The following is a 142378-nucleotide window of genomic DNA, read 5'->3' as shown; positions in this document are numbered from 1 at the left end:
TTCTATACACGAAAACTGAGCGAGAGCCTCTCAGTGCGCCTGCGCTGCTGAAGTCAAAGTAAACTTTATTGTCATACAGTCCAGTATATAGAGAGATGAGACGACGAGGCTCCAGTTACAGCAGTGCAAATAAACGAACAATAAATATAGTAGAGTAAGAAAATAAATATACACTTTAGGACTCGGGGTAAAGGGATCAATAACAATTTAAAATTTCTAATTTACAGTTTGATGATTTAAAGTCTCACACATAACCCGTCGAAAGGGGAGGGAGACCTGCTGCTTCCAAATAGAGCACATTTCATTCATAATGATGTAAATCCAAGCCCATTATGTATTCATGATTTGAATCCTGGGTTGTGTGAAATCCCAGAAATACACCCTAGACAAAGTTAATCTGTGAACTAAGGTGTAGGTCTGTTAGGTTATGTTGTGGTGATCCTCTGGTTGAGGGATGGGTGTTCATACTGGAGTGCAAAATTAAAACCAATGGAAGATGGACAAGAAAAGTTCAAAGCCATCAGGTGCTCAGTTTAGAAAAAAGAGAAAAGAAGCGGAGAAGAAACGAACAAATGATACAGGTAAACAGATGTGTGATTGGATAATGGCAGGTCATCCTGAAACAATCAGAATCAGAATACTTTATTAATCCCTAAGGAAATAATGTGGGTTACAGTTGCCCCAAGAAGAAATGGTAAAAATAGTAACAGTAACAGACTAAACTCCAAACAACACATTATGTTACAGATTTTAATATTAATGAGTCATTGTCAATTGTTGATTTGTCCTGTTCTCATTGTATGACGAATTATGATGGCTGTTTGGTAGCCGTTTGCATACTATGCATACTCTCTCTCTCTCTTCATATGTGTGTGTGGACAACAGTTTTATGTTAATGTACAATCCTTAACATGTTTTGTGTGTGTGTGTGTGTGTGTGTGTGGGGGGGGGGGGGGGCGCCAGAGGGAGTGTTCACCCAGGGCGCCAAACAGGCTAGGACCGCCACTGATTAACAGTGCAGTGAATCCTGCTTGTGCCGTCATATTCAGGACTGCAAACCGAGCAGCATCACTGACTTTCAGCTTGTTGTGTTTGTGGATATATGACTGACTTTAATTATCCATAAAATCATCACATTCTCTGTAAGATTAAGGTCGACTATTGAACGGCGTATATTTTAAAGTAGGCTTTAAAACCAAGTAAACGCTGAAAGTACAAACATCACTAATGTCACATAACTTTGCCGACATGTGGCCAACAGTAATGTTTTAATGTTCTTCGTTATTAAACATTTGCAGATAAATAAGTGACATCATATTCAGTACTTACTTTTCCAAGTTTACTCTTCGGCCGCTCCGCTTCCGCCGTTTTTTTTGTCGGCAAAATTATCCACACCCAACGCCGCGCTATGCATTCTGGGATATGTTGGGCCACGAAGTCTACACCGCCACATCCTTAAAATTCAGGGAAATGGGGGGCCGGCAAGATGGCTGTCGGGGCAGGCAACCTCTTTTAAGCCGTCGTGCACTAATCCCGGTGGACTTGTTTGGACCTCTACTTTTGAATACCAAATAGGTTGCTGTTTTTGCCTATAATTTTTAGGGACTAGATTCACCTCTTAAAACCTTTTGAACGGCCCAATCTGCCATTTAAAGGAGAAGAAGATGACGTGGGAAAAAGCAGAAACTTCAGCTAAGCCAGCGGTAGCCTCCAAGAGCTCCGCACCCACTGACCACGAATATGCAATGGAGATTTCAACACCGTCAGTCAAGAGAAAAACTCCACCTACGCCCACCAAAGCACCTCCACCACCTAGCAAAGGTACTGTATCCCAAAGCGTGGAAACCAGCAACTCCATAACAGAAGCCATTAACAAGCTAACAAACAAGATCGATGACTTCGGTGTGCAACTAAGTAACAACATGATAATGGTGGCTAAGATTACCAAGCTAGCTGAAATAAAGCAGCCGATATAAAAGACTGTAAGCCTAAACTGTCTGGTTTGGAAAAAGACATCCCTGCTCTAAACAAAGAAAACGTACAGCTGAAGGAGAGAATGTTGGAGCTAGAACGATACATGCGTCGCTGGAACTTGAAAATCCAGGGCTGGAAAGAAAAAAATGACGAAGATACCCGCAAAGAAGTTATTGACATCTTGGATAAGATCGCGCCACATTGGGCCTCCTCACTGGGCAACGCTGTGGATACCGTCCATCGTCTAGGGAAAAAAGAAGCGGGTAGACATCGACAAATAATAGTTCAGTTCACCATGAGGCACTACCGAGACGCTTTCTGGAAACTGACCAAGGATTCCCAGGTGTGCAAGGAGCTAGGCGTCTACTTCAAGCAAGATTTCTGCAAACTAGACCGGGAGGCAAGAACTGCAGTTTGGCCCAAAATTGAGCGAGCCAGAGCTGAAGGGAAGAACGTCTACTACCGAGGGCACGCTGGTTACATCAACGGAGTTCGGGTATTCCCTGGCTGACTGTCAAACTATTCAAAATAACCAGTCAGCATATTACTCTATGAGTACAATGTGTTTTGCTAACAATTCTATTTAGGTCATGTTCTTTAACCAAATTACAGGGAGTGCAGAATTATTAGGCAAGTTGTATTTTTGAGGAATAATTTTATTATTGAACAACAACCATGTTCTCAATGAACCCAAAAAACTCATTAATATCAAAGCTGAATGTTTTTGGAAGTAGTTTTTAGTTTGTTTTTAGTTTTAGCTATTTTAGGGGGATATCTGTGTGTGCAGGTGACTATTACTGTGCATAATTATTAGGCAACTTAACAAAAACAAATATATACCCATTTCAATTATTTATTTTACCAGTGAAACCAATATAACATCTCCACATTCACAAATATACATTTCTGACATTCCAAAACAAAACAAAAACAAATCAGCGACCAATATAGCCACCTTTCTTTGCAAGGACACTCAAAAGCCTGCCATCCATGGATTCTGTCAGTGTTTTGATCTGTTCACCATCAACATTGCGTGCAGCAGCAACCACAGCCTCCCAGACACTGTTCAGAGAGGTGTACTGTTTTCCTCCTTGTAAATCTCACATTTGATGATGGACCACAGGTTCTCAATGGGGTTCAGATCAGGTGAACAAGGAGGCCATGTCATTAGTTTTTCTTCTTTTATACCCTTTCTTGCCAGCCACGCTGTGGAGTACTTGGACGTGTGTGATGGAGCATTGTCCTGCATGAAAATCATGTTTTTCTTGAAGGATGCAGACTTCTTCCTGTACCACTGCTTGAAGAAGGTGTCTTCCAGAAACTGGCAGTAGGACTGGGAGTTGAGCTTGACTCCATCCTCAACCCGAAAAGGCCCCACAAGCTCATCTTTGATGATACCAGCCCAAACCAGTACTCCACCTCCACCTTGCTGGCGTCTGAGTGGGACTGGAGCTCTCTGCCCTTTACCAATCCAGCCACGGGCCCATCCATCTGGCCCATCAAGACTCACTCTCATTTCATCAGTCCATAAAACCTTAGAAAAGTCAGTCTTGAGATATTTCTTGGCCCAGTCTTGACGTTTCAGCTTGTGTGTCTTGTTCAGTGGTGGTGGTCTTTCAGCCTTTCTTACCTTGGCCATGTCTCTGAGTATTGCACACCTTGTGCTTTTGGGCACTCCAGTGATGTTGCAGCTCTGAAATATGGCCAAACTGGTGGCAAGTGGCATCTTGGCAGCTGCACGCTTGACTTTTCTCAGTTCATGGGCAGTTATTTTGCGCCTTGGTTTTTCCACACGCTTCTTGCGACCCTGTTGACTATTTTGAATGAAACGCTTGATTGTTCGATGATCACGCTTCAGAAGCTTTGCAATTTTAAGACTGCTGCATCCCTCTGCAAGATATCTCACTATTTTTGACTTTTCTGAGCCTGTCAAGTCCTTCTTTTGACCCATTTTGCCAAAGGAAAGGAAGTTGCCTAATAATTCTGCACTCCCTGTATAAGAATGCCAAAAGTTTTAAATAGGCAGGTTCAATACTTACTGTTTATATTACCTATTTGGTACGTTACTATATTGATTTTTCATAGAGGTCGTTTGCACTTTGTGAATTCAGTTTTAAGGGATTAAGTGCTCCCAATTTTATGGAGTTCTACTTTTATCTGGGTACTTGAAGTACAGTCAACCTTTCTATTTTGCTTTCTCACTTCCCTTTTATGTCATTCCTTAGTTCCAATGTTAACTGTGTGTCTTTAAATACTAGGGGCTTAAGAGATAGTGTTAAAAGAAAATCAATATTTTTGTTCTGTAAAAATGTAAATGCGAGCTGTATACTGCTACAAGAAACACACTCTGTGGAGGCAGATGAAAATTTTGGGTGTAGTCAGTGGGGGAAAGAATAATTCTTTGTCATGGTACTAACAAATCAGCTGGGGTAGCCTTACTATTTAAAAACTTTCATAATAAAATTGAAACTCATAGGAAAGACAGTCTGGGCCACTGGCTAATTTGTGTGCTCAAAGTGGATAATAGCTTTTTGATTCTATGTAATGTTTATGGTTACAACAATGTAGCTCAGAACAAACTCTTATTTACTGAGATTACCAATCACCTAAAAGAACTATCTCACAAATACTCCACAAACAATCTTATATTAGGAGGAGATTTCAATAAGGTTTATGACGAATGGCTTGATAGATCACCCTCTAAATTCCATTCCCATCATATAAATTCATTTTTACACAACTTCTGTCTAAATCTCAACCTAATAGATCCTTGGAGATTAGCAAACCCACTTGTTCAGTCCTTTTCATGGTTCAAGCCTGATGGTTCGGCTAAAACGCGTATCGACTTCTGGCTAATCTCAGACAGTTTAATGCAGAATAATGTAAATGTGGGTGTCTCAGCTGCGCCTTTAACCGACCACTGTGTGATACATTTCAGTGTCACTTCTCAACTTAAAAACTCTCATAATAAAGGTTACTGGAAGTTTAACTCATCCCTGCTTACCAATGAAAATTTTAGTAACGAAATACTTCGACAACTAGAACTTATTTCAACTAATGAAAACATAAGTTCTTACACAGAAAAGTGGGAATTCTTTAAGTTTAAAGTACGTCAAATCTCAATTAAACACAGTAAAATAATAGCTCATCAGAACAAGCAAAAAGAAGCTGAAATTATCAGAGAACTTAATCACATCTGCTCGAAACCCTTTTTTAATGATAATGACAAACAACGTAGAAGTATTCTACAGTCTTCTTTAGACGATATTTATACTAAAAAGGCCAAAGGAGCATATCTGAGATCCCGAGCCAAGATCGAGGATGGCGAAATAAGTACAGCATATTTCTGTAGATTAGAAAAGACAAGACAAGAGAGAAATGTGGCTATGCACTGACCCTCAATTAATATCTAAAGAAATCTTTACCTTTTACAGTAATTTGTACTCCTCTTCATACTCTAGACCATTGGCTGAGACATTTTTTCAATCTATCAAACACCTGATTCCTAAAATTGATGAAAATTTTAAAAAAGACCTGTGAGGGCAAAATTACCATTGAAGAGTTAGAGCATTAAGTGCTTTACCCAAAGATAAAGCACCAGGTTGTGATGGTTTGACCAGCAACTTTTACAAACATTTTGGGTTCAGATTAGAACCCTTGTGTTTGGAATGCTTACAGAAACATTAGAAAATGGGTCTCTCACACTATGAAACAAGGGTAATTACACTCATACCAAAACCTGGGAAAGATCCGACTCTTCTTGATAATTTAAGACCAATTACTCTATTAAATAATGATTATAAACTTCTAACACATATTTTTGCAAACAGGTTAAAATCAGGCATAACTCAAATTATTTCTGACTCTCAGTCTGGATTTATAAAAGGCCGCTCAATCCATAATAATATCCGCCTTATTTTGGACTTGATTGACTACAACTACCTAATTGAAAACCAAGGTTTTGTCCTATTTTTAGATTTTTACAAAGCCTTCGACATGATAGAGCATGAATTTATGTTTCAAGCCCTAGATTTGTTCGGCTTTGGGGGTAACTTCATTAATGTAATCAAATTACTGTATAGAGATACTAACAGTTCAGTGTGTCTTCCACGTGGCACCTCACAAAGATTTAGGATTTGCAGAGGAATAAAACAAGGATGTCCAATCTCGCCATTGTTGTTTATCGCAGCAACAGAAATGCTTTCCATACTGATTAAAAATGCTGAGTTTGGTAAGATATCTATCCTGGGTAAAGAGCTCTCTATCAGCCAGTTAGCCGATGATACAACTATTTTCCTAAATAACCTGAATGAAATCCCCAAAATCCTGCAGATTATTGAAACTTTCTCGAAAGCTCCAGGGTTAAAGCTGAATTTAAACAAATGTGAGATCTTACCCTTAAATGATTGTACTATTTCTAACACTTTTAATATTCCTGTTAAATCCACTGTCAAATATTTGGGTGTATATATAACCAAGAATAAGACTGATTTAGATAACCTTAATATTTGGGAGAAAATTCAAATCTGTAGAACTCATTTAAATAACTGGGCTCAGAGAGACTTATCGATTCTAGGTAGAATTTTTCTTACCAAAATGGAAAGCATCTCCAGGCTAGTATACCCTGCATATGTGGTAGGAGTGCCTAAATCAGCAATCAAAGCTATTAACCAGCTAAACTTTGATTTTATATGGAAACGCAAAACCCACTATATTAGGCAAGGTAATTTAGTCAAACGTTTTGAAGATGGAGGTTTGCAAGCTATTGAATTTCACAGCTTAAATGGCACCCTAAAATAAATTGGCTTAGGTCATTTTTAAGAAGTCAAAATAACCTTTGGTTTCACATTCCAAGCAAAATATTCTCAGATCTAGGCGGAATTAACCTTTTACTTAGATGTGACTTTGACATAAAAAAAACTCCCCATAAAGCTCTCTTCCTTTCACCAGCAAGTTTTATTATACTGGAAATTAATATACAAACATAACTATAGCCCACACAACACTCCCATATGGAACTGTCGTTACATAAAAGTTGGTAACAAATCAATCTTTATGGAAAAATGGTACGATAAGGGCATCTGGTCAGTGATGCACTTGTTAAATGATAGAGGTAAAATTTTATTAGAAGATTTTACCACCAATTATAATCTGCAAATAAATAACAAAGAATTTCAAAAAATTACTAAGGCTATCCCTCAAAACATTCTGTGTACAGCATATAATCTTTTTCAAAACCCTGACTATAGATCCCCTGATCTCCCTGAACTGTTGGTAAATGGGCACAACATTACAGCTAACAGTCTAAAAAACTCCCAAATTAGGGAATTATTTACTAATGTTTTTTTCCCTTATAAATCCAATCCAAATTCCATCTCACATCTGTTCTCCGGTGATCAAAAAAAAGAGATCAGAAAAAATTACCTAAAACTTCCCGTTCCTCCCAAAGCTAAGGAGGTCCACTACAAAATCCTCTCTGGTGTTTACCCTTCCAAAGAATTTCTCAGACGTCGCTTCGCTATTGATGATAATTGTTGCTCTTTTTGTAATGGGGTTATTGAATCAACAGAACATTTATTTTATGATTGTATATTCTGTAAAGCCCTGTGGAACGATGTGCACTACTGGCTCTTCCCTAAGATCCCAAACTTACTTGAATTTTCTAAAAATGATATTATGTTTGGTTCTCTAAGAAAAGAAAAGAAGCTTGAAAATGTTTTAAATGTAATAATTATTATGGGCAAATTCTTCATTCACAAATGTCGTTTTCTGAAAACAAAGCCGTCCTTTTTTACTTTTCACAAAGAACTCTGCCTCTTTCTCTCATCTGTAAAATTTATGGACAAAAAACAAGCTCTGGATTTGAATCATATGATTGTTGAACTAGATCTGCTAGAAAACCCCTAAGGTATAACTTATTTTATGTCTTTTAATTATCTCTCTTTTTTGTTTATTTGTTTGCTTATTTGTTTGCTTTGATTCTGTTTGGGGTTTGTTTTTATTTTATTTATTTGTTGTTGTTTGTACTTCCTGCTCATTATCCTTCTTCTATATGTTGGAATTCAGCCTGTTCTGATACTATTTCATGTTGGAAAAATTGAATCTTTGTAGAGATTGCCATAATTGTTGTACATTATATTTTGTGCAAATAAAAAAAAAAAAAAAAAACCCAAAAAAACCCCAAAAACAAAAAAAATTCAGGGAAATGAAGGACGCATCTGAGGGCCGCATTTCGAGCAGCTTTAGAATTGGGACAGCCTTCGTCGCGCCGCGTTGACGTAATCGGCCTTAAAATGCAGCCTTTAAGGCTGCAGACCCTGAATTGGGATAGAGCCAGTGTTTGTTGTATTACAGGCTGCAGGATTCATGCTTACTCCAGGTCAGCTGGGATCAGTGAGGATGGAGGAATTTTACTGCACTCACAGAAATCCTCCTCTGGATGCCTGCAGGAAAACAGAAGGGAAGAAGATGGATTCACTTTATAGGCATGACTCGCCTTGTTTGTTTACTAAACAGGGCGAATTATTGTGATGTGTGTGTTGATCTAACCACGTGCTGTGGTTTATAAGAGACACGCAGCCACGTCACTTCAATGAAAACCAGCAGTCCCGAGGATGGAGCGCGAGAGTGTGAGCTCAGGTTCAGGTGTTCTCTCTGAAAGCAGCTGTCCCAGTTACTATGGTTACTGTGACACGTGCATCTCTGTGCACATCACCGCAGCACTCAGAGGTTAGAGCAGTGGCTCACTGTGCGCACTGCTGACAGAGAGCAGCTTCGGTCCAACAGTGACTCTGACACTCAGCGTTTCAGGTCAGAGCCACAGTTTAACAGCCGATGACGCGCTCGTCCTGATAACACCTCATCCTGTGTTTGTGTGTCACAGACTTTTGTCATTGAAAATGAATCTCTTATAAAAGCATAAGGCACAAAGCCGAACACTCTCCTGTTCACAGCTGAAAACACTCTGAGCCTCTTCAGTGAACCTGCAGCTCTGCAGACCCCAAATGCTGCTCCTCCTTTAAAACTGTCGTCACGACCTCGATCAAACAGTGGGGTTAGCGCACGCGGCGGCCATGTAAGACGTCTGTTTTGTAGTTCATTTTCTGCACATTGTAGTTTCAACATGACGTCACATAGTTACACTAGAGAAGAGCCTCAGGTCGTTCACGTCTCAGTGCAGGGGTCTCCTCCTTCCTTCAATCAAAACGTCATCGCGGTGAAGGAAAAGGAGGTACAAACTGGTGACCTGTCCAGGTGTTAGCCCCGCCCCTCGCCCTGTATGGTTATTTTTATACTGTCTGATGGAACCACAATCGGAGCGTCCTGAATGAGCTTTGTTAACGCTGAAGGATAAACGTCGATCCCATGAAGCTGATTTGATTTTAAATCGAGCTGACAGGATGGAGCAAATCTGTGATAGATTGATCAGGTCTGCTGTGTTGGAACAGATGAAGGTTCCTGCCTCATAAAGCTGCGATCGGGCAGCAGCAACGATCGCTGATCCGACTGCAGCCTGTGGTTCCTCCAGCGTGATCAGTGATTGATCAGTGTACTGCGACAGTGGTGATGGCGTAAATGTAATCAGATTACAGATGCAGACTACCGATCTGAGCTGATAATCAATCACTGAGTCAGTCAGCTGGTTTAGGTGCAGCAGGAGAGGAGGAGTCAGAGAACACCTGGTAGCCAGCAGAAGTTCAGAATCTGTTACCGCAGCAACTCGGACTCAGAGTTGAAGTGGATCAAAAAAGCCTGAGTTTAACACTGAGTGTGTGTGTGCGCAGTTTTCACAGACCTGAAATAAAATAAAACACCTTCAAAGAAAATCTGAAACTTTTATTCCTAAAATCCAGACAACTTCCTGCTTTGATCTGAAAATCTCTCTCAGTAGCAGCTGATGTAGGAGGAAATGTGACAGGATGATGTCAGCTCGCTGTGTGCAGAAACAAACTAAAGGAAGCCATCTGATCAGATCAGAGGAGGCAGAGCTACAGGTGAACAGCGACTGGTTTTAATTGGCTCAAAGAAACTCCTTCACAGGTAAAACAGGAAACGGCGCCATTCTGCTCACAGTTCACAGGTCACAACTAAAAGTGGGCTGCTCTCTCATTGGCTCAGAGTCCGGGGAGCAACCAATAAGTCCACATATGGGAAAAAAAAAAAAGGAAAACCAAAGAGGAAGAAGAGGAGAAACATAACGAGACAAAGAGGAAGATGAACTCCTGGAGAAGACAAGACAACAAAAAGAAACTGGAATAAAATAAAGGAGGGGGGCGGAGTCATAAGAGCTCCTCAGTCTGTGCACCGGTCACATGATGCCGTTGGTGAGGTACTGGAAGCCATCGTAAAGTTTGGTGGTGAGCGACCTCATGGAGCCGTCCACCAGCTGATCGATGAGCAGCTGCAGCTGCTCCTCCGTCAGGCTCATGTGGAAGCGCTCCTTCAGGCTCCGCATGGTGCTTGAGCCGTGGAAGCAGGGCAGCTGGGAGCCTGGGGGCACAGAGGGGGGGGGAGTTAGTGCTGCGGGGCAGGGAACCGCCACCAGGAGGAGCTGTGGCGACTCACCTTGCTGCATGATCTCCACGATCTGCAGCACGCGCTCCATGTGCTTCCTGGCTGCGATCAGGCCCTGGAGCATCAGCATCTTGTAGTAGTTAAACATGTCGCCGTCGGGCCCGCCCATCACCTGACAGATGAGACTCTGGGTTAAAAACAACCTGACATATTACACCCAGGGTTCAAACCTCCCACTAAAGCCTCCCTCAGCCCTCCTCCTCTAATAGGAAGCCCCGCCCCCTCGCTGTACTCACGTCCACAAACTCTGCGGTTAGCTTGAAGGCGGACGTCTCGAAGCCGAGGTTTCTGGGCGAGCTGGACAGGATGAAGCCGAAGTCAATGTGGATGATGTGGCCTTCGGCGTCCAGCAGGATGTTCCCGTTGTGCCTGCGAGGAGGGAGGAGCAAATTTAGCACGGCGCTCGGGCAGGGTGCACAGGCGCGAAGATGTCACGGACTCACCTGTCTTTGACCTGCAGCAGGTAGCAGATGAGGCTGTAGCCGGCGCAGCTCTGCACGAAGTTCCTCTGCGCCGTGAGGAAGGCCTCGGTGGTGGGTGCGCCGTGCTCCTGCAGGAAGTAGTCGAGCAGCGACAGCTGACTCTGCTTCTTCACCTGGTGCAGTGACACGGCGTTCACCACGGGCTCGATCATGCCGCTGTCCGCCGACAGCACCAGGATCTTATATGGCTTGATCCACAGCGGCACGCGCTCCTGCTCCCAGATCGACTGCACGTGCCGTCCACAGCGCCGTCACATGACACAGAGAGGAGATGATGAGAAAACAAAGGGCGGAGGGACAGGTGTGAGGTCATGTGACGTGTGATGTTGTGGTGTTACCTGCAGCTGCCGCAGCACCTGGAAGGCGAGCAGCTCCTGCCGCAGGTCGTCTCCACACTTTACGATGACAGACAGGAGCCTCCAGGTGGGCAGGTGTCCGTACGGAGAGCCCTCCCTGATCCTCCTGTAGGAGACGCACGGGGGAGTCATCGTCACCAACGCCATCATCAGAGCACACCGCATGCGCTCAGTAAACCTTAGGACACACCCACCTGACTTTCTCCTCCCACGGCTCCTTCAACGCCACCGCCGACGGGTCCTCGGGGTCCCGTTTGAAGGTGGTTGGGGCCTGAGCGAGCTGCTCTGAGAGACGCCGCCTGAAACACACACACACGCACACAGATACACCATCATTCCTGCAGCTGTACTAACTCAGTGCGCTGCGTCTCACCTGTTGCAGGTAAACTGAGGGAAACAAATATTTCTCTTCTCACACAGGAAGTGAGACTTGCTTCATACGTTCATCAGTACTAATACTGCACTCTCAGTGTACTCTGTATACTGTAAGTGTGAGTACTGCGTGTACTCTGACCTGATGTCTCCGGCGGCGATGAACACGGGCTCTTTGCTCTCCAGGCTGGTGATGCTGTCCACCGAGAACTGGCTGATGTTATCACAGCTGTTGGTGTGAGTCTCCGGGAGCTGCAGGGGGAGGAGCGGGGGGAGGAAGTAGGAGTGGTCAGTGTCTCAATGAGGAAGGAACCTTTGGCTGATCAGCTGATTGATTTCTGAGTATTGGGATCAATACTGCGGCTGAAGAAGACGAGGGCGAGAGCCTCCGCACGCCGTCCTAGAAAGGTGACGGCCATCTTTATTACCGTTGTGTGTGGCGTGCAGCGGCGTGCTCTGACTCGGGCTGCCTTTTCGTTTACTAAACAGACGTCAGACATGTTTGCTAACGTGTGAGCGGCATTTGTGTTTTTCACTGATCATTAATGAAGCTGTAACATGATGGCATCTGAGGTCAAAGGTTAAATAACAGGTAACGGTGCCATTGCACAGATCTCACCTCCATCTGCGTCACAGCGTGTTCTGGAACCATCTGACTACCGGGCTATGACATCACATGCTCACCTCCACCTGCAGCTCTCCAATGTCGTCCACGGACCACGCCTCGTCGTCGTTGTCGTAGTTCGGGACGACCGAGAAGCTGCCGGCTCGCTGTTCCGGCGTCATGCCGCAGTCCGGCAGGTTCTCCACGGAGCGTGTGCTCCTGATCCGGTTCTCTGGGATCCGGATGGGAACGCTGGACGTCTCAAAGTTCTCACACTCCAGAACCTCCACATAGATCAGGTACGGCGCCTGAGGGGAGGATATAGGTCACATGACTGATGAGGTCACGGGTAACAGGACGTTATCTGACAGGCGTTTCACTCGGGCTGCTGACGGCGGTCATCCTCCTGCGGGCAGCGCCGTGAACTCTCACCTTGTCTTTAGAGTTGAGCACCACGGCCTGAGTGTGCGGCACTCGCACCACATGGTGGTCGAAGGCGGAGGTCGGCAGCCACACGCGGGCCGGCAGCTTGTGGTTGAGCAGCGACAGCTCGGAGATCAGGCGCTGCGTCTTCTGCTCTTTGGTGGGCAGCGTGGCGAGACGCTTCCCAATGCCCATCAGAGACTTGATGAACTCCCTCTGAGGGGCCAGGCGCACCGGCTGCAGGCGAGACACACACAGTCAGAAGGCGAGGGGGAGGGGCTTACGGCTCTGCCTGTCACAGCAGACCAACTCAGAGCGAGAAAGAGAGAGAGAGAGAGGTGAAGGTTTGATGTTTGTGTGTCAGGTTCAGATAAAGCGAGCGAGCTCAAACATGAGGGCAGAGGTCACAATCACCTGACCCCGCCTCAAGTGTTCAGTCTGCTCGCTGAAGTGAACAGTCTCGGATTTTTAGGGCACTTTTATTTTAACGGAGACACAAAATTTACCAACAAAATCCAGAAAAACACACAAAAGTTACAAACTGATCCTTACAACCAGCCCGCCTCCCACAGGTGACAGTCGGTCACATGATCGCAGGCTGAAGGGGACACGAGACCATCGGTGGGAGGAGCCTGTTAATGATCTGAAGGCAGCTGGGACTGAAGTCTTTTAAAGGCTGCCTGAAGTTTGTAGTCTGAATATTTGGATAAGGCCTGGGAGAACGTTCTTTGGAGCCAAAGCTCTTTGGCACCAACTCAACCCAAAGAGCATGACCCAGTAAAGACCGTCCCCACAGTCAGGCACGGAGGGGGAAACACTCTGAGCCGATGGATGGGACCACACACGGGAAAACTTCAGACCAGAGCGCGGCTGTAGAAAGGTCCCAAAACAAAGCAGTGGCTAAGAAAGAAACACATCAGGGTCACGCGGTGTTCGAGCTGCCGACCTCTGCCCTGCAGGAACTCTGTAGAGGGAGCTGAAACTCCAACAAACCTGAAGGATCTACAGAGTTTCTGCAGAGAGGAGCCCAGAATCCTCCGGAGATATGAGCCAGCTGACCAACTAGAAGAAACACCTCACAGCTGAAGCGAGGCGTTCTCCACCGAGGACGGATGCGTGTGTTTACGTTCTGTCTCTCCGTTAACATCAAAGTTCCATAAAAATCTCAGACTGTTCACATCTGTGAGCAAACCTTTTCTGTATCCGAGTATCAGTGTATCCGAGTACTGGCGGTGAGTGGAGACAAACCTGACACACAAACAGAGGAATCACGAGGACGATCAGATCCTGATTGGAGTACAGCCCGAGTCCGCAGACGTGACGCTCACGTGTTTCATTGCTTGAGCACACGTCTGTGGACTGAACCAGAACCAGAGTAGGAGCCCACACACTTCATTTCCCACAATGCACCTGTAGCTCAGAACAGGAAGCAGCTGAACTTACGGGACGTGAATCGAACTCCAGACTGTCGGAGCTGGAGCTGCAGTCCTGAGGGTCAGAGGACGGGAGGTCAGAGTCAGACAGGCTGAGAGGCATGTACAGGTGTGCTCGCTCTAAGCTCACCTGTCCTGCAGGTTTAACCTTCAGCGGCCTGATGCGTTATAGTCCCGCCTTCAGAAATCAGCGCTGCCTGGGCCCGTGACGAGCCTTTATCACTTCACACGTGCAAACTACAACCTGAGCTCAGGTGGTGTTAAACGCCTGTGGCTGCCTCACCGTTACAGTAAAAGTGGGCGGAGACAGCATCAGTGCCGCCGCTGGTGTCTAACATGTGCAGACTTACCACCCAAACATTTGAGGCCATCGTTTGATTTTCAGGTGTTAACGAGCGTGCTCTCTCCTTTCATCAGCTGATTTATTTCTGTCTGCAGGTTTCCTGAGCTCACGCTGTGAGGACACACTGCAGGCTGCATTGATCTCACAAGCTGCCACGTTTCCACGCGTCTGTTCAGTGCTCATCACTGCGAGGCGGTTTTGGTTGTGATCTGTTCTTATATAAATGAAGCTGAATTGAACTGATCGGATGTTTGTTTGTTTGGATGATTCCAGATGTTTCACATTGATTGGCTCCAGGTCCTCGGCCACATGGAGCCCTGGTCTCTAATCTGCTCATTGATTGGCCGATGATGGAGTGCTTCCTGTTTGTTGAAACTGTCCCTTTAACCTCCTAGGACCTGGGTCCACATCTGTGGACATTTTGGGTTGTCTAGACCACAAAACTACATTTTGCTCTCAGAGGGTCTGAGAGCAAAATGTATCTTTGTTTCTACATTCGTTGGGTCCCAATCAGCCCAAATAGCAAAGACAGATTAAACATGCACGCCATGAAAGAGTTTGGCTCTTAGGAGGTTAAAAGCTGAAATTTGTTTGAACGAATGAACTCTGACCTGCAGACACCTCCCACAGGGCATGATCACCTGACTCGTTTCACTTCAATACCTGATCAAAAACATGGTAAAAGCGGATCGATGGATAAAGAACCACCAGCTGCAGTGAGTGATCGGCAGCCAGCGGTGTTCTGGGAAAACCCCCTTGGTGGGTAAACTGCACCCTCCAAGGGCGGGCTGTTACCTCGTCCTGGCTGGTTTCCACCTTCGGATTGCTCGCCGTCCTCTTCAGGTTGCTGCTCAGACTGATGCTGACCGTGGCGTCCGACTTGGAGCGCTGATGCGTCCTCTTTGTGGGCGACAGGCTGTGATCTCCTCCCAGGGGCCCGGGACCCACGGTGGGGGGCGCTGCGGGACAGAACGGCGTCAGGGCGAGGGGGTCCCTGCGGACCCGCGGCCCAGCGGGCTTCAGTTCGTCGGACAGGATAAGCTTCCTCAGTTTGGTTCCCCGGGAGTGGCGCTGCGTGGAAATGTGCATGTCGGACGAGTAGGCACCAAGCAACCAGGCGCACTGCAGGCTGAAGGAGATGCTCTGCCTGCAGCGATGCACCTGCAGGACACAGGAAGCAGTCAACTGATCAACCTTTGACCCCTGCTCAGACTACGTGTTCAGACAAAACGGCAAGTTTCACCTCGGAGTTCAGATTTAAAGATTTACTTTTCTGGTCTGTCTGCCTAGAGCGAATCACATGGCAGAACTCTGCGCCACCTCCATTTTTGACTGCAGGTGATCAGCTGTAACGACTATTTCCTCCCTTCATGGACGTGGACCTGCCTCTGTCCATGGGTGAAATGCCATGTTTGGTCTGAACACGTTGCATGGTTTCCTCCACGCAGGAATACAGAATCTATTGACAGCATTGATAACGCGAGTGATCACTAATGTGAGTTACAGGTGCTGTTCAGGTTCTGATCCACAGTCAGAGCATCACCTGGCCATCGGCGCACAGCCTGAACGCCTCCACGCTGTGGGGCACCTCAGGTCTACCAAAACTGACACGAAAACAAGTCATCTCACGTAATCTAAAGTAACTTTGTCTAGGTAAAGGCAACCTCAGGTACAGGTAACCTCACTTAATCTAAGGTACAAGTAATCTAAGGTACAGGTAATTTAAGGTACAGTAACCTAGGGCTGCTCAATTAATCGAATTTTAATCTAGATTACGATCTGGGCTTTCAACGATCATTAAAAATGACTGAGCCGATTATTAGCACCTCCCTCGTGCTTTACTCTCGCGCTGCTCCGTGTGGCAAATCGAGCGCACCTCTCTGCATTTCAAACATGCGTCACAACAATTAAGAGGACCCGAGGGAAGCTCGGAAAGCTAAGCAGAAGTTATTTGTAGAGGAGAGGATAATGGCTACTGAAGAAAGAATGCCGCTGGTTGAAAAGAGGTAAAACGACTTCAGTGGTGTGGAAACATTATGGGTTCGCGGAGTCAGACGTGGATCAAGTAGACATAGTGTGGAAACTTTGCCACGGTGTCGTAGCTGCACCACAGAGCAACACTACAAATTTATTCAATCATTTGAAGACCGCTCACAAAGTGACATACGATCAAACAATGAAGGAACATAGAGAAAAAACTCTTGACAACACCTGCTTCATCCTCACAGACCTCCATTCACGCTAGCCTGTACAACGCGACTAAATATCCCACCAGCTCCCAGAGACACAAGGAGATAACAAACGCGGTAACGTTTTCCTCGCCAAAGACCACTGCTCAATTAACACAGTGAACAACCAGTATTATGCAGGATTTCGAAGTTCACTAAACATAGATGTTTACATTTTTCATTTATTTTTTATATTGCAAACATTTGCACTGTTATCAGTATTTGCACACTATTTTATATTATTTTTTGACATCTTTAAAGCCATTATTCAATACATTGTTATTGTTAAATAAATATCATCAAATAATCGAGATCTCAATTTCAGTGAAAATAATCGTGATTATCATTTTTGCCATAATCGAGCAGCCCTACAGTAACCTAAGGTACAAGTAATCACGTAATCTAAGGCAGCGGTCCCCAACCCTCGGGCCTTGGACCGGTACCGGTCCGTGAGTCGTTTGGTATCGGGCCGCGAGAGTTGAGGCTCAGGTGTGAAATGTGTGGTTTTCAGGGTTTTTATCAGTTTTCAGCGTTATTTTGTTATGGTTTTTATCGTTAACTTGGTTTTCCTGGGTCTTTTCACGTGTGTTATGAATAAATCTTCTTTTTTTCAGTACTGGTACTAGTTTTATTTTGTTGTATTTATCCGCGACACCTTAAAGGCCGGTCCGTGAAAATATTGTCGGGCATAAACCGGTCTGTGAGGCAAAAAAGGTTGGGGACCGCTGATCTAAGGCACATGTAATCTATGGTACAGTAACCTAAGGCACAGGTAATCTAAAGTACAGGTAATCTAAAGTACAGCACTCGGTCTGTCCAGCAGTGCTCACTGCACTTGGAAAACTGGCAGCTCTGAGTTTAGGAGAAGATTTGGTCAACGCCACACCCCACCTGATGGTCACCTGACTTAGTAGGAGACGTTCAGAGAACCTTAGAAACCAAACGACACCGTTACCATCCACCAACAAATGGCCCCATAATGCCTGGCCACACCCACCACATAGGGTTTGATGGCATCGCCGACGTCCTCGTCCATGTGGATGTACATGTTGAGCAGCTGCGGCAGGTAGAAGTCGACCTCCTCGTGCGGGAAGCTGAACAGGCGGTTACCGATGTAGGCCTGCACGCCAGGCTCCTTCGAGTTGTGCAGGTAGGAGATCGCCATGGAGACGTCGAACAGCTTGGACTCGAACAGGCGCAGCAGCCACGACTGTTTGGAGGGGTTGTGTCTCTGCCGCCGCCGCGCGCTCTTCACCGTGCCCGGCGCCGGGCCCTCAGGGTCAGACGGCGGCGCATCTGGTCCCGCCTCGCTCTGCGTTAAGGCGCTGTCAGAATCCACCTGTCGCAGCTTCACCTTCTGCAGCACTTCCTGACACGCCCGCTGGGCTACCTCGGCATCAATCACCAGGCTGAGCTCAGCCACTCCCTCGCTGATAACGCCCAGGGGAGGGGTAGTGGCCTGTGGGGGGCCGCATGACGAGGACGGCGTGGAGGGAAGAGACAGCGAAGGCGAGGAGGAGATGGAGATGGAGGGGGAGGGACTGTTCTGATCCGAGTGGGCGGGGGAAAGATCCAGCTCAGCGTCCTCCATCATGGCTGCCAGTTAGCTCCACCCTCTGGCACTGAAAGAGAGAGAGGTCAAAGGTCAGACTGTGTGTTGTCAGATCAGCTGACTGGTCAATGAGTCAGCGGCGAGGGGGCGTTGTGTGGCGAGCTAGGCACCGGGTCACGGAAATGACGGCATGTTCACAACCATCAGACAAGCAGCTAACAAACAACTGATCAATCTGCTGATCAATCATGCATTACGAAACAGGAAGTAGCGGGTGCTAATGTGCAGATCTTTGTTTTTCAGGGTCAGAGTAAAACAGATATTATTGATTTCTTGTATCGATCAGAGAAATCCCAATCAGGATTGTGATCAATCAATCACCGCTCTGCTGATCAGCAAAGACATAACAAACCTTTCTCTGAACAGGAGGAACTATTTTATGTCTATGTCTACACTCTCCGACCACAGGAAGCGTGCAGCTCGCTCACGTCACAGCTGAGGAGAGAGACTGTCGGAAACAGTTACAGGTGAGAGCGCACCTGAGCAGGTCTCTGAGCTTCAGCCATATCAAATAATCAGTTATTGATCAGAGAGACTGCCCTCTATAAAACAAGCTCCGTCACACAGCAGGTGTGATGCTTCAATCTGGATTAAATCTGGGGTGGGTGTGGTTCGTGTTCCTGATTCCTGGGAGGTGCACTCCTCACATCATCAATAAATAAGGCCAGGCATTCATATGAGGGGCGGAGTCTGCATGTGACCAATCATTAACAGGTGAACAGGTGATTTTACAGAGAAGAAATATACAAGAGCAGAGTGAGTCACCAGGACAGGTGTGTGTGTGTGTAAGGTTGACAACCCCTGCCTGGTCAGTTTCATAACCACGCCCCTGTGACTGATGACGTCAGGGGCCTGATAGGGGCAACCTGAGTGAGCTGAACTGGTTTCAAGTCAGGTGAGACACCTTCAAAACACCCACACGTTGATCTTTGTAGCTCCACCTCAGACCACTTCAGCTGTACAGGCGTTACCTCCCAGGGGTCAGAGGTCATCGGGACCAGAAATCAGCTGTTAGCCTGGCATTAAACTAACAGGCCGTTTGACGGCTGACCGTCAGCTGTCCCAGTGACCCTATTCCAGCTCTGACGTCGCTGTCCCCCATATTTGCTTTGGTCCTGACTCTCAGTCAGCTGACCGTCACCGGGCCGTTAGTCAGCTGACCGAGCGGCGGCTCTGCTAGCTGCAGCCTGTTAGCCTAGCTTAGCTTAGCTTAGCATTAGCAGGCCAACTGTTGCTGCCTGCGCGCAGTCCCTTTTAAAGCTTGGTGCTAAACTAACATTAGCAGCGGTGCGGGGACAGGTGAGCCCAGCCGGTGTGCTAACATGTCCAGGTGTTCCCAAGTAAGCCATTTTTACCTGGTGATGGCTCAGTGCGCGTGAAATTATGTTTTAAGTCCAGCTCGGATCCATTGATTGCGTCCGGCCATCGTCTCAGCCGCTGCTGCTCTTCTTCTTCTGCGCTCCTCGGTTCTGTGGAGATCACCGTGTCTGAGCAGTGCCCCCTGTGGCGGTGAGCGGTCATTGCAGCGCCTCAAACCATCACAGAAATCCCCCCCCCCCGCGTAGGGTCATTTCAACACGTCACTGACGTCAAAGACTCCGCCTCCTCCGCGCTGTTAAAAAATGTAAATCATTATTTCGAGAGCTTCAAGTGTTTCCATGGAGATCACACAGCAGCACAAAGCTGTTTCATTCATCTCCGCTCAGATGAAAAGGTGTGAGGCTCGATGTTTCACAGTCCCCGTCTCTTCTTCCTGTCCTCAGCTCCTCGCTCCTCAGGCTCACCTGAAGATTCTCAGGTGAACTCATTTTGCTCTCAGCCTTAATCCACTGCAGTGAATTTAAACCCTCACACTGCTGTATCTGTGTGTGTGTGTGTGTGCAGTAGCGGTTTTAGATACGGGCGACACGGGCGGTTGCCCGGGGCGGCATCGTGATGGGGGGCGGCATCACGGGCATCGGCAAAAAAAAAAAAAAAAAAAAAATGCTCGTACTCATGCTGCCCCGAAGGCAGCCAGCGCATATTGGGAATGTCATAGGCACCGATCGGTTTTCTATCGCCCATTTGCTGGGAGTAAGGGCGCCCTCCGTTTGCGAGGTGCGCCCGATGCTTGCGGCACAGGGAGGAGAGGGCGGGGCGGCGGGGGATTCTCTGGCTGGCTGGAGCAGCATCTAATAACCAACTCGCAAAATAAAACAAAATAAAAACAAACCAACAAACACGAAAACACCGGACATTATGATACAGACTTATAATTTGCACCGATGTTTTTTCGAAATTCTATACACGAAAACTGAGCGCGAGAGCCCTCAGTGCGCCTGCGCGCTGCTGAAGTCAAAGTAAACTTTATTGTCATCTCCGCTACATACAGTCCAGTATATAGAGAGACGAGACGACGAGGCTCCAGTTACAGCAGTGCAAATAAACGAACAATAAATATAGTAGAGTAAGAAAATAAATATACACTTTAGGACTCGGGGTAAAGGGATCAATAACAATTTAAAATTTATAATTTACAGTTTGATGATTTAAAGTCTCACACATAACCCGTCGAAAGGGAGGGAGACCTGCTGCTTCAAATAGAGCACATTTCATTCATAATGATGTAAATCCAAGCCCATTATGTATTCATGATTTGAATCCTGGGTTGTGCGAAATCCCAGAAATACACCCTAGACAAAGTTAATCTGTGAACTAAGGTGTAGGTCTGTTAGGTTATGTTGTGGTGATCCTCTGGTTGAGGGATGGGTGTTCATACTGGAGTGCAAAATTAAAACCAATGGAAGATGGACAAGAAAAGTTCAAAGCCATCAGGTGCTCAGTTTAGAAAAAGAGAAAAAAGAAGAGGAGAAGAAACGAACAAATGATACAGGTAAACAGATGTGTGATTGGATAATGGCAGGTCATCCTGAAACAATCAGAATCAGAATACTTTATTAATCCCTAAGGAAATAATGTGGGTTACAGTTGCCCCAAGAAGAAATGGTAAAAATAGTAACAGTAACAGACTAAACTCCAAACAACACATTATGTTACAGATTTTAATATTAATTAGTCATTGTCAATTGTTGATTTGTCCTGTTCTCATTGTATGACGAATTATGATGGCTGTTTGGTAGCCGTTTGCATACTATGCATACTCTCTCTCTCTCTTCATATGTGTGTGTGTGGACAACAGTTTTATGTTAATGTACAATCCTTAACATGTTTTGTGTGTGTGTGTGTGGGGGGGGGGGCGCCAGAGGGAGTGTTCGCCCAGGGCGCCAAACAGGCTAGGACCGCCACTGTGTGTGTGTGTGTGTGTGTGTGTGTGTGTGTAAAGGAGTGCTTAAAGGTCACAGTGGTGCTGAGGTCCAGTTGGCCCTACCAGCGCCCCCCACTGGCTACAGGATGTATGGTCAGTCTATTTCACTGAGCGTTCTGGCGTCTCACAGGTGATCTCAGAGTGTCAGCTCTCATATTTATCAGCAGTTTATCACAGAGAGGAGAAACTACAAGTTTACAGCAGCTGCTGGTGCCCAGATGAGACGATCAATCGACGGACAGATTTGCAAACAGCAAAGCAAAGCTGAGCCAGAAAAACAATCCGCAGCATCTTTGTGATAAAGTTTTTATTTGAGCCGCCGTGTGAACATTAAAGAATATTTTACAAACTTAATTGATTCAACAAGAAAAGCCTTTAATCTGACTTTTGTTTACTGAGTTGAGTTTTCTCTCAGAGAGAAGAACAGGTGAGCTTAACCTGGTAGTGGAGCCTCTAGTGGCTGAAAGGAGCATTACAAAAACAAGCTGCTGTGATCCAGCTCCTCCTCAACACGTGATAATAATAATAATAATAATTAAAGCTGCAAGCAGCGTTATGAGGGCCCTCGCACCCCCTGCACGTCGAGCCACGCCCAACACCTACAACCAGCACGTCCGATCTGATGTCACATTGATGGAATTCATGCATTTAACCACCAGCTAACATTTCATCTCATTCAATCATGATTATAGTCGTCCCACTAGGTGGCGCTCTTACCATTACTGACAAACATACATAAATAACAAACATTTCCGAGGTCGAGTCTCATCATGCCTGCGACCTTTAGGAGAGATTGGACATTGTGTCTCTGAGTGACAGCAGATTACTGCTTTTTGGCGAGTGATTGAAACTCCACGTGCCGCCATGACCACCCCGTTTTCCTGAACGTAAAAAGCTTCGCAATTTAACATCACAAAGGTCTTTAGATTACACGCGCTGGAGATCGGGTCAATCTGATGAAATTCCTTGGAGGAGTTCGTCAAAGTATGAGGCCTGAAAAGAGGGGAAAATGTCGCAAAAATTACACATTAATTTTAAAATGGCTGACTTCCTGTTGGATTTGGGATATTGCTCCAAGAGACTTTTTTGTACATCTTGAAATCTCCTATAAGCTCACCAGGTTTCAGACTTATAGATAAAACACAGAGCAGGGGCTGTTGTTTTGAAATTTTGTAGGGGGCGCTGCGGAGCCATATTGCGTTATTCAATGAAAATGATCACATAACAAGATAGCAGTTGTCACATTGGAGGTGTTCGCCAAATTTCAGGACTTTTTAAACTTTCCAAGCCCCTCAAAAGCCACTTCATTGTTCATGGTGAACTGCGTTGCCACCAGGGTGCGCCGTTCCGTTTAAAGTCACAATTTTCTCACTGAAGCATCACGACAGACTGATGTTAATATTCTCCGCTTTTGAGGTGGCCACGATGAACCTGTGAAAATCAGTACACTAAAATGAAACACATGACATTTCCTGTTGCCACTAGGTGGCGCTCTGCGTTTTCCTGACAATGGGCAGATCAATCTGTTCAGGGCGGGATTGACATCACGCCTGTAAAGTCTGGTACTGATCAGACTGGATTTCATTGAGTTATACTAATTTGTTTCTTCATGGCGAGACATCAAAGTTCGCCATGCTGCAGGGGTCACACCCTCTCGCGAAAAGTCACAGTTTTCACTGTAACCCAAGACCAACTCCTTAAGGCTTTCCTGGACAAATTTGAGGCTGCAGATGTCACCCATTACAATACTGTACCCCAAAGTTTAAAACATGACATTTCCTGTTCCCACTAGGTGGTGCTGTCCTTGGTGTCAAATATGGCAGTTGAAATATGTTCAAGGGTGGAGCCTTATCGTATGTGTGCTCTTTGGTCCAGGTCGGACCATGTATGACAGAATGAGAGGCAATAATATTTTCATGGCGAGTCATCGAAATTCGCCGTGGCGCCACGGCCTCACAGTATCGCGAAAACTCAAAAGCTCCGCAATTTAACATGGCCCAGGTGTGTAGTTGACACTGACCAAAGATGAAGCTTATACGACCAAATCCCAAGGAGGAGTTTGAAAAAGTTCGAGGCATGGAAATGGCGAAATTAGAGCCAAAATGTCACGTTCACTTCTAAATTGCAGACTTCCTGTTGGGTTTGCGTCAATGGCCATAACAGACTTTTTTGTTCGTCTTGTCATGATACACATGTGTGCCAAATTTCATACATGTAGCTCAAACGATGTGTTCGTAGGGCTGTATTTAACAAGGCATAGGTGGCGCTACAGAGCCATTTCCCAGTGCTCATATGTAAAACCATTAAAATACAAAATTTTTCACCAGACCTGGCATGTGTGCAAAATTTCATGAGTTTTTGAGCATGTTAAAGCCCTCAAAAAGGCAATTCATTTCAATGAAAAATAATAATAATAATAATAATAATAATAATAAACGGAGCAGATACAATAGGGCCTTCGCACTCTCAGTGCTCGGGCCCTAATGATAATAACAATAATAATAATAATAATAATAATATGTACTTTATTGACCCCCCTGGGGAAATTCCTCTCTGCATTTAACCCATTCACTCTGTGAAGCAGTGGGCAGCCATTGGGCGCCTGGGGAGCAGTGTGTAGGGACGATACCTTGCTCAGGCGTACCTCAGGGTGCCCCACTGCTCGATTGACACAGACTCGCGGTTCTGCTTCGTGTCTGATCGATCACTGATCTGAATCATAAGGTAGGAAAAGAGCGAGCAGGGAGAGGTGGATGTTGTGAAGATGAAGTCTGTGAGTTTCCCCTGAGCCAGAACGATTTAAAGGAGCATTCTGCATTTTCAATCCTGCTGGCTTTCAACAGCGTGAGCAGAGCGCTGTACCTGCAGGCAGGACCTGAGAGTGGCGCTTCACCTGAATTTGGAAGTTCAAAGTTGAACCGAAACATACATGGCAGTGTGAAATTAAGCGAAATGGCCCTTTAACCTGTTTTTCAGCTGTTCCAAGAGGCTGGATGGAGACTCAGTGAGGAAGCTTTGGAATAATGAACAAAACATGGACACATCTGCTGAGGCTCAGTTCCTCCTCATGGATTCTGGTACAGAAACACCGTTTATCACTGATTCTGTTATTGATTATCTTTATGTGTGTGCTGATCTCTGCTGTACTTTTTTATGTGTTTTTTTCTTGCGGCTGATGTGATGGACAACAAAGTTATTCTAATGTGTGATGCTGTTCTCAAATGTGTTTGGACTCTGAGGCTCAGGACGATCACAGCTTCACAGCCAGATGTCGGAGGTGCAGTCTCCGCCGGGATACCGCAGCTCGTGGGCCAGAACCGGACCGTCGGGCTCTTTACCAAAATCCACCAGGAAGTCCTCATTCAGGGTCAGACCGCCGTCCACAGTGTCCACATCAATCTGCATCATCACTGAACCCTCCCTGAGCACAGACACAGTAACAAGCATGTGCACACACGAGCATCACATTAGCAGCATCCTGTGAGTCATAAATGATGAAATTGGTCCAGGTGGACTGAGGTGAAACCCCTGCTGGGTCAAGGATCACACCTGATCATGTCGGGGTAAAACTGTTTGTCCCAGCCGCTGTACAGAGACGTGGTCACGTAGAGGCGCCGCCCATCCAGACTGAGCTGCAGCATCTGAGGACTTCCAGGGATACGCTTCCCCTGAGGTGGACACAGGTGAGACACAGAGAGCAGTTGTGATGAGCCACCAGCTGATCGCTCAGCATGAGAAACAGTTAAATCCATTTCTGTCTCCACAGGTACAGTCTACACCTGTACCCCCTCCTGGGGTTATCGTGTAACCATGGTTACTCTTATCAGGGGCTAAGAAGACACCGGTTCTTTTACAAAGAGACAGGTGTGCTGCTTCCTGCCTCTCTGCTTCGTGATACCTTTATGATGCAGGGGCGGGGCTGCTGCTGGTTCTCTGGGTCCTCCAGGACTCTGATGGGTCCGTCCCTGACAATACTTCCTCCCAAGAACACCTGGAAGAGACAGACAGGTGAGCGGTCTTGCGCTAACAATCCAGATCTTCAGTGACATCACCCGACAGGTGTGATAAAACCACACCTGGCCAACGAGCCGTGGGTTTCTGCGGTCTGTGATGTCATATTGTCTGATGTCACCGTGCAGCCAGTTACTGAAGTAGAGATAACGGTCATCCAGTGAGATCAGGATGTCTGTGATGAGACCTGCGCAGACAGACAGGTGAGGGGTCAGACAGGTGAAAGACTGCAATCAAAGGGAAATGACTGCACTCACTTGGCATCTCGGGCAACATCCATCCCTCCACCTTCTTACTAGGAATGCTGATGACCTTCTCTGCAGCCCAGTCCCCCTCCTGAGACACAGAAAGCACGTTAGCATAAACATGCTAACACACTAACAGCTAGCATGCTAACATCATCTGTCTGAGGTGGTGGTTCCAACAGCTGGTGCCGGAGCTTGGCTAACCTTAGTTTGGGTCTCTGCTTTAAAGCGAGACGTTTTCAGAATGAAACCAGAGCACATGTGAGTCGCACCTGTCTAACCTTCAAACCTGCTGAATGTTCACCACAGTTTGCTTTTCCAACTCGTCTTTCTTGTTTGTCACCTGCAGAGACCAGCTGATCGCTCTTTAACAGAACCACACACTCACTGCTGTTTTGTAGAATCTGAAGACAGTTGAATTCAGAGCACAGCCCACGTAGCCCTCAGCGGCACTCGGGTCATGGAGGAACCGGACCTCCAGGGGAATGGCGCCCTCTTCTCCTAGATCAAGCCTCTGCAGCTTCTTGTGGGTGGTCCAGTCCCAGATATTCAGGGCGCTGCCATAGAGCCCTGCAACACAACAAGAACCCAAAGCGTAGCAGCTGATGGATACTGATAAGGATTACTGGGACCAGAGCCGGGTCCGGAACAGACGGACACGAAAGATGCAAAGGGGGACACTGGGAGGAGGTTCAGACTCTTCCTCTAACTCACCTTCTTGGACATGAGCTGGATTAAAACCGTTAACCAGAGCCTTGGGCGCTCCCCACTCGGTGCTGATCATCACATTGTGCCGAGGCTGGTACCAAAAGTCGTAGCCGAACGGCACCGCCTCGCCTTGGTGCTCCCAGTTACCAATCACCTCGAACGTCTCACCATCCAGAAGAACAAAACCACCTGAGTGAAGATGAGCAGTTAAACTCAAAGACCAGCCCGACCCATGGGCTCCTGGAGTCCCATTAGTCTCAGCAAACAAAAGGGGCGGTGGCGTGCAGGGTTTACGATATGGTCTAACCTTTGCCGTTACCGGACGGGTCTCCCATGCAGCTGATCATAATCTGACCACTGCCCAGACAGTGGCTGGTGTGGGGGTTCGCCAGGCCGCACTTCCAATACAGCTCGATGGGCTCCACCATCTGAAAAGTATTTAATATATGTTATACACACGCACGCGCACGCACGCGCACACACACACACACACACCTAAAAATGAATGAAAATGAAAGAAGTGGGAGGGGTAACCAGACTCTTGGTCATTATTTTGACTTTTGAATCGCACCCAGACCTGATCGGAGAGTCTCAGCCCAGAACAGTCACCCCACAGCCTGAGGAGGGTTAATTAACTTTATTTATATTTAATTTGTTAAGTATTCATTTAAGCGTGGTCTATAACACCGCCCGGTCGAAAGCGCCTTTTCTCGTGGTTTTGTGTCAGAAACATTCCGCATTTAAAGACATGCGCATGTGTTTAAATGCTGAATGTTTTTAAAGAGCAGCTGTGCTTCATCATCCAGCCTGAACTCCGGATGAACTCCTCCTCCTCCTCCTCGCTCTCTGACAGCAGACCCAAAGGAGTCATCTGTCTGAATTTAAGGAGAGCAGCTGCTCTTCCTAAAGCTACCACATGCAGACTTCTCTGTGTGATCGCAGGTTTCTGTCACGTGGAGCTAAAAGCCTGTGGAGGGCGCTGCTGCTGTCTGTGGGGGTCTCAGGCTTCGGGTGGTGTGGGCCCCACACTCTCTGAAAGACCGGACGGGCCTCCTAACTTTACATTCCAGTCTTTAGTGCTGCAGACAAAAGGCGCCAGCCTGTTACGCAGCTTCACTTTAAGCGGTTTTCTCACGTCCCACCGCACTGACCCGCCACGGTCGACACGAGGCGAGGCCGACTGCCATCTTTAACCCCCAGCTCCCATCACAAGGTCTGAGTGAGAAAGAGAGGAATATCCCAACATGTCCAAAGTTCAGGCCTGACAGACCCGCAGCAGCCTTCACTTTAACCCTCTGCTTACTCCTGATTGCTGCGCGTGGATGTAAGCGTGCCCTCGGTCAAGGTGCTGTGTGACCACGCGGCCGTCTCGGGGGGGGTCGACATTTGTAAAAGTCGATTTGTATGAGGAACATGTCCATAATCAGTACCAGTGTGTGTGTCTGTGTGCAGTCAGCGGCCCCCAGTGCCGCGGCGTGCGTACCTTGTGGATTTTGGGCGCTCTGGGATTCGTCCCCACGTCGACCACGTAAATTCGGGATGAGATGAGCGACGGCAGGATCAGGAAGTTTCTCTTCTTGGAGGCGTCGTCGAAGCAGCTGCTGCAGGCGTTCCAGCCGGAGTGATGCAACTCGTCACGAAGGTTCGGCATCGGCAGCCGGTGGATCACCTGTGAGGGCATGGGTCAAAGGTCACAATGCAAAACAGCACATTGGTTAGCCTGTTCTCAAAGTTCATCTGTGACTAAAGAAGAGGAAGAGGAGGCAACTGACTCTGATGTTAGATATAAAACTAAAGGAGGAGGAGGAAGTCCTCGGCCTCCAGCGGGGCTCAGCTCTACCTGGCAGTAGGTGGGGGATTTGGGGTCCACGTCCACAGTGGCCAGGTAGTCAGGTTTCAGGATGCCGGTGTTGCGGTAGATGCAGGGCAGGTAGAGAATCTCCTCCCGAGGACCTTGAAGCAGAAACAGGTTTGAGCTGTGAGGAGGACCTGCCGAGGAGCGCGGAAGCTTCGGGTCCTCAGACTCGACCCAAACTCCAACTTCTCCTAAACATGCAGGGACTGCGACACAATGCAGCATCTAACCCGGACCCGGATCTTACAGCTTCTACAGCCAAAGAGCCGGATCTCAGCCAAACATCTGGATCTCCAGCCTGCAGGAAAGGTCCACAGCTGGGCCAAACCAGCGCAGAGCCGGCAGCAGACCTTCACACCAGGGCTCTGGTTCTGGACGGCTTAGAGTGATCTGCTGAGTGACCTCTGACCCCTGATATCCTGCTCAAGTTTAACAGGTGAGAGTGAATCGGGCTGCTGCGATTGGTCAGAATTCACCTGCAATGACTCCATAAATGCTACCTGTTACTTTTTCAGAAAGCTCAACACCGAGCGTCAAGGTTGGCGTGTCATTGTTGGCCCTTTAGACCCACCCACAATGTAGCCTCAGCCCCGACTGGGTCTCACCTCAAAACAGGAAAACATTAAAGTTTCAAAAGAAACAAAGAAAAAAGAAGCCTGTGACCTCAGCACAGGTCATGTGACACAAGCAGCAGGTTCCCCCGCTTTGTTTTACCTGCTGCTTAAAAGTCACACACAGCTGATGGGCTCACCCTTCATGGCGTCCAGCGGGCTGCGGTATCCCGGTCCACATCCTGAGCAGCTTGCTGAAAAATACCAAAGGTCAAAGGTCGTTAAATCCCGTCGTGTGTGTTTCCAGGCAGCTGCACATGAAGAGGACCTCACTGCTGACACAACATCGAGACCTTCAGTCTGCCCCAAGAGCAGGGACCGACACCTCTGACCTGTCTGGGGTCAAAGGTTGTATGGATCATTTTATTTCACTCAGTGCTCGTCTCTTTATGACTCTCAGCGTTTATCTGCGATGGTTACCGCGGGCGACGCTCTGCGTTCCTGCTGTTAATGTTTGACCCGGCCTTGTTTTAGCGCGCTTTACGTGTGGCGTAAATAAAGTTTGGCTCGTTTGTATGAAAGTGTCGATTCCATAAAGTTGGATATTTTGTATTGTGTTGCCCTGACAACAGAGGCCCAGGTGTCACTTTAACTGTACGGAAACCAGTGAGGACAAAAAGGAGAACCCACAAAAGACAAAGCAGTATTATCAACTACACAGACACGCACAGACACGCACACAGACACACACACACCTGCCTGCAGTTTTCTTGCTGGTAATCAATAATCGATAATCAGGAGACTCTCTGAAGAAAGTGTGCTGCTGGATAATTAGTGTGTGTCTAACACAGCTGAGGAAACACACACACTTCCTGTGGACTTTCTATGAGCTGCGCTGAAAACGAGTCTGGAGCGTTTAGGCGACCCGCTGACCTCGTGTTCGTGTCCTTTGTGTGCGTCCTTCCTCTGCAGTAAATATCAAGTCCGCCTGATTTTCATTTATCAGCTGTTTGCATCAGCAGGTGCAGCCGAGCGTGAAGCTGAGCCTGAGAAACACGCACCTAAGCCTAACCTGCTCCTCCTGGGGGGGAGGCTAGGAGAAGGAGAAAAGTGGACTCACCCATGTCTGAGCTGCGGTCTGAAGTGATCCAGCAGGTCTGGACTCCCTCAGACCAGACCCGCTGTAAAAACACAGGGAGGCGGAGTCTCCCTGCTTGAATGCCACAAAACAGCCAGTCAGAGTGCAGCAGTGGGGGCCTCTAACACACATTAACCCTGAATAGCCCAGAAACACTCTGAGCTTCCAGCTGTTTCCCAGGCAACCATAGCGCCATGAGGTCAGAGCACAAAATGCCGTCCGAGCTGCATTCTTATTGTTATTAGAATTATAATAAGACTTTCAGCTTCAATTCAAGGCTCTAAAGTCTTCTAGATGCTTGCTTGTGACAGATTTTTATAAACAGTCGCACAACAGACTGATGAACAGGTGAGGTCTGCCCTTCATCACCGATGAAGCGGGTAACAGACCTGGAGTTGATTCAAAGTGTTGAAGTAGGTCTGACAGCTGAACATGACAGAATCATTCCCGTGGTGGGAAAAACATCTTCACAGCCTCTAAAACAGTCAGAAACAGCGTGGAGGACGATCGCTGCGAAGCTCTACGGCCTCATAGATGGACATACAGAGTTTACAGCAAGGTGGAAACCTCTGGGTACACTCAGGAAGGACATCTAAAGAGCTGCACGAAAAAGCCATCTGAAAAACTCTGAGGACAACATCTGGGGTGAAGCTGACCTAATCTCATGGCTGAGGCCCAGCTCAGGAACCTGAAGCTCCAGGTGGCGGCAGCAGCAGGGTCAAACCTGCTACTGCCCCCTTTCTGACCCGTTTAAATTCAAACATGAACACTCCTCAATCTGAGCAAACTTTACCCTAAAATCTGCCTGAAGCACAAAAACTTAATAATAATAATGAAACATTTTATTTATAGGTACCTTTAAAGACCCTCAGGGTCACCTTACATCAGTACAACAAAATAAAAACATAAGAACAAATATGAAAGTTAAACATGTATAAAATAAAAATAAAATAAAAAGACATTGTTTTAAAAAAGTGGTGAGAGATTGTACATCTGGTGGAAGCGCATCCAAAGTGTCGGGCAGAATGACTGAAGGCTCCAAGTCCCGTGGAAGTCAGGCGAGCAGGTGGAGCAGACAGAAGGGAAGCTGAAGGAGAGCCGAGTGTACGAGCGGGCGAGTCCGTACGGAGAAGATCAGATAAATATGGAGGAGCACGGTTATGAAGCACTTTGAAAGTAAGAAGCAGGATCTTGAAATTGACGATCCTTCTTACCTGAGACTGATGAAGGGACCTGCTCGGCCTAAGTCATGTCATCGGCATTCACTAAGAGGCGTGACTAACTCAAATCTGCTTAACATGCAGGTTTATTCCAGCACACAGAGCGCCGTGAAGACGAGCGAGATACCTGAAAGTGATGCTCTCTAACCGGAGAGCAGAGAACTGCTTTAAACGTAGGGCTGCTCGATTATGGCAAAAATGATAATCACGATTATTTTCACTGAAATTGAGATCTCGATTATTTGACGATATTTATTTAACAATAACAATGTATTGAATAATGGCTTCAAAAAATAATATAAAATAGTGTGCAAATACTGATTACAGTGCAAATGTTTGCAATATAAAAAATAAATGAAAAATGTAAACATCTATGTTTAGTGAACTTCAAAATACTGCACAATATTTGATCCACGTCTGACTCCGTGAACCCGTAATGTTTCCACCAATGTTCCCTCAAATCTTTCATGTGTCTGAGCGAACACACAAACTCCCTGAGCGTCCCTTGGACCACTGTGAGCGACATCAGACGTGTGCACTGTGGTCACGCCAGCATCTAATCCATCCAAGTCACATGGTTTATTAAAATAATCAAATTACAGCATTTACATTTATGTTAGACTACTTTTAATTAACTGCTTTAGCCCACTTACAATGAAAATGTAAAAAATCCTGTTCATGACCTGTGTAGTATGTTAACACTATTGGAAGTAAAAAACTAACTCCAATTTTGAACTCCAATTTTGAAAACACAACTTTTTTTTTTTTTTTTTTTTTCATATAAAGCTCTGACTTGTATTATGAGTCTGTGGTCTGGGAGAGAGTCTGTAACTCTCTGTCTGCAAAATACAGCATATAATGACCAATGCTGGGCAATTAATTATATAGTTACTTCTTCAAAAAAGTAACTCAGTTTGGCAAACAACAAAGTTTTTTTGCAGCTTTTTTTTTTTTTTTTTTAAATGTAGCCAGGGCATTTTTAAATAAACATTTCAAACTATTTACAGAACAATCAGCTGTTCTGCATCAAATCTGATGCCACACAAATTATTTGTGCCACTCCAAAAACTAATTTCTGTCCACTATGAGATAAAGGAGAACAACAGCCTGATACCTGCAGGCCTGACAACAGGAGATGTATCACTGCTGTAACACCTGTAACATTCAGCAGCCGCCTCATTGTTCTGACACACCAACAAAACTATTGACTACACTACACACTAACTACACACTAACTACACACTAACTACACACTAACTACACAAGATTTGCGCTAAACGTCTCAAATCTCTCACATCTCAGAACACCGCCGTCACTCCTAAAACTTCCCCCCGTTTCTTAACAACTAGATGCCACGTTGCCATATCATTTTTGATTGGTCGACACGGTACTTTTTTTCTCCACCAATAGGGAAGAGAGAGGGGTGGGGTTTTGTTTTTGCTCACAGGCTTTCGGCGCGTTTTCCTTATAAAACGCCGTTTTACCGTTCTTCCGCAGTGAATATAAACAACGATAGTATTCAGGAAGAAAACAAAACATTGCAGATATTTTTATCATAACTCTGGTTTTACGTGGCCGATCAACACAATTTAAAAACTGGTATAAAGTCCACACTTTTTCCGTCAGTTGTTCCGTCTGTCCTGCTCACATCTCCAATGGTTGGACACGTTGTCATTAACGTGGCTTCAGTGCACATCAGCCACGCCGCTTTGCTAGCTAAACACCGGTGTCGGCACATAAGGACGCTGTCATAGCCTGTCAACGACGCTGATTGGCTGCGTTTATACGAATGTGAATCGCATTATTGGCTGGACTATAGGATAAGGTGGCATCGTTCTAATCCCACACAGGAGCAGCCAGTCACTCACTGACTAACACTGCAAAACAGAATTGTTAAAGTTTTAATTTTAATTTCAATTCAGGTTAGATTTTTTTTGTGCGCAACGCAGATTTTCTGTGCGCAGAGACCGTGCCAGCAGTGCGCAATTGCGCAGCTTAGAGGGAACATTGGTTCCCACACCACTGAAGTCGTTTTACCTCTCTTTTCAACCAACAGCATTCTTTCTTCAGCAGCCATTATCCTCTCCTCTCCAAATAACTTCTGCTTAGCTTTCCGAGCTTTCCGAGCTTCCCTCGGGTCCTCTTAATTGTTGTGACGCATGTTCGAAACGCAGAGAGGTGCGCTCGATTTGCCACACGGAGCAGTGCGAGATTAAAGCACGAGGGAGGTGCTAATAATCGGCTCAGTCATTTTTAATGATCGTTGAAAACCCAGATCGTAATCTAGATTAAAATTCGATTAATTGAGCAGCCCTATTTAAACGGGTTCAGTTCAATCTTCATCATCTTCCTCCATCTTTCATCCATCCTTATAAGGACCAGGGTGGGGGTATCCCAGCTGCCATTCAACTCAAACACTGAGGTAAAAGAGTATGTCACAGTAACAGTCACTTCCTGTTTCATCACCTGGACGTCACTAACAGTATAAACATTTTAATTTGAAACATCACAGGTGTTTTGGACTCTGATTGGACGCATTAGCTATTTTAATGAAACCAGACACTGAGCAGCTGTGTGGTCTGTGGCACCATGTGACCCTGGCAGTCAGAGCTGCCAGGGTCACATGGTGCCCCGCTCTGAGGTTTGGCGTGCGGACAGGAGCGACACCTACCTGACTGCAGGATCCGACAGAAACGGCAGCAGTACAGACGGCATGAAGCAATTTTAGATGAACAGACCGTCAGTGACGCCGCTCACCTGGCACATCATCACGGTTAGCCCCCTGAAATGATCGTCTAACCATCCAGTTACTGGTGACGGTTTACTCAGATTACACTGAGGCCAATGCTGAAACAGCTGGAAGAGATTTTTTGAAGAAAACTTTATTCCCTATTTTCTTGCTCCTGTACCAGCACTGATTCGCCCGTCCAGAACAGTGATGTCATATTTGGTGTGGTAACCATGGGGGTCTTTATGGGGTTTGTGTTGGTCAGAGGATCTACTGTCAGTCCTTCTCATCCCCAAACACTCTGTCCTCACATTATCCGGCAGGTTTAACGTCACCTGTTTCAAAGAACTCTCCCGTCTGAGGTGGCGACATTTTAGTTGGGACATCCCATATAATGAGCAAAATGTGTTTGTCCCTTATTCTACCTTAATGGTCCCATATACTGACCGTTACCTACAACGCCAACCTTCCTGCCCTCTGCAGATCTCCACAAACATCACCTGTATTTACAGACTGAACTCATTCATGATGCATTTGACTTTTCATTTTATTTGAAAGCATTTATTTAATCATTTATTTTAGCTGAATACTGTTGCTGAACGTTCTCTGAACTCTTTGTCCTTAAAGACCATATTTTCCTTTACCTGTGTAGCTCTGCAATAACTTGCACTAAAGGTGTTTGAATAACAAAGTTTGATTATTGATCACAATTTATTGAGAGCTTTGAGGGGAAAGTGTCTCTGAGCGACTTGTTATGAAAGCGACCTGCTGCACTGTCATTGTCACTCGGACTCTGAACAGCAGGTAAACCTGATAAGATAACAGTCACATGGCGCTCTGCTGATTTGTGCCGAGTCACCGACGGGCACAACAAAAAGTTGTTTTCAGAGAGTTAAAGAGACGGACTCAGAGGTGGAGATTCTGGTTTTATTAATGAGGAACATCATCTAAAGTCTGTACAGCAGCACCAAAACATCATCAGCTTCACTAGGAGTCATAATCAGACAGACGCTTCCTGTCCACAAGATCCAAACCAGTCAATCAGCTTCCAGGACTCCATCGTTCATCAGAAGAGAACCAGCATTCACCTTGCGTTTCTTGCTTTAGGGTTAAAGTGATCGCCACAGTGGATTACTGCGACCACCCATGATCATACCCAAATTCCACTCACGCTCCAAACATGGGTGGAGTTTTTGGTATGATGCGGGTATGATATGATGCCATCGAGGGGAGGTCCACTTCTGCTCACTTTAATGACTAAACTGTTCGATCAGATTAGAGAACATGCTCACTTTCTGCACGCAGTGATGAATCTGCACCTCCATACGTTGTTTTCACCTGTGGTCGTTTTTTGTGACGGTTGTTAGCACATTTCCGTGTCAGTGTTCCTGGAGGATCACATTGGCCCAACGAGTCGACCTGGATGCAGGAACTTCTGAAGAGGTTTTAAACCGTTTATGAGACGGACCTTACTCCGAGAGCACGTGGAGATGGATCCTGATTGGCTGGTCTGGAAACAAATCTGACCGTAAATACAAAAACATAATATGAGCGGTGACTCGGCCACTCCACGATCCCTTTCTGTGTAGAACTCAAACATGTCTGTCAGAAAAGCACCTTCAAGGTTCATTTATTACCAAAAATAACAAACGAAGCAAAAATTCTCCCGTCTGTCTGCATGGTTCACACGAACGGGGTGCAGTTCCCCTGTCGTCTACTAGATGGCGCTCAAATAAAAGAAACAGACAATGCAACGCTCAAGGAGCCGTTTCCACCGTTGTTCCCCGCTTCGCCCCCAAACCCCCAGTGCCTGTAATGTTAGCACACAGCTACAGTAGCTTACTGTCGATACCTTGACAGGTGTGCCGGTACCGACAGACAGAAGGTTCCGCCCCCAGACTGTACTCCTGTAGTGTTAGAGATGGTGCAGAGTCAAGCCTGTAGACCTCCACCTTGTTCAGCTTTCCTCCTTCCTGCTGCCCTCCTCACCGTTGGGCTCGCCGGATTCGGCCCGGCTCTTCACCGTTATCTTCCACTCGTCCCCAACCTCCTCGCCAATCACTATCCTGGTCTCCCTTCTCTCCTTGCTCACCTCCTTCCTATCCTCCTCTGTCTCCTTGCCCTCTTCTTCACTGTCCTCCTCTATTGTTTTAACCTCCTGTTTCTCCTCACTGTTCTTCCTGTCTTCCTCCTCATCTTCCACCATCTCCTCCTCTATCCTACCTTTCTCCTTAGCTTCCTTCCCTTCCTCCTCCAACTGCTCTCTTTGTTCTGACTCCTTCCCTGTCTCTTCCCTGTCCTCTTTCTCTTTTTTCTCTTCATCTTTTTTGTCCTCCTGATTCTCCTCTGATGTCTCTTCTTCTTTCACAGCTTGTTCCTCCTCCTCTGAGTCCTCTTCATCCTCCAGTTCCAGCAGATCTGGAGAGTCTGTCTCTGAAGCTTCAGCACCAAGCAGGATCTCAGTCAGCATCGTCAGTAGCTCGGACTGAATCCCGCCTCTTTTATCAGCTGTTGTTCTGATGTTCAATTCCACGTTCTCCTCTTTGGCTCCCACCAGGAGACCCGTCAGATCAAATGACTTCTTCCAAAACTGTGGGATTTTATTCAGGTGTGTCAGAGCCTCGACCACCCAGTCAAATAACACCTGACCCACGTTTGCTTGGAGGGACTGGGGTGATGTCTCCTCGATCTCCACTGGATTCTTGGCAGTGAACTCTGACCAGCGTGACAGCAGAAAGCGCTGCAGCACCGGCTTCACGCAGATCTCCACCGGCTGCAGACAGAAGGAACAACCCCCAGGGATGACCGCCGGCAGAGTCCCTGAGCTGCTGATGGAGGTGAGGAACTGATCTCCCAAGTGCTCCCGATGCCGGTCCAGGACCAGCATCGATTTACTATGCTGAGCTGGGCCGGTCCGCAGCCACACCTTATTAATCCAGAGGTCCAACGCTTCCTCCACCGACAGCCCGTCTGGACTGGCCTCCAGCAAAATGAACTCTGGCAGGTCTCCTTCATTGAGCTTCCTGTTTCCCAGCACCAGAGCAGGTAGGATGGTGCCATCAGCCAGCACCGTCAGGTACACGGTGAGCAGAGGCAAAGACCCTGTGAATTCCAAGGCCTCCGAGCGGCGAGACTTCTCCTGAACCAATCTCAAGTCCACAAAGATGCAAAGCTCATCCATCGCGGCAACGGTGCTCATTGTCAGCTTGTGGGTCTGGATGATCTTCTGGGTAAACTCCCTGAAGGTCTTCACTTTGGCTTCCAGAAAAGGCGGCAGGATGCGATCCAGTGTTGCAGCCCTGCCAGAACTCTGCACACCAAGTCGGTGCTCCAGCATGAAGTTCACCGCCCAGTCGTAAGAGATGCGGAAGGAGTCACTAAAACCTCCTTTCTTCTTGAGGGTGGAGGCTTTGTGGAAGAGGTTGCTCTCTGTGATAGGAAGCTGCTGCTCACGCATGGATAGCACCCAGGCCACCATACGATCCGCACCATTGGTTTGGACCTTCAGCTCCTGCTCCGTTTCCTTTAGGCGCTTCCGGGCCTCTTTAAGCCAGGACCGGATAAGTGGAGCTTCGGTTGCAAAGACGCGAGAGGCCTGGCGGACTCCATCACACAGAGCGAATAGGGCAATCCTCAGCTGACGGGCGGTCAGGGAATCCTCACGCTCTTTGGAGGCAGGTGCGATGGCCGGTGGTTGGGCATCGCCATTTGCTGTTGACGGCACATGAAACTCTGGATGTTTCACATCTTTGATAAAGTCTTCCTTAACCTCTTCAGTTTCTTCAGTGTCATCCAGGTCGTCCAGTCTCTCATCATCAGAAAAGTCCAGGTCCTCCACAGGGCCCATTGTCTCGTCCACGCTGTCCAAAACCTCGTCCACCTCGATCGCTCCGCTGCAGCAAAGACAAACTTTTATTAGTAGTTCACATCAAATAATCAGACATTTAACTGTGTGGATCAACACATACCTTATTCTGTCTTTGAGAAACCCAACTTTGATTGATCCTGTTAAAAACAAACACAGCTCTTTGAAGTTCACAGCAATAAAACAGCTCCTTCAGAGTTACTGAGTGAAATACTGACCTTTGTTTAGAGGCGACAAGCCATGATATTCCCAGAAGCAGCTTGGCTGTTTGCACAGGTTGGCTTTGCAGATGATGCAGCCATACACGCTCTCGTGGCGGATGTTCTTCAAGTTGCAGTTCTTGCACCTCTTGGAGACGTTGCTGATCTTCGTCATCCTGTGCCTTTGTTTGACTGGCTCCTCTGGAACCTCATTCCTTGTCACGCGCGACGTCGCAATCTCCATTGTCTCGAAGTATTTCTGGGCACACTTGGCGAGCTGATTGCCCAAACGCTTGCGGAAATTCACCTGAGTAAAAAGACCATCCTGCACCCAGGCGGGAGGGTTCTCTTTGCGGCTCTCACGCAGCACAATGAAGGCGTTGACGATGCTCAGGTTGACCAGGAACCAGAAGAGGCTGCGCCAGTGACGGTCCTGAGGGACCCCTCCCAGCGGGTTGCACGCCAGCAGCTGCTTGCAGATGTCGACGCCCCGCATGTTCTCCTGCAACAAGCGGAAGGCCATGGGGCGGTCGATGGGATCCAGTCCACCTACTTTGGTCTGAGACCTTCTCCAAACAGTATCTGGCTCATTTGGAGTTGCATTTGTTGATAGACACCCCATTTCCTTTGTATCCCTCCAGCGAGTGGCCAGCAGGGGGCCAAACTGTCTTTGTAGGAAGTCTCCTGGTTTCTCTAGCTTGCCCTCCTCCCACAGCTCCCTGGGTAGGATGGAGCTGGGTGGAGGGAAGGAGCTGGAGGCATAAATGCCCTGATCCAGAAGCTTCTGCATAAGTGGAACAGACGTGAGCGAGTTAGCAAGGTAGAGCTGGTGGTGTTTTCCCTCCAGACCGTTCACCAGTTCCGGCACTACGGTGAAGCCTGGATCCTGACCCGCCTTCACCCCCACCTGTATGAAGAGACGGTGGCAGTAACCAGACTTGGAGTCACAGAGCAGCCAGATCTGAGGTTGAGTCTTCAGGTTCCCTTTGGTTTGGCTGCTGCCCTCTTCCAGGCTGGGCAGCAGCGCCCTGTCAATGGTTAGGCAGCAGTTCGGCCGGTAGGCATTCCAAATGGCTTTGCTCAGGATTTCCAGCATGGGCCTGAAGATGTGTATCGAATCACTGGGTTTGCTGGTGCCACGGTACTCGTCTGTGGTGAAGCTGCCCATGCGGATGTTAGTGGCGATCTGCTTGAAGCGTTTAAAGCTCATTGCTCGATAGAAAGTGTAGCTGTTGTCATAGTGACTCCAGGACCAGTAGTGCGACGGGTCGGGAAGGTTCTGGATCCCCATTAGAATAACCAGGCCGATGAAACCTTTGATCTCGTGGGTTGTGACGGGAATCCAGTCAAGGCAGGTGTTGCTGAGGAAACGGCAAGTTTTGGCGTGGGCGTTGGTCTCATTGGTGATCAGCTCGATGAGTGCTGCCGGGAAGACCAGGTTGAAGTAGTCGATGGCGTCGCTGTTCTTGGACAGGAAGTGGTGAGGGCCGCTGTTCTGCGTGAAGGGGCGGATGGAAGGGTAGGCATCGTTAACCCCTGCTGGTTGTTTCCAACCATCTGCTGACTTCCAGGAGGGGTCAGGAAAGTCCTTGTTCTGGTTTAGATCCCTTCGCTCTGAAGATTGGGGCTCGTCACTGTGGCAGAACTGGATGTCCGGTTCAACATAGGCTGGAACAAAATACAAAAAGAGGCTAGATCAACTCTAACATTTAAGCAACTCATCAATCTGATTCTTTGGAATTAACCTAGATAGGTAAATCAGTCACACCGACCTGACGCAGGTTCAGAGACGTCCTGTCTTTAGAAGAAAAGACTGAAATCTAGAGCTAGTTAAACTCTCATCACATTTAAGTGACATCTTTATACCGTCGTACATGTGTCAGGAGGTTGGCTGAGATGCCGCCATCACTAAAAAAAAAAAAATTCAACGTCCGTCTAGATCGCAATCCTAACGTCAGTACAACCTAGGCCGTTTCTCAGTATGTGTGGAATTGTGATACATCATCAGTCGCAGTACTGTTGTAATTCAAAGTACGCATCAAGCCAAAAATTCCCTGATGTGTTCTCACTCCTCCCGTTCTATCGACTATGCATCGGCAGTGACTTGTGTTGGCTTGGTGCAGCCAAATATCCCAAAATGCATTTTGTCCCAAACCCAAACGTGGCAATGGTGGAGGAAAGCTGCTAAAAAGTTTGAAATATTACTCTTTCTGGGTCACAAAATAAACTTTAAAGATATTTTCAGGGGAGAATGGTGCTGTGTAAACTTCAAATACCGGCACATCGCTTTCAGACCCCCACGGTCTTTCACTACTCAGGTTAAACATGATATACAAGTTAATATATATATTATATATAAGCTCTAACTTAGATCAATTTTAATGTTTGTTTTATTTCAGTGTTCTATTTGTTCTGAAGTAAATCGGTTCAGCTTCATAACCCAACCGTTTTATTTCATTTTAAAGTCTTACTCTGAGAGCTGTCAGTATGAATTTCACCCGTCATATCCACTGACTCTGAATTAAATCTAACATTAAAAATGTTTAAATTCAGGAGGAAACATTTTCACCGGGAACAAAAGTAGCGTGTTAATACGTGAAGATCCTGAAGGATCCAACAATGACCAGATTATATTTGAAATATTTGTTCAGTTCTCTTCCAAACCCCTGCAGCTGTCTGCTGTAAGCTTTGAGTGTTCACTAAAATAAAAATAAAAGCATTCTAGCACCTGTTTGCTTGAGCTGTACATACATGTGTACTATTTTTATTAAGAGAGATTAAGTGTGTGTTTCTGTCATGTAGTGATTGTGCTTAACTGTATGAAGGTTATGAGACAAACCGATCATATGTAAAAGCGAATTTTGCCAAATTGCTTATCTGGAACTGTGATGTCATCACCTACACTGTTGTTCCAATTGTATAACGATCACGCTGCATTCTGGGGAAGTCCGGACTCCCGTGTGAACTTACGAAATACGGACAGGCAAGAACGTGAGTGCAGACTTGAGTGTTGAGAAACAGCCCTAATTTCTGCCTGTTCTGCTGCTCACTGCTGAAAAACACTTAATCACAGCAAGATTATTCCCTGGATAACTGCACGCTTCATCTGTGAACTGGTTTAACGTTAGAGTCTCCACAGCTGCTACAGAGTAGAACCTGGATCAATCAGTTAACAGTTTGAAGTAAATTAACTGAAATTTTAATTAAAAAACATCTAAAAAGATTAAACAATACATGCGCATCAAGAAAGCATGCATGAATGAGAGCAGCAGCTCCGTGTTGTTCAGGAAGTCAGAGGCACAGTGGGCCAAGTGGGGACGTTTAAGCAACCGGAGGAGCAGAAACTGGCTGAAACCCATCTACCCACCAAGGAATCAAAAATCTAAATATCCAGGCTTTGTATTTCCCAGCTGAATCACTTCTCATAACTTCCTGAAACGGAGAAAAATCCAGATGTTCTGGCTCTCTCCGCTGTGCAGAAAAAAGCCTGTACAACACTGTTTTTCATACAGGAGCAGCTGCGAGGCCGAGGTTAGTTTGTTCACGCCAAATCTTTCACCCTGATGTGACTGACGTTTAGAGCAGAATGCAAAGAACAGGGCTGGAGCCTTCAGACTGAGTTACACAGCTGAGGCTCCAGGAAGTGCCCGAGTAAACATTTACAGCTCAGGCAGCCCGCAGGCTGAGGACAGATCTTTAACTAACATTGCTTTAAGACTGGATGAGTGGATAAGCCTGGAATTTTCCATGTTGCATCTACAAACTTTAAACAGCAATTGTTAGGCTGAGTAAACCTTGCCCCCCTCCCCCCGTTGTTCCCCTGGTTACAGAGACTGGAAACCTTCCAGTTTTATTTAGTTTGGCTGCACAGCTGGACGCCATCACAGCCATGGATCAGTTCCAGGCTCTCCACCAGGAAAAGCGTGATTTAAGAGGAAAACACAGAGACCGGTGTGAACGCCAAGAACCCGTTGAGCTTTCAGCTTCAGAGACGTCAGCTGATTTCCCCCCGACCAACTGTTCATCAGCTCCAGTTTATCCTCAGCAGGCAGTTTGTGCTACTCTGCAGCAGCTGTGGAGACACTAACGTTACACCATGAAGAAACCTTTGATTCACACTTTATTAGCTCCAAATACACACGTACAAGTACATGCACACAACACGCACACAACATGCAGACACACCACATGTGGTGTGTCTGCATGTTGTGTGCGTGTTGTACCCGCTGAGCCGTCCCTTTTTTCTTTTTCTTTTTCTTTTTAAACGAGCAGCTGAAAGCAGCCTGTTTGGGTGTAGCGATTGTTGCTGTAGATTGTGTTGTTATGGGTGTAGTTGTGGTGGTGCAGTCTTACTCCTGATCCTGCAGGTGGCGCTGTGATGCTCTGGGTTCATCAGCAGGTGATTGGCCATCAGGTCAGCTGTCTGAGAAATGAAGTCACACCTGAAGCACTGCAGGTGGAACGGGCTGAGCGGTGAAGAAGAGAAGAAGAAAATGAGAAGGCGGAGCTTTATGGGCAGCGTGAAGACCAACCTGATCAGATCAATGAGGTTCTCACCATGGAGGAGGCAGCCTGTGCAGGGGGACGGCTTTGTCTTTGGAGCGCGGGACGTGGTGGCTGCAGATAAACGATCAAGCATCTATGAATCCAAATTACTGCACATTACTAAAGAATACTCCTGCAGTACTCCGATTACTTACTTGATCATGTGAGCAGCGTAGGCCCGGGAGCAGCAGCTGCTGTAGGGGCAAAGCAGGCAGTGGACGTGAGTCGGGTAGTGGGCGGAGAAATCTGAGGCGTCGGTCCCGCACTCCAAACACACCAACCTGTCGTCATCACATGACCTCCTGCAGGAGGAGCAGAGAGATGCACCTGAATCATGTGACATCAACAACGCAGGAGGTGGGGCCCAACATCGACGTCACCCGTCACCGTCAGCCTCACCTGTTGCCATGGATTCGACGGCTGCCCAGCTTCCTGGTCGGGGACCGCGGTAATTTTGATGCAGTGGGGTTCTTCTGGATCAGAGACCTCTGTGGCTCCATCATGATGCTGATTGGCTGGATGAGGGAGGCGGGGTTCTGGAGGAGGCGGCTTCCTGCTGATGTCCCCGAGGGCCTCATCTTGCCATAGGTCCTGATGGTTACCTGAAGACACACGGACCAGTAATGCCACCTGTTTGGAGTAAGACATTTAAATCAAGACTGAGGCGCTGACCTTTGACCCCGGTGGCAGGCCCTCCAGCTGAGGCGGGCGGCGGAAGCTGCGGTGGTTTTCCAGTTTGTGCTGCATCTTGTCTTTGAGGAAAACGAACTGCAGACGACACCTGTTACAGTGGAAGGCCTGGTTTATCTAGGGAACGGAAAATTTCAAATTAAAAGACCAGTCCACTCCACTGCAAGTCTAACCTGGTGTTTGTTCGTCTACACCTGGTGCGTGTGCTTACCTGGTGTTTGAGCAGGTGCTGCCGGTAGCTGACGGGATTTCTGGTCACTTTCAGACAGAAAATGCAGAGCAGGAAGCACGAGTCTCTGTGGAAGCTGGCGAAGTGCTGCAGGACGTCTGAGTAGAAGGACGAGCGATACGAACACACCTGCGAGGTCGTAACACCTGAGGTAAGAGTCAGACCTGACCCAGGACGGCCCGTAGGTGGGGAGGGGCGGGTCAGTGGTCACACTTACCTGGCAAACGTAAGGCATCTCGCCCGGTTTGTGATTGGACTTCATGTGGTTTAAGAAGACCGGCTCGCTTTCAAACGCCCACTCACAGATACGACACATACCTGAGAGAGACAGGTGACAGGTGAGCCCTGAGCCACAGAGTCCAAAAACACAGGTAAGCACTCCGTGTGTGAGTCTTACAGGAGGAGAGGGTGGGGCCGTGCACCTGGTCCTCGTGGCTCTGCAGCTGAGCGTCGGACGAGAACTGACGGTAACAGAACCTGCAGCACTTCCTGTCATCATTGCCGGCGCCATTAATCAGCTCTGAGTGCTGGAGCATGTGCTGCATCAACCTGCACACACACACACACACACACACACACACACACACACTAAACATACAGAGCACCGCGTCTGTATCCCGGTGTGTGCGCAGGTGCTCACCTCAGGTTATTCTCTGACAGGTGAGAGCAGATCTGGCAGGTGAAGGTGGAGGTTTTGATTCCCAGTGGGAGGGGCTTCCTCAGACTCAGATCACCTTCAAATGTGCCGTAATAAAACTCCTCCACGCTCATCACCACACGGGTGGAGTCAGCCGAGTTCGTGCTGACAGTGGAAGGGGCGGAGCGAGCGGCTGTGGGAGCAGGTGACACACACACACAGGTAAGACGTAACAAATCTGAGCACACACAAGCACTGACAGGTTATTGTTGTACCGCTGCTGATGGGAGTGGCTCTGGTGACGCCATTGGCTGAACCCAAGGGGAGGGCGGGGGACCCAGCCAGCTTCAGTGTATTGGCTCCACCCACTTGGGTCACCTGGAGGTTAACTGAAAAACATGAGACTGGTCAGTTTGAGTCGCTCCTAAAAGAAGCTCCTCCCACTCTAGGAGTCACACTCACCGGGTGCTGGTGTAGAGGTGCGAATCGTCAGCGTGGCAGGCAGCTGCATGGCAGTGAAGGTTGAGCCAGGCTGGGCGGGACCTCCTGAAAGGGCGGGTCCTGGCCTGACCGGCGACACGCCCACACTGGGTCGAACCAGCTGACCAAGCGACGGGGCTGTGGACAGGAAACGGCTGATTAGCGATCAGCTGACATCGATCACGGATATCCGTCACCGATTGGGTCGACCTACACTGGATCAGCGTGAGCGGCTGCACCGTCTGACCCGGCTGCAGGTTCAGAACCAGAGGAGCGCCGGGGTTCACCACCGTCTGCACCGGGAAACCCTGTACATGCAAACACACGACATCACCATGACACAACATGGAGAAACAGCTTATCAATCAGATGTAGGCCCGCCCCCAAACCCGCCCCCGCTTCCTGCTCTTCTCAGACTGGACCAAAATCCTAAAGTCAACTTCCTGTTTTATGCCGTCAGAGTTGCACCAAACCAGGAGAGTTTACTGACATCAGCTGAGCAAGAGGATTTCCTCACAGACCACTTTTCACAGCAGAGAGGCGCCCCCTGCTGGGCATGAGAAAGAATGCAGGTTTAACGCGCTGCGCCCACGTTTTACATCAAGGGTGAGGAACTCCAAGGGCCGGTGTCCTGTGGGTTTTAGATCTCACCTTGGGCCAACACACCTGAACTAAATGATTAGTACAGGTATGTTGAAAGGGTAATGTAGCCATTTAAATGAGCTGTGTTGGCTCAAGGACACATCCACAACCAGCAGGACACCGGTCCTTGGTCCAGCTGAACAGCAGGGAGTGGCTTACAAAATAACGAAGATTATGATTTAAAGTAATCGTGAGCAAAACACTAAATCACTCCTCCGCCCTTTAAAGCGCTGCAGTCAGGCTTTAAAGGGCAGAGCCTAAACTCTGGATTATTATTCATGGTTTAATTTATTATGTTATAGTACACATGTACGTTTCATGTTATGTTACACTTTACTCTCACGTTATAGTAACTTTACAGAGGAGCGTTTGGTTTGGCTGACCTGCTGCAGCACAGGGTGCGTTTGATTTCCATACCCATACCTGCGTAGTGGTGAGCAGGATGGGCTGGCTGCTGCCGGTGCCGGTGGCTGCTGGAAGTAGAAATGTTCCACCCGCTGTCTGAGTCAGGATGAGTGGTGGAGCTTGAGCCATCAGGGGCGGGGCCGTGGAGGCAACCGCGGAGGGAGGGAGCCGCGGGGCAGAGGAGGAGGTGGTAACGATAGAGGGAGGAGGGGGAGGTATCACAGAGGAAGAGGACACGACCTGGGCAGGTGATGAAGCTGAAGAAGAAAGAATCGGTTAGCAGATTTTCTTTCTTTCTTTCAGATTTTACAGAGGGAAGCAGAAGCACAGACTGCTCCTCCACATCCCAGGAACACCTTCAGCACACAGCACTGCGTCTCTGCCGCTTTAGGCTGTTCCAGGATCAGCTTCAGCTTTAACACGAGCTTCAGACATCGTCATGTTTAGTTCTCCAACAAAGCTGCTGAAGCTCTGCCTGTCCCAGAGAAGAGGTCTGCTGCTTTCACCTTTGACCTGCTGACCCTTTCCTCCACAATGTGTTAGCTCTGCTGCTCTGACACATGAACATCAGACAGAGAGTGGCCACGCTCAACACCTGAACCTGATGATACCTGTAAACTCAGCTTTATTTATCTTGTGTTAAATCACACACTCAACAGTCATCCTGTAAGTTAAAGAGTCTACAGTAACACAACTGATCAAAGATCAAAGCATCCGAGTGAAAACGCCGTCTGTGTGCTTTGGGATCATCCAAACTCAGTTTAGGACTTCTGGATGTCTGGGGCTCCGGTTGGTGTCATCAGGTATTCAAAGAAACACTGAACACATACCTGTTGCAGCAGGTGTGATGGGTGGTGAGGTCCTTGGAGGTGGAGTCTCAGAGACTGGGAGAGGAGACGGAGAATCCTCCACTACATGGAGAGAGAGAGAGAGAGAGAGTGTCTGGTTTTAGGGTTTGGGTTCGGGTTCAGGTTCAGGTCCAGAGTGTCCAGAACTGGTTTTAGAGTTTGGACCTGGTCCAGGATCTGGTTCTGAGACTCACCTGGCTCTCCATAGTTGTCCATGAAGTCCATGTCATCTTCCTCCACACTGTCATCCACCTGTTGCCATGGCTCCAGCTCCTCCTCCTCACACTCCATAAACAACTCTGTATCCATGTTGCTATGGAAACCACCAGAGAAACCATCATTGTAAACAAGATGAAAGAAAAATCTGACCAGCAACATTTCCACTACATCACATGACATTCACGTTCAAATGTTTAAAAGGGGCAGGGCTTTGTCAAATTAAAGTCCCACCTGGTACTGCATACCTGCAGCTTACCTGAGAGCCAGGTGAGCAGGTGATCTTTTCACTGGTAACTTTAACTGTAAATATTCAAGTGTGTTTAGTTTCAGAGAACACCTGTGAGCTCAAAGACCAATGAGAGAAAGGCGCAGTCGTCTCTCAGCGTTACCGCAGTGACAGTAAACTATAAACTACAAAGACTGAAGGGACAGACCGCACACAGAACAAATCAGCTGAAATACTCTGTGGTGTGTTCACAGCCTGAGGACAGGTCCCATCAGGTTTGATGCTGATCAGCATCACAGACTCACAGGGCGTGTTTGTGTCAGTGAACCTCACAGCTGTTCAGTTTAGTCCCGGTTTAAGTAGAAGTCGGTTTATTTAAAACATTTATGATTCAAATGAGGACATCTGTGCAGTTTCAGTCAAACACCTGCGCTTGCCTAACACACTGATCAGGATGACCTGACCCCGCTCATCACGCGCACAATCACGGCAGTGGCGTTAGTGTGGACAGACTTCCGGTCACTGTGACGTTTCGATGTTTTCTGTTGCTGCCGTTTGTACTCCGTCTCTTTGTCACGGCTCTTATTTTAAATAAAGTAGTGGTATGATTAATAAACGCTGGCCTTCATTCGCTCAGCTGACGGTGAAGTTAAACAACAGCAGCTCTGTACAAACTCTGATGTCGGTAAATCTTTTTAAATAAAGTTGGATTCAATCAGTTGTAGTTTGCAGGTGTAATGGCAGCTGCCGCCGCAGGGGGCGCTCCGCCCGCTCTCCGGGTTTTGTTCCTTTGAACCCGGCTGAGACGCGCCTGTTGGCGGGGACCCGAACCTACAGACCGTGCGGGCCCAGCTGAGCCGAGCCGGGTCACCGGGCTCTCGAGCTCAGCACGAGCTCAGCACGCACTGCGCGCACCCCGTCTGCACCGCCCCACCAGCGGTAGCTCGCCGCTGCACACCGAGCGCCTCCCGAAAGCTTCAGCGGGGCCTGCGTGTGACACTGGGACGAGCCGAGCCGAGCCGGGCTTACCTGAAGCTGGAGCGGCACCACGGAGTTCGGACGGGTTCGCACGGCTCTTCTCGAGGCGCGCTCCGGTTCGACAGTCAGGGGGCGGGCTTTCCGCCCGCTGCCTTTTTACAACCGCCGATTGGGCCGCACAGATACGTCACTTCCTGTTCAGGCGTCCCTGCAGCTCATTGGTCAGTGGGATCTTTGTGGAGGCGCTGAGCCGAGCCGCTGCTCTCAGGCTGGAGGCGGGCAGACCCGGAGGCCCGGGCCAGGGGTCAGCCGGCACCGCGGCCGGTCAGCGGGGAGTCCGACAGGAGCCAGTACCGCCGCCACGCTCGGGCCAGGGCGCCATCTTCTTTTTGTTTTGTTTTGATGGGGCGTGAACAATGTCCGTGACGTCACGAGCTGAAAAAGCGCGTAGTAAAATACATTAAAAAAATAAATAAAAACAAGTTTTTTTTTTCTGGTATTTGTGCTTCAGAGAAAAGTAACTCACACAGGTAAGGCACACCTTTCAGCTGCAGGTCTCCACACGGTGGCACGCCCACTGAACTTCCTGTGACACGCTGTGATGTCATAATGAACCAGAAGTTTTCCAGAGCGTCTCCGGACAAATCACGTAAATCTAAAATGTGTATTTTCTAAATCATTTTCAGTTTAGAGCACAGAGAAGGTTTCATAAAATAACTACACCCTGGCACCTGCGTTACATATAAATATAACATACAGTTTGGGCCCCCGTGGTCTCTAAAATAAACACCCACAGAGTGCTGAGTGTGGATCTGGAGACATATAAATTTGACTTTGGTTAGTACAGTTTACTGGACAGAGCAGATAGAATAGAATAGAATAGAATAGAATAATCCTTTAATCGTCCCACAAGGGGAAATTTGGATGTAACAGCAGCAAGAAAGACACATATACAAACAAACAGTACACAAGAACAGAACAGAAACATACACAATTTTTTACATATTTACATCACGGACAATAGTTACCAAAAACAGAGTACTGTACAGTTATTAAATTAAATACAGATAAGAGGCAAACCCAGGTTGTAGTGTGAATCAGTTGATAAAATAGTGCAAGTTACAGCGCTGATGTGAACATTTTGTTTGTTGGGAGCAGTTTTGTTGTACAGTCTGACAGCTGCAGGGAGGAAGGACCTGCGGAAACGCTCCTTCATGCATCGAGGATGCAGCAGTCTGTCACTGAAGGAGCTCTGCAGTTCAGCAACATTTCCATGCATGGGGTGGGAGACTCTGTCCATCAGAGATGTTATTTTGGCCGGAGTCCTTCTGTCTCCCACCACCTGCACTGGGTCCAGGGTGCATCCCAGAACAGAGCTGGCCTTCCTGATGAGTTTATCCAACCTCTTCCTCTCAGCTGCTGATAAACTGCTGCTCCAACATACAACACTGTAAAAAATGATGGATGCCACCACAGAGTCATAGAAGGTCTTTAGAAGCGCTCCCTGTACTCCCAATGACCTCAGCCGCCTCAGCAGGTAGAGTCTGCTCTGACCCTTCCTGTAAAGAGCATCAGTGTTGTGGCTCCAGTCAAGTTTATTATTCAGGTGAACACCCAGGTACCTATAAGAGTCCACTATCTCAATGTCCCCTCCCTGGATGTTCACCGGTCAGAGAAGCAGTGGAGAAATCAAAGAACATGATCCTCACAGTGCTTCCAGGCTTCTCCAGGTGAGTCAGAGCTCGTTGCAGGAGGTAGATGATGGCGTCCTCCACCCCGATGCCAGGCAAGCAAACTGCAGCGGATCCAATGAAGACCTCACCAGGGGATGAAGCTTGAGCTGAGAGCAGGACTGTTATATGTCTTATCTAGCGATTTTATTGTAATTTTATTTCATTTTATTGTTTACCAAAGAGCAGAGCGTCATCAAAGTCAGCGTTATTGTCAAAAACTACATGTACAGATCATACACAGGAATTTGAAACTGCAGGGCTCCCACGGCCCTCAGTGTTACACTAAACAACATAAAAGATAAAAGTCTTATACACACAACACTGTCCAACACAGTCTGAGTGTTTGTGGGCACTGTGGGGTCAGAGGGAAGACGTGGGTGCAGGTCTGGTTGACAGGGACAGAGCAGGGAGAGAGTTCAGCATCCTGACAGCCTGATGGACGAAGCTGTCTCTCAGTCTGCTGGTTCTGGCCCCGAGGCTCTTCAGTCTCCTTCCTGATGGCAGCAAACTGAAGAAGCTGTTGGACGGATGGGTGTAGTCACCTGTGATGCAGAGGGCTTTCCGGGTGAGGCGGGTGCAGTAGATGTCCTGGAGGGAGGGAAGAGAAGCACCTACCATCCTCTCCTCTGCTCTCACTGCTTGTTGTAGCTGTTTCCTGCAGACTCAGTGCAGCAGCCACACCACACAGTGATGCAGCTGGTGAGGATGCTCTCAGTGGTGCCTCTGTAGAAGGTGCTCATAGTGGGGGTTGAGGCTCTCGTTCTCCTCAGTTTGAGGAGGAGGTAGAGTCGCTGTTGGGCTTTACTGACCACGATGCTGTGTTCTTTGACCAGGAGAGACGTGCACACCCAGGAACTTGGTGCTGCGTCCCCTCTCCACAGCAGCACCGTTGATGGTTAGTGGGGTGTGCAGGGTGTGAGTTCTCCTGAAGTCTATGATGATCTCCTTAGTCTTTTCCACGTTTGGGGACAGGTTGTTGTTGCTGCTGCACCAATTGGCCAGATGTTTAACTTCACTCCAGTCGTAGGTCTCATCGTTGTTGCTGATGTGACCTACCACAGTTGTGTCATCTGCAAACTTGATGACGGAGTTGGAGCTGTGTGATGGTGTGCAGTCGTGGGTCAGCAGAGTGAAGAGCACATCCTAGGGGAGCCCCCGTGTCCTGGTGCTGGAGGCGTTGCTGTCATCACTAACAGTTTTCCTGCCCATGGCAGAGAGTGGTGGTTCCTGGTGGCACTTGTGATCCTTCCTTCCCAGCACGTGGAACTGATTTCAGAGCAGCTCTGTGCTGGATAATCTCCTCTAATCTGTTAATCTCTCCTTCCTCCGTCTGGTTTAGCTCCCTCTCAGTCTGTTCTGACCTTCAGGGATGAAAGCTGCACATTCTGGGGGCTTCCTGGTGCTGCCGTGGCCCGGTGACGGCGGCAGCTCACACCCGGCCCTGGGAGAGGAAAGTCAGGGGCGCCTGATGCTGAGATGTGGAGCTCTGCTGGGAGTCACGCTGATCTGTAAGATTTAACTTCTCATCAATTCAAACAGTGTTACATTACAGCCCAAAATATTATCTGATTTAATAATACAGACAAAGAGCCATTGACCTGCATGCGGACAAATACATTCTTGGTTGTTCTGCATTCGGGGTCCAGATGTGTTCCACAGCTGAAGCCGCTGCTGCTGTGAGCTTATATGCGGAGTCAGATTTGATGTAGAAGTGTTTTAGGCAGTTTAATGTCAGTGTTCCAGTCCTCGCAGAGTTCATGAAGAAACAGAAATGCTGAGTTTCTCACAGAAATAACACCAGATCCAGGACTAACCCCACTGCTGCCATACCGACAGTGTGTGTGTGTGTATGTCTGCAGGCGTGGCGGTGTTGAGGAAGTGGATTGCAGGTGGAGTTTGTCGCTGTTCGGTTCGTCTGGATGGGAAAACCATTGTGATCACTGGAGCAAACACTGGCATCGGCAAAGAGACAAGCAGAGATCTGGCACGCCGAGGTCAGCCCGGTTTGATCCCGTTTTACTGCCCGAACATTCGAATGTCTCCTACAAGAAAGAACGAAGCTTTAGAAGCTGCTGACAGGGAAACAGTACAGTCTCGTCTTCTGGTCGTGTTATTGTAATCTGAGACACACTGATTTGTTGCTTCTATCAGCGGTCACCTCAGCAGTAAACACCTGTGCTCCAGTTCCACTGCAGCCAAACATTCCCACGCAACACGTTCTCACTCCCAAAGCATAACATTTTACGCTAGGTGACAAAAATGAGGAAATATGACAACCGTCTGGACTCAATCTACACGTTTGCTCTTTTTCTTAAAATCGCTTGGGAAAACACTATTTCACGTCATTAACGTGCTGGTTAATGTTAGGAATAAGGTTATGGTTAGGGTGAGTGATAAGGTTAGGTTTAGGGCTGGAACATCTATTACTACGGGAGCCTCATTCCACTGGATTTCATCCATAACCCGCCACATACCATAAGAACGCGGAAGGTCACCTTTCGCGTTCCTCAGGAACGCCGCGGGACGTGACAAAACTGTCAGGGCTCTGTGTGCGGGCAGGTGGAGATGTGGATCCAAGTGCAGGACAGGAAATGTAACTGAAAACCACAGCTTTATTGCTGGCACCAACAAAACAGAAACCAAACATGAAAACACTAACTGGAACACACAGGCAGGATCTGAGGGTACGACACGACACCGAGCACGGGAAAACACAGGGCTTATATACACAGGGTAGTAATGAGGGAATCGGCAACAGGAGGGAGACACAGATGAGAGATCAGGGCTAACAAGACAGGGGGAACAAAGCTGCACACACTAACATAAGACAAAGACTTTCACAATAAAACAGGAAACATGAATCACAACTCAGAGACACGGACTCAACACAGAGAGACAGACAGAAAATGACACATGGAACTGAACTATAAATGAAACCACAATTCCTAAAACATGGATAACAGAAACATAAAACTCTAATAATAATAATCATCATCATCATCATCACAACAAGAGAATGAGAAAACAATCCAAAACACCAAGATAACTGAAACACAAAGTACCAGAGAAACATAAAGAATAATCCATCATTCAAAATAAAACCAAACCATAACAACTCAAAATACTGGGTTCAACTGACCCAGAACCGTGACAAAAACGTTGGGATGTTACGCCTCGGGAGTGAGAACAGTCTGTCCCACGCCATAACACTGCCTCCACCCTTTTCTTTCAGTTTCACATGTCCAAAGATGGTTTTCAGAAAGCTCTTGTTTTAAAGTCTGATCGGTCCTCGTTGTGCCCGAGGATACCCAAGGTTTGCACCTTGTTGTATCTCCACCCACAAAAGCTTTGCAGTGATTGTCCTGCAGAGCGTTTCAGGCCTTTCAGATGGTGTGAAGTTGTTTTTCTCACCATGGAAATAATTCTGTAATCTTCGACTTCAGTGTCTTCTGGGGTCGTTTAGGTCCTTTGGTGCTGCTGAGCTGTTTAGTGCATTGATTATTTTAAACAGTGATCCACTGATTTGATTGACTGTTCTGTAGTGAACATGATGTCCAGCTGTGGAAATCTTTCTTCGTTTCATCACTCAAATGTGATTGAAAGTCATTAGAAAATCTGTAACAGTTCAAAACATTTCTAAAAGCTCATAAAAGAAGAAGAGAAATGCGTGAGGGTTACTAATCCTGGCTCAGCAGCCAATCCACGCCTGAGCACGTCCGAGTGCTGCCTGGATGTTTCCCACTTCACAAACAGGAACTAAGATCTTCTTTTTGTTCTAGTGAACACTAAAGTCTGTACATGTTTCACCTAGAGATGGCACGATACCACTTTTTTATGTCCGATACCGATATCATAAATTTGGATATCTGCCGATACCGATATGAATCCGATATAGTGTTTTTTAATCAATAAAACTGTTTTTTTAATATCTTGCTGCATTTTGTATAAGTTCATACTCAAGTTTAAATAAACAACAACACTAAAACTATTCTGTTATACCTGTATGTAAAAAATACACTGCACCCAAAATATTTCATAGTTCAGCAACACTGATCAATCTAATAAACTTAAACCTGCTCCATCCTCCCTATTCTGGTATTTTAAAGAGTACTTAGCAGAAGTAACCTAACTCTATCCCTCGGGATGAATAAAGTATGATCAATCAATCAATCAATCAATCAAATATTAAGCAACCTAACTAATAGGGTTGCAAACTCCCAGCAAAAAAATAATAGGGAACCACCCCCCACCCTCCACCTCATGATGCTTAATCGATGTAATCAACTTTAATTTGATGCAGGGTGAAAAAAATGCACAGAAACAAATTATTTTTCAAGAATAATTAAATAGATTCAACATCTTTCTTCAACAGAATTGCAGACTGCACAGATGGTACCTTCCCAAAGGAAAAAGTACTATAGCTTACTAGGGTATGTTAGACTTAACAGTTACTATATACAGTAATGGACTTCTATACATTTTACATCAGATTAAAACTTTGGGTGTAAGATTCAGATAATTATTTATTAAAAGCTCGACATTTTAAATGAGAATAAGAAAGAAAAGTATGTCTTTGTGCCCCTTTTCCTGTTCATGCCCTATCGGCCCCCTGGCTGCACTTTGCTAGATCCGCCCCTGCACAGTTACCAGCCGTCAGCTACGTGAAAAGGATCCTGGTGTAGAAAGTAATATTAAATACATTCTAACAACAGCTTATCAAGCTTAAACGTGCTGCTGTTGTTCAGCCGCTGGTTTCCTCTTTCTGGTGCAAAGTGGGCCAAAACAAAGAAGAGAGAGACGGACTCGCGACAGAAAAGCTGATCAGCTGATCATTGATCAGTTTCATGATTGAAGTAGCAGCAGCAGAGGGAGAGAGAGAGCAGTCGCTCCATATATCGGTTGTTAAGCTTAACGTGGGGCACGCTTTACAAACATTCAGAGATGAACTTACACACTTGCTTTACTTCTCTCTGGGATAACTTCCTCGGAGATGAAATGCTGGTTTGGTAGCGAGGCTACAAATACACACAGCCGCTCTATCAGGTGAGCACACTGCTCTGATGTGCTACGGTTATGAGCCGAGTTACGCCGTGTCGCAAGTTTTGTGAGGTGTTTTTTTGATATTTAATGGATCGGATTACATTTTTTATTTCTCTCCGATATCCGATCCAGTAATTTAGGTCAGTATCGGACCAATACCGATACGTAATATCGGATCGGTCCATCTCTAGTTTCACCTCACCCCTGACCAATATTGGTCAAGTTACTTGAAAAAAGTAATTAGTTACTAATTAAAAGCGAGCCCCTTAATCTGCTCACATTTTCAATTCACTTAAATTCAATTCAGCTTTATTTTTATGGCGTCAAATCGCAACCAAAGTTGCCTCACGGTGCTTTATATTGTAAGGTAAAGACCCTACAAAAGGAGACACCAACAATCAGATCATATGACCCCCTATGAGCAAGTGCTTTGGCGACAGTGGGAAGGAAAAACTCCCTTTTAACAGGAAGAAACATCCAGGAGAACCAGGCTCAGGGAGGGGCGGGGCCATCTGCTGACCGGTTGGGGTTGGGGGGAAGGAGACGGGACAAAGACGCGCTTAGATTAATAATAACTAATGATTAAACACAAGTGAGTGAAGAAGGTCTCTGGCCATTACTGTGACCTCTGAGGCCTGTGCACATCGTTGATAAGGCTCACGGACTGACTGTGTGTCACAACAAGTGAAGTGAACTCTTCTTCACGTGTTTGTCTGGTTGACGTCAGGAGCCCGGGTGGTGATGGCGTGCAGGGACCTGACCCGGGCAGAACGGGCGGCTGAGGAAATCCGCCGGTCGACAGGAAATGGTAACGTGGTGATCAGACACCTGGACCTCGCTTCCACTTACTCCATTAGACAGTTTGCTAAAGACTTCCAAGACAGCGAAGAAAGGCTGGACATCCTCATCAACAACGCAGGTGAGCACACCTGTGCACACCTAACCCTAACAGGTGAACTCCTGTTCGTCTTTTCATCGTTGTGATCATCCATCTGTCTGCAGGAGTGATGATGTGTCCAAAACAGCTGACAGAGGACAACTTTGAGACACAGCTGGCGGTCAACCATCTGGGTCACTTCCTGCTCACCAATCTGCTGCTGCCGAAGCTGAAGAGCTCCTCCCCCAGCCGTGTGGTCAATGTGTCCTCCGTTGCCCACCATGGAGGTACCCCCAACCCCTTAAAAGTTCTCAGTGCTGATGATGTTTGTGTTGTTTCTTTAACACCTCATATGTTTTTTTTATAGGTCGTATTGACTTTGACGATCTGTTCTTCAGTCAAAGGCCGTACAGCGCTCTGGAGAGCTACAGACAGAGCAAACTGGCTAACATCCTCTTCTCCAGAGAGCTGGCCCGACGTCTCTCAGGTCCCCACAAACACTGAACGCCACAAACGCTCAGAGGTCCCCGTAAATATTCAAAACCCTCAGAGGTCCCCACTGTAAAATGTTTTGATGGGAGGAAGGTTTATCTCGCCCCTCAGAGCTGTGATGTGATTGATTGCTGAGCTCCCTAAAGTACCTGTATACCCGCCTCCTGTTCTCACCTTTCCTGCAGGCTCTGGTGTGTCGTCGTTCTCTCTTCACCCAGGTGTGATCCGGACCGAGCTGGGTCGCCATGTGGAGGGTTGGTTCCCCCTGCTCGGGCTGCTGCTGAAGCTCCCCTCCCTGCTCCTTATGAAGACTCCATGGGAGGGCTGCCAGACCACCCTGTACTGCGCTGTGACGCCGGGCCTGGAGGAACTGTCTGGATGCTACTTCAGGTGGGAGGCAGGGGAGGGGCTGAAGAAACACCTGTGCCTCTTTCTGTTCCCTGAGCATCTCAAAGTGTTGTGGTTAAAGTCTGAGGAGCAGAATTCAGGGCAAATATGAGTAGACAGCTCTGACAATAAATGTGGCCGTGTCTGCTGAATGGTAAACAAATGAAACCGTGTGTGAGATCAGAGTTTTCACTTCATGTCATTTCTCTGTTTTCTTTCCTGAGATTTCTCCTCTCTCAGCTTTAAGTAGTAAACACATTTAAATAAGTGTAATAACTTTTTTAAAATTATGTTATTGAAGCCCTCTGCATTTTTGACTGCCGTGGTGTTGGTTTGGGGGGGGGGTGCATCAGTGTGCATCCACAGGCTGTGACAGGCTATCACACTGACACAGATACCTGCTAATCACTAACATCCAGTGTTGGGAAGGTTACTTTTAAAATGTATTCCATTACAGAATACTGAATACATGCCCCAAAATGTATTCTGTAACGTATTCCGTTACGTTACTCAATGAGAGTAACGTATTCTGAATACTTTGGATTACTTAATATATTATCATGCTGTTTACAACTACGTGAATGTACTATTGCTGTGATTTATTACTGTTACTGAAGGTCCGCGGCTCCGAAACGTAGTAAAGGGACCTCTGGCTAATACGGTGGGTTCCGTGTCGGGCTGGTAGCCGAAAACTAGCTTTACTTTGTTGTCTGGGTCAACTTTGCTTGCGGGAGACAGAGAGAGGCGTTGAAAGGCTCCAACGGAACTTATTGTTTCCGGAGGAAAACACGAACACAGTGTACAGTTGAGTCTTAATAGCTTACTTACAAATGGGCTCGTCAGGCACTCTTCTTGGCTGCAGTGGTTATTATTATATTTACATGCTTCCAGCTCCCGTTTTTGCTCCGTGACAGCTCGGCCTTTTCCTTTCTCTCCCTCCCTCGCTCACAGACACATAACGTGTATGGTAGTCCATTCTCCCTGCAGCACGGACTACACTGCCCATGAGGCTACATTCTTTAGGGCCATGCCTGTAGCATTCTGCCTTTTAGCTTAGCACAACAACAACAACAAAAAGCGCTCTCACCCAGGAAACACGCAGAGAGAGAGCGTCACCCTGTAACCATGGCAACCGTAACGCTGCCGCCTGGAACAACAGAACAGCTGTCAAACAAACCCAAATAATCCTGACCCGCGACAATATGAAACAGGGAAGTACCGCCGTGTATTCCATTTATTTCAACAAAGTAACTGTATTCTGAATACCACCTTTTTAAACGGTAACTGTAACGGAATACAGTTACTCATATTTTGTATTCTAAATACATAACGGTGGTACATGTATTCCGTTACTCCCCAACACTGCTAACATCCAATTAAAACCCTCAAATTTCACTCACCTAAACCAGAGCTCCACCTTCTTGGACAGTAACCTCACAGCAGCCATATTATTGGTCAGATGATGTCATTAAAAATGCTCCAAGAGGCTCCAACAGCACAAACAGGTCCAGAGGTCCAGTTCACCCTTGCAGGCAGCACGCAGCTACAGCTGCCTGTGTCACCATCCACTTGTCGGTCAAAGAGGCCAAGATGCAAACTTTAAACCTGAACGTTAGAAGAACTGCAAGTTTTGAGCAGAGATGGACCGATCCGATATTACGTATCGGTATCGGTCCGATACTGATCTGAATTACTGGATCGGATATCGGAGAGAAATAAAGAATGTAATCCGATCCATTAAATATCAAAAAAACACCTCACAAAACTTGCGACACGGCGTAACTCGGCTCATAACCGTAGCACATCAGAGCAGTGTGCTCACCTGATAGAGCAGCTGTGTGTATTTGTAGCCTCTCTACCAAACCAGCATTTCATCTCCGAGGAAGTTATCCCAGAGAGAAGTAAAGCAAGTGTGTAAGTTCATCTCTGAATGTTTGTAAAGCGTTCCCACGTTAAGCTTAACAACCGATATATGGAGCGACTGCCTCTCTCTCTCCCTCTGCTGCCGCTACTTCATGAAACTGATCAATGATCAGCTGATCAGCTTTTCTGTCGCGAGTGCGTCTCTCTTCTTTGTTTTTGGCCCACTTTGCACCAGAAAGAGGAAACCAGCGGCTGAACAACAGCAGCACGTTTAAGCTTGATAAGCTGTTGTTAGAATGTATTTAATATTACTTTCTACACCAGGATCCTTTTCACGTAGCTGACGGCTGGTAACTGTGCAGGGCGGATCTAGCAAAGTTTAGCCAGGGGGCCGATAGGGCATGAACAGGGAAAAGGGGTACAAAGACATACTTTTCTTTCTTATTCTCATTTAAAATGTCGAGCTTTTAATAAATAATTATCTGAATCTTACACCCAAAGTTTTAATCTGATGTAAAATGTATAGAAGTCCATTACTGTATATAGTAACTATTAAGTCTAATATACCCTAGTAAGCTATAGTACTTTTTCCTTTGGGAAGGTACCATCTGTGCAGTCTGCAACTCTGTTGAAGAAAGATGTTGAATCTATTTAATTATTCTTGAAAAATAATTTATTTCTGTGCATTTTCTATGCACTACATCAAATTAAAGTTGATTACATCGATTAAGCATCATGAGGTGGAGGGTGGGGGTGGTTCCTATTTTTTTTTTTTTGGGAGTTTGCAACCCTATTAGTTAGGTTGCTTAATATTTGATTGATTGATTAATTGATCATACTTTATTCATCCCGAGGATAGGGTTAGGTTACTTCTGCTAAGTACTCTTTAAAATACCAGAATAGGGAGGATGGAGCAGGTTTAAGTTTATTAGATTGATCAGTGTTGCTGAACTATGAAATATTTTGGGTGCAGTGTATTTTTTACATACAGGTATAACAGAATAGCTTTAGTGTTGTTGTTTATTTAAACTTGAGTATGACCTTATACAAAATGCAGCAAGATATTAAAAAAACAGTTTTATTGATTAAAAAACACACTATATCAGATTCATATCGGTATCGGCAGATATCCAAATTTATGATATCGGTATCGGTATCGGACATAAAAAAGTGGTATCGTGCCATCTCTAGTTTTGAGCTTCAGACTCATCGATGAACAAAAAAATATTCAAACATTGGAGACTGTTTGATTATAAACACATGTAGAACCTTTCTGGGTTTATTTCCATTTTAAACACATTAAACTGAGTCACTTGTTCAATGTTCGTATCTGTGTTTGCAGCGACTGTGCAGAGAAAGAAACTGCTCCAGAGGGACAGGACGATGTGGCGGCAAGAAAACTGTGGGAGGTGAGCACACGACTGGTTGGACTGAAGAACACCTGCTGACCTTTAACCTCTGACACACAAAGCAATGGAGCTGCAGACTGTGGACCAATCAGGACAGAAACAAACAGACTTACCTCTTGTAGAGACAAGTGAAGCTGTGTGTTGTTGCCCCGTTTGAGTCCCAGATGTTCCAGCTGCTGATATTTCTCCTGTCCTCCAGAACCTGGACTCTCAGGTGCAACATAAACCTCCTGCAGAAATCAGATGTCCCCTAGCTGTTCCCTGAATATTTCCTGACTTTTCCTTCACTTTTTCTCCATTATATGTTTATTATTTCATCACATATCTTCATGCTTTCCTCTTTTGATGCTTTCGCTGACTTCCTGTGTTCTCCACTTTACTGGTTGGTGTTTGGTGATGTTTGGAGTTCAGCTGTGTGGACGTGAAGCTCTGGGTTTTATTAAAGACAGTTTGACTGTTTTTATACTCTGTGTGTATAATCGATTCAGTGATAATAAATTCAGAATGAAGCTCATCTCTCATTTTTCTGCACTTTGAATTTCTCCAAAATGGATGATACTGAGCATGCTCTGTGGGTGGTGATTGGAAAGCACCTTTCTTTCCAATAAATGAGGCCTCATTTCTTAAGTGTGGTTCCAGCTCTTCTTGGTGTCACAGGGGTCAGAGTGCTCCAGAAGGGTTAATTTTTCACGTAGAGCAGCAGCACAGCCCAGCTTTGGGATTCTTCCAGTGACAGCATGGAGATCCTTGCTCAGTAATAAGAAAATAATGAGATCCTACCGCCGGCTTTCACCCTCCAAATATCCTTCTTACCTTCTCATCCGTGTCATGTTTTGGTGCATGTGCTAAACTGCCCCTCCCTGATTTCTTCTTCATGTTTCAGATCATGAAAGATAGCCTGTAAATACATCCTCCTGTGGGTTTTTATGGTAGAGAGCAGAATTCATGGTTCCCTCCGTTACAGCGAGTCGTCCTGAAGCAGCAGAGCAGCCCAGACCATCACCACCACCATATCTGCCTGCTGCTGGGATGTTCTCTTTATGAAATCCTCTGATAGTGTCATGCTGATGTAACTGGATTCAAACTTTCCAGAGTTCAGCTTTGTCTCATCAGTCCACAGAATAGTTCTCCAAGGTTTTACACTGCACTCGCTGATGCTCACCTTCAGCAGCTGCCAGTCGAACCAGAGCAGGAAAATTGAGCAGGCTGGTAAAAACTGCCTTTAATTAAACCTGAAGCTCTCTTATCAAGAGGTACCTGTGGAGTCTGTTCCTTGTACCAATGGGCCTTTCTGAGAGCTCTAATGATCTTATTTTAGCGCTTCCACTTCCTGCTGAAATGGCAGCTGCATTTGGGGGTGGGGGGTCAAAGACTTCCTGCTAAGTAACGATGGATGATAAATAAACTCACAGTGGAGTGACTGTTATCTGAATCACTTTTTACTTTTGGTGAGTTCTCATCTTTTTTTCAGTTTACTGTTTATTAGTTTTATTGTTTGTTTATTTATAATAAAAAAATAAAGGTGGAATTATAAGAAAGAAACTATTTTTAACCCTTTGTTTATGTTAAACTTCGTATGACGATGGCTGACAGGCTCTGAGTCGCCCCCTGGTGTCACATCATCTAAGTGTGTTGTGTTGTAGAGCTGCACTTTTAGAAGGACACATGATATATTATTGCATCATTGCAGCCGTGCACGGTTTTAATCACTGTGTAGTTTCTATAACACAAATAAGAAAATAAATCCTAAAAATAAATCCTGTGCAGTACAAAGTACAACATTTTGATCCAGAATAAAGTAAAATAGTATCAGAAAGTAGCACAAGTGCATTAAACGTGTGCTTAGTAGAGTAAATATATTCAGTCTATCAGTGCACTAGCACCCTGCTCACAGGGTTACAGCTGTGACCTCACACTGCAGTGCTGATGTCACAACTTTAACATTCTCATCTCCACAATGCTGCAGTGACGCTCTTCTGTGATTGGTTGGTAGACCGGCATGCTGAGGATTCCAGCTGGAAGGAAATCTATAATTCATGTTTGGTTTCCTAAAAGGAAGTACATCAGCACCTCATTACTGGTCACATGTTCCCAGCTGATCCTGCTCTTCATGTTCACTCTGAAGATGATTTTCTCAGACACTGGAAGCTGCAGGAACACAAATGAACCCAGGAAGTGCATATTTGAGCAAAATCAGACTCTCAGTACTTCATTCTTTACGTTTTATTGAAACACGTTCAGAGTTAGGAGCTTTTTCTTTGCTTCTATTTTTAAAGCCCGTTCTTAAACCCCAACGGGCCCAACTCACCCCACCATGAACACACGTTTATTATAAGCAGCGCACCTCTATACAGCTGCAAACCTCTGTCACACACAGTCTGCACGGAGGAGTCTTTCGGGATTAAGGGTCAGGTTCAAAGGTTAAGGTCAGGACCAAAGGTGTAATTCATTATTATCAGGATGTCCTAAAAACTCGCTGAAAAGCCTTCAGTTAATCCAAAATGCTGCAGCAAGAGTCCTGACAGGGACTAGAAAGAGAGAGCAGATTTCTCCTGTTTTGGCTTCCCTTCATTGGCTTCCTGTTAAATCCAGAATTGAATTCAAAATCCTGCTCCTCACATACAAGGTCTTAAATAATCAGGCCCCATCTTATCTTAATGACCTTGTAGTACCATATCACCCTATTAGAGCACTTCGCTCTCGCTCTGCAGGCCTACTTGTTGTTCCTAGAGTATTTAAAAGTAGAATGGGAGGCAGAGCCTTCAGTTTTCAGGCCCCTCTTCTGTGGAACCAGCTTCCAGTTTGGATTCAGGAGACAGACACTATCTCTACTTTCAAGATTAGGCTTCAAACTTTCCTTTTTGCTAAAGCATATAGTTAGGGCTGGACCAGGTGACCCTGAATCCTCCCTTAGTTATGCTGCAACAGGTGTAGGCTGAGGCAGTGGTGAATCCAGAGACCACAAGGACAGTACGATAAGTTAACCATAGAACTTAGTACAGTGAGTAAAGATGGCCTGTTACTAACATAAGTTAGCTGACAAACTGGCGAAGAAGAGATGTGGACACTGGTCTTAAAGACTACCTGTAGACTACCAGGACTTTCCACAGGTGAGTGTGGCAGGTGCACTGATGATTGCTCCACCCAGGGGAGGAAACAGAGACATCATGTAAAAACACTGGTGACTCAGCTGAACCATGACAGTGAGGAGATCAGAGGTCTCTCAGAGCGTTCACACACACTTTTATTTTGACATCACAGGTGTCTGTTTGAGCTGATGACTGTGCTTCATCGATGGAACTACATGGCATCCACAGCGTCCACAGCAGCACACCACCTGCTCCTCGCTGACGTTCTTCTATTTTTAGCTCTTTATCCCGAGGATCGTCCAATCATCTTCTCTCTAAAATAAGTGTTATGAACACCTATCTGCGTGCGTCTTCACGACGGGTTCTCTTCATCACTGACAACACTGACCGTCTTCTGGGTGCTGCTTCCAGATGTTGTCCAGTTAGATGAATGTGGACTTAAAGGGACGGTGTCCTTGAATATTTTATTTGAACTGAAGGCAAAACCTTTATTAGCTCACATGCACGCTGACATTACAATCCACATAAAAACAGTGGGAGACATGAAAACAATAAGAGGAAATCCATCAGGAAGGCATCAGCAGAGAGCGAAACAACACACCAAACATGTTGGCTGTGAGCCATCAGCAGCAGGGATCATGAAGCTGTTTTCCCACTTTCAATGTTAATGTGGTGATTTTAAGGAAGTAATGAGCTCATGCAGCGAGCAGCGTGATCTGTGGTTAAACAGAAGATAAGATCTGTAAAGAAATAAATCTTTTTCAGAGACACTCTGATCTCAAAGGAGAAGCACCAGATGACGTCACCACCAATAAAAAAAGCTGAACACATTAACCCTAACCCAGAGGTCCAGTTCTACAGCCAGCTGTTCTGTCCATGTGGACGTTGTGGAGTACTATAAATACTAGTCTAAATCTTAATTAATAAATAATTAATAAATCTTAATTGCCCCATGGGGATAAATAAAGTCTTTCTGATTCTGAAATACCTCAGAGTATACATAGACAACAAACTGCACTGGGTTAAAAACAGCACTGCTCTACAGGAAGGGCCAGAGTCATCGTGAGGTCCTTCAACATCTGTCGGACAATGCTCGGGATTTTCTGTGAGTCTGTTGTGGTCAGTGCTATCCTCTGTGCTGTTGCATGCTGGGACAGCAGGCTGAGGGTAGCAGACGCCAACAGACTAAATAAACTGATCACAAGGCCAGTAATACTGTGGGGACGGAGCTGGACTCCTTTAGGGTGGTGTCTGAGAGGCGGATGTTGTCCAAGATAATGATGATGCTGGATAACATATCCCACCCACTCCATAACGTGCTGGCCAGTCACAGGAGCACGCTCAGTTAGAGACTGAGATTATCCATAATGCACCACTGAACGACACAGGAGGTCATTCCTGCCTGTGGAAATCTCTGTACAGCTCCATCGAATGCACAGCACACGGTGAAATAAAGTTTCACAGGTTAGAGTTAAATGTCAATCATATATATTTCACCTCTGTAATATTCTGGATGTTTATAATTGAGCCGTTAGAGCAATTTCTTATGTTTGTAACTTTATAAAATATTATTTCACTGGTTCAGCCTGTTGCTCTTATTGTCTTGGAGCGACTGTAAACACGTCATTTCCTCAGGGGTTAATAAAGTGTTCTGATTCTGATAACATGGGCGTCTGTGGGGACTGACGCTCTGCTGCCTCTGCTGGACACCAGAGGAACTGCAGGTGTGGAGCTGATTTCCAGCCACCAGAGGGCGCAGTGACAGTGCCGCTGGGCTGTAGTATTGTTTGCCTCTGCTGTGCAGCGCTGGTTCCTCCCCCCGCTCCTCCCCGGCTCTCCGCCCTGCAGGCTGTGATCGGTCCGGCTGCTCCGCCGCTGTGTGGCAGTGGGAGCTGAGTGGGCTCGGGCTGACACTCCGGAGGGCTCGTGCCTGTGACCTGAGCGGACTTGGAGGATTTAAAGCTGATCTGCGCACGTCAACGCGCTGAATGTAAGTGTGCTGAAGTTCGTGTTTTTATCTCTGAAAGTGTTTTTACAGCGTTAAAGTTTGGAGACACACTTTTCCTCCGGGGGGCAAAGTTCAGGCAGCTGTCCGTCCCCGTCCCGAGGACGGACAGCTGCGGTCCGCGGGCGCAGATGCTTTCAGGCACGGCGGGTATGGAAGCCCGTTAGTGCCAACGTGCCGCAGGTGATCCCGTGTGCACGCGGTCACAGCTGCAGGATGAACAACTGGCGACCATGTCGTGGCAGAGTGGCACCTCTGAGCCTGTCTCTGTGCTGAAAGCTGCACTGGGAGACGTGCACGAACCCATCACCCACCTCCACCCACCATCATCCACAGTGTGTGTGAGGCTCTGAGCTGCTTCTCAGCTCCACGTTCAGGTTGTTTTGGGGGCGGCTCAGGAGGTTCAGCGTACACTGATCAGAAGGTTGGTGGTTCGAAACCTGGCTGCCCCAGACTGCATGCCCAACATCAATGTGCAAGATACTGACCCCGAGTTACCCTCTGGTGTGTGTGTGTGTGTGTGTGAACGAGGCGTGATGAGGAGTGTTTCAGCGGACGGTCTGTCACCTGTATATTTGCCCATGTCCCCCTCGTTCACTCAGCTGAGCAGCTGTTGCTCTCAGTCCCTAAATCACGGCTGAAACTTAGAGGAGAGCGAGTCCTCTGCTGTGGCCCCGAAGCTTCCTCTTCACATTAGGCGTCTACGTTAGTGCTGGTTAAAAACTCATTTTTATTCTTTGGCCTTTGACTCAGTGAGTAACTGACTCTGTTATTGTTATTTATTTATTTAGTATTCTTATTTATTTATTATATTTCTGCTGGTCAGTCATGTGTTGTTTTTAAAGTGCTGTATAAATAAATTATGGTATGGAGCTTCAATGGCGGTCTCACTTTAGCACAGGTAGGACTGGCGCTCATGAAGCGAGGCCTTCCGACGGCGCGTATTTGTCTGACATCACGGCGATGTCATCTTGTTTGTTTAGAGGGCGGAGGGTCTTCCAGGAAAGCTTCGGGGAGTTTATCCCCCCCGCCTCGGCGAGGCCTTTAAGGACTGACGGAGCAGATTGTTGGAGTGAGGCAAGGCGTGACGGCAGCTCGCGCTGTGCTCAGCATGTGATTAGGCTTTGCTTACAGCAAGCTTCACACCTCAGGTCTGTCTAATGCCTCTGTTGTGTCTCTGCAGCTTGCGGCGCTCGGTTATCCAGCTGCGGTGGACGTGGACCACCTGTGGGTGGAGGATGGCCCGCTGGAAGGAAGGTGCCGCCCTCCTGCTGGCTCTGCCGGTTCTGTTCGGCCTGCAGCCGGAGGCCCGAACTTACGGCCCGGGACAAACCCAGCGGGACCACGAACGCCTCCAGAACATTACACTGGCTGTCATTTTACCAGAGAACAACACCAGATACCCGTGGGCGTGGCCTCGCATCGGCCCTGCCGTGGACCGGGCCATCAGAGACATAAACGCCGACCCCACACTCCTCCCCAACCACCACCTCATCTACTTCTTCAAGAACAGCCAGGACAAGGACGGGATGTGCTCCGAGTCCGTCGCCCCGCTCATGGCGGTGGACCTCAAACTCGCCTACAACCCGTGGGCATTCATTGGGCCCGGCTGCTCCTACAGCTCCTCCCCCGTCGGCCTCTTCACCACCCACTGGGGCGTCCCCATGGTGACGGCAGGTGCCCCGGCCGTGGCGTTTTCCAGCGGAACGTACCTGTCCATCACCAACACGGGGCCCACCCACAAGAAGCTGGGGCGGTTTGCGGTGCGGATCTGTGAGCACTTTGGGTGGCGGGAACAGGTGATGGTCGTCTTCAGCGACGACAAGAAGGACGACCGGCCGTGCTACTTCGCCATCGAGGGTCTGTACATGGAGCTGAGCAACATCAACATCAGCGTCGAGGAAAGTGTGTTCATTGAGGACAAGTCCGTGATCTACTCCCAGATCCTCTCCAAAATCCAGGATAACGGGCGAGGTGAGTCCGTGACTGGCCGCCAAATAAACGTGCTTCCTGCCAGATACACAAAGTGACGCCCCCTTCATGACACCTGTACGTTAAGGTCATCTTAATCAAATCAGAGTTTTAACTAAAACTGAATGTGAACAAACACGCAGACGCTTGATCATCCAGGAAAGCAAATCAGAGAGCTGCTCGCGCATTTTCAGCATGTGGCAAGCTGTGGTGGCGAGCTTCGTCTTTCATTCTCGCAACTGACGTCATGTGACGTACACACAACGCTGTTTTCCTCGCAGCAAAAACTATCCAGAAATCAGCTTTCTCCGGAGCGCTCAACGTCTCGTGTTAGTCCAGAAAAACCAGCAGACACCAGGTAGATCGCACTGCTCTGTCCAATCAGAAACATTTATCTGTGCACAGGATCACTCTGCTGCTACACACAAACACACACACATGAACACACACACGTCGGGTATTCATAACTTGTAGCGACATCTAACTGACATAACGCCGTTTACCCCGAACCATAACCTTAACCCTGTCACTAAAACCACAGTGTCAGTCTCTAAAATGCTTCAAACTCGTAGGGACGGGTCCCCACAAAGATATGAATACATGTTTACACACACACACACACACACACACACACACACACACACACACACACACACAGAGAAACAGATCCTGGCCTGATCAGACCTCCTCATCCTCCCCCTCCCTCTCCTCTCCTCCTGTTCCCCCTACTCCTCCTCCTCCTCCCCGTCCTCCTCCCTCTCCTCCCCTCCTCCTCTCCCCCCACTCCTCCTCTGCAGCAGAGCCAGTAACTTGAGCTGAATCGATCGCTGTGGCAGGTTTGTCAGAGGAGCTGCAGACACACACCTGTCGTTAAGTCTGTTCCTGTGGTGTGTGTGTCAGGACAGTCAGACCTGCGTTCAGGTTTAATGCCAGCGCCCTCAGAGTCTATACAGAAGGATTCTGACTTTGTACTGCAGTAAAGAGTCATTCTGCAATGTAGATACACTTACAGCAGCTGGCAGTACGGATGCTGGTGCTCAAAGTTGTGTTTCAGTAAGCTGCATGTGTGGATGATTTAACGGCTTTGATCAGATTCTCTTTAGCCTCTGAAATCCCGCATTAACCAAAGGCCTTTTATTTTGAAAAACCGCTACAGCTTGTAGCCGTAGACCCACATCTGGCTGTTTTTTCTTCGTGATGCTCTAACCCAGGTGTCGTGTCCCAGTCGTCCCCTGCAGATACACCTCCAGAAGAACTCCTGCACTCGGAGCTTTGGCCCATTCTCCAGCTGAGATCTGTGAGCTGAGATCCTGGCCTCAACGGGCTGAGGTGCAAACGTGCGGGCAGTAAGACGAGCTGCCTCCAGGCCCTGATTTTTCAGGGTTTTAGTCATGCACAAAGCGCTCTAACCTTCCCGCATCACTCGCTGTCTTTGATTGTCTTTTTATCATTTCTGCTGTCAAACTATAACAGCATAGTTTCTCCAGTACGAAGCGAGGACTTCCAAGTGTCCGCGAAGCTGTTGGCACACAGAGCAGGAGCAGGAAGAAAGGCTGGGACTCGTGTGTGATGGATAATTCAGAGAGGCTGGGAGTTTGTGGGAGTGAAAGTCTGTGGGGTGAGCTGAGGACCTGAGACGTGGAGCCCTTGGCTCGGCCACAGTTTAGCGATGGAGTCATAAATCGAGCGTCCTCTATCTGTGGAGGTGTATCAGTGTGTAAACCCGCCGAGAGCTCGAACAAACAGCCGCAGACAGCTTCCCTCTCCGGTTCCCACAGAGCCAGCAAACCTCCCAACAGCACATTCATTAACAGAGGTCACAACCTGCCGCCTTATAAGGCCGCCGCGGACGCCTATCAGATCTGTAGGTATTTCCTGCCAAACACACTGAGGCTAATTTTACCTTGTGTCTGCCTTTTGTCTCCTTAATCAAACACTATGAGACGGAGTGAGACAAGCTGCTCTGAGTACAGCTCCGACTCTTTATTAGGAACGGCATCAGACAGCACCGAATCAGCCTCAGAGGTGTGTGAGTTGCAGGTGAGCTGCAGGTGAGGAGTTTGACTCCAGGAGCTCTGTGGTGGGAAAATCCGTTTTCTGCAGGCTACAGGATGTCTGGAAGCTTCTGGAAAATCTGTGCATTGAAACGCTGCGCATGTCTCCCCGTCAGCACAGCCAGCAGGACGATTACACTGAAAGGTTTTACCGAGATAAAACCCCCATAAACGGCTTCCTGTGGACTCCTGGTCAGCAGCAGGCAGAATCATCCAGTTAGCTCCAGTCTGGACTCCAGTTGAAAAGTTGGAGACATGGGTTCAAAGTTTCCTGTGAGCGGAGGCGTCAGTCCTTCGGTGCAGGTGAGCCCTGAGAATTTGCAGAGAAGCTCCTGGGACTGAACAACCCTCCAGCTGATTAACCCCGGAGCTGTTAGGCTCTCTCGCTTCAGCTCATCAGCCGTGCCCTCATTACCGAGGCGAGCTCTTAGCTCCTCGCAGCTAACGGGCTAATAGGAGCCGAGAGTGGAACTAGTTTTTAAAGTCTCGCTGGAGACCAAAGTAAACCCTAACGAGTGCTCTTAACTGTGAGCTCTTTACAGCACTTGCTGATTCTACAGCGTCACTGTTTGCTGACACATTAGTGCTAATGGCTGCCGGCTGATAACGAGGCCGGGCCTGTTTCTTACCTCCCTGGCAGTCAAACCCGACACACCTGAGGCCAGACGGCCTGTTTACTCCTGACAACGAAGACAAAACCGAGGAATGCAGCCTGGACTCAGCTGCTAACGCCTGTCTGATTCCTGTGCACATGAGGAGTCTCAGTGATGGCTCCCAGTGTCTCTGCAGGTACGCACACCTGTGCTCCTACCCCATTCCACCTCCAACTGACAGATTCTGTTACTAAACACATCCACCAACTTAACCCCACTCACTTTGTCAATTATTGTATATATATCCATGCATCCATCCAACCAAACATCCATCTATCCATCCACCACCCGTCTATCCATCCATCTGTCCATCCATGCATACATACATCCAACAAAACATCCATCCATCCACCACCCGTCTCTCCATCCATCCATCCATCCATCCATCCATCCATCCATCCATCCATCCATCCACCCGTCCATCCATCCAAACATCAACCATCCACCCATCAATCCATCTTTCAGTCCATCCATCCATCCATCTAAACATCCATCCATCATCCATCCGTCTGTCCATCCATCCATCCATCCATCCGGACAGATACATCATCCATCCTGTTGAGGATGCTGTATTGTTGTTTCATTGTGATTTTTTATTATTAAGATTTTTTTTTGCTGGTTTTTAGTTGCTTCCTGGTCCCAATGTTTTGGGGGTTTTAGATTGGGGACGGGACCAGAGTACATTACAGTCCGACATGATTTTGGCAAAGTTTTATAACATACATAGCGTGTTTGTTTGTATGTGCGTGCGGTTGTTTTTGGTCCAAGTCGGTTTGAAAGCGACTTCCTACGGCGTGGGTTTCCTCGTCGTTACGTTGGGTGATGTCTGCAGGAAGCGGAGGTGGTTCTGGCAGTTCTGGACTCCTGAAGCCACCGTTTGGTGTGAAATCAGAAACAAACTGCAGCTCAAACATCCTCTGACATTACGCTCTCCGTGTGCCGTTACCATGGTGATGAAGCAGGCAGCTCATCCTGAACAAACGTGCCCACGAGGCCGTGCTTTAGCCCGCTCTGCTGCTTCCTGTCCATCTGGCAGCGGTTAAAGATTAATATGTTGGAATGTCAGTAGTGAGGGGCTGGGAGGGGCGGGGGGCGACCCGCAAGTTTAATGCTTCACTTTGGGTGATGTCATGGCTGTCACTTGGTGTTCGCTCGCTCTGCGGTAGAGTATCACTTCCTGTTCCTGCTCAAACACAGTGGTGTTTCTGAGTAGCTTTTCTGCTTAGCAATTTAATTTAAATCTTTTGATACATCCCTTTTTCATAGTATAATCTTAACGTGCTTCATCTGAATCACCCTTTCTGTGTACTCACTACCTAATTTATAGCCAAAGTATTCACTCACTGTCTCTGTACTGTTTCGCTAGCTTAGCTTAGCTCGTAGCCGACTCGTTAGCACCATGGCTACTTCACCTGTCCCTCCTGCACTTTCCTGCTCATTGTGTCAGATGTTTAGTTACTCCTCGGCCTCCTTTAGCAGTAATGATACCTGTAACAAATGTAGCATATTTGCAGCTCTGGAGGCCAGGATTACTGAATTGGAGACTCAGCCAGCACCCTTCATTCACCCGTAGCTAGCCAGGCCCCTGTAGCTGGTGCAGCCGAAGATAGCGCAGGCCCCGCTAGCTGTTCCCCGGCAGACCCCAAGCAGCTGGGGAAAGAGGGCGGCTGGGTGACGGTGAGGAGGAAGCATAGTCCTAAACTGAAGCCCCAGGTACACCACCAACCTGTTCATGTGTTCAACTGCTTTTTCCCCACTCGGCGACACACCCGCCTGGGGTCAAACTCTGGTAATTGGTGATTCTGTTCTCAGACATGTGAAGCTAGAGACACCGGCAACCATAGTCAATTGTCTTCCAGGGGCCAGAGCAGGCGACATTGAAGGAAATTTAAAACTGCTGGCTAAGGGTAAACGTAAATACAGTAAGATCATAATTCACGCCGGCAGTAATGACACCCAGTTACGCCAATCGGAGGTCACTAAAATCAATATTGAATCGGTGTGTGACTTTGCAAAAACAATGTCGGACTCTGTAGTTTTCTCTGGTCCCTCCCAATCAGACCAGGAGTGACATGTTTAGCCGCATGTTCTCCTTAAATTGCTGGCTGTCTGCGTGGTGTCCCAGAAACGATGTGGGCTTCATAGATAATTGGCAAACCTTCTGGAGGAAACCTGGTCTTGTTAGAGAGACGGCATCCATCCCACTTTGGATGGAGCAGCTCTCATTTCTAGAAATATGGACCAATTTATTAAACCCCCAAAATATGACTATCCAGAGTTGGGACCAGGAAGCAGAGTTGCAGTCTTACACGCCTCTCTGCAGCTTCTCTCCTCCTGCTACCCCCAAAACCCATCTCCATTGAGACTGTGTCAGCTCCCAAACAGACAAAAAACAAACTAAAACCAGCAATAAACAACTTAAACATAAAAATCACAAAGAAAGAACAATACAGTATCCACATCTGAACCAAAGAGTAAAACAGTGAAATGTGGATTATTAAATATTAGGTCACTCTCCTCCAAGTCTCTGTTAGTACATGACTTAATAATTGATCAACAAATCGATTTACTCTGCCTTACAGAAACCTGGTTGCAGCAGGATGATTATGTTAGTTTAAATGAATCAACACCCCGAGTCATTCTAACTACCAGAAACCTCGAAGCACAGGCCGAGGGGCGGTGTGGCAGCAATTTTTCACACCAGCCTATTAATCAACCAAAGACCCAGACAGACTTCTAATTCATTTGAAAGCCTGATGCTTAGCCTCGTCCACCCCAGCTGTAAAACTCAGAAACCAGTCTTACTTGTTATCATCTATCGTCCACCTGGGCCTTACACAGAGTTTCTCTCTGATTTCTCAGACTTTTATCTGATTTAGTGCTCAGCTCAGATAAAATAATTATTGTGGGTGATTTTAACATCCATGTAGATGCTAAAATGACAGCCTCAACATGGCATTTAATCTGTTATTAGACTCAATTGGCTTCTCTCAAAATGTAAAAGAACCCACCCACCACTTTAATCACACTCTAGATCTTGTTTTAACATATGGCATAGAAACTGAACATTTAACAGTGTTTCCTGAAAACCCTCTGCTGTCTGATCATTTCCTGATAACATTTACATTTACAATAATTGATTACACAGCAGTGGAGAGTAGACTTTATCACAGTAGATGTCTTTCTGAAAGTGCTGTAACTAAGTTTAAGAATATAATCCACCCACTGTTATCATCTTCAATGCCCTGTACCAACATAGAGCAGAGCAGCTATCTGAACGCTACTCCAACAGAGGTCGATTATCTTGTTAATAATTTTACCTCCTCACTACGCATTTACTCTGGATACTGTAGCTCCTGTGAAAACTAAGGCCTCAAATCAGAAGTACCTGACTCCGTGGTATAATTCTCAAACACGTAGCCTAAAGCAGATAACTCGTAAGCTGGAGAGGAAATGGCGTGTCACAAATTTAGAGGATCATCATTTAGCCTGGAGAAATAGTTTGCTGCTTTATAAGAAAGCCCTCCGCAAAGCCAGAACATCTTACTATTCGTCACTGATTGAAGAAAATAAGAACAACCCCAGGTTTCTCTTCAGCACTGTAGCCAGGCTGACAAAAAGTCAGAGCTCTACTGAGCCAACAATCCCTTTAACGTTAACTAGTAATGACTTCATGAACTTCTTCACAAATAACATTTTTATCATTAGAGAAAAAATTACCAATAATCATCCCACAGATGTAATATTATCTACAGCTACTTTTAGTACCATTGATGTTAAGTTAGACTCTTTTTCTCCAATTGATCTTTCTGAGTTAACTTCAATAATTACTTCCTCCAAACCATCAACGTGTCTTTTAGACCCCATTCCTACAAAACTGCTCAAAGAAGTCCTGCCATTAATTAATGCTTCAATCTTAAATATGATCAACCTATCTCTAATAATCGGCTATGTACCACAGGCCTTCAAGCTGGCTGTAGTTAAACCTTTACTTAAAAAGCATCTCTAGACCCAGCTGTCTTAGCTAATTATAGGCCAATCTCCAACCTTCCTTTCATATCAAACATCCTTGAAAGAGTAGTTGTCAAACAGCTAACAGATCATCTGCAGAGGAATGGCTTATTTGAAGAGTTTCAGTCAGGTTTCAGAGCTCAGCACAGCACAGAAACAGCTTTAGTGAAGGTTACAAATGATCTTCTTATGGCCTCTGACAGTGGACTCATCTCTGTGCTTGTCCTGCTAGACCTCAGTGCAGCGCTCGATACTGTTGATCATAATATCCTATTAGAGCGATTAGAACATGCTGTAGGTATTACAGGTACTGCACTGCAGTGGTTTGTATCATATCTATCTAATAGACTCCAATTTGTACATGTAAATGGAGAGTCCTCTTCACACACTAAGGTCAATTATGGAGTTCCACAGGGTTCAGTGCTAGGACCAATTCTATTTACATTATACATGCTTCCCCTAGGCAGCATCATTAGAAGACATAGCATACATTTTCACTGCTATGCAGATGACATGCAGCTCTATCTGTCCATGAAGCCAGGTAACACACACCAATTAGTTAAACTGCAGGAATGTCTTAAAGACATAAAGACCTGGATGGCTGCTAACTTTCTGCTTCTTAATTCAGATCAAACTGAGGTTATTGTACTCGGCCCTGAAAATCTTAGAAATATGGTATCTAAGCAGATTCTTACTCTGGATGGCATTACCTTGGCCTCCAGTAACACTGTGAGGAACCTTGGAGTCATTTTTGACCAGGACATGTCCTTCAACGCACATATTAAACAAATATGTAAGACTGCTTTCTTCCATTTGTGCAACATCTCTAAAGTTAGAAATATCCTGTCTCAGAGTGATGCTGAAAAACTAGTTCATGCATTTATTACTTCCAGGCTGGACTACTGTAATTCATTATTATCAGGATGTCCTAAAACTCCTGAAAAGCCTTCAGCTGATCCAAAATGCTGCAGCAAGAGTCCTGACAGGGACTAGAAAGAGAGAGCAGATTTCTCCTGTTTTGGCTTCCTTCATTGGCTTCCTGTTAAATCCAGAATTCAAAATCCTGCTCCTCACATACAAGGTCTTAAATAATCAGGCCCCATCTTATCTAAATGACCTTGTAGTACCATATCACCCTATTAGAGCACTTCACTCTCACACTGCAGGCCTACTTGTTGTTCCTAGAGTATTTAAAAGTAGAATGGGAGGCAGAGCCTTCAGTTTTCAGGCCCCTCTTCTGTGGAACCAGCTTCCAGTTTGGATTCAGGAGACAGACACTATCTCTACTTTCAAGATTAGGCTTCAAACTTTCCTTTTGCTAAAGCATATAGTTAGGGCTGGACCAGGTGACCCTGAATCCTCCCTTAGTTATGCTGCAATAGACGTAGGCTGCTGGGGATTCCCATGATGCATTGAGTTTTTCCTTTCCAGTCCCCTTTCTCACTCACTATGTGTTAATAGACCTCTCTGCATCGAATCATATCTGTTATTAATCTCTGTCTCTCTTCCACAGCATGTCTTTATCCTGTTTTCCTTCTCTCACCCCAACCGGTCGCAGCAGATGGCCCCGCCCCTCCCTGAGCCTGGTTCTGCCGGAGGTTTCTTCCTGTTAAAAGGGAGTTTTTCCTTCCCACTGTCGCCAAAGTGCTTGCTCATAGGGGGTCATATGATTGTTGGGGTTTTCTCTGTATTTATTATTGTGTGATCTATTGTACAATATAAAGCGCCTTGAGGCGACTTTTGTTGTGATTTGGCGCTATATAAATAAAATTGAATTGAATTGAATTGAATTGAAGTGAATCTGGAAACCGATTGCAGAAGTGGAGCTGAGTGCACTGGAAAATCAGCGGATCGGCGATCAGATCTGTGCAGGGAGGCTCAGTCTGAGCTGTCACAATGACGATGTCACGTTTGTGTTGTTTCGGCGCCGCACCGCCCGGCGGTGGGGATGGTGGTTGGTGTCTGACCCGCCGTTGGCAGGCGGTGGGTCAGACACCAATCACCTGAAGGCGCGTGTTCAGACCGGTGGGTGCATCTGCGACTCAGGTGGCTCATGTACCAATCAGAAGGCTGGTGTTCAACCCTCCTGCACATGCTGAAGTGTTCTTGAGTACAATGGGTGATTACAGCTGGTAGTTCTGACCTCGTGTGACTTTAGAAAACCGTTGTTGAGCTGTGACCTCTGTCTGTGCTCCTGATCACCTGACAGCTGCACACTGGTCATGTGATCTACGGTCTGCTCGACTTTGGGCCATGTGGGCTATGGGGCAATCGTGGCTCAAGAGTTGGCAGCTCATCTTGTAATCTTGTAATTGCCGGTTCGAGCCCCGGCTCCAACAGTCTCGGTCGTTGTGTCCTTGGGCAAGACACTTCACCCGTTGCCTACTGGTGGTGGTCAGAGGGCCCGGTGGCGCCAGTGTCCGGCAGCCTCACCTCTGTCAGTGCGCCCCAGGGTGGCTGTGGCTACAATGTAGCTGCCATCACCAGTGTGTAAATGTGTGTGTGAATGGGTGGATGACTGAATGTGTAAAGCGCTTTGGGGTCCTTAGGGACTAAGTAAAGCGCTATACAAATACCGGCCATTTACCATGTGTGTTCACAGTGGCGCTTTTCTTTAAACAGGAGCTTCTCCACTCTGTGTGAAGTAACAGGAAGTGATCAGAGTGGACGAGCTGATGGAGCTTCACCCAGTTTACACGAGAAAGTTTCGGGAACGCATTACTGGCAACAAAACTTTCAGCCGAACATAACTCAAAGGAACGCTCTGGAGCTTTTCTTGAGCGTCTTGACTTCAGCCTGGTTTAAATGCCAACGGCACGGCGAGCTGTTGGATCTGATTTTATGGAGGTTCATGTTCAGATGGAGCTGATGCTGGAATTCTGGGACAGCTGGAAGAGTTGCAGGGATCCTCTGACTGTGACCATCGCTTGCTGGTCGCCCCGAAACTTCCAAGTTTGCTTGTCAGTACAGAAATAAAAAGCTAAAAAAGGATTCAGGAGGATAGCAGGAGCCTGCAGAGCACCTCTAGAGTAAAAGAGCTGCAGGACCCACGCCAGGGACACGTGCACAAATTAACAAAGGCCTGAGACCGAATGTGGACATAGAGGTCGTGCAGAGGTAAACGCCTGCGTCTGTCTGTTTCTGCAGGCTGGATTTCTGCTTCGTATGTCCTGAAAGAGGAAGCAGCAGAAACCTGACGCAGGAGGAGTGCAGCCCTCTGACCTCAAAGGAAACCAGTGCCAACACGAAAAGCTGGATGAGGCTCTGACTCCATCGTTTCCTCAGAGTGAAGCTTCCTTTTCCTGCTTGCGAGTTCACACTCAGATGCAGACGTCGAGCTGGCGAAGCGGCGGCAGCTCAGCCTGCGCTCTGCTGCTGAGTAAACGGAGACGTCAGCTCTGACTGCCTGCAGCGCTCTAAGCTGACCGCAGCACAGTGAAGCCATCAGGAAAGATTTAAAATGGCAGCGTCATCTCTGAGCGGAGGGTCAGGATACCGCATGCATCAGCAGGATGGCGAGCTCAGAGCGCTCCTTAACCTGATGTCTTCCTTCAGTTAGGAAAAACCCGAGGCTGTTGTTATTTAATGCAGCCGCTGTGTCGGCGGGCAGATACAAACACATCTACCTTACATCACGTCCTCCTGACCCAGACAGGAAACGACGGAGTGCCGTTTCTGTGGAAACCCACGAAGACTCGCCCCGACAGCCGGCAGGAGCAGCTGGAGTCACAAACATCGGTGAAGTCCTGATTTCGAACTGTGAGCGTGCTAATTTTTTCCCGTCATGAAGATTTCCTGCTTTTATACCACCAGTTCAAACTTTGAACACAGCTTCTTATTTTATGTTTTTTCTTTATTTTTACTACATTTTTATATCGTAGATACAAACTGAAGACTTCAAATATATGAAGCAAGATATGTGGAATATGTAGCAAAGAAAAAAATGATAAATAACTAAATATGTTTTATACTTTAGATTCCTCTAAGTAGCCTCAGTTTGCTTTGTTGACAGCGCTGCAAACCCTCGGCCTTCTCTCAGTGAGCTTCATGATGTCATCACCTAAAATGGTTTCACCTCACAGGTGTGCCTGTCAGGGGTCATTTTTGGAGTTTCTTGCCTTCTTTATGGGGTTGGGACCATTAGTTGTGTTGTGCAGAAGTCAGGTTGGTGCACAGCTCACAGCCCTATTTGACAACTGTGAGAATTCATATTATGACAAGAACCAATCAGCTCAGTAAAGAGAAACAACAGCCCATCATTACTTTAAGAACTGAAGGTCAGTCAGTCGGAAAACTGCTAAAACTTTGAATGCGTCCAAGTGCAGTCCCAAAAACCATCAAGCACTATGATGAAACTGTCTCACATGAGGATGCCCCAGGAAAGGAAGACCAAGAGTCACCTCTGCTGCTGAGGACACATTCAGCCGAGTCACCAGCCTCAAAAATCACAAGTTAACAAGTTTGGTTTCACCCCTGTGTCTTTGTGCAACACAGAAAAGGTGAACGATGGTCTCTACATGCATGGATCATGCATTTGAGCATGCGTGCTGCTGTGCGTTTTGGACAAATATCTCCACTTTCCTCTCGTCTGTTCCTGAAATCTGCTGCTTTCTTCAGACGCAGCTTTACAAACCTCAGATGTGCTTTCATGACCTTTAACCTTTTGTAGAGTCTGAGATGGAGCTTCATGGATCGCTCTCGCTGCAGATTGTTTGGAGGTAGTCTTATAATCTTTCCTGTGAAAGCACCGAGTGCTTCTCTCACGTCACTGCTCAGCATCGTGCTAACACGCCTCAGTGCTGCAGAAACATGCTCTTTTGTAAAGGTGCTCACACCTGCTGATGATCCATTAATCAGCATCAGTAGCACCTGGCTGCTGCTGACTATGGAAGCCACAGAACTGCAGAAAGTCTTTCAGACGTTACAGAGGGACGGATAAGTGAATGCTTTTATTTTGAAAGGAATTTAGCTCATTTCCAGCTGATCCCTCTGCGAGCACTGAACAGCTCTCCTTTCACACAGTAAATGATTAATTCAGTCATTTATTCAGTCGTTGCTCAGCAGGAACGACCTTTAACCCTGTGTGTGTGTGCGTAGCATTAATATGCATGGAGGAAAAGCATTTCTCGATTAACATCAACACATCAGAGATGGACGTGCAGGGATATTTTTAGTTCAGCATTTTTATTGCAGGCAGAGGACAATAACACACACATACATGCTCACACACACACACACAGACACGCATGCTCACACACACACACACACACACACACACACACAGACACGCATGCTCACACACACACACACACACACACACACACACACAGACACGCATGCTCACACACACACAGACACACACGCTCACACACACACACACAGACACGCATGCTCACACACACACACACACACACACACACACACACACAGACACGCATGCTCTCACACACACAGACACGCATGCTCACACTCACACACACAATGAAACATAAAGGGTGACTTTCCGTCATATCAGCGATGCGGTGCTATACCTCCACCATGGAGCGCCACCTAGAAAGACCCCAGCCAACAATGTTGGTTGGCCAAAAAACACGCTGACCAATAAAGTTGCAACGACACTCCTTAGCCTCAGGGGCGGAGCTACTGTTGTGGGATGGGGTGGCATGTGACACCCTAAAATAATGTACATAAGCTACAATTAACATTAAATATATAAATTGTAAAAATGAATGTATATCATAGTGCCCCCCACCCCCTACCCAATTAAAATATGGCTCAGTCCATAGCATCAAAATGGCTTTATTTCTTGTTGTCCTTAGCAACGGACACCTATGATTGTGTCAGAGCAGATTTTGAATCAACACCATGGGCGGTTTTAGATTTCAGCACAAGTGGTTGATTGTTACACTCTGGAAATGGAATGAAGGTGAGTGTTATTAACCCCAATAAATCATGAAAAACCAGGTTTACATTTTTGGTGAAAAATATCTTCATGATAGATTTCTGGCATTTTTTGTAAATGTAAGCATGTAACAACTTGGTTATTTCTAATAAAAAGAGTGTGAAACGCACACAGTGGGGTTTCCTGTTAGTCCATGTCAGCAATGAGCCACGTTCACCATGAGCAGCAGCTGGAACATGAGGGAGCAGGTAAGTGTTTCTGTGTGGAACAGCCAGGACGCTGCAGGTGATTAGTGCGTTTGTGAGAACCTCTGTGAGGTCCTGAGGATGGTGGCTCAGGTGGAGCTGAGGGTTTACCAGAGCATGATCGGCGTCAGAGCTGCACTGACCCTGGGTTCAGGCAGGTCTGTTACCGTGACCCGGGGTATGGCTCTGTGTGAGGTATGCATTCAGGCCATCCATCCATCTTCTTCTGCTTATCCAGGGCCGGGTCGTGGGGGCAGCAGCCTGATGAGCCTGCCCTGGGGCCTCCTCCCAGCGGGACATGCCCGGAACACCTCACCCAGGAGGCATCCTTGTCAGATACCTAAACCATCTCAACTGGCTCAGTTCAATGTGGAGGAGCAGCGGCTCTACTCTGAGCCCCTCCCAGATGGCCGGACTCCTCACCCTACCTCTAAGGGAGAGACCAGCCACCCTTCGGAGGAAGCTCATTTCCACAGCTTGTATCTGCCATCTTGTTCTTTCGGTCACTACCCACAGCTCGTGACCATAGGTCAGGGTAGGGACGTAGATCAACGGGTAAATCGAGAGGTTCAATTTTACACTCAGCTCTCTCTTCACCATGACAGACCGGTGCAGCATCCGCATGACTGCAGCCGCAGCACCAATCCATCTGTCGATCTTCTGCTCCCTTCTCCCAATGAGATTCTGAGAGCACCGATGTGAAAGCCTTCCAGGACTTGGCTACGAACAGAATCGGTGACAAAGGGCAGCTCTCGGAGCCACAGACCACATACTCCTGAAGCACCTCCCACAGGACGCCCCGAGGGACACGGTCGAATGTATTTTCCAAGTCCACAAAACACATGTAGAGTGGTTGGGCAAACTCCCATGCACCCTCCAGTATCCTCGAGAGGGTAACGAGCTGGTCCAGTGTTCCACGACAGGACGAAAACCGCATTGTTCCTCCTTTGTTCGACTAACAGATGGACTCTCCTTTCCAGCACCCTGGCATAGACGTTCCCAGGGAGGCTGAGGAGTGTGATTCCCCTTATAGTTGGAACACACCCTCCAGTCCCCTTTCTTAAAGATGGGAACCACCATCATGTTCTGCCAATCCAGAGGTACCGCCCCTGATCTCTACGCAACATTGAAGAGGCGTGTCAACCAGGACAGCCTTACAACATCCAGAGCTAGGGATGCAACGATACCAATTTTTTCAAACCGATCCGATACCGATACTTGGATCTGAGTACTTGCCGATACCGAGTACAAAAACCGATACTTCTACCACACACAAGTTAAACTTAACCAGTAGTAAAGAAACGACCCCAGACAACTCTTTAACACAAACGAAACGTTTACTGAACGTAAGGGCAGAGACAAATACTGTACAACACATCCCTTTTTTAAACTCAAATGATATTCCAATTCCTTAACCAAATGAAATACACTGTATAAATGACATAATTCCCTTTCAAATTATATTAAACAACCCAACTTATGTTATCACCTTTTGGTAAGTGACTCACTAATATACACTCCAAAACACGTTATATAAATCCACTAAACACACAATATTCACACATGGGCTCCACACACACTCACATTCACACTTGTTGCAGGCCTGTTTGCTGCTCACGCCGGACGATGGAGAAAATCCTCTTCTCCCCAGTAAGAGCACAAAAAGTCTGACTTACAGTTCCGTTGCCCGGTAGATCGCCGTTCACCAGTCCCACAATAAATCCACTCCTTGCGGACCCGATGCTGTCTCTGCTACAGCACGTTAGCGAGTCACTGTCCAGCTCTCCGACAGTCCATAGCGGCTGCCTCCTTGGCGGCCAAGCAGTCCGGCTAGCCTTTAGCCTCGGCGGTCGTAGCTGGAAACACAGCACGGTGGTGCGACCATTGAAACAAAAAGTCACTTCACCCACACTCTGTTGCGAAGCTCTCACACGGTCAGCTTTCTAGTCACACACTCTTTTGTGCTGGTTAACCTCAATAAAACTAGCCGGTCTCTCACTTTGGTTCAGCTAACCTCATTCATCTCTCCATGCCGTTCTCTTCTCCTCCTCCATTGCAACAGATACACAGGTCCCGTTTTATGCTACCTTCACGGGCCTCCAGAAAATGAGAACTCTGAAAAATATTTTAACTCCTTCAGAGTTACATACCATAAAATAATACTTTTATGATTAACATAACAGTTTGATTGCTCTAATTACCTGTATTTACCTTGCGACATATTACAGGGCAAATTACATTCAGGGTAGAGTTACATCACATAACATCAACTGTGAACACCTTATGTTACCGTGGCGTTTAAGTCCATGGGAATTATGAGTATCCACTCCCAAATTCCCATCCGGGCTACATTAGTATCGGTTCATGGTATCGGTTAACTTTTACGAGTACGAGTACGCACACATTTTACAGTATCGGCCCCGATACCCGATACCAGTATCGGTATCGGTGCATCCCTATCCAGAGCCTTCAGGAACTCAGGGCGGACCTCATCCACCGCGGGGCCCTGCCTCAGTGACCGCAGCCCTGCATTCACGCCTACATGACATTTAGTGGGCTGTAACAGAAACATAACCAGCTGCACTTTCATGTGTAAAATTAATAACGCCCCTCCCCCGTCATGATCATGACCACTCTCAGACCCACACCTTCACCCAGTGGTGTCAGCAGGTCAGCTCTGAGCATGTGCAGAGGGAGTTCACTGCTCACGGTGAACACATCGCCGTGGATAAACTGACTGTTTGTGTTCCCTTCTCTCATGCATGGCTTTTCCTGGAGCGTGGATGCTGGAGCCACGGGAAGTCTCCAAGCGGCATGATGACATTCCTCGACCCTCCCCCTTTGTTTCAGACTGTAATAACCTCTGAGCAGGAAGTGACCCTGAAAGCACCACAGCACGCAGCTGAAAGCTTTCAGAGGCCCAGTTCAGAGAAACCCGATACCTGTCTGTCTGTGTGTGTGTGTGTGTGTGTGAGTGTGTGTGAGCATCTGTGTGTCTGTGTGTGCGTGTGTGTGTGTGTGTGTGTGTGTGTGTGAGCATCTGTGTGTCTGTGTGAGAGCATGTGTGTGTGTGTGTGTGTGTGTGTGTCTGTGTGTGTGTGTGTGTGTGTGAGCATCTGTGTGTCTGTGTGTGTGTGTGTGTGTGTGTGTGTGAGCATCTGTGTGTGTGTGTGTGTGTGTGTGTGTGAGCATCTGTGTGTCTGTGTGCGTGTGTGAGTGTGTGTGTGTGTGAGAGCATCTGTGTGTCTGTGTGCGTGTGTGAGTGTGTGTGTGTGTGTGTGAGCATCTGTGTGTCTGTGTGCGTGTGTGAGTGTGTGTGTGTGCGTGTGTGTGAGCATCTGTGTGTCTGTATGTGTGCGTGTGTGTGAGTGTGAAGGTGATAGTTGTAGATCGAGGTGATGTAGGAGTACCAAAAGTGCAGCTACTAGGAGGCTGACTGTCCAATCAGACTGCGTTTTCCCTGCAGACTCCCTGAAAACAATCAGTTGTGTCGCTTGTCTCTCAGTGTGGACATTAGAGCAGGTGTGTTAGAGCAGGTGAGCTCAGTCATGAAGGCAGAGGGGGGTGACCCACAGGTCTGTGCTGCACCGAGCGCCGTGGGCTGACTCTGATCTTCATCTCTGACTCTTCCTCTCTCTCCTCCTCAGTGGTCTTCGTCTGCTGTTCTCCTGACGTCTTCAGGAAGCTGATGGTTGAATTCAGGCGGGAGAATCTCACTCACGAGCAGTATGTCTTTTTCTACCTCGACGTGTTTGCTGACAGCCTGAAATCCGAACACCGCCAGCCGTGGCGCCGCGGGGACCGTGAGGACGCCATTGCCAAGGAAGCCTTCCAGGTATGGCATCAGTATCCAGGAGGTCGGTCAACATGAAACAAGAGGTAAACACACACGCTGTGAGGAAGACGCCTGACATCAGCGCTTCAGCTGCACAAATCCGCACATTGTACATAAAAGATGGATGACGGCACCATACAGGAGAAATCTGCTCTCTCTTTCTAGTCCCTGTCAGGACTCTTGCTGCAGCATTTTGGATTAACTGAAGGCTTTTCAGGGAGTTTTTAGGACATCCTGATAATAAAGAATTACAGTAGTCCAGCCTGGAAGTAATAAATGCATGAATTGGAGATTATGTATCGGAATTTCAGGAGCGGGACCACGCCTCCAAACACGCTCCATCCGGTTGTCATCTATATATGTTCCCCCAGTTCTGCAAACTGTTCATTCTCATTTACGTGCCCCACCCTCCCTCCCTCCTTGTTCTCAATTCTTTAACTTCTTCACTCCTATTTAGTGCACGGGGATCTGCCAGGCCCGGGAGCCGTCGCCAGTCCCCTTCGAGGCCTTCCCCCAAACTGCAGCTCAATTCATGTCCAAGCATTCACCTTTACCTACTAATACGCTGTCAAACCTAAAATGAGGACGTGGACCCAGCTAGTGAACTAGTTTTTCAGCGTCACTCTGAGACAGGATATTTCTCATTTTAGAGATGTTGCGCAAATGGAAGAAAGCAGTCTTACATATTTGTTTAATATGTGCGTTGAAGGACATGTCCAGGTCAAAAATGACTCCAGGGTTCCTCACAGTGTTACTGGAGGCCAAGGTAATGCCATCCAGAGTAAGAATCTGCTTAGATACCATATTTCTAAGATTTTGCTGCTGACACTGTTGGGGATTTATTCCAAACTGAAGGCACACTGAACCAGCATGGCTACCACAGCATCCTGCAGCAAAATGCCATCACATCATTGATTTATCAACAGCACAATGACTCCAAACACACCTCCAGGCAAGGAGAGAGATGGAGTGCTGCGCCCGATGGCCTGGCCTCCACAGTCACCTGACCTAATCCCAGTGGAGATGGTTTGGGATGAGATGGAGCACAGAGTGAAGGCACAAGGGCCAACAAGTGCTCAGCATCTCTGGGAACTCCTTCAAGACTGTTGGAAACCATTTCAGGAGACGACCTCATGAAGCTCATCTAGAGGATGCCAAGAGTGCAAAGCAGTAATCAAAGGGTGGATATTACGAAGAATCTAAAATATCAAACATGTTTTGAGTTATTTCACACTTTATTGTTCACTACATAATTCCATCTGAGTGTTCATTCATAGTTTTGCTGCCTTAAGTGAGAATCTACAATATAAATAATAATGAAAATAAAGAAAAACCATTAAATGAGAAGCTGTATCCAAACTTTTGACTGCTAGTGTACATCATAGGTCATAGGTCAGTCTCAGGTGACCCGAAACTCCTCCTCCTGTCTGCAGAGTCAGGTGGGTGGAGTTTGTAAAGCAGTGAAATGATTGGATGGATTTACTCTGCAGCTCTGGGCTCCGTGTGTCAGACTGTAGCGTTCCAGTGTGCTGCACGTGGACCTCGCCGTGTTTGTTCTCGCAGCTCCTCGCAGGAAACCGAGGAGCCATTTAAATCCCTCGTCATGTGTAGCGTGTAGCTGCAATTTTAAACATCTTTCAGTGGTGTGAGAGGAAGAAACGCTCATTAATCTGACGACTGCTGATGACTTGCAGCTGCACCTGGAGAGCCATGCGTCCTCACGGCTCGCCCTCGTTATGGAGTAATCATGCAAGCAGATCGGGCGCTGTAATCACAAGGAAAGGTTACAGTGATTAACCCAAATCTCTGCTTGACTTCATGTCATAAATATGAGCTTCAACTGAATTCAGCCCAAAGTTTTCAGCATGATCTCGCACGTGTGTCGGAGCAGCTCCCACCTGCTGCCTCAAATGCCAGCACGAGTGAACGAGTGAAGAGAAACATAATTTCCATCAGCGCACATTTACTCATGACAGAGAACATGTCAAAGATTTAAACACAGAAGATCTGCAAAAGTCAGCGAGCTAAAGAGAAACAGCTGGAGGAAGATTTAAAGGTGAGCTGGCAGCAGGTTGGTCACATGTAGGGATGGGTACCGGTGTCCGGTGCCATGATGTCACCGGTTCTGACATAAACGGTAGTAACCAGACCGAAAAGCAGCACACATTTCGGTGCTTTATTTCGGTGCTTTTTTTTTTCCTGAGCCAATTCTAGCCAATCATTTTACGTTTCCGAGGATAGTAGGCGGGCCAGGTATGCGTGCGTTCTTTTAGAGCAGAGCTACAAATTAAAAATGCCCAAGGCGAAGCGGTCAAAAGTCTGGCTGTGCTTCACAGCAAAAGATGCAAACTCAGCAGCCTGCAACAAGTGCTTTAAGCTGATACTGTGATACTGTCAAAGGAGGTAACACCTCAAATCTGATGAAACACCTGGCGACGCATAGCGGTTTTTTTAAAGCCGAGAAATGCGCCGTGTTTGATAGCTTGCTGCGAGACCTCACACCTCACACATCTACTGCGGGTGTGGTGCCTGTTATCGGACCCGGAGTTAGCAACATCCCCCAAAAACCCGAAGAGTAGAGTCCTGGCCCCTAGCCCTGTCAGCGTAGCAGAAATGATGAGGATGATGATGGCAGCAGCAGCCGTTCTCCTCTGCTTGAGTAGCTTAATGTTGTTCGTGTGTAATTAACGTTGAGTACGCTAACCACATTATTACATTAATGCATGTAAGGTGAACTAGCAAACACCGTCGTAGTTACATGCGGCTGTCTTCTTGTTTGATGGCAGATGCTCCCTTCACCCTGGCCAAAAAGGCTAAAATGACCAAAGAAAAAGTGGAAAACAGCTGAACATGAGAGGTTTTTGGACAAAGTTTGTTTTTTCCATTGTTTAAGCACTGCTTCCAGCCAAGAGTGAGACCATATATGCCCTATAGCTGCAGAAAAGGCTAACATTGTTATCTTTTTACAAAAAAACAGCTGAACATGAGAGGTTTTTGGACCAATTTTGTGTTCTCCATTCTTTAAGCACCGGTTTGAGCACCGTTTAAGCACCGGCACCGTTTCAAAAGTACCGGTTTGGCACCGGTATCGGATAAAACCTAAACGATACCCATCCCTAGTCACATGATCATCTCAGAGGTTCTCCAGCCTGTTTCAGAATCACGTTCCTCACTGTGAACATCATCGACACAGCATGATGTCATCAGCAAACTCAGAGAAACTGAAGGAATCTCTGTGTGCAGGGAGGAGGCTGTGTGTTACTGTGTGTTTGTGTGATTTACACTGTGTCTGAGTGCGAGTCTGTGACTGTGTTTGTCCTTCTGAGCAATGGTACGACTCCCGGCTGAGACGGGACGGTTCATTGGGGAGGAGTCATGGAAAAAACATTTCACGATGTTTCAGCTCCACGTCAGCGGCAGGATCCTGGTGAACCGTCATTCTGTTCATTTCCTGTTAATCCTACTGAAAAGTTGGCTGCAGTTCACCTAGGGGGTGCTGTGAGATCAGAGAGAGCGGAGCTAAGCAGAGACTTCCAAAAACATCGGATTTTAGCATCCATGAATCCAGCCTGGATAACAGCACTCTTCCTCCGTCAGTTCCTCTCAGTGAAGCTAATTTTGACCATAAAAACTAGCATGCTGCTAATGCGTGCTGATTGGTCGGTAAAGGTTTTAGGACAGGTGCCTGTTTCCACAGTTAAAGCCCAGCAGGAGCTTCAGGTGTGCAGGAGGTGCAGCGGGGTGAAGGTGATGCTGTCAGAAGGCTGCTCGCTTCACGCCCCAAACCAAAATGGAGGACGCTGTAAAGCGTCTCGCGGTGCTGTGACGTCTCTAACAGAAAGGATTTTACTACAAGAGAAAACCTGTGAAACATCTAAATGTGGAACCATTTCTGCTGAACTCGACAGCGCCCCCTATGGAACAGGAAGTCCACAGAGCCCCTTCCACCTGGACGAGCTCAACAGCGCCCCCTATGGAACAGGAAGTCCACAGAGCCCCTTCCACCTGGACGAGCTTGATGAAATTAGAAATATCCTGTCTCAGAGTGACGCTGAAAAACTAGTTCATGCATTCATTACTTCCAGGCTGGACTACTGTAATTCTTTATTATCAGGAAGTCCTAAAAACTCCCTGAAAAGCCTTCAGTTAATCCAAAATGCTGCAGCAAGAGTCCTGACAGGGACTAGAAAAAGAGAGCAGATTTCTCCTGTATGGTGCCGTCATCCATCTTTTATGTACAGTGTATGGATTTGTGTAGCTGAAGCGCTGATGTCAGGCGTCTTCCTCACAGCGCGTTTACTTCCTGTTTCATGTGAGGGGAAGCTCATACTCACTCCGAGTTTGACTGGACGTAAATACTTTATGTGATTTTTTTTATAAAAACATGTAAAAGATTAATTATGGATCTGTGATGCACCTCGTGTTGCTGTATCCTGTCCTCATTCGTCTCTGGGCAGTAAGACGCCGTTAAAAGACTCATAATAACCATAATAAATCTGTTTGTGGTTTCCAGAGTGTGAAGATCCTGACGTACCGAGAGCCTCAGAACCCCGAGTACCAGGAGTTTGTCCAGAACCTCAAGGCAGACGCCAAGGACATGTTCAACTACACCATAGAGGACTCACTGGTCAGTGTGTGTGTGTGTGTTCAAACTGGACACTTTACAAGGTACACTTTGCCAGCAGGGGGCTGGAGCTTGTTTCTCCACACAGCTGCTGCAGATGTGGCGGCTGCTGAGAATAAAGCTGCTCTGTGGCTCTCTGACGTGTGATGACAGCAGGTTTTATTTCACACATCAATAATTTTCTGATTAAAACGAGATGATGACAAAGTAAAAAGTAATGCAGGAGGACAGAGATAAGATCAATCATCTCGACACTTTCATTGATGAATAACCACGAGATGAAAATATTCTGGAGAGACTAGATCCAATCAGAAGCACTGAAGCTGTCCAGGTCTGTGAGTCTGTGTGGTCGCAGCCTCAGCGTCCTGCTCTTACTGCCACAGTGTGCTCTTCTGCAGAGCAATGAGTGGTGATTGGAGTTCAGGTCACTGCAGATGCACAGCGCCCACGCCACGTTCACAGCCTCTTCAGGGCCGTTTTTCTGCCCATGAGCGAACAACGCACTCGTCCTGAGACCGAAACGTGAAGCCGCTGCTTCTAAAACATCATTCATTCTATTTCTTCATCGTTTCCTGAAGCACTCACTCCCAGCGGGAGCGCTGGCTGATTAGATATTCAAACAGATTAATAGGAACATGTCAGGCGCCACTGCTGCTGCACAAAGAGCAGCGAGATGTGATAGATACTGGAGGAAGTGATGTCATTAAACATCATGGTGCTCACACTCTGAGCTCTGAAGATCAAATTATTATGTAAATCTGTGATTAGAGGCGAGGCAGCGAGGAGGAGCTGAGCGGAGACAGACCCACAGTTTAAAGTTTTGCAGGGAAACATCACAAATTAAATCCTGCACCACCTGGAGCGTTTGTTCCCGGGTCGGCGTGCAGCTGCAGAGGGATCAGATTGGTCCGAGCGGCTGGGGAGGAGATCCACCCGTCGAGTTTCAGGGTTTCTGCTTTCTTTTACCAAAATACTGTGGAACAAAACCCAAACCTCTGCCTCAGGTTTGGGTTTTGTTCTGCATTAAAATGTGAGTCAGCAGGTGTGCAGGAGGAGAGCAAGCCCCACCTGTGCTGCGTTGTTGTTGTTTGGCCATCTCTGATTGGCTCGTAGCTGCTGCACACAGACTTCAAGAGAACTTCAGAAAAACAGATGCCACGAGACTGTAGCGGTAGTAACCAAGGAAACGGCCGAGAAGTCACAGGTGTGGGTAGAGGACATGTGTGTGTGTGTGTGTGTGTGTGTGTGTGTGTGTGAGAGAGAGAGAGAGTGTGTGTGTGTGTGTGTGTGTGTGTGTGTGTGTGTGTGTGTGTGTGTGTGTGTGTGTGTGTGTGTGTGTGTGTCTGAACGACTGACCCGGTGTGTTTCTTGCAGATGAACATCATTGCTGGAGGCTTTTATGACGGCCTGATGCTCTACGCTCACGCTTTGAACGAGTCCATGTTGGCGTCTAACGAGCGTCCAAACGGGAAGGACGTGACCCCGAGGATGTGGAACCGAACCTTCCCCGGTCAGTGCTCGCCGTTCGTCTCCTTTAAAGCTGACGCTTGCTGTTTCCACCTTTGTGACGGAGCCTGTGTGCTTTGGTGTGACTCTGCAGCAGAGCTGTTCTGCAGGTTGTGTGTGTCTGTGGGGAGTCGTGGGGTTCTGTGAGTGACGGGTGGGGTTGGGTGAGTAAAGCTTGGTTGGAGGGATTTAAATGATGATGGTTTGGTGGTTAAAGAGGGATGGGTGAAGCAGCATTGCTGTTTCTGCAGCTGGTATCAAAGATATTTAAGCTTCTGTAACTGTCTGCGTACCGACATGCAGCGCTGCCGTGTTGTTGTGTTGACGTGTTACTGTGTTGCATTGCTGTACGTGTGTTTCAGAACGATGTGTGCTCACATCTCACCACGCCGGCGTCCAATCTGCTGCTGAGCTCAGGGTTTGATCTCTGGGCCGATGTGGAGACGTGGAGACTCGGCGCGAATTTAAGTCAGAATGTGATCTCAGACATTTTTGGGTGTTTAGTGTGAGCTGCTGAGGGACGGAGCGCTCTACAGGGAAACGCCTCAGATCCCAGTGACAACGCGTTCATTTCACGCTTTAATCACCTGCAGTGAAGACACAGCGTGTTCTTCACAGGTCTCCAAAAGTTGAATCTGTTCATCTGGACGTTTTCAGTGAGAGAAACGTTTCGTCACTCATCCAAGTGACTTCTTCAGTCTCAGCTGACTGCAGGTTTCCCCAAACCTTATAAACAGGACATTTGCATAATGACTGAAACCAGCCCACTGAAGGAACAATGGGCTGGGAGGTCAGTTCCTTAATCTTAATAATGCAAATTCTCATGACCATTGATCAAAGAACACTGATCAATGGCCATGAGTCCCATTCACAGAGAGTTGGGGAATGGCTGCAATCACAGCATTGTAAGATGGTGACAGATGTACCCTTAGGCCCCCTCCTCCATTCAGAGATGGTCTTTCCCTTTTCACGTAAATGGCCTCCTTGACTCCGCGCTCAAACCAGCGTTCCTCCCTGTCCAGGATGTGTACATCCTCATCATTGAAAGAGTGTCCACTGGCCTGTAGGTGTAAATAGACTGCAGAGTCCTGGCCTGACGAGGTGGCTCTTCTGTGTTGTGCCATCCTCTTAGCCAGAGGTTGTTTGGTTTCCCCGACGTATAAATCCTGGCACTTAACAGCGTACACTATGTTACTCTGTTTGTGTCAGGGGACCCGATCAATGGTCATGAGAATTTGCATAATTATGATGAAGGTGAGCTCCCAGCCCATTGTTCCTCAGTGGGCTGGTTTCAGTCATTATGCAAATGTACTGTTTATAAGATTGGGGAAACCTGCAGTCAGCTGAGACTGAAGAAGTCACTTGGATGAGTGACGAAACGTTTCTCCCACTGAAAACGTCCAGATGAACAGAATCAACTTTTGGAGATTTACTTACCTGGATGATTGAGAATGCATCAAGATGTTCTTCACAGGTGTGTCACATTTTTTTAGTGTTTTTAAGACTCGGTCGCTCTGCAACCCGCTGTGTGTGAGACACGCTGTGAGGAAGCAGCAGGCACAGGGCGCTGTGGTCGTGGACGCCGACGACGTCTCCGTCAGACACTTTCTGACATTTTCTGTGGTTTCAAATAAAACCTTGAAACCGCCGCTGGTCGTCCAAACGTTGCACACTGAAAGGTGGTCGAGCTCAGCCGGCGGTTTAGGTGGCCGAGGTTCAGGGACATCACTGCCATGTCTGCTGGCCCCTCCCCATGATGAGACCCGGGGTATTGCCTGTTTCCTGTTCCTCTGCAGCGGCGCCGTAGGTGCTTCAGAGAAAGTGCTGATTCCAGCGCTGTGAGTGTGACGTGTCAGAGGCGAATTCAGCCGTGATGAATGACACAAAACTGCACAGACCTCAAAAACAGACAAACCGCATGGATAACAGAGGGTCACGCAAACACGGCAAGACTCGAACAGACGCCCTCTGACAGGTCGGACCCATTTACCCGCATGCCGTTTGCTGTGCTGGTCGGGACTGGTATTTTATTTTGAAGGGCCTGAGGTCAAAGGTCATCAGGGGTCATCAGTGAAAGAAAGTGGTGAGTGAAAGGACACGCTCAGTCTCATTCCTACAGAGTCGCCGTGGTTTCAGGGTCCGCTGATCAACACAAACGCTTCTAACTAACTGCCAGGTTTGCATTTTACAGGTGTTCCCTAAACGCCTCACACACACTGCTTTGTTTTCATGCTGGAGGTGGCGGTGACATGGTTGTGCAGACATGTTTGAGCCGCCGGCCGCTGCAGTGGGGGTGTGTTTTTCTCATCGTGCTCTCATCGTGTTGACCTGTGAAAGAATCGCCTGGCACGTCGCCGTCGCTGTGGCGAAGAGTGGTGGGGGTATCCCGGCAGAGCCTGGTCTCATCCTGCTGCAACCATAGAGCTGGAGACCAGCGTGTGAGCCGGACCGCCACAGGAAGCTCTGAGCTGATGGAAGGAGGAGCCCAGGTGCATTACTTACCTGCAGAAGGGCCGGCAGGGACAATGTGCTGGCAGAGGAAGTGTGAGAGTGTGGGTGACGTCCTCCCTCACCCCGTCTGCGGTGCACCGCGATCCTGCAGGAACACGGCAACGAGCATGCTGACTCCGCAGAGCTCATCGGCCCAGCTTCTGTGGGACGTTCTGGAAAAACTATCACAGCATCCCAGTGACCGTCAGAGGTCTGAGGGGTCTCTGTGGGTCAGGTGTTCAGTATTAAAACAAATGGAAGGCGTGAAAAGCTTCAGGGCCCTGATGTCAGAGACACTGTCGTGACTGAAGCTGAGAGTTTCATATACGACTGCGAGTCATGTGATGACGGAGACGTGAACGGCTTGCAGTCTTCTGTCCACATCAAGATGTTTCGACGAACGTCAGTGTCCCTGCTGAGATGGAGGAGCGTGACCTTTCACCTTTGTGACATGTCTAAAGTGCCAAACAGCAGCCGGGTGGTTGCAGTTTGAAACACTCGTCCGACAGGTGAGACCCGAGCGGACGCGGGCTGTGCCGCTCCGCCAGGTGTTGCGGTGCAGGTAAAGGCGACGTGTGCAAACAGCAGGATCAGAAGCCAGCGCTGCTCCGGGCGAGTCGCTGATATTCAAGAGGCTTTGTTTGTGCTCCTCTCTCTGATTTTTCTCCTGTTACTGAAACGCTCTGACCTCCTCGCTGTCAGCCAGCCCTGGACATCTCCTAAAAATATCTTGGAAATCTAATCATGTGAAACCAGAGTCCTGCTTTCAGCCTGTCCTCCACCCGCCTGCCTCCCCTCTGCTCCGTCCTGTCCACATCCATCATGGCGAGGCCTCATTAGCGTCACCCTGTCTGCGCTTACGCAGACAAGACTGCTTCAGCCAATGAGCCTCCGTTTATGCACTCATGCCTTAATGGTGTTCTCGTAAAAGTGTCAAAGGTGATTTACGGTGTTGACCACAAAGTGTTGGTCATGTGACAGACCTGCAGAAACATTTCAAACTGTTCACGCCCTCAATTTATTACAACAGCCAATCAGAGAGTCTACTGAAGAGAGCCGAGGAAATGGTCCAGCCCAGACTATCAGCTAAAACAGGCCGTCACCCACCCGACTGAAAGGATGGAGATTTGATTTGTAAATGCTGCGATCTTGTCCTGACTGGAAAAAGCAGATTTTGGATCGTTGAATGCTCTCTGGCAGACGTTATCACGTTTTAAACTGTGGAGCGTGAAGTGTGACTCCTGCTCGGAGGAGGCTGGTCTCCTCCTTCCCCGAGCTGAACCTTCCCCTTTGTCTCCAGGACAGCTGTCACGTCTGCAGGCACTCTTTATTTGAAATGAAGTGTTTATGCAGACACCTGCAGGGCCACCACACCGGACCCTCGTCTATGTGTCGTCTACTGCGGGCAGCTGGTGGTGAGGTTTCATGCCTCCTGTGTGATGAACCTGTTTACCTGCTTGAGGAGTGCAGTGTCCTAATGAGATTTGCCAGTCTTCCTAATCTCTGATTTCTCTGAGATGAGGTGATGTGGTTACCAAGCAACAGCTTTCAGCATCCAGGTCCAAAAACAGATGTGAACCTGCAGTATGTCAGAAACAGACCCCACATCCAGCTGTCAGACCGCCAGAGGAACACGAACACGCAAACACATGACTGCATGAAGATCGAGCTCAGCACCAAAACATGATGCACTCACAGGAGGGCGGGTCCGTGACACATCCATCCAATCATCCATCCATCCTTCCAAACATAAGCTAGATCCTACAATAATACATACATAGAAAAACCCAACAATCATATGACCCCCTATGAGCAAGCACTTTGGCGACAGTGGGAAGGAAAAACTCCCTTTTAACAGGAAGAAACCTCCGGCAGAACCAAGCTCAGGGAGGGGCGGGGCCATCTGCTGCGACCGGTTGGGGTGAGAAAAGGAAGACAGGATAAAGACATGCTGTGGAAGAGAGACAGAAATCGTGTCCAAATTCATGGGCTGCATCCTCCTGAGGACCCGGCCTTCGCGGTCTACGTGGGCCGGGTCCTCAGAAGGTCGGGTAGGCTGGAAGTAAATGGCTGTGAAATGGGACGGTCTAGCCTTCTAGACCGCTGTCTCGGTGGAGTTGAATAAACTCGGCCGTCTGCTCCTTGCTATCTAAACTATAACAGGACGCTGGCGTAAATTCTCGACCATCTCACACTTCTGTTTAATCAGTTTTCTGTTTGACGTTTATTCAGCTGTGTGAAAACCACCCGGGGGATTAATAAAGTTTTATTTTATTTTATCTAATCTAATAACTTTAATCTCAGCCAAACCGATTTACTCACGAACAAATAAAACACTGAAAAAAGCCAAACAATAACATTTTTAGGTTGTCTAAGTGACTTATATATTACGTTTAACCTGAGTATTGAAAGTCCGCGGTGATCTGAAAACGATGAAGCCGGGAGTTGTGCCGTTCTCGGCGGCTTCAGTGACCCTCGAGCTCCCGGCTAGCTATCGAGCTGGTGGGTAACAGACGTCTCCGAAAACATCGAAGCACTTTTGCAAATATGTGATGTCTTGATAAACCGAGCAGATATTTGAAATTTACACAGCTGCATTCTCGCCTGAAAATATGTTAAACATTTATTTTGTGACCCAGAAAGATTAATAAGAGTAATTTTTAAAATTAGTAGCTGCCGCCATTGTTGGAAACTGGAGTTTGGCTGGGCCGCGCTATGAATTCTGGCATATGGTGGGCCACGAACGACACACCTGACCCATCCTTCAAATTCGGGGAAAAGGAGGACGCATTTGTTGGCTGCATTCGGAGGAGTCTACAAATTTGGACAGCCTTCGGCGCGTCGCTGTGACGTAATCGGTCTACAAATGTGTCCTCGGGAGGATGCGGCCCATGAATTTGGACACCCCCAGAGATTAATAACAAGAATGATTCAATGCAGAGAGGATATTAACACATAGTGAGTGAAGAAGAAACATCCAGTGCATCATGGGAATCCCCCAGCAGCCTACACCTATTGCAGCATAACTAAGGGAGTATATCCATCCATACATCCATCTAAACATCTGTCCAACCAGGGTAGCTGTACCCAATCCCACCTGTCAGTTATTTCATAATTTAATGATTAAAGTAGAAAAAGCTAATAGATTCCTTACAGTAATTTGCCATATTCATTAGATGAACTGGTTTCTTGCTGTCCTTCTTCTTCTATCACCAGTCCATCTCCAGTCAGCCCACACTGTCTGCTCCACCGACTCTGATTTCCACTAAAAGTTTATGGTACAGCATAGAGCTGGGCGATATATCGAGTTTTTAAAAAATATCGATATATTTTTATACGAGATATAAGATGTGACAATATCCTTTATATCGATATAGTCTGTGTTACGTTATAATTATAGTTGCGGAGCCGCAAGTTTGCCTCTCTTTCGTCCACTTTTGTCTTTACGCAACGTTACTCGACCTCGCCTCTCCTTCACTGAACACAACTCCCCCTCCTCCCCCATCGCTTCACCTGCAGGCAGCGACAAGATGGACACGGCAAATCTCCGTTAATGAGTTACTGCGCATCGCCCCGTGCGTGGGGCTGAACAACGTGTTAACGAGCTAACCACGCTAACGAGCTAGCCACGCTAACGCCATGCACGGCCTGAAATCCTTTCATTCTCTCAAAAGTTGACTGCGCGCCTTTTGTATGAATTCTGGTTGTGCTTGATGACCGCGAACCGATTTTATGTGATACACGGCGCTCAGCAATCTGTCAATAAATGTTTTAGTACGACGTTGCTAAGCTACGGAGCTGCACCGCTTGATGGATTGTCGGAGCATTACAGCTACCGAGGAGCCTCGCGGAGTGATACGTACTGTGCTTCAACGTAATATTACCGTATTGTGTGTATAAGGACCATAAATGGCTCCTGTTCAGAGACATGGTTACGAAGCGGATTTCAAACTCCAGGCTGTCAGTCACGCAGTAGAAGTTGGGAACAGAGCAGCTGTGAAATCTGTCTTTGTTATTATGCTCAGCGTCTGTTAGTTTACATTTCGACTGCACAATTGTGAGCTCTTTGTTATGCGCAAAACAACATAGTTTTCTTTTATTTATAGAGCATCATTATTTAATAAATGCTCATAATTTATTTTTGAGTAGTTTTTTTCATGTACATCTATGCTGTATGTTAATAAAAGTGCCTGTGTGACATCTGGGACACAGCTTTGACTAAGAACTCTCTTTTTGTTCTTACTTTATGGCTTTAAAAAAATATCGAGATATGAATTTTGGGTCATATTGCCCAGCTCTAGTACAGAGTTTGAACTTATATGATGATTGCTGTGAAATGTTAGCTTAAAGAATAACATATCAAATACGTTTCAAGGTCTTTTTGAAAAATGGTCCCTCAGCCCACTTTCAAACATTTTTTCCACACATTGAAATCTGACGCAGTGCTTGAATGTGAATGTCTTGAAAGCTAAAAAAGATCCAATTCAGCGATTTTTGAAAACAAATCCAGCTGTTCTCCGGACTCCATATTGAAACACAAGTGACAGTTTCTGTGATACGTGGTTACATTTCACAGCATCACCAAATGAGTATGTAGAAAACTTTTTTACATTCTGAGTCACATAAATGAAGAAAATTATTTTTTTATTCAAATTTCATGGTAGAAGAGCAAAATCTGACAAACTGTGCCACAAAAACAAACAATCAGGAGATGATCCAATTTGAATTTTAATGTTTTGGAGATTATGTATCGGAATTTCAGGAGCAGGACCACGCCTCCAGACACGCTCCTTCCGGCTGTCATCTATATAGGTTCCCCCAGTTCTGCAAACTGATCATTCTCGTTTACGTGCAAACAGGGTCCATTCTCAGCGAATACCTTTAAACACAGCTCATCTCTCAGGGGTAACGTAATTTTACTCACCCTTCGCTACAATTGCCCTCTCGTCCATCAGCGCATCAGACGAACAACTACTCAAGCTCTGCATTCCATCGCTTTTCCTCCGGCAATCCCAGAAACACACCGAACATCACGGTGGCGCTTCCAAAGCCAAATGCTGACGACCTCCTAGCAGTTTTCTCGCCACCCGACATAGGGTCTGCTACGTCCATGCATCCAGTTGGTTTATCTCCACTAAATCCAGTCACGAAGTAACTCCGGCCGCCTGCCACTTCAGCGAAAACCAGCGAGGTCGCCCGCCAGCAGAACTCACAGCTCCTCTCATGTTGCTCAGAAACGGATCACAGGCCGGGCGAGTTAGCCGTCAGTGCTGAACCCACACTTCCAAACAAATCGCAGCTCCAACAGCAAAAGCTACAGCGTACTCCGTAGCTCCACCCACCCGCCAGCACCAGGTACCAGGGGGAAGCTCAGCTCTGTTCTCTACCACCGAACTGCCAGTTTCTCAGGAAAGAAGACACACAGACAAAAAAAAAAAAACTCAGCAGAAAACATCGGCACAGAGTTGCCAGGTTCTCGGCTACTCATCCCTCCTCTGCTAAACTCCGCAGCAAACGTCGGCACCGGGTTGCCAGGTTCTCGACCACTCATCCCTCCTTCGCAAAATTCTGCAGCAAACCTAGGCACCAAGTTGCCAGGTTCCTTTATCCCTCATTCGCAAAAGCCGCAGCAGCTTTTCTACCATTGGGTTGGCAGTTCTCTGCATAGACAAAATTAATTAATTAATTACTTAAATTAAACGGCACCGGGTTGCCAGGTTTTCCTTCATCCCCCATTTGAAATACAGCATCTAGCTTCTCTACTACCGAACTGCCAGTTTCTCTGCATCCATCATGGCAACAAGCAGCATGAATCCTTCTAGCCCCGATACCAAGTTCTCATTTCTCATTTGCAAAACGGCCAGTTTCTGTGCATGGGGGAAAAAAGGCACTGGGTTGCCAGGTTTTCCTTTATCCCTTATTTACAAAGCAGCCGCAATCCTTCTACCAACGTCTTGCCAGTTTCCATTCCCTCCATCCATCCTTCGCAAAATTTAGCAACATGCTTTCGTGGCACCAGGATGCTAGGTCTCTTCCTCCCTCTTCCTCCCTCCTATGCAAATACAGTAGCAAGCTTTGGCACCGAGTTGCCTGGTTCTTCTTTATCCCTCATTCGCATACTCAGCAGCAAGCTTTCTAACATAGAGTTGCCAGTTTCTTTGCATTTATTACAGCAAAAGCAGCAGTGAATCCTTCTACTGCTGCGACGCCAGCTTCTCCGCATCTAGCCCTCATATGCTAAGCAGCAGATGTTCCTTTCAGCACCAAAACGCCAGGTTCTCCGTCTCTATTCCTTATTTGCAAATGCAGAAAACGTTCTTTGCACTGAGATGCCAGGTTCCGTTCCCTAAACAGCTTACCCTTCAGTTACTGGATTGGCAGCTTCTGCCATCAGTCACTCACAAAAAACCCAAAACATTACTTTCACCAGGATGCCAGTTTCTCTGTTTCGTCCAGTCTTCCACAAGATGTAGCAGCAAACTGTTCCGGCACCGAGATGCCAGTTTCTCTGCCATCTTTTCTGCCTACACAAAGCACTGACGAACCTTCGTGGCACTGGGATGCCAGTTTCTTTCCTCTATTGCTCCTGTTAAGACATCCAAACTGCGCCGTGTGCATAATTCTTCATAGCATCCGTTCACTTCTCATGTGCTTTCACGAGCATTATCTAGCATCCACCCTCGACACAATCATTCGAGACCGCTCTCTAAGATGACTCACGGTCCTGACTACGTCTAAACAGCTCATCATCTTCCACGAAGTTCAGTGGACTCGCCCTCTGCTCTGACGATTTTGGGGGTTATTATTATTATAAAAGACGACTTTCCTCTAATCAGTCTTTCAATTCATCAACCCTTCCCAAGCTGCCACCGTCACTTCTGCTCATTTCAGAAATAAGCACAGTAGTTATCACTACCTTATCTGAAGTAATTAACCAGCTAAGCACACCCTCTCCATCTTCTACTCAAAGACAAGCTCACGCAAGCCTTACAAACCTCCAAGCCTCACCTCAAATCTCGAAATCCAGCATACTTCTCATTTAGAACTTCAGTTCAAAATCGAGCCATGTTGCTACCTGATTAAGGGGTCCCCTCATTCACCTATTAAGATTTCTGTTGTTCTCAATTTCCTTCGACCTCTTCTCCTGCCATTCCTTCCTAATTGTCCGAGATGATCCACTCCACTCCATGGAATCTTCGACTATCTTATCGAGAGCTGTTCAGCTTCGCTAGCCTGCCACTAGTTATTTTCCTCTTCTTTGGGTGGCGAGGCCACTCGGCGTTCGCTCTCCCTACGCTTGCCTCTGTCCTGTTCTCCTCCTCTCACCCCAACCGGTCGCAGCAGATGGCCCCGCCCCTCCCTGAGCCTGGTTCTGCCGGAGGTTTCTTCCTGTTAAAAGGGAGTTTTTCCTTCCCACCGTCGCCAAAGCACTTGCTCATAGGGGGTCATAGGATTGTTGGGTTTTTCCTCTAGACATCATTGTAGGGTCTCGAGGCATGGTTCGGTGCCATATAAATAAGTTGGATTGAAAATCAAATTATTCTCACTGAGGTCGTCGACCCTCGTAATGCACATTTATTACCGTTTTCAGGGGATGCCTTCTTTGGGGATCTGCCAGGCCTAGGAGCCATCGCCAGTCCCCTTTGAGGCCTTCCCCAAGCCGCAGCTCAATTCATGTCAAAGCATTCACCTTTACCTACTAAAACCTGTCAAACCTAAAATGAGGACGTGGGCCCAGCTAGTGAAAAATTGTTCAGTTTCTTGGGACTGCTCGTCTTTTACAGTGTGAAGTTTTTATTAGTGAACTGAACCTTTTCAGATTTGAACTCGACAAAAGTCTTTGAGATGTTAATGTTCAAACATTGTCTCAACTTTCACTGTGAAAACATGTCCATGTCTGCAGATTCTCAGCGTCCTGCACTCTAGACGCTGTCTCGCTCCATGATGCAGGTTTCTCTGCGGCTTCAGAGTCTTTGATTTATTTGCAGCGATTGTTGTTTCTTCCAGCTTCCTGTCTGCGAGACTCTGCCGGCTCCTTCTCTCTCTGCCTCCACACAGCAGATTATCTAACCCTGTGCACATTCATGCTTAACGGGAGGTTACAGACCTCAGCGCTCTGCAGAATGATCCGTGATGAGGCAGAATGAGCGTTACAAGAGACGGAAAAGCTGTGAATGAGACAGAAAGAAAGGGAGGGAGGCTAATAAGATCTCATCAGAGATAATCTCCATGACAAATAGGACACGAGAGGAAGGAGGCAGGCCGGCTGTGAAGACCATGAATCGGAGTGAGAAGAAGATCAGATTACAGCTTCCTCTCTGCTGTTTCCGCTCCATTAACTAATGGACGAACGCATCGCAGCACATTTGAACGATCGGGAATATTACAGCAAGTCTGCAGCAGATTTAATGCAGCAGCTCGCTGAGACGGCTCTCAGGAGGAAACAGCCGGAGTCAGATTTCAGGACTGACACAGTTTATTCAGGAAAAGTCTCTAAACCTGGGCGACCGTGGCTCAGGGGGTTGGGAAGCGCACCTGTAACCGGAAGGTTGCCGGTTCGAGCCCCGCCCTTTCTGTCCTGGTCATTGTGTCCTTGGGCAAGACACTTTACCCTACCGCCTACTGGTGTTGGCCAGAGGGGCCGATGGCGCGATATGGCAGCCTCGCCTCTGTCAGTCTGCCCCAGGGCAGCTGTGGCTACAACAGTAGCTTGCCTCCACCAGTGTGTGAATGTGAGCGTGAATGAATAGTGGCATTGTAAAGCGCTTTGGGTGCCTTGAAAAGCGCTATATAAATCCAATCCATTATAAACCTGATCTGGAAAATTCTGGATGATCCCCGAGATGGAACGTTTGTGACATCAAGGACATGCCGCCTCGTCCTGCTGTCGTCCCTGCAGATGAGCACAACGCTCAGTCTGTTTGCACAACCCACTGTCATTGTTGCACTTTTCTGTTGCACTGTTGTGTGTCTGTATGCTTCTGCTCTGTCTGGGGTTTTTGCACACTTGCACTTTATGTGTTGATTGTCATATGTCGCACCGTGGTCTCGGAGGAACTGTGTACGGTCCCACTGCACATGGTTGAAATGACAGTAAAGCCTCTTGACTTGATGAGGCAGCACACTGAGGCTCTGATAATCAGAGGAGACCCTGAGGTCACAGAGCACAAACATCCATAACAGAGGCCAACACGCTGCTGCTGCTGGAGAAATGTCTAATTAACCCACCCGAGCGATCTTCCACTTTATTTGCAGCTGCTGTGTTAAAGTCAGGTAACCCGGAGCTTTGTGCACTCAGTTAACACTGTCACTCAGCTGCACTACACCTTAGAAAGTGTCGGTGCTTCTCTGCATGCACAGTAAGAACAGAGACTGAATGAAGTTCCTGCTTTACAGAGTCAGACCCAGAGCTAACCCACGCTGAGCAGCATCAGCTGAACGGGTGAAAAGGTTAGAACAACCCAGCGGTTGTAGCTCTTGGGTTGGGTTGGAGTACTGAACTGCCACCTTACCCTGGGAGTCCAGTCCAGGTACCCAGTTCAGCTTCACAGGTGAGATTAACCTGTCTGACACCTAGCAGACCAAGATTCACAGATGTTTCCAAAAGGCTGAGGAGGAGAATCATCCATCCAGCTGCTAACGGGCTTCCTTTTCTTATTTTACAAACCAGCCCCCAAAACACGTCGGTCACTGACACCTCCCTTCTGAATATGAGACGACGTGCTGCAGAAGATGTTGTTAGGATGCCCAATGATCTGGTTTCTCTCAGTCATCCACACTGAGACCAGCGCATGAAGATAAGATAAGATAAGATAACCTTTATTAGTCCCACACGTGGGAAATTTGTTTTGTCACAGCAGGAAGTGGACAGTGCAAAAGTTATATAGCAAAATTAGAATACAATAAGAATAGAATAGAATAGAAATAAGAATACTGTACACAACTGTAAAGAATAGAATAAAATAAAATAAAATACTATATACAGTACAGGGTGGGCCATTTATATGGATACACCGTAATAAAATGGGAATGGTTGGTGATATTAAAGTCCTGTTTGTGGCACATTAGTATATGTGAGGGGGCAAATTCCTCAAGATGGGTGGTGACCATGGTGGCCATTTAGAAGTCGGCCATCTTGGATACAATTTTTGTTTTTTCAATAGGAAGAGGGCCATCCCACACCGTGGGTGCCGCAGCCTGCCACTGAAGGAGCTGCTCAGTGCTGTCACAGTCTCATGCATGGGGTGGGAGATGTTGTCCATCAGGGATGACAGCTTAGCCACCATTCTCCTGTCACTCACCACCTCCACTGGGTCCAGAGGGCATCCTAGAACAGAGCTGGCCCTGCGGATCAGCCTGTTCAGTCTCTTCCTGTCCCCGGCAGAGATGTTGCCGCCCCAGCAGACCACACCGTAAAAGATGGCTGAGGCCACCACAGAGTCATAGAAGGTCTTCAGGAGTGGGCCCTCCACTCCAAACGACCTGAGTCTCCGCAGCAGGTACAGTCTGCTCTGCCCTTTCCTGTAGAGGGTGTCTGAATTATGAGTCCAGTCCAGTTTGTTGTTCAGATGAACACCAAGGTACCTGTAGCTGTCCACAGCCTCGATGTCCATACCTTGGATGTTCAGTGGTTGCAGTGGAGGATGTTTGTGCCTGTGGAAGTCTACCACCAGTTCCTTGGTTTTACTGGCGTTGATCTGGAGGTAGTTCAGCTGGCACCAGTCCACAAAGTCTTGAGTCAGTCCTCTGTACTCCTTGTTGTCCCCATCAGTGATGAGGCCGACTATTGCAGAGTCATCAGAGAACTTCTGCAGGAAGCACTGGGTGGAGTTGTGGGAGAAGTCTGCAGTGTAGATGGTGAAGAGGAACGGAGCCAGAACCGTTCCCTGTGGGGCCCCCGTACTGCAGACAACCCTGTCCGACACACAGCCCTGAGTCCTCACATACTGTGGTCGGTTAGTGAGGTAGTCCAAAATCCAGGTAGTGAGGTGACGGTCCACTCCCGAGTTCTCTAGCTTGTCCTTCAGGACCAAGGGGAGAATAGTGTTGAAGGCACTGGAGAAATCAAAGAACATGATTCTCACAGTGCTCCCAGCGGTCTCCAGGTGAGCGAGGGAACGATGTAGGAGGTGAATGACGGCATCATCCGCTCCAATGCCAGGCTGGTAGGCAAACTGAAGTGCGTCCAGTGATGAGCTCACCAGGTGCCGAAGCTGAGCCAGGACCAACCGCTCCAGTGTCTTCATCAGGTGGGATGTCAGAGCCACCGGCCTGTAGCTGTTGAGGTCCTTGGGGCGTGAAGTCTTTGGCACTGGTACAACACAGGAGCTTTTCCAGAGCTGTGGGACTCTCCCCAACCTCAGGCTCAGGTTGAAGAGGTGCTCCATCACCCCACACAGTTGGTCTGCGCAGGACCTGACGACCCTCGAGCTGATGCCATCTGGACCCGTTGCCTTCCTGGCTTTAATCCTCCTCAGTTCCCTCCTAACCTGGGTGGTTGAGAGAGACAGGCTGGAGCCTTGTGTTGAGTGTGTATTGGATGCTGTTGTTGGGGGTTGGGAGGAGTGAGCAGGGTGAATAGAGGAGGTGTGAAGTGTCTGAGGTGTCAGAGGTGGAACAGCAGCAGTGGGGGTGGGTGAGTCTGCAGCCGATGTTGGAGACTGCCTCATGGCTGAATCAAATCTGTTGAAGAAATGATTCAGTTCATTTGCCCACCTCACATCCCTCCCAGGCAGAGAGTTCTGATGTTTGTGGCCTGAGATGGTTCTGAGGCCTCTCCAGACTTCACCAGCGTTACCATCTTCTGCCTGTAGCTGTCCTTCCCATTCCTTATCAGTCCCCTCAGCTCTCTCTGCGCCCTTTTCAACTCCTCTTTGTCTCTGGATTTGAAGGCCCTCCTCTTCTGCTTGAGGACAGCTTTAATTTCTGGAGTAATCCAAGGTTTGTTGTTGGAGAAACACCGCACAGTCCTGGTAGGTACGGTGTTATCCACACAGAAATTGATATAGTCAGTAATGCATGTAGTAAGGCTGTCGATGTCCTCTCCGTGGTCGTCACAGATCACCTCCCACACAGTCGACTCAAAACAATCCTTAAGAGCCTCCTCGCTCTCCTCCAACCATCTCTGTACTGTGCGGGTGGCTGGTGGCTCCCTGCGCACTAAGGGCTCATACACAGGGACGAGGTGCACCAGGTTGTGATCAGATCTGCCCAGGGGAGGGAGAGGTGATGAACTGTATGCCTCTTCTGCATTGGCATACAGTAAGTCCAGTGTTTTATTGTCTCTGGTTGGGCAGGTCACATACTGGGTGAAGGTGGGCAGTGTGGAGTCCAGTGAGGCATGATTGAAGTCCCCTGATATTATGAGAAGGGCTCTCGGAGATTGTGTTTGCAGTCTGCTGACCACTGAGTGGAGAGAGTCACAGGCTGCATCCGCGTTGGCTGAGGGGGGGACATACGCTGTTATCGCGATAACATGCGAGAATTCCCGGGGCAGGTAGTACGGGCGCATGCTAACGGCTAACAGCTCAATGTCTCTGCTGCAGAGTTGTTCTTTTACAGTGATGTGCCCAGGGTTACACCATCTGTCATTCACAAACACTGCCAGTCCCCCTTCTTTCCTCTTACCGCTCTCTCTCGTCCTGTCCGCTCGCAGCAGCTGGAATCCCGGTAGTGTCACGCTCGTGTCCGGAGTTAGCGGTGTTAGCCACGACTTCGTTAGCATCATGATGCTACATTGCCGGTACTCCCTCTGTGACCAGGTTAGCGACGTGAGCTCATCCATCTTATTGGGCAAAAATCTTACGTTTCCAATAATTACAGAAGGAAGAGATGGTCGATAACGTCTCCTTCTCGGGCGACGGCGCTCCTTCCCAGCACGACACCCCGTCTTTTCTTCCTCAGCTCGCTGGGAATGTCGAGTCTGTCCGCCGGCAGTACCGCTGCAGGACGCAGCGCTAACAGCTGATCCTTACTGTAAACAAAGGATCCCTGCTCTGGGTCCCCAGACACGGGTGAAAAAAGTAGAAAAAAACTGAGAAAAACGACCAGGACTAGCACAAAACGGTAGAACATGGTTGCAGAGTCTAATTACTAATATGTTAGTTATAAAAAATTACGAGAAGAAAAAAGATGAGAAAGAAAGAAACTTAGAATGAGCAGAGCTGCTGTAACAGCAGGCCACAGAGGAGGAGCTGCATCAGAGAGAAGACTTCCAGAGGTCGGAGGTAGACAGGCTCATCTGGAAAACAGTAATGCTTGTGCACTGGCTGTTGGTGTCAGACTGGATAAACCTCTGAATGTCCATGGACGGGAGCGATAACAGCTGTGAAAGTGCAGCTTTAATCTGCTTTGATGTCATGGAGACGCTGTTTCATCGGGATGCAAAGAATGAGGCCGGAGCGCACGCTCAGCTGTCCGCACGATCCCAAAAAGCTGGAAAGAAGAAGTCGGTTTGTGTGCTGGAGATCACATGTTCCAGCAGAAAGTATTCACAGCCTCACACGTGAAAGAAACCAGCGTTCACCCTGATGCTCTGTGTTGTGTGTTGATTAGCTCGGCCGCTTCCAGGAACTCCAGCCAGCAAATCCTGGATTGGAACGCTTGAACTGGAGCTGCCAAGAATCCAGGCTGGATGAGCACTCCAGAAGTGCCGAGCCTCAGGACAGGTGGTCCAGATTTATGAAGTTAGGCTGCACAATAGTGTCTCGCACTCACGCCATTCAGTCACATCAAAATCATAGAAAAAGTCAGCACTGAACAGAGAGGTCCATGTCCAACATTACAGCCATGTTCCCCGCTCTAGTCAGCGCTGAAGACGGCGTCTCAGGAAGCACAGACACATGAAGACTACCAGTGATGTACCCGGGGTTAGGGAACGTCAGCCACATACGACGATGAAGTACTGAAACTTATTTCAACTCTAAGCTGTCGAGCAGGGGTGGGTTCAGACTCAGTCAGAAATATTATAACTCTGATCATTTATCAGCACATATCCATACTTTATATCTATAAAACCAAGCTGACACTGTGAGACTCCATCAGAGGTGTGAGCATCACAGCAGACGTCTTTGTGTCAAAGTAACTGAGGATAAAACAGGAAGCAGATTTTCCTGTTCTGGCTTTTTATAGCAGAGAACCATCAAAATATTCTGCAGTCGATCAAAAACTGAAGCAAACCATGAATCAACATGTGAACATGACCTGATGCTGCTGAAGTGAAGCCCTAAATGAACGAACATTTTCCTTGATTGCTGTTTCAGTCGTTACAAAGCTGCTGTTATCCTGCCTGCTTCTTTTCTCCAGTGCCAGTTTTCACTGGTGAATGCTGTATTCCTATTGTGTATGAAACGCTGAGTGCCCATTCACCTCCACAGTCAGTGACTATCTCAGGCAGGTGGTTCAGTTCTGTCAAATGAACTGGAAGAGACAAAATAATGTTGTGCGTCTGAGTGTGCAGTGTCTGAGAGCTCGGGAACAGGAAAAACATGCTGAAGGACTTTAGGATGCTGTCTGTGGGTTTAAGGAGCCTGTTTTGCTCTCAGTGTTCGTACCTGCTTCCAGAATAATTATGCAGACTTGAGCTGCTTATAATTTCCTTCAAGCGATCGCCTTTTTCATTGAACACAGAGATCCTTCAGCTGCAGTGTTTCAGTGTTAAAAGCTTCATTCCTCCAGTTCAGGGCGAGTACTTTGGAGCTGAACCAGAGACGTGTCTGCTCACGTTACTTTCAGCTGGAGCCACAAATGTCTAAAGAGGCTAAAAAAAGAAGGCAGCTTCTGAAAGTTGAAACGTTTTTAAGTTCAAGACTTTAAAAGTCCAGTTCTTCTTTAAACCTGTCTACCATGATGTGGATGACTGTCCCAGAGGTTTCCGATCAGACCAACCTACCAACAAGACCACGACTCACCTTAGTGCGGTGCGTCCTGAGAGGGCCACCTTTAGCTTTCACCACTCTCTTTCTGTTGTAGAGTCGTCATAGAAACGCAGAGCCATGTTTGAGCGCCGCCTCCTCAGGCTGAGTGTACGGCTGCAGCTTTGGACCTGGTTCAGAGTTGGCTTCAACTTTACACTGGAGTTTAGTTTGAGACTGTTTTTGGAGCTGGTTGGACTGAATGTTGATTGGTTAGAATAGATATTTGTTTTGTTTTGGATTTTAATGTCTGTTTTCTGCCTCTGTAAAGCACTTTGTGATTTTTATCTTGAAAGGTGCTATATTATCCACTTCATGCATAATGGACCTTCCATGTGTATGGACATGAGCAGGTATATATGTATGTATATGTATACATATGTATATTTAGTGTTTACATGTGTGTGTGTACATGTCTATAAATAGGAATAGTAGTGGTACAATAGCTATATCAAGCGATATAGTTTATGTCTTCCATATTTCCAACCATATCCATAATCACACACTGTGTGTGCTACCATTGTATATAGTGTATTATCTTACTTTTTTCATTGATTGTACTTATTTGTAATTTTTTTTGTATTTCCTTCTGATATCTGTACCTGAGCTGAGGTGACGCAAAAATTTCCCCGTCGTGGGATCAATAAAGTCTTATCTTATCTTATCTTATCTTATCTTATCTTATCTTATCTTATATAAATAAAATTTTACTTTTTTACTTATATTCAATTCAATTCAATTCAATTTTATTTATATAGCGCCAAATCACAACAAAAGTCGCCTCAAGGCGCTTTATAGGTACAGAGAAAAACCCAACAATCATATGACCCCTATGAGCAAGCACTTTGGCGACAGTGGGAAGGAAAACTCCCTTTAACAGGAAGAAACCTCCGGCAGAACCAGGCTCAGGGAGGGCGGGGCCATCTGCTGCGACCGGGTTGGGGTGAGTGAAGGAAGACAGGATAAAGACATGCTGTGGAAGAGAGACAGAGATTAATAACAGATATGATTCGATGCAGAGAGGTCTATTAACACATAGTGAGTGAGAAAGGTGACTGGAAAGGAAAAACTCAATCCATCATGGGAATCCCGGCAGCCTACGTCTATTGCAGCATAACTAAGGGAGGATTCAGGGTCACCTGGTCCAGCCCTAACTATATGCTTTAGCAAAAGGAAAGTTTGAAGCCTAATCTTGAAAGTAGAGATAGTGTCTGTCTCCTGAATCCAAACTGGAAGCTGGTTCCACAGAAGAGGGGCCTGAAAACTGAAGGCTCTGCCTCCCATTCTACTTTTAAATACTCTAGGAACAACAAGTAGGCCTGCAGAGCGAGAGCGCGAGTGCTCTAATAGGGTGATATGGTACTACAAGGTCATTAAGATAAGATGGGGCCTGATTATTTAAGACCTTGTATGTGAGGAGGAGGATTTTGAATTCAATTCTGGATTTAACAGGAAGCCAATGAAGGGAAGCCAAAACAGGAGAAATATGCTCTCTCTTTCTAGTCCCTGTCAGGACTCTTGCTGCAGCATTTTGGATCAGCTGAAGGCTTTTCAGGGAGTTTTTAGGACATCCTGATAATAAAGAATGACAGTAGTCCAGCCTGGAAGTAATAAATGCATGAACTAGTTTTTCAGCATCACTCTGAGACAGGATATTTCTAATTTTAGAGATGTTGCGCAAATGGAAGAAAGCAGTCTTACATATTTGTTTAATATGCGCGTTCAAGGACATGTCCTGGTCAAAAATGACTCCAAGGTTCCTCACAGTGTTACTGGAGGCCAAGGTAATGCCATCCAGAGTAAGAATCTGGTTAGATATCATATTTCTAAGATTTTCAGGGCCGAGTACAATAACCTCAGTTTGATCTGAATTAAGAAGCAGAAAGTTAGCGGCCATCCAGCTCTTTCAGGCAGAGATGTTTCACTCTGTAAAAACAGAAATGCAGTTTTGGGTGTTGTTCCCTGTGTGGCCACAGGATGTCACCGATGCACCACCCTGAAACCGCCCGCTGTCCGCTCTGCTCGCTGTTTCAGGTCTTACTTGTTCTGTTTGCGCAGCAGCACTCGGATCTGGTTGAACTCGGGTCTCTCTGTTGGCTCTTCGGCCCAGCAGCGCTCCATCAGCTGACCCAGCTGGGGGCGGTCACTCTGTGGCTCAAGAGTTTGGAGTCCGCCTTGCAATTGGAAGGTTGCCGGTTCGAGCCCCGGCTCGGACAGTCTCGGTCGTTGTGTCCTTGGGCAAGACACTTCACCTACCGCCTACTGGTGTTGGCCAGAAGGGCCGATGGCGCGATATGGCAGCCTCGCCTCTGTCAGTCTGCCCCAGGGCAGCTGTGGCTACAACTGTAGCTTGCTTCCACCAGTGTGTGAATGGGTGGATGACCGGGTATGTAAAGCGCTTTGGGGTCCTTAGGCGGGGCTAGTAAAAGCGCTATACAAATACAGGCCATTTACCATCTGAATTAAGAAGCAGAAAGTTAGCGGCCATCCAGGTCTTTATGTCTTTAAGACATTCCTGCAGTTTAACTAATTGGTGTGTGTTACCTGGCTTCATGGACAGATAGAGCTGCGTGTCATCTGCATAGCAGTGAAAATTTATGCTATGTCTTCTAATGATGCTGCCTAAGGGAAGCATGTATAATGTAAACAGAATTGGTCCTAGCACTGAACCCTGTGGAACTCCATAATTGACCTTAGAGTGTGAAGAGGACTCTCCATTTACATGTACAAATTGGAGTCTATTAGATAGATATGATACAAACCACTGCAGTGCAGTACCTGTAATACCTACAGCATGTTCTAATCGCTCTAATAGGATATTATGGTCAACAGTATCGAGCGCAGCACTGAGGTCTAGCAGGACAAGCACAGAGATGAGTCCACTGTCAGAGGCCATAAGAAGATCATTTGTAACCTTCACTAAAGCTGTTTCTGTGCTGTGATGAGCTCTGAAACCTGACTGAAACTCTTCAAATAAGCCATTCCTCTGCAGATGATCTGTTAGCTGTTTGACAACTACTCTTTCAAGGATGTTTGATATGAAAGGAAGGTTGGAGATTGGCCTGTAATTAGCTAAGACTGCTGGGTCTAGAGATGGCTTTTTAAGTAAAGGTTTAACTACAGCCACCTTGAAGGCCTGTGGTACATAGCTGATTATTAGAGATAGGTTGATCATATTTAAGATTGAAGCATTAATTAATGGCAGGACTTCTTTGAGCAGTTTAGTAGGAATGGGGTCTAAAAGACACGTTGATGGTTTGGAGGAATTAATTATTGAAGTTAACTCAGAAAGATCAATTGGAGAAAAAGAGTCTAACTTAACATCGATGGTACTAAAAGTAGCTGTAGATAATATTACATCTGTGGGATGATTATTGGTAATTTTTTCTCTAATGATAAGAATTTTATTTGTGAAGAAGTTAATGAAGTCATTACTAGTTAACGTTAAAGGGATTGTTGGCTCAGTAGAGCTCTGACTGTTTGTCAGCCTGGCTACAGTGCTGAAGAGAAACCTGGGGTTGTTCTTATTTTCTTCAATCAGTGACGAATAGTAAGATGTTCTGGCTTTCATGGAGGGCTTTCTTATAAAGCAGCAAACTATTTCTCCAGGCTAAATGATGATCCTCTAAATTTGTGACACGCCATTTCCTCTCCAGCTTACGAGTTATCTGCTTTAGGCTACGTGTTTGAGAATTATACCACGGAGTCAGGTACTTCTGATTTGAGGCCTTAGTTTTCACAGGAGCTACAGTATCCAGAGTCGCATGCGTAGTGAGGAGGTAAAATTATTAACAAGATAATCGACCTCTGTTGGAGTAGCGTTCAGATAGCTGCTCTGCTCTATGTTGGTACAGGGCATTGAAGATGATAACAGTGGGTGGATAATATTCTTAAACTGAGTTACAGCACTTTCAGAAAGACATCTACTGTGATAAAGTCTACTCTCCACTGCTGTGTAATCAATTATTGTAAATGTGAATGTTATCAGGAAATGATCAGACAGCAGAGGGTTTTCAGGTGTTACGTCCCTCTGCAGCCTCTAATCTGCTCAGTGTGTCCAGCTGGTGCTAATTGGCCACACCCAGCCAGGTGTGGATAAAGGCATACCTGAGGCAAGCTTTCTGGGGAGCTCACTTGTTTTTGCCTTGGTGGCACTAGCCATTTTAGCTAACCTGGTATTCCATTTTAAGATTAAACCTCTTCTCACCCACAATCTGGTATTCATCTCCTTTTTTATGTTGCGGCTTCTGAGCCGGGTCGTAACATAAGTGGGGGCTCATCCGGGATTGTGGGTGAGAAGAGGTTTAATCTTAAAATGGAATACCAGGTTAGCTAAAATGGCTAGTGCCACCAAGGCAAAAACAAGTGAGCTCCCCAGAAAGCTTGCCTCAGGTATGCCTTTATCCACACCTGGCTAGGTGTGGCCAATTAGCACCAGCTGGACACACTGAGCAGATTAGAGGCTGCAGAGGGACGTAACACAGGAAACACTGTTAAATGTTCAGTTTCTATGCCATATGTTAAAACAAGATCTAGAGCAGGGGTCGGCAACCCGCGGCTCCGGAGCCGCATGCGGCTCTTTAGTCCTTATACTGCGGCTCCGCGTGGTTTGGGAAAATAAATTAGAAGTATTTAGCTGAAGTGCATTTTATTTGTGTTTAGTTCTTTTTTTAAAAACTTGTAGTTCTATATTGGAAGATTGTTGTGATTTTGAAATATAAAAATAAAATAATATTTTATTATTTTTTTCATCGCTCAAAATAAGCGTTACACTCGGGAAGCCGGTGTACCACCAAACGCCGATGCATTTATCGAGACTTTCAACCCCAGGTAGGCCAATTATGGATCTTCGGATCCACATTATGTCGGCAGCTGTTCTCCACCGTGAACTATGTTAAAGACAAACACCGCTCCGCCTCACAGATGACAGCTGCGTAAAGATGAAAGCCCGATTTGCAGACGCTGTGAGCAGAGGTTCGGGACCAGAAGTCTCATTGTAAACATATCACGGCAGACCCGACGATGTTTGCATGAACATGCTTTTCAGCATCTCTATATTGACCACTTTTCACACATGGTTGCTGTGCGCATACAGCCGGCTGCAGCTTTTCAGCTCACAGCCCGACAACACAATAGCAGAGAGAGCACAGACTTTAAGGCGGCGAGGCATGATTGCGGGTGCTGCTCAGGTGCGTCCAACTCCCATTCAGCGGCACTGCAGACCACGCCCGCCACACACATTAACAAGGTAAAATAGATATTTAGGCAGAATTTTGCAAATATCTATTTTTTTAGCGACATAGTGCTTTTTTTCCAATTACTTTTTAAAAGGGTGGCGGCTCACAACAGTTTTTGTTTGCTACATGGATCATTTTAGTTCAGCTGGGTGTCTTTCCTTTTGTTATATTTCTTTAAGAGTTCAAAATGTGTTAATTAGATAAATAAAATGTAATTTTCTCTGTAGCACTTCACGGATTTCATAAGCAACACACCTTAGTTGCTCTGTGGATTCTTTTAAAAAGCAGTTTCTGTTCAAACAAGCCTTTTGTTGATCTACGTATTTTATATTCTTTACATTATTTACATTTGATCTTTTACATTGTGTATAATGTCTATTGATTGTATTGTTTATTTTAATATTTGTGTACAGCGCTTTGTGACTGCCTGTCTGTGAAAAGCGCTTAATAAATAAACTTTACTTACTTACTTTAGTTTTTCACACAAAGCACAAAGGTAAAAAAAAACAATATATACAGTGTTATCTTCATTTTAGATTTCAAAAAGTATTTGCGGCTCCCAGTGTTTTCTTTTGCGTGGAAACCGGGTCCAAGTGGCTCTTTGGGTGTTAAAGGTTGCAGACCCCTGATCTAGAGTGTGATTAAAGTGGTGGGTGGGTTCTTTTACATTTTGAGAGAAGCCAATTGAGTCTAATAACAGATTAAATGCGATGTTGAGGCTGTCATTTTTAGCATCTACATGGATGTTAAAATCACCCACAATAATTATTTTATCTGAGCTGAGCACTAAATCAGATAAAAAGTCTGAGAAATCAGAGAGAAACTCTGTGTAAGGCCCAGGTGGACGATAGATGATAACAAGTAAGACTGGTTTCTGAGTTTTACAGCTGGGGTGGACGAGGCTAAGCATCAGGCTTTCAAATGAATTAAAAGTCTGTCTGGGTCTTTGGTTGATTAATAGGCTGGTGTGAAAAATTGCTGCCACACCGCCCCCTCGGCCTGTGCTTCGAGGTTTCTGGTAGTTAGAATGACACGGGGGTGTTGATTCATTTAAACTAACATACTCATCCTGCTGCAACCAGGTTTCTGTAAGGCAGAGTAAATCGATTTGTTGATCAATTATTAAGTCATGTACTAACAGAGACTTGGGGGAGAGTGACCTAATATTTAATAATCCACATTTCACTGTTTTACTCTTTGGTTCAGATGTGGATACTGTGTTGTTCTTTCTTTGTGATTTTTTTATGTTTAAGTTGTTTATTGCTGGTTTTTAGTTTGTTTTTTGTCTGTTTGGGAGCTGACACAGTCTCAATGGAGATGGGTTTTTGGGGGTGTAGCAGGAGGAGAGAAGCTGCAGAGAGGTGTGTAAGACTGCAACTCTGCTTCCTGGTCCCAACTCTGGATAGTCATATTTTGGGGGGTTTAATAAATTGGTCCATATTTCTAGAAATGAGAGCTGCTCCATCCAAAGTGGGATGGATGCCGTCTCTCCTAACAAGACCAGGTTTCCTCCAGAAGGTTTGCCAATTATCTATGAAGCCCACATCGTTTCTGGGACACCACTCAGACAGCCAGCAATTTAAGGAGAACATGCGGCTAAACATGTCACTCCTGGTCTGATTGGGGAGGGGACCAGAGAAAACTACAGAGTCCGACATTGTTTTGGCAAAGTTACACACCGATTCAATATTGATTTTAGTGACCTCCGATTGGCGTAACCTGGTGTCATTACTGCCGACGTGAATTATGATCTTACTGTATTTACGTTTACCCTTAGCCAGCAGTTTTAAATTTCCTTCAATGTCGCCTGCTCTGGCCCCTGGAAGACAATTGACTATGGTTGCCGGTGTCTCTAGCTTCACATGTCTGAGAACAGAATCACCAATTACCAGAGTTTGACCCCCGGCGGGTGTGTCGCCGAGTGGGGAAAAATGGTTAGACACTTGAACAGGTTGGTGGTGTACCTGGGGCTTCTGTTTAGGACTATGCTTCCTCCTCACCGTCACCCAGCCGCCCTCTTTCCCCAGCTGCTTGGGGTCTGCCGGGGAACAGCTAGCGGGCCCTCGCTATCTTCGGCTGCACCAGCTACAGGGGCCTGGCTAGCTAGCTACGGGTGGTGAATGAAGGGTGCGGCTGAGTCTCCAATTCAGTAATCCTGGCCTCCAGAGCTGCAAATATGCTACATTTGTTACAGGTATCATTTCTGCTAAAGGAGGCCGAGGAGTAACTAAACATCTGACACAATGAGCAGGAAAGTGCAGGAGGGACAGGTGAAGTAGCCATGGTGCTAACGAGTCGGCTACGAGCTAAGCTAAGCTAACGAAACAGTAAAGAGACAGTGAGTGAATACTTTGGCTATAAATTAGGTAGTGACTACGCAGAAAGTGTGTTTCGGATGAAGCACGTGAGGATTATACTATGAAAAAAAGAATGTATTTAAAAGTTTTTAATTAAATTGCTAAGCAGATAAGCTACTCAGAAACACCACTGTGTTTGAGCAGGAACAGGAAGAGATACTCTACCACAGAGCGAGTGAACACCAAGTGACAGCGCCACCAAGAGTCAGTCACCAAGAGACTGACCTATTGTTGGCTTGTAGTTGGACTTGACTCTGGGTTGGTTGTGTGCTGTGTTTACAATTGTCTCGGACAGTTTTCTGTCTGGTTTTTGACTGGCTGGTCACTGTTGTTGGCTTTGGCTGATGTTGGACTGGTTTAGTGATTCATACAGGGTGGGATTGTTTTGGATCGATCTGGGATTACACACTGGGTGGCTGATTGTAAAAGCCGGCAGCACGTTGGTGTTGCAGTTTTCTTATAGTTCACAGGTGACAGCAGAAGTCATGTATTCAGATGAGTCATTTATTATCCCATGATCTCGTAAAGACTGACCTTCACTCGTCTTTGTTGGCCCTTCACACACACATGCACACACAGACACACTAAGCAAGCACACAGCGATTCCTGGAAAGTAAGGCATGACCTTCCAGGAACACGTAAACGTACTCGGGTCAGTGTTAACAGCTTCACGCGGCTCTGTGTGGGCTGCAGGTATGACTCATGTTGTGTGGACCTAGATGTGTTTACACGGTCACATTCTGTGGTCCCGAGTTCCTTGTAGGGACAAACTCGTAAATCATTACATATTAAAGTCACGGGGAGGTTAGGGTTGGTCGAGCTGAAGTTAATGTTAGATCGGATTTCCAGGAAGTGGGTGTCAGCTGATGTAAGCATGAAGACATGACTGTGTGTATGTGTGCATGTGTGTGTGGTCCACATATATTTATGATTTTTTAATAAGCTGACATTTTAACAGCAGGAAAGCTTGCTGTCCAATCAGCACGTCTCTCTAAATGTCATCCTTGGACCGCCGCTCGCCCTCCGTGGAACCGCGCCTCATTGTTACATGACAGCCAATCGCAGCAAAGATTATGCTTCATAAACATCACTTAGTCCATGTTTTCATTGTCTCGTTGTATCTATGCTGTAGTGTTACTTTTATTTTCTCAGCATTACTTTATTATTATTGCTTATTATTTATCGATCGGCTGTATTGATCTGAGTGTGCTCTTTTAAACAATCTCAGGGGCTGCACCAAGGCCCAGTTTCAGATAAAGAAGGATTATTTTGAACCGTAATCATGCAAAGCTGCTCACGATGGGTGTCCTTTGGCTTTATGTATCCATGAATGTGCTGTTCATGTTTTTGAGTTTTATTGGTTCTGTTTGTTTGAAATATTTCTTAGTTTTTTCCTCCTGAAAGCATCAGAAATCAAAACTTTGTCTTTTGAAGTCAGCAGATAAGAACACAAGAGGCTGAAACCCTAAAAGGACCCATAAAACCTCTGTGGACAATAAAAGGATCCAATAATGATTTAAAAGCAGCACTTTTATAGAAAAGCACCATAAAACACGTCTCACGTGCATCACAGTGTTTGACTGGATGACACGAATCCTTATCTTATCTTTAGATCAGAGTCTGGCTCATTGTTGGACGATCCTGTTGCCTGTTTCTAAGTAACACATAAAAACATCATTCTTCCAGAGCATGAAGGTTGGAGGAAGATCGTGGTTCCAGGAAATGACATGAGAGTTTGCGACCTCCACGCCATCATCAGCCCACAGCCTGACCTCTGCACTCCACCACAACCCAATTTAAAGCTCAGCACAAAAACCCTCCAGAGGCTCTCTGCGGACACATTTGTTCGCTCTGAGCTCAAAACGCTCGAGTGCTGAAGGGACTGCGGGGTTACACCCAGGTTTTACAGGCATGTGATCGTTTCGCTGTGTGGCTTTTGCACATACAGGAGCTGAGGTGTGGGTGTGACAGCTGTTCTGTGGCAGCTCGATGTATTTAACCCTGTGAGTTCAAAGGTCGGGGTCATGACCCCTGAACCCGGTCCATGGCTTCTCAGTCTGGTGTGAATTTGTAGTTGGTGTTTCTCAGCGTCTGTGTTAATGTTCACGTCTGACTGTGGGTCCCCTCCACTCCAGTGTCCCGGAGTATCAGCTGAGACGTCACGGAGACGATGAAGAGCCTCACACAGTCGTGCTGAGTGTGTGTGTGTGTGTGTGTGTGTGTGTGTGTGTGTGTGTGTGTCCTTTACCTCTGTTTTAATCCCTTTGATCTGTTGCTTCCTCCATGCTCGACCTCTACAACCAATCAGCTCTCTCCTAAACTCTAATGGCTTTGTTTCTATGGTGATGGTTCATCTGGGTGGTTAGCACCACTCAGCCCCTCTTCAGCGTGCACACTCGCTCTCCTCCTGCTGATTGTCTGTAATTAACTTCTCTTGTCTGTGTGACTGTTTTCAGCCATCCGTGGCCGCGGATGCACCACCTCCTCTCTCCTCAGGCTTTGCTTCCTGTTGTGTTTACTGCTGTCACGTGTTGGACTTGGGGGTTTTGTCTTTGAGGGAGAGATCGTTCTTATGAACTCGTCCACCTCTGCGCTCTGTTCTCCAGCTGAACATTCATAACCTCACCAGTTTTAATAAGACCATTTAATCAGGTAACCTCTACCTGCCTGAGAGGCTGTTCTGCTGCCAGCTGTGGCAGTTCTGGAAGCTCAAACCTGAGATGAAACATCTGTAACATCCAATTATTAACACTAATAATAATAATAATAACGATAATAATATGTATGTTACTCAGTGCTGTCGTCTGCACATGGAGCTTTCTCTGTTTGACACGTCAGATCAGTTTATTATCAGTAATGGAGCTGATCTCGGGCCACAGGGTGTCTGTCACCTCTGCAGCTGTCGGGCCTTTCATTTGGATCTTTGACTTTTTCCCTCCTGCAGCTGAGACCCGTTCAGATTGTTAGAGTTGGGTTTTAGCGAGGTGAAAGTGAAGGGTGAAGGTGCTGGTGTTGGTGGTGATGAAGGTGATAGTGTTGATGGTGATGAAGGTGTTGGTGTTGGTGGTGATTGTGTTGGTGGTGGTGAAATAAAATTCCCTAAGGCGGAGCAGCAGGTGGATGTGGTGTGAGATGCACTCAGGTTTATTAGGAGGAAATGATGTGAATCATGTGAAACTCTTGAAGTCGTTCTTCCATCGTTTCACCGCGAGCAGCTTTAACCTTCAGATGAGACGCTTCACCTGTGCACCTGTGTGCTCCTCCTCAGGTGTGACAGGGCTGCTCCACCTGGATGAGAGCGGGGACCGAGAGACCGACTTTGCTCTGTGGGACATTGTAGACACCAACAGCACCACCTTCCAGGTGAACACACTGAACACACACACAGACACACACGCTGAGTGGGACCTTCGGGGTTAAAGGATTGCTGTGATGAGACAGTCGCTCTGTCAGAGACTCTAATGAGGACACAAAGATTAGAAATTACATAAAATAGAAATCAGTAAACATTAAAACAGAAACGTGCTGGTTGTGTCCTCACAGGCTCCGACTCAGTCCTGAACGTTTTTGTGACCTTTGAAAACATAAATTAGAGTAACGAATGTTAGAAAGTCTGAGTGAATCCAGGGACGTTAACCACACCTCCTCCTCCTCCTCGCAGATTGCTATGGTGTACAGCACCACTGAGGAGCATCTGACCGCCGTACCTGGAACACACCTGCACTGGCTGGGCGGAGCCCCTCCCCCTGATTTTCCTGTCTGTGGCTTTAAGAACGACATCCCGGTCTGCCTTGCAAGTCAGTATGCCAAAGATCAGTCTGAGGTCAAAGTTCATATGGACTGGCTCTTATATACACAGAGACTGTGTCCCAATCCAGCGACCGCACGCTTCGGTGTACGCGCAGTTCGCGTACACCGAAGCGTGTGTACTAGGAAGTACGAGAAGTGCGGAAGTGAGAGGCTTGTGAAATGGGACGGTCTGGCCCTCGTCTTGCTGTTCAGGTTGCCTAGCAACCATGATACTAACCGCGAGAAACGTTTCATACAGCTTTGTTTGACAGAAAAAAATCTTTCTTTGTTAGTTCATTTTTTTTATGACATCACTTTGATTAGTTGAGACCACAGGACTGTAAAACATGATAGTCGGGCTTCATTTCTGTACTGAACAGTCATTTAAGATTAGTTAGTAAATAACAATTAGCTAATGTTGTTCATGAGACTAAAGTCATCTCACTGTGGTAATGTTAATATAATATGGACAATATTATAGTATTGTCAGATTATTATGATATATATATGTATATATTACAGGATATATTACAGCAGTGAGTTTGAACTCTGTGTCTAATACTGAGCTTCAGTAAAGATTCAAGTTGCATTTATTTATATTTCCTATCACCTTAAATCTTCACTCAAAGACACTCAAGTATCTCTGACAGTGTATATACAGATGTATTATATATAAGAGACAAACATTGTTATTTTAATATGTTGACATTACTAAATTTGGCTCAATGCTTACATATATGTGTAAAAAGAAAATGTCCGAGCTGTGATAACTGTTTCTGATAGAATGAAGATCAGACTGATATATTAAATATTCCTTTATTGGGTGAGAAAATCAGACCATGTCATAACTGCTTTAAGTCATACAGAATAGATATCAGAGCCTTAAACAGGCTGACTTCTGCTAAATGGGTCAAACTGGGCAGAAAGTCTACAAACACATAACATCCTTATAGAATATGATGTAACACTATAGATCAACTTAGCTCAGAATATATAAAGCATATAAACAATTACAGCAATATGATGCAACAAACACAGCAGTGCTACTAATCCAAAATACTCAAAGCTTCATAGAACTGAAACAAACATTTATTTTAGCTCCATTCTGCTGCTGATACATACTTTAGGTTTCTGAATATTAAACTTGTTGCTGCCTTTCATAGTGTGTAACTTGAAGGCCCTGAGTACTTTCTCCCACACTGAAAACACTGGGATGATAACATTATTTGAACATTACCTAATAAGACTGATTCAGGACAGACAATTAGTTATGTTAAACTTTTCTAGCAGTCCTTCACAAACAGGAACAGTCTGTCTATTCTCTCCATCTGTCAGCTGCTGCTGGCTCTTCCTCCTCCTCTTCCTCACACACTGCTGAGTTTGTCCTGGTGGATCATCAGGGGTGCAAAGCCTCACAGATGATGTGCAGCAGTGGGTCCCTCAGTCTGTCCTCACTCTGGACACTTGCAGTTGTTACACATGGAAATCAAATGTGTGATAAGCTGCAGGATTCAAACACAAGTGTAACTTATAAATACATGTTCATACTTTTATTCCACAATCAGAGAGAAAGAAACAGAGAGAGAGTGCAGGACAGACAGACAGGTGACAGTCTCAGGTGTACACACTGCTACAAAACAGCACAAGAGAAGGAGGATTTAGTGTTTGTGTTATTACGAGTGCTAAACAAGAAGAGTTCCCAGATGGTCCAGTGGACACATGTGTGACTCCTGTGATTAAAGCATCTTTCTTTCAGCTTAACGAGTGAACCGTCAGCTCGTTCAAACACACGTTAAAGTCCGTTTGGCTCGACACCACCGAACAGAGGCAGCAATATAACATAGCTAACATTAACAGTGCAGTGAATCCTGCTTGTGCCGTCATATTCAGGACTGCAAACCGAGCAGCATCACTGACTTTCAGCTTGTTGTGTTTGTGGATATATGACTGACTTTAATTATCCATAAAATCATCACATTCTCTGTAAGATTAAGGTCGACTATATATATATTTAGAAGTAGAGGCTTTAAAACCAAGTTACCGCTGAAAGTACAAACATCACTAATGTCACATAACTTTCCCGACATGTGGCCAACAGTAATGTTTTAATGTTCTTAAACATTCGCACATAAATAAGTGACATAATATTCAGTACTTACTTTTGACAGTTCACTCTTCGGCCGCTCCCTTCTGCCGTATTTTGCGACAAAATTATCCACACCCACTGCCGCGCTATGGATTGTGGGATATATGGGGCCACGAAGCGTGCACCGGACCACGCTTGATATTTGGGGAAATCGAACGCGCATTTGGAGTATGCATTTGAAGTACACTTCAGATTGGGACAGCAGTCGTCGCATTGCTGTGACGTAACAGGTCTCAAAATGCGTACTCTGGAGCGTGCGGTCGCTGGATTGGGACACAGCCAGAGTGTTTCTACTCTATGTGGCACTCAAAGCACGTCATTCACACACACACATAAGTGCTTCCTATCTAACGTTCACACTCCGATGGATACATCAAGACAGGGATCAAACCAACAACCTTCACGATGAGTAGGTGACCTGTGTTACCACCTGTGCTACAGCCCAGATAAGGGAGGACTCGTTTTAAAAATGTGTGTGTTCCCGATGGTCCTGATTCAGATGGCCCTGATGGTCCTGGTGGTCCTGGTGGTCCTGATGGTCCTGATTCAGATGGTCCTGGTGGTCCTAGTGGTCTTGATTCAGATGTTTCTGATGGTCTTGATTCAGATGGTCTTGATGGTCCTAGTGGTCCTGATGGTTCTGGTTCTGAATTGTGAGATATTGTGTCTGTGGGTTAATAACAGTCTTCTCCTCCTCTCTCTGTCAGAGACCATCACCATCTACCAGATGGTCTCCATCGTGGTCTTCTTCTTCGTCATCTTGATCCTGACCGTCATCATCTTCATCTACAGGTGAGAGCTGCTGCAGTTCCACCACCTGGTCATGTGGGGGCAGTAGCATGTGGAGCGATCGTGTCACATCACGACACGATCAGGGTCTTTGGTGCACTCGAGAAGAATGATTTAGAATGAGTTGGTACTATTGAGCGTGTGCGAACTGTAATCGGACAGACTGTGTCTGACAGTCTTTGAGCTTCACCTGGAGGAAGATGAAGGTGAGTCACTGAAGAAAAGTGTTTGTGCTGCAGGAGGATGAAGCTGGAGAAGGAGCTGGTTGCTCAGCTCTGGAGGATCTCCTGGGACGACATCCAGATGAGCAATCTGAACAAGGTGCTGCGGAGCGGCAGCAAGCTCACACTGTCACTGGTAAGTGCGCGTGCACACACACACACACATACACACATGCAGTGTTCATTTGTCCTTCAGCTGCACAGAGGGATTGTGGGAATGAAACCTCGCAGCACCACGGAGACTTGTTCAGTCCTCTGAAGGTGGATTTTCCTGTTTGAGTGCAGCTAGCCAAACGACGAGGAACCACAGACAGTAAAGTGCACAGTAGACCTCAGTTTAACATGAGCTCACTGTGGAGCGCTACACTGATCTGCTCACACCGATGTTTAGTTTCAGAGTCCTGATTGTCCTCTGAGTCAGTGGTTCTGTTACTAGTTAGTTAACTAATGGAATTCTATTGACTGACATCATGTTCTGTACTGACAGTAGATGGCGCTAAATATGTTTTAAAACTTTTCTTGGTCATCGGATGTTCAAGATGGGCTTTACGTCTACCAACAACTGCTCACACTGCCAAACCAACTCACTGGACAATTATATCCACGCACTTTGGTTCTGTCCACCAGTTCAGAAGTTTTGGCGCGAGATATGTGAAGACTTATCGAAGTGTCTGAAATGTAACATTCCAACTTCCCCTTTAGTGTGTTTGTTGGGCAGCTTAGATAATGTCACTACAGAAAAGAATATAGCCCATATGGTTTTCACTGCACTATGCATAGCCAAGAAAACAGTCCTCATGAACTGGAAAAATAAAAATAATCTTAATTCTAACCAATATAGAAATTATCTATTAGATTACATTAGTCTTGATACAGCCTCTGCCACCACATCAGATCAATTGCTCTGGGCTACTTTGATCAGCTCCATCACCTAGTGGGGGTGGGGGGTCATAGTTTGGTCCCGCCTTCACTGTTGTGATTGGTGTGGGGGTAGGGACGGGCTTAGGGCGTCAGGGGGTTCCCCGGGAGCATCTTCCGGGGGGGGGGGGCTCAACCCGGGGTAGCGGTCATGGCCAATTGGGGGCTCTGTTAGCTCTTAGGTGACGCTTTCCTCGTGGCTGCGTGCAGCGGAGCTAGAGGAGGGTCTGTGCTGACGGACGTGGGTTACTGACCTGGTAGCCTGGCTGCCCCTGGGTGGGTCCGGGACGGGCGTGAGGTTCTGGGGGCACTCTGTCTCTGGGCTGGGACCCTAGCCGGGCCTCGGGGGCTTGGGTCCTGGTTGGTGTGTTGCCGGGGTTGTGGGCGGGTGGGTGTATGGGGGCCCGGCTCTGGCGCAGGGTGCCACAGCATCGAGCCACCTTGGGGGCTCTTCAACTGGTGGGGGAGGTTGTTACACCTCGCAGGAGCTCTCCTCTCTTCAGGAACTCTCTGCAGGAGGGGGAGATACAGGAGAGGTGGACGAAGATCTCAGCCTGGGCGTCTATTGTCTTGTGTAGTCTGGAAGATGAGTGGATGATGGGGTGGGTGCAGTTTTCTCTGTGGTGGGGTCAGGTGGACTGTCCTGGGCTCTGTGGGGCCGGGCTGCGCTGCTGCACTGGGCCCCGGTCCGGATGTGCCTGGGCCCCCTTTCCCTGGCGGGTTGTGGAGCATGGGGGTGCCTACTGGGGTCAGCGGGGGAGCTGGCCCCAGGGAGGGGTCACTTGCTCCTCCCTTCCTTCCCTCCCCATCTCCAGCTGCCTCCCTCTTCCCGCTCCACCACAATCACCCACACAGGGGCCTTGGGGTGGGGTGTGTCACCAGGGTGCAGGGAGGCATCCCCCCTCTGTCCCCTTCTGGCTGCCTCTACCTCAATTTTATCCCACAACTTAGACATTCACATTACTCACACTCTCATTACACATACATATAGGATCTTGGGGGTGGGCACGTCACCATCAGGGTGTACACCTCACCCCTGGTGTCGTTGCCCACCTCTCAATTTTAACTACACGTAGACATTGAGGGCTAGCAGGAGGGGCTATGCGCTTACCTGCTGCTCTGGCAGGTAGCTCCATGCCCTCCTGGGTTTTAAATGCACCTTAGAACACACATCAACACTACATATGAGCGGGTGGAGGAAGGTTTGGAGTCTTCTCACACCCCCGTTCTCTGCGGCCTGTTGGAGTGGGGGGGGGCCAGGAGGAGGAGGAGTTGGCCGTCCGACTGGGGTCTGGTATGTGGGGCCTCCCTGCCGCTGCGGAGTCGGGGCGGTCTGCTTCTCCCCACCGCAGGGAAAAAGGTAACACCACCTGGGTCTGGGTGCAGTTTCCCCCTCCAGGGGCAAGGGTACCTAGACCCGGTTCTTAGAGTACGCTTGGGAAGTGTGATTGTGTGTACAGCGTCTCTTTATGTCTGTCTCCACGTTGGTTGAGTGTGGAGTAATTGTTTATGAGAGCATGAGGGTGGGAATGGATGTTTGTATCTGTGTGTGCCTGTATGTCTGTGTCTATATGTCAGGTTGGGTATCAGACGCCACCTCTCTGGGGACATCTCAGGCCCTCCAAGGTTTGGAGGCCTATCTCCCCCCACCACTTCCCCTGCCGGTGGCAGACGCCCTCAGACATCGGTGCGTTGGTGGTTCTTTGTGTCTAGGGATGGGCGCCCATGTACACACCGGCTCACTCCTTGGCGGCTGCTTATTGGGGCCTGGAGCCTGGGGCTCGCTCGGGCCACTTCGGAGGCGGGGTGCCCTCGGCCTCTCGGCCTAGGGCTCGGTCACTCAGGCACAGCTGGCTGCCGGCGGAGCCCACGGGCGCGTCACTGCAACCCCCCCTGGCTTCTGCTCCGCGGCTGCTGAGTGACCCCTCATCTGGGACTCTCCTCAGCTCTTTCTGGGATAGTGGCGCGGCTGCCCCTCTGTTGGTCTTCCTTGGTCTCTTGTGTTCTGGGGGCCTCTGGATGTCTGGAGTTTCGATCTCCTCCATACCTGCTTCATGCCCTGGAGGATGGGGCAGTGGCCCCCCACACCCTCTAGCAGATCATTACATGAAGGAACCTTTTAAAAAAAACAAGCGCGTCCATGCTCACAGGTGTACACACGGGTGGTCACACACACAAACTACACCCTTTTTGGCTCCTACCTCAAAGCACACTGTGCGCTGTCGATCTCACGTGCTGCACAATAATGTTTAACATTTAGTATTTACTGTCATATTCCCATAGATCATTGTGATGATGTTTATCCTATTACTCTCGTTTTCTTCTGCTTGTTTTCTTTTTTCTTTTTCAACAGGTGATCCAGGTGATCGATATATGTATATTTTTGTCTGCTTGCTCTGTTGGTTTTTGTTTTTTGCCCTTTTTCCCCGTCCCTCTTCTCAGCTGTTTTTCTTTCCCTCTTTCTTTCTCCCCTTTTCTTTCTCCCAGTCAAGTCTGTCCCGTATTCAGCAAATGAAAATAAAATAAACAATAAAAGGTGAATCAAATGGACCATTATGGCAAGGCTGGGATGGTCAGTTTGGTAAAGTAAATCCGTTGGGCATCTTTCTTTGACTTTAGACAATAATTCTGATGGCAAAAGAGCCAAACGGGACAGGAAAAAAAAAAAATAAATAAAAAAAAATAAAAAAATAAAACTTTTCTTGAACCCAGCCTCACAGAGTTACGTCTGGATCAGTCGTGGTGTCGTGTCCCCTCTCGATGGAGGTCAGACTGAACCTGACGCTGACTAAAGGTTTGAGGTGTACGTAAGGCTTCTGATGACAGGCGTCCTAATCGAATGTAGATGTAAATAAAGATGTGCGTCGAGCTCAGGTCGCCGTTACGCTTTAGACTAAACTGTGGAACAGATAATAACGAGGCCTGAAATCAGCTCCGAGGAAACTCCCAGAATTCCTCTCACTGTCTGTAAATCCGACAGACGCCTTCATAGTGAAAACACACTCTTACGAGCAATTTATTAGGAACACCTGCGCCGTCTTTAATATTGGAAAGGTGAGGGTGGCACATTACTGGATGAGAGTCCGAAGGCTGTACCTAATATTCTGCTGTAGAGACGTGTCAGTGACACATCAATATTAGGAACAGCTTCAGGAAGCAGATGAGTTTGCACATGTGTTCCTAATAAAGTGCCGAGTGAGCGTACACGTGGAGTGTTTTTACACGGTCATTATCGTCACCATGGTAACCCTCAGTGTGACGAGGATGATGAAAATGATGAAGGTCACACTGACTCTGAGCGTGTGTTTGTTTCCAGAGAGGCTCAAACTATGGCTCCCTGATGACCGGAGACGGGAACCTGCAGATCTTTGCAAAGACCGGATACCACAAGGTGAGCGAGTCCTCTGCTCCTCACCCTCCTTGCCCTCCTCATCCTCCTCGCCTACCTCAACATCCTCATCGTCCTCACCATCCTCACCCTCCTCATCCTTCTCACCCTCATCCTCCTCACCCGCCTCATCCTCCTCACCCGCCTCATCCTCCTCGCCCACCTCAACATCCTCATCCTCCTCACCATCCTCACCTTCCTCATCCTCCTCACCCTCCTCATCCTCCTCACTCTCCGTCATCTCTCTGCAGCAAAAAGCAGCGGCGCCTTCGTATTCCTGCAGCTGGTTTATCACTTCACAGGACCTGAGGCTGAGGTCCATGAGTGGAGGTCAGGGGTCACCTGCAATAAAATCAGTTTTTGTCAATGCGAATCACAGACTGTATATAAAGGATGGCTGCTGGGGCAGGTCAGAGGTTAATTCAGTGAAATGAACTTCGCTCGTGTGACTTCTGTCTGCAGTAAACACAGTCTCAAGTTCAGCATTTCAGGAATTAAAAAAAATTCACAAATAGAAAAATATTTTCACCCAGAAGGAAAGAAAATCAAATCTTTGGGTCTTTGGGGTTTGGAGCGTGTGATCGGCGTGGAGGGGAGGAGTTAATCAGCCGTGGTCTGCCGTTCAGTGTGTACCCCGCAGGGGGAGGGTCAGTGACAGAAGGATGCACAAAACTGCGGTGCTGCAGAAGAATGTGTGGGTGGTGCAGGATGTGGGTGGGGTCAGAGACGCGTGAAGTGGGTGGAGACAAGTGTCAGGGCCGCAGGGGTGAAGGAAAGGTTTGAAGATGGCGGCGAGAGCTGCTGCGAGGGATGGTTGGAGACAGTGGAGCCCGAGGTGGCGGTGTGCAGACCTCGCTGAGCCTTCTCACCTTCAGGACCCGCTGCAGGACCAACAGGTCGTTGATTATTTCAGGTCTTAATGATACCGCAGGTGGAAAAGCTCGTTATGAACAACTAGTTTGAATCTCTGAGACAGGAGCCCTCCAATCACAGAGCTGCTAATCTGCATCAGTATTTTATCCTGAATTGTTGTAGGACCACATAAACCAGATCAGAGATACCGATCTAAGGTCCAGTCGGGAGCGACGCCTCTGAAGCCTGATTGGACAGAAGTCTATGCGCCGATGATCCTCTGTGTTCTATCCTGACGGGTTTCTGGTCTCGGTCGCTGTTTCAGGTCGGGCTGAAGAAAACAGGAAGTTCATGTTGGAGTGGAAGCAGGAAGCAGGGCGGGGCTACCTGTGAATGATAAGAGCGCAGACGCTCTCAGAGTGTCAGTCAGATCCACCACATATGTGTCATGGTCACATGGCGTGGCGAACGAGGCTTTAACAATGTCGTTGTTCATGAACAATGACAATAAGGACTATTCTATTGTGTTTAAAGGGGGAGGAGCTAAAAGCTGCTTGCTTCAGACAGCGGGCGAACTGAGACACAGGATCAGACAAAGAAGGATCATTTCTGACAAAGATCATGTAAAGCTGCTCTAACAGAGTCCAAGAAAGAAAAAGAGCTGGAAATGAGCAGAACACATTCCCGTTTGTTATCATTACCATTAATGAACAGGATCGCAGATCAGAAAGGTTCTCTGAAGAGAACCGGTTTAAGAACCAGAGCTGAGCAAAAGCGTCAGCTGTGTTAGCAGCGCAGCATGCAGCTCCTCCTGTGTCAGGTTAGCCAAACAGCTAACGATGACGATGAGAGCAGGAGAGAGAGAATGTAGTGAGGCGTCTGCATCATTTCACGTGTCACTGAAGGTTACTGTTGTTGACTTTTGGTATGTTGCTCTTTGTTTTCTTCCAGGGGAACATCGTGGCCATCAAATACATCAACAAGAAACGCATCGAGCTCAACAGGAAGGTGCTGTTTGAGCTCAAACACGTGAGTGTCTGACACGGCACACATGAGCATTAGGACCAGCTAAGCTAACAGGTCGGACTGGCTAAGCCAGGGGTGTCGAACTTCAGGCCTCGAGTCCTGCAGGTTTTAGATCTCACCCTGGGTCAACACACCTGAATCAAATGATTAGTTCATTCCCAGGCCTCTGGAAAACATGGGCCGTTTCTCAATTCTCAAGTACGCGAGTACGTACTCGCGCCCATGTTGAGGAGGTCGTTTATCCATTTAAATCAGCTGTGTTGGATCAAGGACACATCTAAAACCTGCAGGACACCGGCCCTCGAGGCCTGGAGTTGGACACCTGTGGGCTAAGCTAACAGCTTGGAGCTGCAGACGGCTCCCAGGAATATTTACTGTCTGCTTCCTATTCAGTACCAGGCTCACCAGTACAGTACAGGAGCCAGCATGGGGCGCTCCCAGCAGGGTCAGTGCAGCTACAGTGGTGCCTTCATCATCCAAACATCCATTCATTTATTTTTCCTTATCCAATTCAGGGTAAACACGGTTTGGTCATTTTAACACTGCTCACATTCAAGAAAATAAAATATTCAGCTAATTAAAAACAGACAATATGAAATCTGTGTCACATGTTCTCAGACAGGCCACACGTGGTTCCACGGTCAAATTCTTTTAGGAAACATTTAGAAAAAAACAACAACTTATAGTTATTTTTCTCCAGACTTGAGCTTCTGGGTTTACATACCTGATGTAACGACCTGAACGATGTTCGGGTCAGGGTAAACTAATTCTAGGTGTCATGGTCTGGACCTGGACCTGGTCTAAGGAGGTCTGATGGGCAACGCTGTGAAATGTCCCTTGAGTCCAGAGGTCTCAAACACGCGGCCCGGGGGCCACTTGCGACCTGGATATTAACCTGAAGAAATCTAAAGCAGTTTGGCTTTTCTGTCAGAGAGGGTTTGTTTGTTGTTAAGTGGAATGTTAAAATAATTTCTCTAAATGACTGAATATGCAGCCAACATGAGCAGAGAGCACAAACATGAGGCTGTGGCCGTCCAATGAGACGACAGCAGTGGCCCACAGTGACGTTTGAGACTCCAGCTTTAGTCTGTTTCCACAGTGGGCGTCACTGAGGGCGGAGTCATGCTCCCCGTGTTTTCCTGTGAATTCAGCCTTTGAATGTTTCCGTCTGTGCAGATGAGAGACGTCCAGAACGAACACCTGACCAGGTTCATCGGAGCGTGCATCGACCCCCCCAACTGCTGCATCGTCACAGAGTACTGCTCCAGAGGCAGTCTGCAGGTACGGCTTTAAGGGTGGAGGTCAGGGTGACGGCGTCACGTGATGCTGAGGAGAGCTCGCCGAGGTCACCGCTGACAGGTTATTGGTTGTTTGTGTGTTCAGGACATCCTGGAGAACGACAGCATCACTCTGGACTGGATGTTCAAATATTCCCTCATTAACGACATCGTAAAGGTACGTTTCCATTTCCTGCCCAGTCTCTGCTTCGTTACGTTTCTGCTTCCTGGACTGAAGATCGTTAACGGCGATTTCAGGGAGTGGAGTCGATGCGATGCATGTGGGACTCGTTAAAGTGAAAGTACGAGCAGGAAGTGCGAGCAGGTTAACCAGGACAGAGGAGTCAAAGTTAGAGAGCTTTGGGCTCCTGGTGTCTGATTGGATGATGACAGGACTCAAAGTGAAGACAACAGTAATAAGTTTCCTCCAGGTGGTGTTACCTGTGATAACAAACACGTGTTGAATGGCCGTCCTCCTCTCTGTCTGCAGGGCATGCTTTTCCTCCACAACAGCGTCATCTTATCTCACGGTAAACTCAAGTCCTCCAACTGCGTCGTGGATAACCGCTTCGTCCTGAAGATCACCGACTACGGTTTGTCCAGCTTTCGGTCTGAGAGCGACGCAGCCAGCGACGCTCACGCCTACTACGCCCGTGAGTCGCAGCTTTCTGCTGTTAATCTGCTTTTCCTGAAGTCAGGCAGCGATGTTAGCAGCATGCTCTCTCAAACTCTTTAATGTTAAATATGAAGAAGATCCCCGAAAGGTTTCGATGTGAAGCTCAGGTCCTGAGGTCTCTGTTCGTGCCGCTCTGCAGAGAAGCTGTGGATGGCTCCAGAGCTGCTCAGGATGGAGTGTCCTCCTCCTCAGGGAACCCAGAAAGGAGACGTCTACAGCTTCGGCATCATCCTCCAGGAGGTAGCGCTTCGACGAGGAGCCTTCTACCTGGAGGGAGACCCGCTCAGCCCTAAAGGTAGGTAGCTCCGAGGTTCCTGCTGCAGGTGTGCGTGTCGGGTCATGTGATCGGCGTCGACCTGGTTTCTGATTAAGCCGTCATCCTGCTGGGATGAATCAGAGCAGAGAAGAGGTTGAGCAAACAGCATGTCCACGCTGGTTCTTCAGCCGCCTCGCGCTCACAGGTCATTTCTGCGTCCGCTCTCCAAACCACAGAAAGCTTCACACTGGACGCTGAGGCTGAGCTCTGCTGCAGGCTCACAGAGCAGCTGGGGAGCAGAAGCTGTTTACCTGCTCTCCGCTCGGATGCGTGCTCCGCCAGCGGCGAGCTTCATCACCGCTAATGACCTGGCCTCTGATTTATTCGCACGGAGCACACGGGACGTTCCTGTCTCAGCGTTTCCGTTCATTAGGACTCGGCGTCTGTGCAGACAGTGGGTCGCTCGGGTACGACCCACTGTCGCCATGGGAACCTGCTGATGGGTTTGCTCACAGCACAAGTCTGAAAAGGATTTTATGTTATTTATAAAGAAGTCAAATAAAGAAAAATGCAACCTGTGTGTTATCATGTAAGAGAATAAGCAGCGTCACGCTCGACCGCCTGGTTTACACCATAAACCGTCGCTGGGTTCATCGTCGGCTGTTCTGAAGCTGTTTGTCTCGAACTGACGCTCATGTTCACTTGTTTTAGTGCCTTTATCACAGTCTGCTTTCAGTCGCAGATCAAATCCATGTTTAACACAAACCTTCTGACCTCCTCCAGTTAAATGTGTTTTTTTAAAGTTAAACAGGATGCTGCTCACCACATTTCATGAAACGTTGTGTTTTTAACTCTGCTGACAGTTTTACAGAGACAGGGCCAAAGACTGTGCTGCTCATCCTCGAGAGCCTCAAGGCTCCGAGCAGAGGATAATGTGTGCTTTGGTGCACCAACACCGGCGCTCCACCCGAAATCACCAGCGAGCTGGTAGTTTAAGGTTCACTGCTCGTCCTGAACCTGCGCTGAATGTGCTGAACTGTTTCTGTGCAGAGATCGTGGACCGCGTGATTCTGGGGGAGTGGCCCTGCCTGAGGCCGACCATTGACCCACAGAGTGACCGCCCCCAGCTGGGTCAGCTGATGGAGCGCTGCTGGGCCGAAGAGCCGACAGAGAGACCCGAGTTCAACCAGATCCGAGTGCTGCTGCGCAAACAGAACAAGTAAGACCTGAAACAGCGAGCAGAGCGGACAGCGGGCGGTTTCAGGGTGGTGCATTGGTGACATCCTGTGGCCACACAGGGAACAACACCCAAAACTGCATTTGTGTGTTTACAGAGTGAAACATCTCTGCCTGAAAGAGCTGGATGGCCGCTAACTTTCTGCTTCTTAATTCAGATCAAACTGAGGTTATTGTACTCGGCCCTGAAAATCTTAGAAATATGATATCTAACCAGATTCTTACTCTGGATGGCATTACCTTGGCCTCCAGTAACACTGTGAGGAACCTTGGAGTCATTTTTGACCAGGACATGTCCTTCAACGCACATATTAAACAAATATGTAAGACTGCTTTCTTCCATTTGTGCAACATCTCTAAAATTAGAAATATCCTGTCTCAGAGTGACGCTGAAAAACTAGTTCATGCATTTATTACTTCCAGGCTGGACTACTGTAATTCTTTATTATCAGGATGTCCTAAAAACTCGCTGAAAAGCCTTCAGCTGATCCAAAATGCTGCAGCAAGAGTCCTGACAGGGACTAGAAAGAGAGAGCAGATTTCTCCTGTTTTGGCTTCCCTTCATTGGCTTCCTGTTAAAAGGGAGTTTTTCCTTCCCACTGTCGCTAAAGTGCTTGCTCATAGGGGGTCACATGATTGTTGGGTTTTTCTCTGTGAGTATTATTGTAGGGTCGACCTTACAATATAAATCACCTTGAGGCGACTGTTGTTGTGATTTGGTGCTGTGTAAATAAAACTGAACTGATATTAAAGTGGACACGAGCCCACACTTGGTTTTTGCCCACCCAGAACAACGTGTGTGTTTTCAGGGAGTCACGGACCAACATCCTGGACAACCTCCTGTCCCGGATGGAGCAGTATGCCAACAACCTGGAGGAGCTGGTGGAGGAGCGAACGCAGGCGTACCACGAGGAGAAACGCAAGGCCGAAGCCCTGCTGTACCAGATACTACCACAGTCAGTACTGCGATTATTGCACACAGTGCGGCTCTGCAGTAAACATACCCTCCTCCACCTCAGGTGCACCTCTGGATGTCTTCCTCACAGTTGGGTTCTGAACATGTGCAGTTGTGTGTGTGGCGTATGGGCTGCTCCTCTATGGCGTTATTTTTGTGCCTCTATTCTGAGCGCACGTAAAAAACATTTGCATGTACAAATGTTGCATTTTGAGGAGAAAATTATTTTGAGCGAAGAAGACTCATCACTGCATGCAGGAAATGTGTTTCAGTGTTTGCTAACACACACCAATTAGTTAAACTGCAGGAATGTCTTAAAGACATAAAGACCTGGATGGCCGCTAACTTTCTGCTTCTTAATTCAGATAAAACTGAGGTTATTGTACTCGGCCCTGAAAATCTTAGAAATATGGTATCTAAGCAGATTCTTACTCTGGATGGCATTACCTTGGCCTCCAGTAATGCTGTGAGGAACCTTGGGTCATTTTGACCAGGACATGTCCTTCAACGCACATATTAAACAAATATGTAAGACTGCTTTCTTCCATTTGTGCAACATCTCTAAAGTTAGAAATATCCTGTCTCAGAGTGATGCTGAAAAACTAGTTCATGCATTTATTACTTCCAGGCTGGACTACTGTAATTCTTTATTATCAGGATGTCCTAAAACTCCTGAAAAGCCTTCAGCTGATCCAAAATGCTGCAGCAAGAGTCCTGACAGGGACTAGAAAGAGAGAGCAGATTTCTCCTGTTTTGGCTTCCTTCATTGGCTTCCTGTTAAATCCAGAATTGAATTCAAAATCCTGCTCCTCACATACAAGGTCTTAAATAATCAGGCCCCATCTTATCTTAATGACCTTGTAGTACCATATCACCCTATTAGAGCACTTCGCTCTCACACTGCAGGCCTACTTGTTGTTCCTAGAGTATTTAAAAGTAGAATGGGAGGCAGAGCCTTCAGTTTTCAGGCCCCTCTTCTGTGGAACCAGCTTCCAGTTTGGATTCAGGAGACAGACACTATCTCTACTTTCAAGATTAGGCTTCAAACTTTCCTTTTTGCTAAAGCATATAGTTAGGGCTGGACCAGGTGACCCTGAATCCTCCCTTAGTTATGCTACAATAGACGTAGGCTGCTGGGGATTCCCATGATGCATTGAGTTTTTCCTTTCCAGTCACCTTTCTCACTCACTATGTGTTAATAGACCTCTCTGCATTGAATCATATCTGTTATTAATCTCTGTCTCTCTTCCACAGCATGTCTTTATCCTGTCTTCCTTCTTTCACCCCAACCTGTTGCAGCAGATGGCCCCGCCCCTCCCTGAGCCTGGTTCTGCCTTTCTTCCTGTTAAAAGGGAGTTTTTCCTTCCCACTGTCGCCAAAGTGCTTGCTCATAGGGGGTCATATGATTGCTGGGTTTTTCTCTGTATTTATTATTGTGCGATCTACTGTACAATATAAAGCGCCTTGAGGCAACTTCTGTTGTGATTTGGCGCTGTGTAAATAAAATTGAATTGAATTGAATTGAATTAATATCCATAAACACACACACACAGTAACAGCTGCTCTCGCTCAGATCTCTGCTCTGTGCTCAGACGTCTGCAGACCTGCTCTCTACATCTCTGCTCCCTGCACGCTCAAACCCACTTTCTGTTAGTATGTTTAATTATTTTATTGTAAAATATATTGTTTTCTAAGACCATTGTTGGTTTTAATCTAGTTTAAACCAAACCACTCTGCTGGATTTAGCGAGTAGCTAGCGAGCTGATTGGAGACCAAAAGAGCCAATCAGAATTCTTGCATCCAAGTCTGTGATTGGTTGGTTTTGTACAGAGAGTTGAGCGTGCAGGGAGCAGAGATGTAGAGTATTTGTCTGAATACTGCATGCAGCGCTCGTCGGCTGTGGTGACCCTCGATGTGAGGGCGGGGTCGATTTGAAACGTGGCGATGGTCTTGGTGTGAGTTTGAAGTCTGTGGCGACTAGAACTGATAATAACTTAAAGATTCCAATTCTATTATTGCTATCATTATTGATTATTGATCATTGTATCGAGTCTCGCTGGGTTCTCATTGGCTCGGATCAGTGTTGGAGTCGTTACTCAAAAAAGTAATCATTACACAGAATAAAAAAGTAATGCAGTATGTTACTTAATTACTCCCAGGAGAAAGTATTTAATTAGAATACTTGTTACATTATTTGGATGTTACTCTATAACAGGGGTCGGCAACCCTGGGCACGCGTGCCACAGCTGGCACGCGAAGGGTTAACTGATGGCACGCTCGGTGGGCCGATGATTTTTTTTTTTTTTTTTGTAGCGGTATAAACAATGAAAGATGGTGGATTGGCCAGATTCTGGCCGGTGTGTAAAAATAACTCAGTTGTTTGGTGGTGACTATGGCGTAGCTTCCACTGATTCAGTAACATTAGCAAGTGGTGGAGGCCAGCAGGTGGATGAGGGAAAGGGGAGGCAGGAGGAGCAGAGACCCGAGGCAGCACCGGTCAGAGTGTCAGGTGAACTAAACTTCAGGTAAGAAGTTATGACCTGCAGTCTGTCCGGGTCAGATATAAACCAAGTTTAGGTGGAGTTTATTATCGTTGTGCTGACTTTTCACAGTCAGTTACAATAACTCGTGCTGCGTGCTAGCTAGCATGACGGAGTTTTCATCAGCATTGTTGTAGTGAACTTTATTTTATTCATAAGGTTAGTTAGTAGAGTTGCCAACCGTCCCATAAAAAAAGACGGAATCGTCTCGTATTCAGAGAAAATATTACGCGTTTCGTGTTGAGCTGAAAAGGAACGCAGTTTGTCCCGGACTTCAGCTACAATGGAAAAAGACACAAAGCTGGAGTTAATCTGTCGTTACGCTGCACAGCTGCCTCTTCTTCTCTCATTCTCTCCTCTCCTGTTGCTACTTCAATCATGAAACTGATCAATGATCAGCTGATCGGCTTTTCTGGCGCAAGTCCGTCTCTCTTGTTTGAGGGGGGACGTTGTTAGCTTTCCACATTCCGACACTTCAAAAGCTTCAGGAGCTTTCCGCTCAGCGCAGCATCAGCACCACGGAGATACACGGATACATCCGTAGACTCGAGACAGAATTCCCAATGCGTTTTGGGACTTTCAGGTGTATGGACCAATGTTTTATTTTCTGATCAAACCAGAAATCTTTAATGAGCAGCTAGATTTGTCTCGCGTTAACTGGCTGAGTTAATGCCAGTTAATGCAACATCGAAGCAGCTGGAATCTACAGCTGTGTGTGTTCATGGAGCTGCATTTTCACCTGCTGGACATCACTACCTGACAAGTTTAACTGTCTTCAGAACATTGCAGAGGCCTTATTGACAGTATTGGGCTCTACATATCTGTGTGAGCAGATTTTCTCTCACATGAAGAGTGTCCTCGCTTAGCCGCTCGGAGACCTGTGTCTCTGAGTGGGAGACCAGAGATCACATTAACATGTGTATCCCTGTATTAACAAACATGCCATATTGGCCCAGTTTATTTTACTTATCATTGTTGTGAGGAGACCATAAATAGCATTTGTATTTTCTGTTGTACAGTTCATTTGCTGTCATGGAGTTCTTGTTATTGATAAAAAGTGTCTTTTTTTTGTTTCGAAATAGCTGATAACTATTTGCTGATAGCTGCCAACATCTGTGAACAAATATAATTCTATAAAGTGGTTCTATATAGTGTGTAACTGTTAATATAGAGTGTTATTAAATTTATTGCTAATGCAATCATATGGCACATTGACCTCACAGGAAATTTTAGATGGCACTCGCCATCAGAAAGGTTGCCTACCCCTGCTCTATAATAATGGATTGGATTTCATATAGCGCTTTTCAAGGCACCCAAAGCGCTTTACAATGCCACTATTCATTCACTCTCACATTCACACACTGGTGGAGGCAAGCTACTGTTGTAACCACAGCTGCCCTGGGGCAGACTGACAGAGGCGAGGCTGCCATATCGCGCCATCGGCCCCTCTGGCCAACACCAGTAGGCGGTAGGGTAAAGTGTCTTGCCCAAGGACACAACGACCAGGACAGAGAGCCCAGGGATCGAACCGGCGACCTTCCGGTTACAGATACGCTTCCCAACCCCCTGAGCCACGGTCGCCCCCCTATAATGCATACATACATTTTTTATGGGCGGAGCTTCCTGCTCACACACTCACAGCGCCGTATTGTCTCTCTGTCAGTTCGGTGGCCGAGCAGCTGAAGCGTGGAGAGACGGTTCAGGCCGAAGCCTTCGACTCGGTCACTATCTACTTCAGCGACATCGTGGGCTTCACCGCCATCTCCGCAGAGAGCACGCCGATGGAGGTGAGACGAGTGTCACCTGAGTACTTGCAGTACATCTCACACAGCTTCCAGGTCCAAAAACACACAAACACAGAAAGCCAGACGGAGAGTAGCACCGGGTACCTGATCCTCCAAAATCCGAGCTTGGACTCTGAAACCGGTTCTGCGTCCTGTCACGCCGTCAGGGCTGCGTGTGACTGAAGTGTCAGACACCTGCACCACAATCTGTCCTGCAGAGAAGTCTGTCCTGCAGGTGTCAGACACGCTGGTGTTTCTGCTGCAGGTTCAGACGCTGCACGCTTGGCACCATGTTAGCACGCAGGCCAAGGGCTGCTGGCGAGATCCGTAATCCATATTTCAGAATCATCCTATGGACAACGTATTAGTGCTGCTCAAGGAAAATAAATAAAGTGCTGGTCGAGGGGGCTAAAACATTTTTGAGAGAAAATGAAATGAGAAACTGCAGCTTCTTCCCACATGCAGGTAGTGGGGTTAGGTTCATTGGTCGTTCCAAATAGGTGTGAATGGTTGTCTGTGTGTCAGCCCTGCCACAGACTGGCGACCTGTCCAGCGTGTGCCCCGCCTCTTAGCGACTTAAGATTTGGAATTAAAAAGAAATTTCAGTATATTTTATTTGAAATTACAACCTAATTATATTTTGCCTGCAACCTGACTAACCTCCACGTGTAAATATGTTCCTGTAAGTATTTGTGGGTAAATATAATCACACTGTTGTATCAAATAAAACACACTGAATTATAAAGTGTTAACATGTTATCTCACACACTGCCCTGAAACCCAGCGGCCTCCAGGGGGCGCTCAAACGCCCACCTTCAGTCTGATGTGCTGATGTCTCTGCAGGTGGTGACTCTGCTCAACGACCTCTACACCTGCTTCGACGCCATCATCGACAACTTTGACGTTTACAAGGTAAACGGCTCATTTCTCTCCTCCAACCTGTTCTCAGGTCAACTCTGAGCAACAGAGCGCATCGCCATGGAGACCAACTCACAATAAGGACAACTTTTAGTGTGACTCTAACTGATGTCACGGTGCTGTGGCGCCCCCAGGTGGAGACCATCGGCGACGCCTACATGGTGGTGTCGGGGCTGCCGGTGAGGAACGGGAAGCTGCACGGCCGAGAGATCGCACGCATGGCGCTCGCCCTGCTGGACGCCGTCAGAGCCTTCAAGATCCGCCATCGACCCGAGCAGCAGCTAAAGCTGAGGATCGGCATACACAGCGGTGACAACACACACACAGACACACACACAGACTCACACACACACAGACGCACACACACACACAGACTCACACAGACACACACACAGACTCACACACACACCCACGCGCACAGACACACACACAGACACACACGCGCACAGACACACACACAGACACACACACAGACACACACGCGCACACGCACACAGACACACGCACACACACACACACACACACACACACACAGACACACACAACCCTGTTCAGCTATCTTAGTGAGGACCCTCATTGACATAATGGTTTCCCTAGCCCCTTACCCTAACCCTAACCATTAAAAATGAATGCCTAACCATAACCTAATTGTAACCCTGACACTAAAACCACGTTTTGAGCCTCAAAAATGGCTTTAAATGCCTTCAAAAATGTGAGGACCGGGTTGTGTATCCTCACAAGTGACTGCTGGTTCTCACAAGTATAGTAGAATGCAGATTTCGGTCCTCACAAAGATAGCTAGACAAGAACACACAGACACACACACACACTCCCGGTCTTTGCTCCATGTGGTTACCGTCCCCGTGTCCTCTGCAGGTCCCGTGTGTGCGGGCGTGGTCGGTCTGAAGATGCCTCGGTACTGCCTGTTTGGCGACACCGTCAACACGTCATCACGTATGGAGTCCACTGGCGAAGGTACCTGCACAAACACAGGTCACAAACAAAAACATCACTCTGTAAATGCTGATGCAGCAGCGCCCCCTGCAGGCTGTTTCTTCCCTGTTGACGGGCTTCGGGTTAGTGAGGGTCGGCTTAGTTCAGCTTCCACTCGGCACGGTGCTCGTTTGAAGGCGTGAAATCACGCTGAGGTGTTCTCCGCTCGATCTCGGGGATTACAAACTGTCGATTCGTACCAACTGTGCGCACCGAGTATTTCCTCTCCAGGTGTGTCTGTGGAAATCAGTCTAAGTCAGCTGATACTGCAGTTTGTGCTCTATGAACAGTTTCTCTGTTACAGGTGCTGAACACCTGAGCTTCATTAACAGGAAGCAGATTTATTAAAGACCCTTCATAATAAAGTGATGTTCCTTAGATAAACAGCAGATTAGATTTTTGCAGGATAAAAGCAGCATTTTTATTCCTGCCAAACATGACCTGTGTGTGTTTCTGTGTGTGTGCAGCGCTAAAGATCCACGTGTCGGCGGCGACTCGAGATGTTCTCCTAGAGTTCAACTGCTTTCAGCTGGAGCTCCGAGGGGAAATCGACATCAAGGGCAAAGGGAAGATGACCACCTATTGGCTGCTGGGAGAGAGCGACAGCCAATGACAAAGCACTGCTGACAGGAGGACGACAGGAGAGGACAGAGGAAACAAGGAAAGGAACTGAGGAGTGAGAAAGGGGTAACACTGCTACAGATGAGGGGACGAGGAAAGGAGAGAAGGGAGCAGAGCTTGCAGGAAAGGAGGACTCTCTCGGGTGATTGCCGCCTCCTCGCTGCTTCTCATCTCCGAGCAGAAGGACTTTGGATGGATTGGGACTGTCGGACGGGAGGAAGTGACACGGGAATGGAGACACACGAGGACCCGGACAAGAGCTTCTCAGTTTTCCGGTCCTGGAAAAAGAGCTTTTCACCGTCGTCCCGCTGATACTCCAAGCAGTTTGTCTCTCCAAGCTGACAGTCACCATGCTGCCTCTTCTTCACTTTCATGTAGTCCCTGCATTCATCGTCTTCATTTCCTTCCCTGCTGTCCCTGGAGGAGGAGCACCTGGACAGGGCGCCGCCCTGCTAAGGTGATGAGGCTGAGGCTAGCCAGCAGGTTTGAACCAGGAACCTCGTTGTTGTGAGTCAGCAGCGCTAACCATTAATGTGGGGTGTAATCTGAGCTCAGTACTGCCCCCTGAGGCCAGACACAGGAAGCACCCACACCACTGCAGAGAGACAATGTTTGTCCTGCTCTGAGGCCTGAGAAGCAAACACAGCTTCTGTGCTGTAGCCCCTTCCACAACCTCTGACATCAGCGGCTCCGGCTTTGAGCACGTTTATTTGGTGGAGCCGCACATTTAAGATGACCTCCTCACAGTGAGGGTGAGACAGCATAAAGTGCAACGTTAAAAACGCAGAGATGCTCTGATTCGAACGAGTAAAGACTGAAAGAGTCTGAACCTGCAGGCACCGACAGGAACACTTCACATACCTGCAATAACAACCACGCTAACAGTCCTCCTGCTTCCTCTTTGCCTCTTTTTTTCACATGACGTCCACAACAGGAAGAACACCTGATAGGGCAGAAAAGCAGGAAGCGATGTGGGTTAGCTTCCTCTGTGGAGACTCGGCACAGCACAGCTGAGCTCACGGAGGCTGTTCAGCAGTTTGCTCTCTGTAAATAAATCAGTTTCATTGCAGTGAAGTCGAGTTTGTTTCACCTCATTTTGTTCGATATCCCGACGAGACGAACACATCGGATCGCCAGAGGGACAAAGGAGTCGATCCAGTCTGTGAACTACAGCATTCTCCAAATATCATCAGTGAGGAAAAAACGGTCAAAGTTTCAGAAGCATCAGTGTTTTTATCACACACGGTGAAGTGAGGAGTGAGCGCGGGTCCTCAGCTGCCTGCTGTCTGTTTGCATCCCTGCAGACAGGAGCTCCTGACTCAGGGTCGTATACCACAGAGGACGCTGTGCAACATCTTCAGGATGTTAACCAGAAAAACACTGAAGCTAAAAACAAAGTGGGGACTTTGTGTAACCTGAATGATGTTCTTCAATAAGCAACCAAATCAGCGTGCGTCATATCACAACGATCAAAGAATCAACATGAAAACCGCGCTGCTGTTTCAGAGCCCGAGAGGAACAAAAGACTGCAGAGCTGCAACATGTCCGAGCAGGCCGTCTTCTTCTGCAGCTGCTCTACAGCAAGCGCACATCTGTGATGCGCTGTCACGAACAGCTGTAGAACATCAGAGACTTTCACGAATCAGTGTTGAATGGATTATTATTACACCTGCATATGTTTCAGATCCTTTTAAGTTTATATTCTGTTATTGAAACTATAACAACATATTTTAATCACACGATCGTCTGAATAAAAGGCTTGAGCAGTGTGTGATGTGAGTAACTGGATATCTGAGAAATTCAAGTGAAAAAATGAAATCATCTTAAATTAAACTTTGCTTCCTTGCTAATGCTAATGCTAGCTGTGTTTCCACAGGAAGTGCAGATTGTAGCTGATGTCAGAGATCACTCGCACACTTCCACCAGTTTACAGTCAAACACCTCCAGTTTATCCAAAGGTCCCGCCTCTCAGCTGGGATGGACCCATCCATACAGAGATAAGCACAGCTTTCAACGACAACAGCCGACTGCAGGCACAAGATGGCAGTAATGTGAAGGCCGGACACAGACGAGTGACGGCGCCGTCTTTGTGCTCGCCACGTTGCTTGTGTTGTGAGTGTCACGTGATGACTTTCACATCCCATGCTACGTCACAGTCTTTCGCCTGCCATGGCGGTTTTGGCGCGGCTGTCGCAGCCTGACACACGGAGGATGGGTTGAGATGTTGGAACTTTGTGAAAACTTGAGTTTGTGGAAAAAGTCTTGACTTCTTCTGCTCCCGCTCATACTTCCTGCGCTTATGTACATTACACCTATTTTTAACAGGTATTATTGATGAGTGAGTCAGACCCACTGAGAACGATCAGTCTTAAGTTACATCTTAAAAACACGTTTAAAGATGGTAACCTGACAAACCTTCATGGAAAGTGATGTAGAGACACTCTTGTTCATCAGCCTCGGGCCTGATGTAAACCAATGTTGTGCACTGTGGTGAGGAGACAAACAGCTGAGGTAGGCGTTCAACTTCACTGAAGCTTCACTCCAGACTCGCAGGTCCAGGGTCGGACTTCAGTCCGGAGGCCAAGAAACCACAGCCTTTCTCTGTGACGTTGCAGAATGATAGCGTGGGAACATTGAACTCATCTGTTTTGATGTTCTTCACTCTCAGCAGCGTTCTTTGGTACCTGACAATCTCCAGTTCACATTTCCAAGTCCTTCAATGGCGTTGTCCCTCAGATCACTAAAGCATCCCTGAGGGAGACCACATCGCTTCAGCCTGAAGGGACAAACATGGACATGATGGATGAACCATAAGGGTGGCCTTGGTCGTTCTGCTCGCCGCTCGCGTAGGAAGCTGCTGCAGTGTTCTCAGTATTCAATCTCGCCACATAAGATGTAGAAAGAGAGGAAGCCAAAACTAGAAGAAAGACTTTTTTCCACAAACTCTACAGTTTTCCCAAATGTTCCCAGATCTCCCGCTGCTGTAGGCCTCGAGCACCTGTGCTGGAACAGCATTCAGACTCGTGTCTTCAACCAGGCTGCGTCGGCAAATCGTCTCACTGGTAATTTCACAGTTTATTATGAATTATAATAAACTGTGAAACTTTTTCATATTATAATTTATAATATGAAAAAGTTCAAAGAGAAAGATGGTTAAAAATACTGGAGCAAAGCTA

General features: G+C 47.1%; 5 protein-coding genes across 10 annotated transcripts; 2 read left to right on the top strand and 3 right to left on the bottom strand.

Annotated features, from left to right (window-relative positions):
• Positions 1-9789: 9789 nt before the first annotated feature.
• pi4kb (phosphatidylinositol 4-kinase, catalytic, beta) lies at positions 9790-20005 on the bottom strand. Of its 2 annotated transcripts, XM_031749317.2 has the most exons (13): positions 19757-20005; positions 17787-18411; positions 15357-15722; positions 14229-14273; positions 12795-13022; positions 12443-12670; positions 11901-12010; positions 11581-11685; positions 11369-11492; positions 10992-11257; positions 10785-10917; positions 10540-10660; positions 9790-10464 (listed from the first exon to the last, which is right to left on the bottom strand). In XM_031749317.2, exons 2-13 carry the CDS (start codon positions 18381-18383, stop codon positions 10283-10285), a joined length of 2505 nt encoding a protein of 834 aa, XP_031605177.1. In that variant the 5' UTR covers positions 18384-18411; positions 19757-20005; the 3' UTR covers positions 9790-10282. The 2 variants fall into 2 exon arrangements, with proteins under 2 accessions (XP_031605177.1, XP_031605183.1); XM_031749323.2 differs by lacking the exon at positions 14229-14273 and having other exon boundaries at positions 19757-20002.
• Positions 20006-24210: 4205 nt separating this feature from the next.
• On the bottom strand, positions 24211-33522 carry selenbp1 (selenium binding protein 1). 2 transcript variants are annotated; one of them, XM_039618977.1, is made up of 12 exons: positions 33471-33522; positions 29276-29329; positions 28510-28622; positions 28153-28338; positions 26977-27097; positions 26676-26858; positions 26350-26531; positions 25974-26052; positions 25782-25903; positions 25604-25696; positions 25255-25373; positions 24211-25126 (listed from the first exon to the last, which is right to left on the bottom strand). In XM_039618977.1, exons 1-12 carry the CDS (start codon positions 33508-33510, stop codon positions 24964-24966), a joined length of 1455 nt encoding a protein of 484 aa, XP_039474911.1. In that variant the 5' UTR covers positions 33511-33522; the 3' UTR covers positions 24211-24963. The 2 variants fall into 2 exon arrangements, with proteins under 2 accessions (XP_039474911.1, XP_031605198.1); XM_031749338.2 differs by lacking the exon at positions 33471-33522 and adding an exon at positions 30196-30259.
• Positions 33523-35074: 1552 nt separating this feature from the next.
• pogzb (pogo transposable element derived with ZNF domain b) lies at positions 35075-48283 on the bottom strand. Its single transcript, XM_039619392.1, has 19 exons — positions 48177-48283; positions 46897-47015; positions 46685-46765; positions 45873-46111; positions 45022-45115; positions 44790-44945; positions 44603-44716; positions 44331-44520; positions 44088-44239; positions 43908-44008; positions 43673-43819; positions 43444-43578; positions 43171-43373; positions 42927-43073; positions 42784-42843; positions 42580-42692; positions 38245-39894; positions 38130-38166; positions 35075-38054 (listed from the first exon to the last, which is right to left on the bottom strand). Exons 2-19 carry the CDS (start codon positions 47009-47011, stop codon positions 36119-36121), a joined length of 5670 nt encoding a protein of 1889 aa, XP_039475326.1. The 5' UTR covers positions 47012-47015; positions 48177-48283; the 3' UTR covers positions 35075-36118.
• Positions 48284-48587: 304 nt separating this feature from the next.
• Positions 48588-60354, top strand: LOC116327119 (retinol dehydrogenase 12). 2 transcript variants are annotated; one of them, XM_039619393.1, is made up of 8 exons: positions 48588-48655; positions 51226-51366; positions 51718-51852; positions 55626-55817; positions 55901-56062; positions 56143-56262; positions 56453-56657; positions 59860-60354. In XM_039619393.1, exons 2-8 carry the CDS (start codon positions 51228-51230, stop codon positions 59963-59965), a joined length of 1059 nt encoding a protein of 352 aa, XP_039475327.1. In that variant the 5' UTR covers positions 48588-48655; positions 51226-51227; the 3' UTR covers positions 59966-60354. The 2 variants fall into 2 exon arrangements, with proteins under 2 accessions (XP_039475327.1, XP_031604472.2); XM_031748612.2 differs by lacking the exon at positions 48588-48655 and having other exon boundaries at positions 49878-51366.
• Positions 60355-64890: 4536 nt separating this feature from the next.
• npr1b (natriuretic peptide receptor 1b) lies at positions 64891-140971 on the top strand. Of its 3 annotated transcripts, XM_031749357.2 has the most exons (22): positions 64891-65005; positions 66204-66994; positions 83504-83691; positions 88205-88318; positions 89690-89825; positions 118086-118180; positions 118479-118614; positions 121460-121544; positions 121781-121898; positions 125997-126071; positions 127872-127949; positions 129123-129227; positions 129330-129401; positions 129714-129876; positions 130039-130194; positions 131206-131374; positions 132201-132347; positions 136550-136673; positions 137514-137582; positions 137723-137897; positions 138465-138563; positions 139049-140971. In XM_031749357.2, exons 2-22 carry the CDS (start codon positions 66259-66261, stop codon positions 139192-139194), a joined length of 3186 nt encoding a protein of 1061 aa, XP_031605217.1. In that variant the 5' UTR covers positions 64891-65005; positions 66204-66258; the 3' UTR covers positions 139195-140971. The 3 variants fall into 3 exon arrangements, with proteins under 3 accessions (XP_031605217.1, XP_039475749.1, XP_039475750.1); XM_039619815.1 differs by lacking the exons at positions 64891-65005; positions 66204-66994 and adding an exon at positions 67255-67349; XM_039619816.1 differs by lacking the exons at positions 64891-65005; positions 66204-66994; positions 83504-83691 and adding an exon at positions 85695-85747.
• Positions 140972-142378: the final 1407 nt, after the last annotated feature.

This window comes from Oreochromis aureus, linkage group 11 (genome assembly GCF_013358895.1).
Source record: "Oreochromis aureus strain Israel breed Guangdong linkage group 11, ZZ_aureus, whole genome shotgun sequence".
Classification (NCBI taxonomy): Eukaryota; Metazoa; Chordata; class Actinopteri; order Cichliformes; family Cichlidae; genus Oreochromis; species Oreochromis aureus.
Note: the sequence above shows the minus strand (reverse complement) of the source record. Positions and strands in the feature narration are given on the sequence as shown.

Bases quoted from the DNA above. Each gene is read 5' to 3' on its own strand.
- pi4kb (XM_031749317.2), bottom strand. From the start codon at position 18,383: ATGATGGAGGACGCTGAGCTGGATCTTTCCCCCGCCCACTCGGATCAG. The intron at 13,023-14,228 runs GTAAGTTCAGCT...TCTCGCCTGCAG, and splicing joins TGGAGTTCGATTCACGTCCC to CCGGTGCGCCTGGCCCCTCA. The intron at 11,493-11,580 runs GTGGGTGTGTCC...CGTCTCCTACAG, and splicing joins CCGTGGGAGGAGAAAGTCAG to GAGGATCAGGGAGGGCTCTC.
- selenbp1 (XM_039618977.1), bottom strand. From the start codon at position 33,510: ATGGCTGCTGAAGAAAGAATGCTGTTGGTTGAAAAGAGAG. The intron at 26,053-26,349 runs GTGAGTGTGTGG...TCTGTGTCTCAG, and splicing joins TCAGATTCTACAAAACAGCA to GAGGGGGACTGGGCTGCAGA. The intron at 25,904-25,973 runs GTGAGTGCAGTC...CTGTCTGCGCAG, and splicing joins GATGTTGCCCGAGATGCCAA to GTCTCATCACAGACATCCTG.
- pogzb (XM_039619392.1), bottom strand. From the start codon at position 47,011: ATGGATACAGAGTTGTTTATGGAGTGTGAGGAGGAGGAGCTGGAGCCA. The intron at 46,766-46,896 runs GTGAGTCTCAGA...CTCTCCATGTAG, and splicing joins GGACAACTATGGAGAGCCAG to TGGAGGATTCTCCGTCTCCT. The intron at 43,074-43,170 runs GTGAGGCTGACG...CTCCTCCTGCAG, and splicing joins CGTCGAATCCATGGCAACAG to GAGGTCATGTGATGACGACA.
- LOC116327119 (XM_039619393.1), top strand. From the start codon at position 51,228: ATGAAAGCTGCACATTCTGGGGGCTTCCTGGTGCTGCCGTGGCCCGGT. The intron at 55,818-55,900 runs GTGAGCACACCT...ATCTGTCTGCAG, and splicing joins CATCCTCATCAACAACGCAG to GAGTGATGATGTGTCCAAAA. The intron at 56,658-59,859 runs GTGGGAGGCAGG...CTGTGTTTGCAG, and splicing joins CTGTCTGGATGCTACTTCAG to CGACTGTGCAGAGAAAGAAA.
- npr1b (XM_031749357.2), top strand. From the start codon at position 66,259: ATGGCCCGCTGGAAGGAAGGTGCCGCCCTCCTGCTGGCTCTGCCGGTT. The intron at 118,615-121,459 runs GTCAGTATGCCA...TCTCTCTGTCAG, and splicing joins CATCCCGGTCTGCCTTGCAA to AGACCATCACCATCTACCAG. The intron at 130,195-131,205 runs GTAGGTAGCTCC...GTTTCTGTGCAG, and splicing joins AGACCCGCTCAGCCCTAAAG to AGATCGTGGACCGCGTGATT.